We start from the raw sequence: 144,179 nt of genomic DNA, 5'->3' as shown, positions 1-144,179 counted from the left end.
AACAGCATTACTTCATTATGTTGTTATTTCTGTTCTTGTTAACACTCTCTGGCAATGGTTGCACCTCATTAGTACCAATTTATTATCCAAATACAGCAATAAGCAACAGAAAGGTGACCAGTCAACTTTTGCAAGGGCCTACCACTGGGCAGCAACACATGTTGATGCATTTTAAAAACTTTAGAACCGTTTGAGCTCCAAACGAATTTTGTTTTCATTAAAATCTGCAGGTTATGCAGCAAATGATGGATTATGTGGCATATCTACAATTATTCGAAACACGCTGCAGGTGCACACTCTCATAATTCCGGTGGCCTTGGGTAAGACAGACTGCATGCATGTGCAATGTTTGTGGTAATATCAAGGGAATCAACTGTAAAAACCAGCCCACTGGACCATAAACGTGGCCCACTAGCAGCCAAAAAACAGCCAAACATTGCCCTGTTGGACCAGCCCTTCTGGCGTCACCCTATTGCCCTACAGGCCGTCCGACCCTGCCAAAGTACCACAGCAGAAAGCACTCAAATAAAGTGAGTTCTTAACTATTAAACCGCAGGTCATAAAAGCTTTCAGTTTCACTTGTTTAGTCAGAAAGTGTTTTTCCCCAAAAGAAGTACAAGAGCAAACATATTATGTGTTTCATAATTCCAAAATGCTTTCTTTGGGGCCTCTTGTTGGACTAAAGTAATTGAAAGGCTAGAAGGCTGTAGCCCTAAGGCACAGCAAACATATTTCTCAGGGCATCTATTGGCAATTCACTTCCATTGAGTGGCAAACCTGCAATAGACAGGTGAGAAACAGGGTTGCTTTCCTGTTTGTTCCTATACTTGAGGTGTGTTGCAGAAAAATATTCTTCACTTGTTCACCGTAATTGTGGGGTTAGCCATTCACTCTGGGGATCAAAGAAGAACTCCTTTCATAGCCCAGCACTTCCTTTGCCAGGGGGTATGAATCTTCCTACCTAGAATCAGTGGCAGAGGTCACCCTGCTGTACCCTTAGCCCAGGAAAGGAGGAAACACCCCACATGCACCACACAATGTGCCTACTCGGGCTGATCATTGTCATTCTATATCAAATGACAATGGTTGGCCAACAGTTTGTGCTAGGTGGGGCGTCTGCCCCAAACCTGAACAAATTAGCAGGTTTTTATCACATCGAGGTAACAGCTATGATGGACTCCAATGGTACTGTTGTACAAATTTGTACCCCATCCCAGCATAATCCCATAACTGAAAGTGTGTTGTTATCTGTTTTCTTTACTTTAATATTTATGCATGTGCTTGGGCTCAACACCGTCCCACCACCACTACTTCCCTGAGACAGTATTTGTAGCAGAATTGAGGAGGTTCCATGGACACTTTCCATATTCAGATGTATATAACTGATCGTTTGAAACCACTTCCATGTGACTTAATGCTATGGCATCACAGATATTTTAATTCCCCCACCACACCCAGGGTTCCCACATCTCTCGGGAAACAGTCACTTTTACCTTACTTTAGAGAGACTAGTTGTCCTACACAGCTCATGATTTTCATAAGTAATTGTTACACATGGTGAAGGGAGTTTGGAGGGCATTGCTCATATATAATAATGACCAGATGATGCACTACTGAATGTCAAACATAGAAATATCATGATATAAGAATATTGTGGACAAAATATTGAGGAATAATACATCAAAAGGTAAATGCTTATAGAGGAAGAATATGCTTGCTAGGTTTACTGTTCCAAACTTCACATCTACGCATCTTAAAGATATATATCGTCAAGGTACATATATTTGAAGTTAGGTATGGAAGATCTATACTTACTTACCTTTTTATATTTTAGTTTCAATATTTTGTCCTCAATATTTCCAATAATTATATTCTGTCTTCAAAATTTAGGGGGCACACTTGAACACATGCCAAGCATGATATTGACCATGGCAATTTGGTCAATGGATATCATAGACATTTCAGGTCATATAGGGGCTGATGCATGAAAGTAAACTGTAGCTATTTTCAATTTGCGAATCCAACTTATTTCTCAAATTGTGAATCTAAACTAAATGTATATTGTTGCCAAGCCAGGATCACAAATCAAAATAATTCACAATTGCAACAAAAAAATTATAGTTTGCAAACTGACTAATGTAACAAATTATGCCCATCATATCAGCAGTCACTGATGACTTGACAAAGCTAAGTCCAGTCCCCTGCTGCCTGAAAAAATATTGCTGATTAACACACTACTGTAGTGAAGCAGAGACCATATGAGATCAAGCATGGTAAACGTGCCCAGCCAAGCGAGTGCACCTACAATTTATTCATAAAAGAAGCATCTACTGAAAATGACCTGCTCTTAGGAAAGCAATCTATCTAAGAATGTGTCAAAACTGTAGTAACCACATTCTTCACAATATAAGAAACATTTTTATCATGTAAAATGCCATATGTTCCTGTAAGATGTAAAATGTACCAGGTCTTCTGTGTGAGACATCTACAACTGGCCAAGTGTGGAAAATAACTTTATGCAAACACAGGCGATGATTGAGCGCACCCCTATGCCAGAAGAATTCAGAAGAAGCACTGTGATCAACAACACTGCAGATGACACAACTGTAGATCCTGTAAAAGGTAAGCTCCCAACTCAGAACCAACGCACAGGCTTGAGAAATGTCCCAGATGTAATACTGCATGGGGATATTAAAGAAGTCAAACAGTGTAACTTTTCAGGTTGAGACACTTTGGCTGTTCTGATGAAGAATTTGAAGTTTTCCTATCCAATGGCTTTGACAGGTTAGGACTTTACTCCCAGTATGTGTTATTCAATTCTAGTATTTGCTGTAATTGACCTATCTTGGTGAATTCGTTCCATAATTGCTTGCCCCAGTATTTCAGTTTAGCTCCAAGTAAAATTGGAGGTATCTATACTAATAAGTGATGCAAGCCGAAAGATGGCAACAAGTTCAAAGTGACACTACTTAATATGTATGTGCAAGAGAATAACATAATTCTCCTTCACTGACCTGAGACAGTTCGAACTTGATATAACAGAGTTAAAGTCTTCAGGCAAGATTCATTTTAACACTTCTGCCAAATTCTATAATGGACATATTAATGTCATTTTCATTTTCCATGCTTTGCTGAGCTTGGGAAATGTATGGTGCCTCAGAATTATTTGACCATATCGATAAAGGCGTTTTTTTAGAGTGCAAGCACAATAAGAGAGTTCTAAATGCAAAGTTATTGAATTTTCTGCCAGAGTTATCTTGAGTTTTCCTATCTCATTGAATAAAATATCTTGCTGTTGTCTAGTTACTTGAGAATGTGTACTAAGAGCCCACTTCAATAATCCACACTCATCCCAAATTAGGGTTTTTACACACAGAGACAATCCTTCTTTCTAGGTTGACGTTTTGTTAAGTTCATATTTAATGGAGCTAATGGATTGCCTCAACCTGGAGGTGTATCCTGAATTGTTACAGTGAGTTCCAACTCCTTCTCATGCAAAAGTTATTTTGTTTTTTAACTCTTGCAGCCTTGCAAATAAACATTTGTTATAAACATGTCCAAAGTATTGACACCATCCAAGTTTAGCTTCAGACTATAACTTTCATTTTGAGGTCCCTGGTAAATTAGATGGGGTAGATAACAAGAGAAAAGAAAGCAGCTTATATGGCCAGGTGAAACCCCAGGGGATAATGAGAATTTGTTGGGGAAACGGAACCCAGAATCACTGATTCCCAAAGTAACTTCACATTTCCAATAGGACACTCTTGGTCCCACTTGTAATCTCCAATAATTCCAACCCCAGAGTCACCGATGCCCCCAATTATTAGTGGCCCAGAGATTTTTAGCAGATTACTGGAGCATTCATAATGATTTCCTATGTGTTATTTCATTTCTTGTCTTTTTCTTACAATCACCATTGTCCATTCTTAAAAATAAGTCAAATTTCAATGTGAAGTATTTATCCTGTGAGAAGTCTACTATAAAAAATAATTACCATTTAGAGGTATTTTCTGACAAATAAATAGAACCCAAAGCTGCTGAGGAAAGACTTGTGAAAACATTTAGAAACAATTAAAACCAAGTCATTGCTAGTGGCTGTTCGAAAAGTTTCAGCACACTGTCCATCATCTCCTTGTGTTTGCTTTGTTCGCCCTAAGTTGGCAGGGTATGCCCGGGCGTGGGTCCCTTGGTCACTTTGCCACTGGATTCAAGCTAGCCTGCCTGAAAAGGGCTATTAGCCCGAAACCGGTTCCAGGATGCTTGTTTCCGGTCCAGCGAAGACGTGGCTTGGCAGTTCGGGCTGGACTGTTCTAATGAGGCACAGGGTCAAGACTGATTTGCATATAGCTGTGTCTGAACTGGGGTGGCAAAGTGAGCTAAAGATTGATGATGGATACAACCCAGATCTGTGACTGGGGGTGAGTGTTCGAAAAGTTTCAGCACACTGTCCATCATCTCCTTGTGTTTGCTTTGTTCGCCCTAAGTTGGCAGGGTATGCCCGGGCGTGGGTCCCTTGGTCACTTTGCCACTGGATTAAAGCTAGCCTGGCTGAAGAGGGCTGTTAGCCCGAAACCGGTCCCAGGATGCTTGTTTTCGGTCCAGGGAAGACATGGCTTGACAGTTCGGGCTGTACTGTTCCCATTAGGCACAGGGTCAAGACTGATTTGCATATAGATGTGTCTGAACTGGGGTGGCAAAGTGAGTTAAAGAATGATGTGTTTGAAATGTTTCAGCACTCCGTCCATCATCTCCTTGTGTTTGCATTGCTGGTGTGTAAACAGTGAACAGCTGAGAAAAACTGTAATTCTTCATAGTATGTTCATATAATCCCTAAATATTAGATATCTTAGGTCTGTTCTAAAAATGAAGAGAAAAGTTCTCCTTGTAACACTAAACTCTTTTCCAAAACCACATGTAATGGTTTGCAGGTACATTAAAATCTTCCACAATTAAAATATGTTCTCCATTTGTGTTGTTTGGATCCTGCTGCAAGTAAGAAAAAGCTTCCTGAGAATTTAAACATAGAATGCACAAAGGGTTAAAGATAAAGTAGGATAAAGAATAGGAAGATGTACAAACAAACGTGTGTCATTTCCATCTTCATCTAAATATGCTGCAGCCATTGTCCATTAAGAACCCAAACTAAAGTGAAGGCAGGCTTCATCATTAGGTGAGCAGTCTTGTTATGTTACATATATTTGTATAGCGTGCTACTTACCCATGAGAGTATCCAGGTGCTTTGCAAGAGGTTTAGGCTTCTGTCTTCTTGGTGAGGTTATTCAAAAAGTCAGGTCTTCAGCTTCTTGCAGAATATGAGAAGCGATGAGGAGGCTCTGATATAGTGTGGCAAGTCGTTCCATATTTTGGGGGATATGTAGGAGAAGGCAAGTCCTCTGGCTATGGCTTTGTGAATGCAGGGTACGTGTGTTAGTGAGAGTCTGGCTGAGCTGAGGTGCCTGTGAAGAAGGTGGAAATGTATGCGGTTGCTGAGGTAGGCATGGTCGGTGTTGTAGAGTGCTTTATGTGTACGTGTGAGCAGTTTAACTGGGTGCATTTGTGTATGGGGAACCAGTAGAGTCCTCTGAGATGTTTAATGTTGTGGGTGTGTTGAGGTAGGTTGATGCTGAGCTTACCTTTATAAGAAAAGTCTTCCACTGCCGTAAAGGTCCATCTCCCTGCTTGGTTACACCAAAGAATAACTGAACTAATAAAAGATTACATCATTAAATGTCAGCCTGTTCTTAGGTATAAGTTCCAGTTTCAGCTGAAAATGTTTTGACCCATGAGGTAACCATAATGGTAACAGGCTAATGTCTGAGACACAAAAGAAAAAATACCTCACAAGTTATCTTTTGGTGTGGTGGAAACAACACAATCCATAACCGTGCAACACAATATAATCCGGAAAAATCCCTAAAAAAGTGATGGTGAAAGAATTTACAATTAAAAACAATGTAAAATATTTGGAAGTCGGAAGGAATGGAGTCAAGAGAGAATATACCATAATCTACCAGAAATGCTGACCAAACCCTGAGGCAGAAAATATTTTTTCATCAACACAAATCAAAGTCAATATCTCCTATTGAAACTCACTTAAATGATATCATCATTATCAAAGAATTTTATTTCGATGACTGTGGATCATAAAAGTATAAACAAACAAGACAACCAACATCACACACAGATATAAAAATACAAGTATAAATAATAACAAATATAGCTATAAAAATATACAAAAAGCCTCCATCAAAATGTGAATTAAAAATCAGTATGAATAAAACCATACATTTGGTGAGCATGACACCACTAACTATAGTGCAAAAGAAAGACAGCAGCACAAATTGAGGTGTACAGCAATATTGCACATCCAACCACAATGAATCATAGGCATCGGATAATTAATTTAATAAATTAAAAACGGACTGTACAAGTTTCAATTGCTTTATCCAAATGCCATTAAAATTTTGGCCAGGCAAAAATCCAAGCTTTTACAAAGGGGAACAATCCATTTTGCATGCAGTTGGTTGTAAAGGGGGCAGAAAAACAAAACATGAATAAGGGATTCGGAACCCCCTTCACAGCATACACAAAGATTATCATTTGAACCAATATCCTTTTGCAGGTAAATGATTTTACAGGTAGAGTTCTATACCTAAATTGAAGGTAGAGTTTCCTAGCTAATGACAGCACAATTTCATCACTGGTAATTTCACAGTGAGCCATTGGTTTGTAATCAGTAAAGGCCACAGATAGGGAGCCGTTACACTGCATAACATTATCAATTGTAACATTCTCCCCAAAAAATGCTTTAATGCTGACTTTGCTAATCTAACACATGCTCTCTGGCAAAACCCAGTATTTGCCCAAATTCAACCTTCGAATTAATGCCTTTATAGTACAAAGCCACAGAAATTTCCGTGCACACTGTGGGACCTAAAGGTTTTTAATACCCTCCAGATAAAACTCAAGGGTAGGTATTGTCCATTGCTGATACCAGTTCTTATTTTGGGCCAAATCTAAATATAATGGAGTCAGTGGTGTACTTGCTGGTAGATTCAATAGAGTTCTTATGAACCTGTGCTCCACTGTGGAAAGGCACTGGGTTTGTGAACAACCCCATAGCTCTATTCCATATATAACGTCCCCTAGGTCCTTCACATTGTAGATATTTGTAACGCCGGAGCCACCCTTTCTAGATGAGGGTTTTTCTGTGTATTTTCCCTATGTATGTAGTGTGTTGAACCAGGGACAGCTGTGGTTTTTCCGCCTGTGGTGCCCAACATAAATTATTTGTGAGTTTAAAACCCAAGTACTCAATATTTGACACCGCATCTAAGGGAATGTCACCAACTAGCATCCTCCTCTTACAGTACGTCAACCTCTGTCTAGTAAAAATCATATATTGAGTCTTGGAGCTATTGTGCTCCAGGGCTCGCTCAACACAAAACATTTGAAAAGAGTTCAGGTGCTGTTGCAAACAGTCCGGCGACTTAGATATTAGCAAGCTGTCATCCACAGAAAGGAGTGCAGGGAACCTCCATCCTCCTATCTTAGGTGCATCACAGCTGTCCCTATCTAATAAGTCAATTACACCATTAGTATATAACGTAAAGAGAGTAGGCTTTCTTATAGAATCACAAAAGCCAAAAAAAAAAGGATTGGATAAATCATATTTTCTCAAGAAGGAACAAACAATGATGCAGCAAGGTTTTTCCATGGTTGCATGACAGAATATAGAGGACAAACAATATCATGGGGCCAAAGTATTGTGGCAAAATATACAAGGACCAAAATATTGAGAAGGTATGTGCATGTAGGTAAGTATAGATTTAATATTCTTAACTCCATATATTCACATTCTGAAGATCTGAATTTAAAATTAATGCACATATATGTGGAGTTAAGTATAGTAAACCTATGCATACCTATACACAATTCGCAATATTTTGGTCCTTAATATTTGTTAACAATATTGTGACCCTAAGTGTGGAAAACTGGGTTACAGGTTGAGTGGAGTGAAACCCTTCTCAAGCAGCAACTACATTCCTGTTAGAGTGAAGACACACGCAGACTCAAATTAATATGTGCTTCACCCACTGGTAGCTTGGATTAAAGCAGTCAGGCTTAACTCAGAGAGACAATGTATAAAGTATATGCATCACTTCAAACAGTAATAAAGTGTAAAAACACAAAAAGGAAAATCCCACACCAATTTAGAAAAATATAGTAAAATGTAATGACTTATTTGAGACTAAAACAAAAAGTTCTAAACAGTAAAACTGGAGCGATGTAATTTTTAATATTTAACAGAGAATAGAGGTACCAAGCCCAGATGTCAGTCCCATGCTTTCCATGCAACTGGAGTCAAGCTAGCGTGGCTGATGATAGGTGATAACCCAGAACAGGTCCTAGGATGCTTGTTTCCGGTCCAGGGAGGACCTGGCCTGACAGTTCGGCTGGACTGTTCCCATTGGGAGCAGGGTCAAGACTGATTTGCATATGGCTGGGTTCAAACTGTAATGGCATGTGGAGCAAAAAAACAATGGATTTAGGCCCAGATCTCTGCACTGGGGTGAATGTTTGACATTGTTCAGCATTCTTTCCATCAATTCTTCTTTTTGCACTTATCACCCCGAGTGGAGCATGTACGTCCAGACGTGGGTCCCGTGCTCTCCATGCCACTGGGGTCAAGCTAATCTGGCTGATGAGGGGTGATACCCCGAAACCGGATATTAGGTTGCTTGTTACCAGTCCAGGGAGGACCTGGCCTGGCAGTTCAGGCTGGACTGTTCCCATTGGGAGCAGGGTCAAAACTGATTTTCATATGGCTGGGTTTAAACTGGAATTGCATGGGTAGCATAAAACAATAGATTTAGGTTCAGATCTCTGTACTGGTGTGAATGTATGGCATTGCTCAGCATTCTGTCCATCAATTGTTCCTTTTGCATTTGTCACTCCGAGTGGGACAGGTATGTCTAGACGTCGGTCCCGTGCTCTCCATGCCACTGAAGTCAAGCTAGCCTGGCTGATGAGGGGTGATACCCCTAGACCAGTTCTAGAATGCTTATTTTCGGTCCAGGGAGGACCTGGCCTGGCAGTTTCTGGCTGGTCAATACTCATTTGGAGCAGGGTCAAGACTGATTTGCATATGGCTGGGTTTAAACTGAAATGGCATGGGGAGCAAAAAAGCAATGGATTTAGGCCCAGCTCTCTATACTGTACTGAGGTGAACATCAATTGTTCTTTTTCCTATTACGAGTTAGCTAGAGTGTGTCACCATCAGGGATACTGCTCTGGAAGAACCTGTCTGGCTCGGTGATCTGGATGTGGAAACACAATCCCCAATTTTACCAGCCACATAATCTGGCCAGTAGTATTCTGTAATGATCTGCAAGGGGGTGTTAACAAAAGCATAGCCCACCATGACCGATCCCTCCCATGGCACAGGTGCAGCATGGATTGCTTCACCTGACAGATCTGTCAGCCTACAGCCCCGCAGCCTGACATACTAATTCACATCCTCCTGGACCCTTAACCCCCCACCCTGTACAGGCACCCCTTCTCCCGTGTATAATATGTTCAATGTAGGTGGTAATTCTCAGAATTGGGAGTTTTGTGTGGATTTATGCCAGGTAAAAGTGGGTCTGGATAATTATTGTCATTTCTTTTGGCGTTTTAACTTAGGGGAGTGTTACTGCATGGTGCCTGCACAGTTTGCACCCCGCAAGTACTATACAACTTATAATTGTGACAATGGAGTGATTGCTCCAGGAGCACCTTAGGAACTGTTCTAAAACACTTCATAATCCAATGTGAAAAGTCCCCACATATCCCCGGTCCATCACAAATCTTACACAGTGGAATCTGCAACTATCTGCATATTTCCTAAGACCTATGATGTATTCAAAAATATAAATATACATGTACATTTCTGATTAAATCCTAGTAACTGATGCAACACTACCTGTGTTTCATATACAACTGTTCATTTCTACTGGAGTTATGATATCATGTAATAATCACCACCTTACTCGAGTATTGGTAATCTTTACAGACCTCTGTCTAATTCTTTGGCACGGTTGTTTATCGTAAAAAAGATTGGGTTGTTATTTTTAAACATTTCAGGCCAAAGTAAAGGTAACATTATCTTATCTGGAAAAAATGCCGATATTCAGCTCAGATAGTTCACAAAAGGTGGTATTTTGGGTGGTAGACTTCAAGAGCCGCAAAGAAATGTATATTTCCATTGAGTTTTAAATGGCATAAGTAAATAATTTTTTCTGCAACTAAACCTTTCTTCATACTTTTGGATGCATGTAAAACAAGATCGTGTGGCGTGGGCGTTGTTTAGAGCTACAATTCAGGCTTTGATTTTGGCAAGGTTATTTTCATTGACCCTTTAACTCTGATTCCATTTGACATAATGCCTTAGAGGGTGGTTGGAAAAGAAAATCCTACATGCATAAATGTTTTCAAGTGGTTAGATCTACTTTAAGCTTGTTTATCATTCTTTAGCATATATATCTTTTGCGATTATATTTACTTTTCTTTTTGCCAATGAGGATATGAACAGCTTAAACCACTTATGACAAGTACTTAGGTCCAAATTGACCCAGCTTACTCTGAAACCCTTAACAATTAGAAATCCGTAATAGAAGTCTGATTCTGCGTTTATTAATATAGATGCTCTGAATAACCTGCCATTCAGTTACAATATTTTCAGCGCCTTAATGCTTTTATATGTTTATTTTGGAACAATTTAGCGTCAAAAGGTAATTTTTTCACATGTTTATAGAGGACAACAAATTAAGTACCAGATTTTACTGTTTGGTTATCTGTAGTAAAAAGTTAGAAATAAATGCAGAGGGCCTCATGTACAAATAATTGATTCAGTAAAAGTGGTCGCAAATTGTGCACCTACTTTTACCAATTCGTTTTTTTTTCTCCAAACTGTTGCTGGAGCAGAGTTTTCAGTTTGAAAATTCTGGGGCTTTTGAAGCTCTGGCATGTCTATTCGTTGTACTAAAGTAATAATAATTAATAATTAATTATTTGTCTTGTGCAAGTGCGTTTATATTAATCAATCCGTTTGTTTTAACAAGAAAGAGTTACACGTGAATGTGCTTAAATGTGCTGACTGATAATAACGCGTGTGTTAAATGCGTTTTCATGTTTAAACGTTGCTATGTGCTGTTTATTTTTGAGCACAAAACGCTTTTTGAATTAATGCTTTTCTATGTTGCAAGTGCTAGATAAATGCATACACATAAGGGTATTAGTGGGGTTAACACTGTTTAATCATTATGCTGTAGTAACGTTGTTTTTATTTCTTTTAATTGAGATGGTCTATTGTGGCCTATGGAGGCCTAGTCCATGATGGCTGATTTTGTGAGCCTGGCCTCGAGTGAATATGTGAAAACTGAGACGAGGGAGACCCCTGCTGGAAATGGTTTTGAAGCTAACTGACCATGGTCCTTGTCGAGAAACTTTCCATGAGGACAGCAGCAGTTTTTGGGAGTTCTCCAAGAGAAGTGAAAGTGTCCTTGGCAGTCTTGAAAGACAAAGGAGCCTTAGAGGGAAACTCTGAACTGTGGCTCGATAGCCGAGGAGAAGCCGGATTAATGTGATACATGTTTTATTTTCTTGGTTCCTGTTCCGTAGTTCTCGCTATGTGTATTTTTCCTGAGCGGAGATTCATAAATGTAGCAATGTTACATCCTTTCCTTCTCGCTCTGCTCAGCAAGTCCGGCGGATATTATGATTTTGTCTATGTTCCAATGTGTCTTTCCTTTGTTCAATTTATTATAAAAACTGTTAGCTTAGAGAGGGTTCTCCCCACCCCATTTGCCACTTACCATTTTGCCTTTGCTGCGTGATGAACTTGCGTTGCTGAGGATTGATGCTGACGGGACTTCGTCTTGAGAGACATTTACCGAGAGACTTGTCCTGACCCGTTCTGACATTTAGCTAGAATAGGTAACTATGAGAAATGATTTACTCTGATTGATTTTCTTTGACTAATTTTAGATAAAGCAATATAATTTTAAACATGGTATTCTATATTCATTTTTGTCAATTATTGGGTTTGCGTTATTGATTATTGTTGTATATATTGTATAGACTATACTTAGGGACAGTCACAAAACCAGGTCTTATCGGCCTCGATATAGATGCAGGGTGTTTAGGAGTGTTTTCTTTCCACAGGTTTATTGCTGGTAGAGTATTTGAGCGTATGTTAGTGAAATGGGCCCTAGCGTATGATGTATGCATGTGCGTGTAACTGTGAGATTACTCTATCCGTGGTAGTGGGAATATTATATACACCCTGATCTCTATCAATTTCCTGGTAGCAGAGGATGATGGTTTTGATGATTGTCTTGATTAGATAAGATTGTTTTTTATTGATTATTGATTATTGGTTCATGTTGGTATATGTACTAATACTATATGTTGGAGTCGTAATGTTGAGTTATATGTAGTGCTTCTGGAACTTGGAAGCTGTAGCAGTTCCGTAGTAGGGCAGAGGGCAGTATATGCTGCTCTCGGGAAAGACGGAATTGTAAGGAATAACGTGTGACAATTGAAGTTGCGCGTCACATTGTCTGGGTTCGGAATCAGTGACATCGTCGTATGTTACTAGTAGATATTTCTGGTATATAAGGAGTGTGAATGATAGTGAAGGTTATCTGTGAAACTCTGGTCTTAAGTCCCAGGGATCCGTAAGGATTTCCGTTAAAGCTTATTGCGGGAGGAGTAATAGGTATTCTCTGAGCTTATTTGAAGAACTGGGCAAAGAAAGCTTGCTTAGTTAATGTGTGTTATAATTCTGTAGTGGAGCAGATTGTCTGTTCTCGGGAAGCAGAATTCTGTGCGTATGTACTATATTTCTTTTGTATGAATGTGCGTGAATGTTTGTACATTTAGTTGATTGTAAGACTCTTTGGACAAGTCCTAGAGGAAACAGTTAATGAATGTATGTTAGTAGGGCAGAGTAAAAGAAGTGCTACTGTGTCAATGAAAGGTTTCTTATGAAATAGACTCTCTTTTACTATTCTGTGGTTAGCGAAGCAGACAATGGAGATGTTTTTATGTTGTAACTAATAGATTTTGTAGAAATTTTGACACGAAGTCTACTGAAAAGATTTTGTAAAGGAGGGGTAGACGAGTGACAGAAGACAGAGACAAACTGCAGCGACTGTTGACGTCAGAAAGACCGCGCTCTGATTGGATGGTAGATCAGAATAGTGCTCGCGCTAGGATTGGTGTGTTAGTGTGAGCCGCGCAAGGATTGGAAGAGCTATTTAGTGACGTAGACGTTCCAGGATTGGTGCGTTAGTGTGAGTCGCGCTGCAATTGGTTGAAAATTCGTATTGTATATTTATAATACGGAAAGAGTAGAGAGTTCTTTGTAAACGATAAAATGTATTATCAAGAAGAGAAGAAGAAAAAAACATTTTTTGGTAGAGTTAAAAAGTGGTTTAGCAAGGATAAAGATGTTAAAACAAGAGAGGGCGAGTTGTTACCTCCACCGAAAACACCTGCATCCTTCATGGCTGCGAGACATGGGTTTCATACTTGTATATGGTTGGAGAATTGGGTTAGGTATACTAAAGAAGATGGTGTTCTAGCATTTCCAGAACATGGTTCATTTAATCTGGCCGTGTTGAGAAATTTACGGGAAAAGATGTTATGTCTTGACCCGAAGCCGAGACCTACACAGTTCGAGGCTTTAGTGGAATGGGAAGAAGAAGTACATGAGAGGGAGAAACAAAGATCAGGAGGGTACTATAGGTACATGTTTGGGAGGAGACATGATCGTGAAACTCATCATGATCGAATGAAAAGGTGGCGAGATGTTAGTATGTCAGAGGGATTATATCCGATGAGAACAGTTGAAGGAGGAGCAGAAAGGGTTCCTGAGTCAGAAATAAGAAAATATGGAGTTAATGAGTATGAGGATGAGGTCTTGAATGACATGATTTACAAAAGACCACCTCCATATAGACCAGAACCGGACAAAAGTACACCAGTTGTTTCTCCGATAAGAGATACAGTTTGTGTTAGTGAGACAGAAAATGAGACACCTGAGGTAAGGAGTGATCATTACCTTGATAAGAATGCCAGACAATTAGCCAAAACTACAACAGAGTTGACTGAGAAGATTAGGGAGTTAACGAAGAATCTAGAAGCTGTTACGGTGCCTGTAACAATAGGTCCAGTTATGCCTGTGTTTGACAAACAGAGAGCAGGTGAGAATGGACTGGTGATTCCATATGTTGGGAATAATCTGACAAATTCAGTTGGTCCTTCAGGAGATTCAGGCAAAAGAGCAGAAAGAAATGACCTGAGACAATCAAGACATGACACATGTAGTGAAATATTGGATGCTAGTGAAGCTAGTTGTTCAGGGATGCCAATTTTAGAACCGCAAAAGAGAGTGGTTCCAGTGAGAAAAACTGCTGAAATAACAGTTGATGATTTGAACAATTGGATGAAGGTTCTACAGAAAAAGGATAAAGATTCACAAGTAATTGATGTAGCTAAGTTACGTGTAGAACTAGAAGAGCTTGTCACAGGGACTGTTCCAACAGAGATTCTGAAGAGTCATCATGATGGTGAACTAATGTTTATGTGCAAGAGTGTTACCTGGAGAGCAAGGAATACACATGACAGGCTAAGAGCAATAGCAAATGAACAAGGAGTTGACATTGATAAAGTGAAAGCTTTACAGAGAACTTACAGGATGGATTTTACAGAGAAGGACATTGAAAATTTGAATGCTACTGGTAGAACAGGACAGATTAAGGAAATGGTAGCATTATTGCGAAGATGGGGTGATGTTGAAAAGTGGAAGGATAGGTGGTATAAGAAAAGAGATGAGACTGAAGATAGAACAACTTATTCAGCATTTCCAGTGAGAGAAAAGGAGAAACCAGTGGATAATTATCCTATGAGAGAAATACCTGGAGGAGGATATGTACATGTTCCATGGACTAGACAGGATATTTTATCATTTACGAATGATTTCCCTCGATTGAGAGAAAAGCCCGTCGAGTGGTATAGGCAGGTAGATAGGTTTGTGAAATTGTCAAAAGTGCTGTGGGTTGACCTGAATAGTCTGTTTGATATAATTGTTCCAGCAGACTTGTGGACTGAGTGTAAAATGGATGTATGACGTTACAACGCACACTTTTACAACGCATGCACTTACAACGCATTTTTTACAACGCATAATCCATTACAACGCATGACATTACAACGCATGACACTACAACGCATTTTTAAAAAATACCTTTACAACGCACTACCATTACAACGCATACTACCTTTACAACGCATACCATTACAACGCATAATATTAAATTACATTTAAGGTAAGTATTAGATAGTATAGGGGTACAAATTACTATTCTAACTCCAGGGGGTGCAACAGTAGGGTAAGTTTTGGATAGTATAGGGGTAAAAATTACTATTCTAACTCCAGGGGGTGCAACAGTAGGGTAAGTGTTGGATAGTATAGGGGTAAAAATTACTATTCTAACTCCAGGGGGTGCAACAGTAGGGTAAGTGTTGGATAGTATAGGGGTAAAAATTACTATTCTAACTCCAGGGGGTGCAACAGTAGGGTAAGTGTTGGATAGTATAGGGGTAAAAATTACTATTCTAACTCCAGGGGGTGCAACAGTAGGGTAAGTGTTGGATAGTATAGGGGTAAAAATTACTATTCTAACTCCAGGGGGTGCAACAGTAGGGTAAGTGTTGGATAGTATAGGGGTAAAAATTACTATTCTAACTCCAGGGGGTGCATCAGTAGGGTAAGTGTTGGATAGTATAGGGGTAAAAATTACTATTCTAACTCCAGGGGGTGCATCAGTAGGGTAAGTGTTGGATAGTATAGGGGTAAAAATTACTATTCTAACTCCAGGGGGTGCATCAGTAGGGTAAGTGTTGGATAGTATAGGGGTAAAAATTACTATTCTAACTCCAGGGGGTGCATCAGTAGGGTAAGTGTTGGATAGTATAGTGTAATATTATGCGTTGTAATGGTATGCGTTGTAATGGTAGTATGCGTTGTAATGGAATGCGTTGTAAAGGTAGTTTTTAAAAATGCGTTGTAGTGTCATGCGTTGTAATGTCATGCGTTGTAATGGATTATGCGTTGTAAAAAATGCGTTGTAATGGTAGTGCGTTGTAAAAGTTGCGTTGTAAAGGTTGTTCCCCGTGTAAAATAGTTGTGAGTTGGCCTACTGAGGAATATCCAAGAGACTCAAGAACAGGGGCACCAGATCCAGAGGTAATGAGAAAGTATGATCAGGTGATGGTATACCTGAAGAGTAAAGTACCTGCAAAAGAGACAGACTGGGTAAAGATAGATCGGACACAACAGGAGGCGAAAGAATCAGTTCATGCTTTTTACGAGAGGCTGATACTGGCATTTAAACAATTCAGTGGAGATGAACACCTGGGTGACAAAGATTTGAGTCACTTTGTATACAGATTTGTATATGGCCTTAGACCTGAAATTGGTGAGAGAATTCGTGAGCACACAGTGGATTGGCAGAGTAAAAAAGTAGATGAGATCCTGAGACATGCAAAATACTTCAGTGATGAAATTGAAGCAAAACAAAGAAAGCTGAAAGAGAAAGCAATGTGGGCACAAGTGAAAGTTGCAGAGAGACAAGAAGCACAGTTAGTGGAACAGGCGAATAATCCAGGAAATAATGCAGGAAATAGACCAAGATATGCAGGGAAAGGAAAAGGAAGTCTTGAGGAAGCGAAGAAAAAGTTCCCTTGTCACAACTGTGGCCAATTGGGGCATTGGAGATCAGAGTGTCCTAATCCACCATTAGTGAGTAATGAGAGTAAACCTTTAAATCAACAGGTGCAGAACCAGAACGAAGGAAATAATCAACAACAGCAACAACAGAAAGTTGTGAGACAGCAGAGTCAAGAGCCAAAACCGCCCTTGCCGCAGAATAGAGGGTTACAAAAGTATAATCAGGATTCAGGATTCTACAATGATGAGCAGGTAAACAAACCAAGACGTTCTAACAAAGTACAACAGTACTTGTTAAAGAGTGAAGGGAGTGAGTCTGAGGGTGATTATTGACGGTGCCGAGGAGAGGAAGAAGAGTGCATACTTGGTGCAACTCTAGAAATAGACCAGGCAGGACCATTTGTGGATGGGAAAATAAATGAGGAGAGTGTTACTTTTTTGGTAGACACAGGTGCGACAAGATCAACTGTCAGGTCAACAGATGTTAGAAATCTTCCTCTCTCGGATGAAGCAATCCAAGTAGTTGGTGTAGCCATTACACAGATCAAAACACGTCTTACTGAACCTGTAAGAGTACAGATAGGGAAATTTTCAGACATGCATAGATTCATTGTCTGTGACACGAGTCCAGTGAACCTATTGGGTAGGGACTTGTTGTGTAAGATGAACTGCACAATTTTTTGTACACCGGATGGAATAGCTTTTGAGACACCAGATGAAGATGCTTTGTACCGAGTGACTCTAGAAAATAGAGAGAGTGAGTTAATTGGTGCATTTGCTGTGTTTAATCCGGAGGATTTGCCTCAAGAGCTGAGAGACACAGTGAAAAGGACAGTTTGGGATTTTACTGGAGAGGATGTGGGATTGATGAATAATGTAGATCCAGTGAAAATTGCAGTAAAAGAGGGAATCACATATCCTAACATTCCTCAATACAAAATGACACCAGAAATAATTGAAGGGATAACTCCTATAATTGAGAAAATGATTCAGCAAGGAGTCCTGAGAGAACTACTGAGTAGTCCGTGTAATTCACCGATAATGGGACTAAAAAAGCCCAATGGGAAATTCAGGATCGTACAGGATTTGAGAAAAGTTAATCAAATTGTGGTGGCATGTTGTCCTATTGTGCCAAATCCATCAGTGATCCTGTATCAAATTCCACATGATGCTGAGTGGTATACAGTGATTGATTTGTGTCATGCGTTCTTTTCAATTCCATTGCATCATGATAGCCAGCCGATTTTTGCATTTAGGTTTGGCCAGCGTATCTTAGCATGGTGTCGAATCCCACAGGGGTATACGGAGAGTCCTTCGATATTCAATCAGTTATTGAAGAAATCGTTGGAAAGTTTGATCATGCCCGAAAGTTCAGTGCTAGTGCAGTACATTGATGACCTACTGGTGGCATCAAAGACACGTGAAGCTTGTGAAGTAGATACCATAGCTTTACTGAATCATCTGGCAGATGGAGGGTTAAAGGTATCTCCAGCCAAATTGCAATTTTGCAAGAAAGAGGTGCATTATCTTGGACACAATATTGAAAAGGGTCTGAGAAAAGTGACTACTGACAGGATCAGAATAATCAGAGAAATGAAAGCTCCAAAGACCCAGAGAGAAGTGAGAATGTTCCTGGGTATGGTGGGTTATTGTCGTCAGTGGATAATTAATTTTTCTCTGATAGCAAAGCCACTGATTAAACTGACAAAAAGTGAAATGACGGATCCATTGGATCTGGATGCAGAACAAATGGCAGCATTTGAAGAGCTCAAAAGTAAAATGTGTGAGGCTCCAGCTTTGGGTATGCCTGACTATGAGAAAGAATTTGAGCTGTCCTGCAGTGAAAGAAATGGATGTGCACTTTCAGTGTTAATTCAGAAACATGGATTACTGAGAAGGCCTATTGCGTACTTCTCATCGACACTTGACCCTGTAGCTGTGGGTTTACCAGGTTGTCTGAAATCTGTGGCTGCAACATGCAGGAGTCTGGAACAGAGTGAAGGAATCATAATGGGATATCCTGTAAGGGTATTCGTACCTCACAATGTGGCAATTCTTTTGACAAGAAGCAGAACTCAGTACATGTCACATAGTCGATTGACTAAGTATGAAAAAGTGATTCTGGGAGCATCAAATGTGACTCTTGAGAGATGTGTGAATGTGAATCCAGCGACGCTTTTGCCAGACATTGAAAATGTGGGTGTGAAAATGGAAGATGATCATGATTGTTTGGATGTGCTTGAGTACTGTACAAAACCGAGACCAGACATAAGGGATTTACCCTTGAATGAGAGTGATCATGTGTTGTTTGTGGATGGATCATGTTTGAGAAATGATGATGGTGTGCTATGTGCAGCAAATGCGGTATGCAAAGTTTCAGAGGTCATGGAAGCATCACCATTGAAAGGAGTGAAATCTGCGCAAGTTGCTGAATTGATAGCATTGACAAAGGCTTGCGAAATTGGGAAAGATTTGAGGACGACTGTGTTGACTGATAGTCAGTATGGATTTGGAGTGGTGCATGATTTTGGCCAACTTTGGCTACAAAGAGGTTTCTTGACATCGAGTGGAACTCCAATAAAGAATGCTGAAATGATTGGTAAATTGCTTGAGGCGATACAGCTGCCTAAGGAGTTAGCAGTTGTAAAATGTGCTGCCCATGGACCAGGGGAGGATTTTATAACGGTCGGAAACTGTTATGCCAACGATGTTGCGCAATACTGTGCCAAAACGAATCAGTCCATTAACAGGGACAGAGAAAGGGAAATGTCTTTTCTATCTGTGATGTTTACTAATGTCCTAGAGACCTGGGATGAAGTGAAACAGTTGCAAGATGAGGCAGGAGAGGAAGAGAAAAGAGATTGGATTAAGGCAGGATGTGCTCCAAGAGAAACAGACCATGTTTGGGTCTACAGAGATGGCAGACCAGTGATGCCTAATTCCATCTTGTCGTCAATGGCAAGGATGTATCATGGCCAGGGACATTTGGGGAGGGACGCGATGGTTAGGTCGTTCAAGCAGACCTGGTACAATGCAAAGTTCAGGACAATTGCAGAAAGCATCTGTCAGAGGTGTTTAGTTTGTCAGCAATTTAACACTGGGAAAAAGACAGTGGTGAGTCTGGGAACAATAGGCAGAGAAGGAGGTCCTTTTACAAGAATGCAGATTGATTTCATTGAAATGCCCCAAGTAAACAGACTGAGGTATGTTCTAGTGGTAGTCTGTTTGTTTTCAAGGTGGGTGGAAGCTTACCCGACTAGAAGAAATGATGGATTAACAGTGGCAAAGTTATTGTTAAGGGAGTTGATTCCTAGGTACGGGTTTCCAGTAACAGTTGAGTCTGATAGAGGTAGACATTTTCAAAATGAGCTCATGGGTTTGATTTGTGAAGCATTGAAAATACAGCAGAAGCTACATTGTGCATACCGACCAGAGGCTTCTGGTGTGGTTGAGCAGATTAATGGCACAATCAAGAATAGAATTGGAAAAATGTGCTTAGCCACTGGCATGAAATGGCCAGATGTTTTGCCTCTAGTTCTGATGACAATGAGATCTACTCCAGATAGGACTACTGGTTTGAGTCCGCACGAGATAATCATGGGACGTGCTATGCGCCATGCATTCGTGCCTGTCAATAAATTGGTGACAATAACTGATGACATGATTTTGGATTACTGTAAAGGCCTGGCTGACGCAGTTCATTCTGTGTTTCACCAGGTTGGAGAAGAAGCTACCACACTTGAGAAGAAGCAAGCCCATGATCTGAGTCCAGGAGACTGGGTGAGGATAAAAGTTCACAGGAGAAGAAATTGCTTGATTCCAAGGTGGGAAAGGCCAAGACAAGTTATTCTGACTACAACGACTGCAGTAAAGTGTGCTGGAGTGAAGCACTGGGTACATGCAAGTCATACTCTGAGAGTTCCAAACCCAAAAGAAGGGACTGGTAAAGAGTATTTTGAAGAGTCAGATTCCAGCGATGATGAAGATACAGAATCAGTGGGGAAAGAAGTAGGAAGAGCTTCGAATGAACCACTGCGAGTATCAGAGAGGAGATCAAATTCTGTAAGAGAGCCTGAAGTTTCAAACAGCAGTGAAGGAAAAAGAAAAGAAAAGAGAAATCACACAGAGATTACTCCTGAATCAGAAGAGGAGGAGATTGAAGAACCACTTGAGATTATACTTGAAGAAGTAGGGTCAGAAAAAGATAGAGAGGGACAGATTGCGGAAGACCCCGAGGAGGTGTAGGGAACATTCTTGATGAGTCAGGTGAAGGGACAAGTAGACAGCAAGAAGATTGCGTGTCGGAGACCCGAGGAGGGACAGGAGTAGGGAAGTCTCAAACAGTGGTGAAAAAATCTGTGGAGAAGAAGAGAGCTGCTGGAAAACGGAAACAAGAGGCACTTGAAACAGATGATGAAGATGAACAAACAGAGGGTCGAGTTCTGAGAAAGAGAACTTGGATTGGAGAAAGAAGTAATAAAGAAATAAAGCCGAAAAAGGTGTTAAGAGGAGACCGTTGGCCTAACAACAGAGTTAAGAGGCTGAGATACAAAGTGATAAGAGCAAATACATCGAAAGCTGAACAAGTGAATGAAGTTTCGAGTCAAAGTTCAAAAGCTGAAGGAGAAGAATCAAAGGAGTCAAACGAACCAGTGGAAATAAAAAGAGTAAGAAGACCCAACCAAAAGTACAGATCACCGGAATGGTCTTATGTGGCACTGTCTGAAGGAGGAAAAGAAGAAACAGTGACTCGAGATAATCCGGAAGTGGTCTTGAGAGAAGTGGTTGAGGAAGATACTGGTGAAATTCTGAAAGTACTCTTGACTGACAATGGAGAAGAGTCGAGTACTGAGGATTTTGATGTTGGAGATCTGATACAATTTGATGTTGAAGAAATTGAAGTGAAGAATGACAAGTATCCAAACTGAGTGAAAGAAGGATTCACTTGGATCAAGTGAACGAAGAGATCATTTGGATAAACTGAAAGCTGAAGAATTGCTGAAGAATTGAAGAAGTTCAAACAGTAGTGGAGTAGTAGAGGCTAAACTAAAATGGCTAACATAGAGGATAATAGAAATAGATGTGCCTTCTTTAAGAGGTGGTGTAGGATGTGCTGCTGTTGTACTGGATTATTAATACTTCTATGGGGTGTTTTAGTTTTATTAGTTACTTTTAAAGTAGAGTTTGGAATGCATATAGAAAATGTGACAAATGTAGAGAAGAATTCACAAAAAGTAGTTCCAATTAGAATTAGTAATGCTTACACACACAAAGATAGGTCAATTAATAACTTTTCTAGTAATGTTTTTTCGAAACTATTATATGAATATGTGAAGACAATGGAAGTAAGGGATTGCTACGTCTGTATGCAATTACCTGCATCCGTCTCAGAGGGTGTTACTTATCATCATTTACCAGCTACATATGGTATTTCCTGTAGTATTTTAAGTAGTGTTTTTTATTTGTTAGGGAAAGTAGATTATAAGATGTCTAACAGAGATAGTATTTTTGGGCACTTGCCAATGAACAAAGAGCTGAATCCAGCTAAAGAAGCTAACACTTTTGGTGAGATTTTTATTGAAGAAAAAGGATTAACATTAGATTACATTTTTAAGAATAATTTAACTTGCAGTTTGAAAGGAGAGGAGAAAGCTTTCCTGGATATGGTAGAAGAAAGGAGATTGAACATGCATGAGAAAGCAGGAAAATATAAAGTGAGTGAGACAATTTGGGACATTGAGATGGGAAAAGAGTTGAAGAATGGGGCTAGTCCAACTTTAGCTCTAGATGCACCACAGAAGGGTAAACTTTGTATTACAAGAAGGAAATCCCAATATGATACGTATTTTGTCGGGACTAGTGAGTGCCATGATACATACTTCATTGCAACAGGTTGGGGTTTCAGAGGTGGAGAAGATACGATTTTTCCAGGAGTATATTATGTTTGTGGGAATAAGGCTTATTACAAGTTGCCTGACCATTGGTATGGCACATGTTATGTGGGCCTAGTTTTTCCAAAGATTTTTCATATAGATAAAATAACAGATGTAGAAGATGTTAACTTACTAATGCGTTTTAAGAGAGAAACTTGGTCTGAAATAGTGGGTGATATTTTTGGGGTTTTGATTCCAGCAGTGGGAATTTCTTTGAATGCTTATGGAATTCGGAAGCTGTCTACAGTGGTTGATCGCTTATCGACAAATACCGCTGGAGGGTTTCTTTTGGTAAATACGGAATTAAGTGCCGTACGTGCCATGTCTATGCAAAATCGACTTGCCCTTGATATTCCTTTGGCCAAGGAGGGTGGAGTCTGTGGAATGCTGAAAGTTCAACATTGTTGCACTTACATTCCAGACGAAAGCAGAGACCTAAAGGTCTATATCAAAAATATTACTGATTTGCATGAAGAATTAGTACCACTTGAAGCTGAGAGTTTGTGGACTAAAATAGCTAATAAAATGATAGCTGTTAAGGATTTTATTGCAAAGATAGGTAGTACTATTATAGGTAGAATATTGTTTCCCTTGTCTTGTATAATTGTGGCTTTATTAATAATAAGATTGGTGTGTGTGTGTTGTAAAAACAGGGGAGGGAGGAAGAAATTGAATAAGGTAAAGAAAAATAAGAGGTTGAAGAGAGAACCTCAAGAAATTGAACTAGAAGAATTGAGGGAGAGTGTTTACTTAGAGACAAAAAGGGATGATGAAAGAGTGACTGGTGTTTAATGTTGTGTAAAGGGGAAAAGACATTTCTGATTTCTCCTAAAATGGGACTAAATTTTCACTAATTTTTTTTTTGGGTTTATTTGGTGATAAAATCACCAAAGGGGGGATTGCTGGAGCAGAGTTTTCAGTTTGAAAATTCTGGGGCTTTTGAAGCTCTGGCATGTCTATTCGTTGTACTAAAGTAATAATAATTAATAATTAATTATTTGTCTTGTGCAAGTGCGTTTATATTAATCAATCCGTTTGTTTTAACAAGAAAGAGTTACACGTGAATGTGCTTAAATGTGCTGACTGATAATAACGCGTGTGTTAAATGCGTTTTCATGTTTAAACGTTGCTATGTGCTGTTTATTTTTGAGCACAAAACGCTTTTTGAATTAATGCTTTTCTATGTTGCAAGTGCTAGATAAATGCATACACATAAGGGTATTAGTGGGGTTAACACTGTTTAATCATTATGCTGTAGTAACGTTGTTTTTATTTCTTTTAATTGAGATGGTCTATTGTGGCCTATGGAGGCCTAGTCCATGATGGCTGATTTTGTGAGCCTGGCCTCGAGTGAATATGTGAAAACTGAGACGAGGGAGACCCCTGCTGGAAATGGTTTTGAAGCTAACTGACCATGGTCCTTGTTGAGAAACTTTCCATGAGGACAGCAGCAGTTTTTGGGAGTTCTCCAAGAGAAGTGAAAGTGTCCTTGGCAGTCTTGAAAGACAAAGGAGCCTTAGAGGGAAACTCTGAACTGTGGCTCGATAGCCGAGGAGAAGCCGGATTAATGTGATACATGTTTTATTTTCTTGGTTCCTGTTCCGTAGTTCTCGCTATGTGTATTTTTCCTGAGCGGAGATTCATAAATGTAGCAATGTTACATCCTTTCCTTCTCGCTCTGCTCAGCAAGTCCGGCGGATATTATGATTTTGTCTATGTTCCAATGTGTCTTTCCTTTGTTCAATTTATTATAAAAACTGTTAGCTTAGAGAGGGTTCTCCCCACCCCATTTGCCACTTACCATTTTGCCTTTGCTGCGTGATGAACTTGCGTTGCTGAGGATTGATGCTGACGGGACTTCGTCTTGAGAGACATTTACCGAGAGACTTGTCCTGACCCGTTCTGACATTTAGCTAGAATAGGTAACTATGAGAAATGATTTACTCTGATTGATTTTCTTTGACTAATTTTAGATAAAGCAATATAATTTTAAACATGGTATTGGATATTCATTTTTGTCAATTATTGGGTTTGCGTTATTGATTATTGTTGTATATATTGTATAGACTATACTTAGGGACAGTCACAAAACCAGGTCTTATCGGCCTCGATATAGATGCAGGGTGTTTAGGAGTGTTTTCTTTCCACAGGTTTATTGCTGGTAGAGTATTTGAGCGTATGTTAGTGAAATGGGCCCTAGCGTATGATGTATGCATGTGCGTGTAACTGTGAGATTACTCTATCAGTGGTAGTGGGAATATTATATACACCCTGATCTCTATCACTGTTATAAAAACTGATAGGTCGATTCACAGAATACAGAATCGTAGTGGATTGCAATTCGATCTACCTCATCAATATTCATGAGGAAGGTCACAAATTGAGGACCACTATGATTGGCCAAAATCAAAGGGACGGTGGCCGCTGGGTCCGGCAGACCACTATGTCTGTGCTTTCTTTTAAATTAATACATCTTTTTTTTAAATACCTTAATGCAGCCTATTTTCCGTAAACAAATACATGCATTTAAAAATAATTTAACTTTAAACAAACCTTTTTTAGGAGTAGGCAGTGGTGCCAGGGACCACAGCCTACTCCTAAAAATGTTTTTGTCAACATTCACAAATGGTAGAGAGTCTTTTGGAGCCCCTTTTCAGTTTGCAAATGGGTTTTCACCTCCTTTAAATTGATAGTAAAATATTAATGTTTTGTGACTGGATTATCACTCAAAACCGAGTTTTGGAAGCACAACCTAAACAAGCCCTTGGAAATATTGATTGCTTATTGTTTCCTAAACCTATTTAAGGATTCAGAAAACCTTTTTCTTATAGTTAATTGCGTTTAGTACATTTCCGAAAGTGGTTTAGCGTTCACAAACCCTCATATTTACTGAATCTGAGGGTTTGCAGCAGGTTTTTCGTCACACCATTTTATTGGGTTTTCCACATTCCAGGATCAATACACCTTGTTTGTATCCATAGTTACAGGCATAATATTATAGAGTATCACAGATACAGAATTATGGTTACAGGCAGAAGATATGGGAACTGACAATGCAAGTGATTTGAGTGACGCCTTAAGGAGCAAGAACTTCCCATAGAATGGAGGTTGTCCTCCTACCCCTGTACCTGGTAAGGGAAAAGGGGGAGAGATAGCTAGCTACAAATTTGGAGACCAACCAGGGATAGGTAACAGGTGGAGGTGAGTGGGTGGGTTTTTATCGTGTGTGACTATACAGTTGGGGTTGCGGTCCTGCGTGGGGATTGTCCGGAGGGGGCCCCATAGGAGGCTGTCGGCGTTAAGTGCTCATGCATGCCGTCTAGGGAACTTTGGGAGGGAGGGCCTGCTTTAGACCCCGGGGGAGGGTATGCTGTGGGGAGCCTAGGGTGAGACCTGCAGCTGTGGGGATGTCAGGGCATTCTCAGCCATTTGGCGGAAACTCTGAAGGAGCATAGCCCATTCAGTGGAGATACACTGTCAGTGCATTCCCGTACCTACTGGTGTCAGATCGCATCCTCCACAGCTGCACCCTGCTTACAGACTGTTCCAATCCAGCCTGCCAATGGAGACCCCACAAGCGCAAGCCAATGCATTGTGATTGTTCGCTTAGCTAACCACCAGCCAGGGTGGCAAACCACGTCTGGACTTTGCAATGTTTCTGACATCGCAATTTGCCCAGTGAGCAGGCCTCCCAGGTGGTAATGTCAGAGAGCCCTGTGACCTCCCGTAATGTGTTGTGGATAGCATCCCAAGGTGGTGCAGTCCCAGATCATATGCATAAACTTTGCACTAGGGGCCAGACAACGAGGGCAGGAAAACTGTGACTCTGGGTAGTAGCTTTGAAGTTGTGCCGGTGCCAGGAATGCATGATCTAGGATAAAATTAGAGTTTTGGGACACTTTCTTCGGGAACTGTATGGCATAATCCTACTTCTTGTCGTTTAGTGGCTCCCAAACTCCTCCTCCCTTTATTGCCTCAGTTGGGTGAGTGGCACGACTGTGAGCTCCTGGATTGGCTTAAATATCCAAGTAATTAAGTGACAACCAGGGCCCATGTACAAGACTGTGTGGAGTCCTGGGTGTGTCACAGGTTTACCCTCAGATAGATCCCAAAGCCAGTGGCAGTCTGAGATAATTTGCTAGTAGAGAAGGAACTGCCCTCGGTGGAGTCATCTCTCCTCCACTAATCGGTCAAATGGAACCAATTGCTATCAGCGAAAAGGGACTCTACCTCAAGAATCAAATGGTCTGACCAGGCCTGTAGCGCCTGAGCATTATAATGACTTCCGCACGGGGCAAGCCCGCCAGTGGTAGCAAGTGGGTGTATAGGGGGGTTTCTCTGCACAGGTGATGGATTCAAAGCATACATGACCTTGCCACCACTACCTGGACTGAATTAGTCAAGATGGGTTGGGTTCCCGGCAGGACCAGACGTCGGATTGCTGGTATAGATAAGGGCTCAGTGTCAGAGCTGGCCTCACCCAAATAATACCCCACTGTCCATTGTGACAGCCACTGAAGCTGTGCTGTACAGACAAATGCTTTAAATGATGGGGCCACCAGCCCCCCCATCGACCCGCAGCTGCATCTTGGCTAGGGTAACTCATCGAAAACCATTACCCCAGGTAATGGAGCAGAGTAAAGCATCCAGTTCCTGAAAAAAGGGGCGGGGGAATGACAGGAAGATTTGTGAAGTGATAGAGAAGGCAATGTAAAAGGACCATCTTCGCCAGTGCGATTTTCCCGATTGGGTGCAAAGAGAAGGTCCTCCAGAAACCAATTAGTGGTCGTATGCCTGCCAGTACTTATGAGGGTTGCCCTCGTAGAGATCATGGGGAGTGTGGTAAAGTTGAACCCCTAGGAAACGAGGTGCCCACGCACTCCAGGCGAGACTGATGTCTCCAATATGCACCTCTCGTGGGGGAAGGTTGTGTTCAAGAGAATAAATAAAGGATTTTGTCCAGTTGACCCTAAACTCGGCCGTGCAGTGAAGTCTGTGAGCGTGGCCCAGATGGGCTTGACGGTCATCATAATGTCCCGCACATAGAGTAGCAGGTCATCCACATACATAGACACACTGTGGGTAACACCAGCCAGAGGAATACCCCAGTCTCTGCCCTCCTCCCTCCGAGAGATGAATTACCAGGGGATCCATCGCTAAAGCGAAGAGTAGGGGGTAGAGTGGACACCCCTGGCGTGTGCCCCATGAAACCAGAAAGGGAGCTATTGTGGCCTAGCCAAACCTGGGACATAGGGTTTGAATATAGCAACCTTGTGTAGGCCAGGAGTGTGGGGTCCACTCCCAGGCGCTGAATCACAGCAAATAGATAGGACAAGGGATTGAATGCCTTCTCCAGGTCCAAGACTAAACAAGCGGCACGGGGAAAGAGACATGGAGCAATCAGCAGATGTTTTGAGAGGTGCTCCTGCCCGGGACAAACCCGTACTGCTCCGGATGTGCAAGTGTTGGAAGGACTTGGGCATATTGGTCTGGTCAGTTGATGTCATTTCCACATCTAGGGAGGTCCTCTCAGGTGGAGCAACCCAGGGCAGGGTAAGGGTGGTCTGAAATAGGTCTATTGATTCTGAGCAATCCTGCTCTGGAGCCCTGTATACACCGGCATAGTAGTCGGAAAAGGTCTGCTTGGGAGCACACCGAAATGCCAGAAGGAGTGACTATTTCTGTAATGGGCTGTATGTCAGAGTCTTAGCGGATAAGCCAGGCCAGCAGTGCTCCCGGTCTATCACCCTCTAGATGCACTCTGGTGGCGTGTGCCCTAAAATTGTACCACCGAAGGTCTGCCAATACTTCTATGTAAGTGGTCTTTGCCTCCGCAATCTGAGTTGGTGACGCCATATTGCCATCTGCAGACTTGATAAGAGCCACCAGTTTATGCTCCACTGCCTTGGTCTAGCGTTGTGCAGACCCCGCTATCTGTCGAATGCATGCCCCCCGGTAACAAATTTAAAGGCATCCCATTCCAGAATTCTGGAGGATGCCGTATTAGCATTCTCGGAGAATTAGCACCAACTGTTGTTTTTTTGCTCATGGCGAAACACTGGATCCTTGAGGCAGTCACATGGCAGCAGCCAGGTGGGAACCGAGGGCGGGGGACAACGGTGGGTGAGCATAGGAAGCGCTCAAGTCACACTCGGAGATTTTGTGGGATGGAGTGAAATTAATATAGTTTGACTGCTGGATGCCGGCATCTCCAGACATCTATGAGCGACCAATGGTTCATCCACGTTGGGTAGCGTTCTGCCTGCCGACTAGCCAGTGAGCGGGGAAGGGGAGTGTGGCATCTGTCTAGGGAAATGTCAAGCGCACAATTGTAATCCCCTTCCAGTGTCCTTGGCAAAGTTGTAAACTGGTCTAGACTACCCGACAGAGAGTTCCAGAATTTTCCCTGTTCAGTGTTAGGTGCATAGATACTGCCTAGGAGTACTGGCTGGCTGTCTAAGAACCCCTCTAAAAGTGCATACCGTCCCTCTGTATCGACCTCCCTGTGGGTGTCCTTGAAGGGGACTCCAGGAAGAATCCATATCAGTGCCTCTCGCGCATATGCGGGGTACGTGGTGGTGCAGAGGGTACCCCGCTAATGCTTGCACAGATGGTCTAGTTCTCCAGCAGTAAGGTGTTTTTCTTGTAATAGGGCTATCTGTGTCTGCTGGTGCTTACTATAAGAGTAGACAGTTTGGCATTTGCAGGCTGTATGCATACATTGTACGTTCAGAGTGAGGAAACAGGTGTCAGCTGTGAAAGTCAAGCGGGGAAGGTGAAAAGAGAGACACCTCGCAGACCTTGCTTACACCCTGGGGATAGCCATTTTCTAGGTTTGGTGGCACCCTCTCACGATATGGATAGGATTAGAATGTAGGGGAGGGCCAGACGATAGAGCAAGAAATAGGATGGGACATGTTCCCAATACTGGGGACCTACCGTAATGCGTCCAAACTAAACATGGTGCAAATGCACTAGTGTATTGTGGGGGTGAGCCATGTATATACCCAAAGCAGGAGGCGTGAGCTGCCCATAGGAAACCAGGAAATCGGATGGGACTGGGAGCCTGAGGAAGCTGCACTGCCAGTGTCTTGTTAGTGTCCGTATTATGATACAGTCAAAAATACAAAGAGAAAACAGTCATTACAGCAATGGTCATTTCAATGAGCGTGTATGTCATTTGGGGGTCACAAAGGGTGAAGTCACTGACTCTGCCCGAGAGGTGCTCGTGTCGCTGGAGTCTTCCTCGGAGGCCCCTCTTCTCATTCAAGGTTGCAGAGGTGGGAACCAGGTCCGCTGCCACCTGCAGGGCTCTCCTGCATTATGAAATAATTTGTTCTAAATTAAGGGAGCCTGATATGGAGCCATGGGGTAGGAATTTTGAGAGCAGCTGGGTTTTCCTCCCATGACGATGTCTACCCTGGGGCCCTAGTGCTCATAAAATTCATCCGATCTCTGGGAGTTGATGGTCCTGTGGGTGGTGATCAATCCAGTCTAACATCTCAGCCGTGTCTGTGAAGATGGAAGTAACCCTGTCATGTATTATCTTGAGGCTTGCTGGAAGCAGCAATGAGTACTGAATCCCCCTCTGGCGAACGTGGCGCTTTACCTCTAGAAAGGATTACCGTTGCCGCTGTACTGCTCGAATAGGGAATTAGCATGAGGTGTTTGTCTTCCACTTGAATGGGTCCATTTTGCCTGGCAGCACGCACCACCACACTTCTATAACTGAAGTAGAAACGTTTTGCCAGCAGTGGCCAAGGGGGGACCCTGGAGGAAGGAGAGACACCGGGACCCGGTGCACCCTCTCTACAGAGAATAAGGTAATTAATTCTGAGGCTGGGGTGAAGTATCTTCACCAGGTCTCCACATAGCTGATGGGGTTCGACTGCTCGACTCCCTCCGGTAAATCAAAGACACGGACATTGCTTCTCCGCGACCATCCCTCCAGGTCATTGGCACATTCCTCCAACTGTTTGAAGTTGACGCAGGGTCTCTTGTTGTTACTTTGCCTGGGATTCTCTCCCCTTTCATAACCCTGTCTGCCAACTTGTTGTGATCATCTTGTAGAAGGTTAAGGTCTGTGACTGGGGCCCCAAATCTATCCTCAATGGTGACCCTGGAATTCTCTATGGCAGCTAGCACAATTTCCAATTTGTCTGACAAAGAGAGGGGGGCCGGGCCACCATGTCTACTTGCTGGTTATTGGCGGTGGGGCAGAGAGTTCATGTTGGGGCTGATGTCTGCGGCCCAGCATTCAAGCGGCGCCTCCCTATGGCTTTAGGGGGAAGGTGGCTCCCCTGTACTCCTCAGTGTTAACTAATAGGGTTCCCCACACTGCAGCAGGCTATGTCCTATCTTCCATGCTCGGTGCTCTCAGAGACCAGGTCGATCGGGGGGCCCACCGACAATGGGGTGGACATCCACCCCTTGTGTGTCACAGAGAAGAAGTCACGAAGGGTCACCTCTTGCAGGTTCCCTGATTCTCCATGTGCAGGCAGGGTCAAGGGTGACGGAGTCGGCAAGCAGTGGCTGGTACCCCAGAGGGGGGCTCTCTGATCAGGTGCACCCCAGCCATGTCATCGACCTCAGGGCTCATATACCTTTAATGTCCATTCTATGCGTGGAGTCTCTTAATGCCCATCTAATCTAGTGGGGGGTGGGGCCTCATGGAAATACAAGTGTCGGGGCCGCAAGGCCCAGATTGCTCTGTGGGGAGTCCCCTCTTAATTGCCTCGATGACGGCAATGACTTAGAGCCCTGGGGGGATGCAGGTGACTAGCCTCCCACCTGTAGGAAGGGTTTTGGGGAAAGTAGCCAGTAAGTGGCGGCTGATCCCCCAGAGGGGGAGTCTCTCAGCTGGTTCGTACAAGTGGTGGTGCTGATCTCAGGGTGTGAATGCCTTCCCTGGCCCTAACCTATGGAAGGCAAGAGCATGCCTCTGTGGTCCCACGGGAAGTCGGGCCTCAAGTGAACCAGCAGGTGTCATGGAACTGCAAGTCCCATATTGTTCTGTGGGTCCCCCAACTCCGAGCCTCGGTGATGGTGGTGAATTGAAGCTCGGGGAAAGCATGTGAGCGAGTTCCACTACCTTGCAGTGGCACTACTATTGAGGTGTGTGGCACAAATTTAGGGCTCACCTCAGTATTCACTGCGTGGGTCCATCCTGCGTTGCGGGCCATGCCACTATCACCCCCAGGCTTCCTTTTGCTCCACCGCTTGGGGGGTGCTCCCTCCTAAGGCTGTTGTGCAGGGTCATAGATCTGGCAGCAGGTGGGGAGGCCCAGTTCACCACCACGCCAGTGCACAGCCAGGGCTGCATCATTCTTGGGCCTCACGGGTGAATGAGGTGCTGTGGGAGGGCCAAGGGTAATCACCCCAACCCTTCGTCTGTGCTGCAGACTGTGTTTTCAAAACCGCATCCCAATCCCAGTGTCCAGATTACCAGCGTTCTCGGCGCTAGGGTGCACTGCTGCCCCTCGCCTGTTCCAGATGCCCATACATTGGTCCATTTTCACCCGACCGGGTACCGCCGCCAAGGCCAGTGCCTCTCACCGGCTACCAGTGGGAGCACGCTCCATCTCAGGGGCCGTGCCCAACAGGCCAGGATGCCGTGCAGTGTAGCCCCTCCGCTGGGAAGCTCACTGGGCGCAGCCACGTTGGTTGCATGCCAGATCCGCTCTCCCTTCCACCTTGCTGTTCCGGGTTCTCATCGATGGTGGGGCTTGGTCCAGTGGATGATCTTCTGGCCTGCAGCATCTCTTGACGGCCCCACCGGTGCAGATGCTGGTCGATTGTTGGGCTGGCAAATGGAGTTTCGGGCAAGTACGTCCGCCACCTTGGCTGGCTCAGCCACACCCCTGAAGGGTTTGGGACTGTTAAAACAGTTTGCACATGAGGCCCTTAATTCTGTAAGTTTTAATGCAGTATTTAAGAAGCACCGTATGCTCTGCTAAAAATCCCATTTCTTCTCCAGAAGGGTTTGTTGACGCTGTTCTCTCCAAGGTGCAGCTGTATTCGGACACTCCATTCCATTCCATTCATTAGTCTTTATTATCGATGTATTACATCATGAAAGACAGTTACAATACATAAAAGAATACATAATTATAAAAATACATAATTTAAAAAGAAGAACATAAACAGAATACATAAAAATATTTCAGTACCCTAATGCCTCTTGTTTCTAATAAACCAAACCCAAGCCAAGAATTTGGCAACAGCAATAGCAACATATTCACTAGGCTCAAATCTCAACATTTCAAGTGCTTCTGACCCTCGTCTAGTGCCCAGAATTTGACATAATGGTTTTAGCCATTTAGCTCGGGGTGCAGCATAAGCAGGACAAACAAAAAAGATATGTCCGACAGAATCTATACAATCAAAACAACTTTTGCAAGAGTCGCTGGACGTGCCCTTCCATTTTTTGGTGAAAGAGTTGGTCGGAAGTGTGCCTACCCTAAATTGATGGTATAGTTTCCTGTCACAAGGTCTGGTGATGGTATCCCAGTAGGCTTCGAGGAGTGGAATTCTTTTTTGGGCTAGGAACCTTCCTGACAAGGACTCTGCAGTGGCTGAGTTAAAATGTTTCTGCTGAATCATTGACCAATAAAGGCTCTTAAAATCTTTCTTAGAGGGAAAGGGGTTATTGGCTGGATCAGACCATAGATTGCCCAACCCCATAGATTCCAAGAGTTGTTTAGTCTGTTTAAACCAGGGAATATTGCCGGCTCCCAAGATGGATCGCACATCGAGAAAGGCCTTGGCATAGAGATCCAACTCAGGGACTGTCCATAAACGCCTCCAAAAGGCCAATGGCTTGAACCTTGCAATATCTTCAAACGAGTGACAGCCAAGGTCCAACAGAAGGGGTTTGACAGGAGTAGAACAAGGAAGCCCCGTGAGCATTCTGAGAAATTTATATTGCGCCTTAACCAGAAGAGAAAGATCTGCGAAACCCCACAGTTCAGCGCCATAAAGGATCGCTGAGTTGATCCTTACATTAAAGATTTTGATGGGGGGACCTATCATTCTCGACTGGGAATGCTTATGTTCTTTAACTAGGCAACCAGAAAGCTGAGCAAATTTTAGGGATAAAACATCAATTTGCGCCCTCCAATCCAACCTATTTTCAAAGACTACCCCTAAATAGGTCATAACATTAGTACGTTCCAGCAAGGCTTTGTCCATAAAGACATGGCCCTTTATACCTCTCCCTTTGTTAAAAACCATGTATTTGGTTTTGGACACATTGACAGACAGGTCAAAATCAAAACAAAAATTCGTGAAGACATTGAGTGCCACCTGTAGTCCAGACAGGGTCTGGGAAAGAAGAAGGGTGTCATCGGCAAACATAAGGAGTGGTATTTTAGTACCGCCCAACGTTGGGGCGTCCGTCGACGTGTTGGAATAATACTTAACAACACTATTAATAAACAATAAAAACAAGGTGGGAGCAAGGACGCACCCCTGCCTGACACCCCGATTGACCCTGAACCGATCAGTAACCTGGCCCTGTTTCCCCCAGCGAACTTGAGCAAAGTTGTTGTCATGGAGCCTGATGATGATATTCAGGAGATCGGGAGGAAGCCCTAGCTCAGCCAATACGCTCCAGAGTTTTGTCCTATTGACTAGGTCAAATGCTGACCGAAGATCTACAAAGGCAGCATATAAAGTACCGCCACACAAATAGACCGTTTTCCAGACAATTAGTTGGAATTTGAATGCCTGGTCGATGGTACTGGTACACGGTCTGGAGCCAGCTTGGAGGGGAGAGATGATATCCTCCTGCTCAATCCAAGCTTGGATTCGTGCCAAGATCATTCTAGCGATAATTTTCTGGACCGAGTCAATAAGACTAATTGGGCGGTAGTTCCCCGGGCATGAGCGATCACCTTTTTTGAAAATGGGGAGGATCTCCGCCCCCCCCCCAAGAATCAGGAATATCAGCCCCTCTGGCTACAGCGTTGGCAAGGTGTGCGATGTAAGGCACCCAATTCCCTAGGTCAGATTTAAAGAGATCCGTAGGTACACAATCCATGCCAGGCGCCTTACCACTTGGGATCTTACTTAAGGCCTTTTCAACCTCGGCACAATCAAAAGTCAAGGTCAAGGAAAGGGGAGGATCCCTGGTTATAACTGGAGCAAGCCCCTCAACCTGTGGCGAAACCGAAAACTGGGTTTCAAAATGAGTCACCCAGGCGTCCGGAGGGACATGATTGGTAGGGACCTGACTGTTCTGGGAGTTACCCCACTTGACGATGTGCCAAAAAAGGGTTAGGTTCCGGTGCTTACTGGCAGCCAAAAGGTTGTTCCAGTGATCATTATCCCACTCTTGTTTGGCCTTGGCTTTAGCCTTATTGTAGATTTTCCTAGCCAGTCTAGTATTATCAGGATCTTTGTTAGCAATAGCAGATTTTAAATTGCTAAATGATTCTCGGCACGCTTTGTTGTACCAAGTTGATGGCTTTAGAGTGGCAGATTTCTTAGCCTTACAAGGTTTAGAGAAAAGAGATTTAAGGCCAGTGAAAAGATGGTCGTGAATACGTGTAGATTTATCAACAACATCCTCAGTGCTCTGGAGAGACTGTAAATCAACCAGAGCACCAGATACCTTGGAGCTAATCACGGACAATAATTCGACATCAATTACAACCTTATCCCAGCGTACGCGCCGTCGATCATTAGTTAAAACGGCTTCCGCGGTCGCTATTTCAGTGGGTTTGGATCTATGGGCTGGGCAAAGTAAAAGACTTAAAACCAACGGGTTGTGGTCACTCTCTGGGCGGTCTAATACCGCCATATCACTTAGTGTGGTCCAGAACTCGACTTTAACAAGGGCATAATCAATTCTGCTGTTACAACGCCGGCCATCTGAGAAAGTCATCTTTCCACCCTTATCTGAGGTGGTCCTCCCATTAACGGCCCTAAATCCCCGCTCCATACATAATCCCATCCACTGGGTGGCAGACTCAGTCCACCTCTTGATGGGAGGGAGATCAAGAGGGGGGATATTTAAAATCGCATCCACTTCCCCAGTTAGTGAGTCAAGAGTAGAGAGCAGGGGTTCGAAACAGCAATTTAGATCGCCCACAATATAGACATTGGTAGAAATGTTAATGGTATCCAAAAACCCATCTAGTAATAAAAAGGTGTTAGTACCACGTCCACCAGGGAGGCCTCTGTTGTAGACATTTATAATTAGAACTGCGGGATCGTTGTTGCGTTGCAAGGAGATAATTAATATGTCAGGGCTGTCAATAGCTAATTCCTTGAGTGAATACCCAAGGGATTGCTTAACCCATATACAGAGCCCGCCGGACGGGCGGCCCCTGGTGCCACGAATGGCCCCCTTAAAAAAGTTTACAAACCCAGGAAGATAGATCGGATCCACCGCCCATGTTTCCTGGAAAACCAGGATGTCGTGGGTAGTTACCCAGCCTACCCATTCTTCAGAGGTTACCCTACTACTAAGGCCCGCAACATTCCACGAGACCAGGGTCAGAGGCATGGAACTGGATGGCATGGCACTTGGTGCTGCAGGAACGGGACCATTGATGACTGGGGTTGATACAATATTAATTGGGCCCCTGGTCTCACTTTCGGGTGGACGAGGATCAATGAGGCGGGAAGATGAACTAATTAGTTGGGGTGACGGGGTACTGGGAAAGAAAGTAACCAAACCAACTTGGCCACCCCGTAAGCCCCCACTCCCTGTGTGCACTAAGTTAACTGGACCGGGACAGCCTACCCGCAAATTACTCGAGTTTTCCTGATAAGATAACTGTCAATCAACCCCATCTAGTGAATTCAGGGGTGCATAAAAATTTGACAGTGGGAGATGGAAATCCGGCCTTATCAGACGGTGGGAAGTCCTATTAGCCCTTTCCCAAGCAAATGACAGGTCACGTGTTGCGGCAGAGGGTTTATGTGGATAAAAGTATGACAAATCCACTGTGGATATGCCGGTCCCTCTCAAAGTATTGGGAAAGGAACAAATATGCCTAACAGCCCTGGGGTCGCGGAAATTAATAATCACACAATCACCCTCCACCTGTTTAACACCGTTGCCCAACCAACATACCCTACGAACAGTCATTATTTCAGCCCCTAGACCAGCTGGTAAAGGCCGGTTGGTATTTAACCAATGTGAGACTTTGTTCTTCAGCTCACTATGACACTCGGACTTTGTCTGAGGGAGCCGAGGAACACCCACCATTATGATAGTATAAGGCTGGGACTCGGGTGGAAGATTAATGGATGGGAAGTTTTGGAGGGAATCAACTTCCTCTAGGTTGGGCTTGCTGGTAGAGATGATGTTAGAATTGATGACAGTGTTGGTATGGCGATCTGTTTCTCTCAGGACCTCAATATTGGCCTGGGGACGTGGAACATCCACCACCTGGACATTAGGAGCCGGGATATTAAGTAGTGCTCCATCCACAGGTGTGATGGCCGTGGAAACAAGCCTAGATTTGTCGACAATGTCTACGTTAGAAGAGGTTGCATGAACAGTAGAAGACACTGCAATCTTTTCCAGTAGAAACATATTGGCTGATACCATACCCTCTAACTTCCCAAGCGAAGTAGCGAGACGAGTAACTCGCTCTAATAGTGGGAGGAGTAGTGATTTAAATAACTTCTCTACAGGCTTGAGAAAGTCAGAGGTAAAAAGGTCTGCATTAGATTGAACAGAGGGAGGGTGCAGGGACTTTAAACTATCAGATGCCAAATGGGAACTAGCAGGCATAGTAGGGTTGGGAGCTTCGCAGGTAATTGCAGATTTATGAGGGTAAGACACTTTAGAGGTTTTAGCACGTTTCCCCTTGGGAGGGGCTCCCGTACGTTTCCTTTTACTCGGAATGTACCTGGGCTTATGGGCCTGGGTCGTAGCTCCAGTAGATGGCTGGTCGAGGGTGGACTGTTGAATACAAGTGCCATCGATAGTTTGATTGCCACTAATGTCTGGGGTACTGATTGTCTCATGGAGGTCCTCCAACGGGCAGAGATTAGAAGTGACTGGTGGTGCATTTGAGGTATAACCTGACATATTAGAAGGAGGTTGGGGCTGGCTGTTGTCGGGCGAAACCGCTGTCATGATATTGCCAAGGGATGATCTTTTAGCGGATAGTTCCAGGGACAATCTTTTTTCTGTTAATATAATCTCGTGTTCAAGAACACGAGCAGCTCTAGTAATAAAGTTGTCTAGAGTCCCTGTTACTTGACCCCCTAGACTGCCCCGGGCCACCTTCCTGCCAGACCTTAAAGAGGTCATGGTTTGGGGAGAGAGCAAACAAACAAACAAACAAACTCAAAAAGTGGCGAACAAATAAACCTCCAATGATTGCAAGGAAATAAAATTAACTAGATATGTCCAGAACTCACTGCAATGATTAAGAGCGAAATATGGGCCACCAATGCTGTAAAACAGTTCACCAGTCAGCAAATGCGTATGTACTCACTGTGCCAGCAGAATATATAGCTCATTTATGGCGGCACGTTTTAGGGAGGTGGCCCGCCCCGACCACGGCCAACCACGAACGGCCACAAACGGCCCGCTCTTAGCCCGGTCTTCGCCCGCGCTGCGATCCGCGCTGCGGATTTGCGAGGACAAGATTAAATAATGGTAAGAGGGGCGGGGCGTTAGGAAGAGGAGCAGGTGAGCCAGGTTAGTGGAGCGCAATGCTCCCCGGTCCTCGCAGTCCCGATGTGTTCTGTCGATTCTGGAGCCTCACAACAGCATAGCGTCCTTGCACTGGGAGCAGAAAGAAAACCCAGCCTTCGTTGCGCAAGCCAAGTTTTTAAAGGTTGAAAGAGCCTTTGAGCGGCTCCCGCGCAGCGGGGGCCGCGAGGCGTGGCGTGGGCGACGTGGTCAGCGGGAAGAGGAGCAGGTGAGCCAGGTTAGTGGAGCGCAATGCTCCCCGGTCCTCGCAGTCCCGATGTGTTCTGTCGATTCTGGAGCCTCACAACAGCATAGCGTCCTTGCACTGCCCAGTACAAAGAGGAAGTCGGGGCCTTCTCTCCACTTCCGCCGCCACTGTTTCCTTACTCAGCTAAGCGGACACTCATTTGACGTAGAATGTTGAGGTTTAGAATGCTTTTCATTAATAGGATTTTGATTTAGCTAATAATTTTGGTAACGATCTTCTGTATGGTTTGGGGCTATTAATATAATCATGAAACCTATACTTAACATAAATATGAAATTGTTTCCAAATTAAATGAGTCTCTGCAAAATGTATGATTTTATACAACTGCGGATTATGAAATAGAAACAAGTCTATTATTCCCTTTGATGCATAAGAGCAGGATGTATATGCTGAAACAGGTTGACCGAATGGAAAGAGTGGAATTTGCCCTCATGTTTTTATCATTATGAACCTGGAGTCTAAATAAAACTGTACACTGCACTCTAACAAAAAAATATTTTGTGTTTGGGTATACTTCAAATCTGATTTAAGCAAGATAGAATCCTAGCTATAGAGTATGTTAAAGTATTGAGGTTGAACACCAGCACTAGAGGAGGCCCTTGATAAGGCACAAAGGAGGTAGAGTAAGTGATCCCTCAGACAGTAGTCTCTCTCTACATGTAACTAACACATCTCTTTTACTTTTTCTCTCGCACTCTCTCTATTTTGGGATTGAACAAAACTGGGATCTAAGAAAACTGGCTGTGTATGAAAGGACATTATTTTTATAATAGTCCACTCAATTTTTTTCTTGCCTCGTTTGGCTGATTTTAGCACCATGTGCGCTATACCACTGCTAAACGGTAGTACTGCTCCTGTACTCCTCTGATTTTCCCACCCAGAACATGTACTGTGCATGGAATTTACATAATAGGCATATTTCACTTCCCTGTAAATCGGTGTTACATGTCACAAAATATGCATAATTGGTGTGGGAGTTAATTGCAATATGCATGCTATAGTGTGCATTTACACCACCCAAACATATGACAAGATATCTAGCCCATGACAGGGTTAAATATGGGATGCAATTTAAAAGCACTGCACGCCACATTGAAAGGGAAAATGTGTTTGCCATGCAGTAAAAACAGCTTTTGTATATTATTAAGTCACCCGTAAAGTGTGCCTTGTAACTCAGACGGCTGGGTTTTTAATATATAAAATAGTAGCACACTGCATATTGGAAATAGGGTAAGCTGGAACGTCATCATTACCTTCTTAAAACACTCCTGGACTCGAGAAGGACAGCTGAAAAAAGAGGACCTTGTAGGCAGTGGTGGCTGGCGCATGTAAGTGTGGTGAGGCGGTGCGCTGGTGAGGCGGAAGGGGGTGAAGTCGACAGACGACAGAATAGGTAAAATTAAATAAATAAATAAATAAAACCTATTGCATCATCTGTCGACTTCCCCCCGCCACGCTTCACCGCCCACCGCTCATACCTGCACTGGCCGCGACTGCCTGTAGGAAGAAAAGAGGACACAAGGACTCCTGACTCCGTCTAACACACAGAGAAGGAAACTGCTCTCAGTAGGTCAGGTAGCTCGTCTCCTCTTTGCCTGTTCCAGGGGCACAAAATGCATAAGAACTACAAGACAAATTATTTTCTTTGGATTGACATTATTTGATTTAGCCTTGGCTACCGTAGTTTGAGCAGAGACTCACTAAGAAGTTTGTTTTAGCCTAACAAGATTTTCTTAAGTTGGCAGGAGTCCCCACTATCAAATTAATAACACAAATTCTAACAGGCTGCTTCATGGTGTTACTGAGGCACTGACTATTGTTTTTTTTTCACTTTGTCCTGTAATTATCCACAAAAGATCAAGACAGTGTTACCCCCCAAAGAGAGAGAGGGTAGCTTAAACTCAGACAGTTAATCATGTGACGCGCAACTGAATTTATCCCTCTCGACAAAAAACCCAACACCAGGAAAAAGTTCACAACTTGAGCGACAAAAGTAGTGATCCGGATGAAAATCCAACTGCATATATATTATCTTCTGGCGGTCGCCTGTAGATAGTTATAGTTAGGACCGTGTTTCCATAGGAAATCTGAAAATTCTATTTTGAATAACTTTGGCGCCGATTGACGAATCCTCGCGAAATTTCCAAAACTAATGGGGCGCTCTGCTCAGCTCCTACCCTGAAAGTCTCGGGGTGATTCGTCAAGCGGGGGCTGAGAAAAAAGGGGGGTCCCAAAACGCATTTTCCCCATGCATTTTCCCATAGGACCTTTAGTCGAAGGAACAGCCGAACGGCTGAACAGAATTACTTGAAATTTGGCAAAGAGGTAGTCCTCAGGTCTGGCATGTGCCTTTTGCATATATGGTGTCAATCTGTTCAGTAGTTCCTGAGAAAATTGCATTTAAAGGCACATAAATATCTCTCAGCGCGCACCGTGCGCGCACCATAACGTGCGCAAGCGTATTTCTGATTGGTGGTTACATGTCAGTCAACATTCGAATCGATCGAAATCAGGAAGTGTCGGCCGCCATTTTGTGTGTTTTGTTTGTGACAGTGAAAAAGAAAGGTGGAGAACGCGAAAAGGGGGCAGGGTAGAGAGTTCCTTACCCCCTAGCCTTTGTCAGGGGGTCCCTGAAGGACCCTGAAGGGTGAAAAATACATTTTTTTTTTCAAAAAATCGCTGGGTGCGTGCACGGTGAAAAACTTTAAAAAAAAAAAAACATTTTAAACGAGCCATTCCATATTACAGGATACAGTCAATCTATAACTATATACATAGGTAGCTTATTGTAAAATATATATATAACAAATATAATAAAACATACATAACTTAGCATTTAAAAAACCTTACAAATTCACTTAAAAAACCATAGGTTTCACACACGTTATAGTTAGGAATTAGCATTTAAAAAACCTTGCAAATTCACTTAAAAAACCATAGGTTTCACACATGTTATAGTTAGCTGGACATTTCACTCGTAAAAAACCATTGAAATTCCCCCGTTATAGTTAGTTCAGATAACTATAACTCGCGCGACCGCCACTCTATCACAAGGATGATGTAATCAGTGATGTCATTAGTGATGCCACTGACCATGTCATGAGTGATGTAATATGTGACGTCATCAGCATGGATTGCGGGCGCGCGAGTTATAGTTATCTGAGCTAACTATAACGGGGGAATTTCAATGGTTTTTTACGAGTGAAATGTCCAGCTAACTATAACATGTGTGAAACCCATGGTTTTTTAAGTGAATATATATATATATATATAAAATAATGTTTAAGTGACATTATAGTTAGGCCTTGTAATTATAAGAAAACTATCATTTCAAAACAAAAGATTCACTGAAATTCACGACTTATAGTTTACTTATCTACCTAAAACGTGGGTCCCCGTCATCCACTACTTATGAAAATGTTTATATAGGTATACACAGTATAGTGGGACTAAGTGCCTGATTTAGAGTTTGGCCAATGAGATACTCTGTGACAAACATGCCAAATAAAATGTATCCTGTTCCCTTCATCTGTACTGCAGTGCATTGTGTTTTCCACTGTCTACTAACAGCAGGCAAGATATCCGTCTTACATGAAATGTGATATGTGGTATTAATATTATAATTTATCTGCCTCTTCTAAGTTTGGACTCACTCCGAGTCAGGGTAGAATTGAAAATGCAGTCAGAGAACAGCAGGGCCATTTGAATTAAAGTAAGTTAATAGATTATCCCTTACAGCTGCCCCCAAAACATCCATGCTGCAGACTGCAGAGAGTAGCAGAACAAGCGCTAGCATGCCTCCATTAATATTGCACTTCAAGAATACTACAATTGAATGTGCTGCATATATGCCTTACTAATTAATAAGATATAATATGTGTGTGCGTGTGTGTGTGTCTGTTTAGTTTTACTATTAAATCCTTTAAATGACAAAAATAACTTTTAATCTAGTGGTATTCTGGCTTAATTCCTTGCAGTCAGTGCTATTGTTCTGTGATGTGTGTGTGGGAAGAATTTAGCCCTGTGACTAATCACATCAACATTCCAATGGCCTTAGGGTAGCAGCAGTGTTCTGCTACTTTGCGAATATTAACAATTGTTTGCACTGAACATTACAATTTGTGTTTTTCATTTTTTTTCTTTCTTGATATAGCAACTCCTGGAGCAGGAGCTCCACCATACCGGGAGGAGATGGCTGCCCAGCTGGCGTGCCACAGGATGGAGGCCATCCAGCCAGAATATTGCCGGCTGGTAGCTTTGGAGGAGGAGGAGCAGGAGACTAGTGCCTCCATTCCCTCTGGCCAGCTGTCCTTGCCTCAATCCCAGTAACACCACCGGCACCACTGCCAGCAACCGGGATCCACCACTGCTGCCACCTTTCTCCTAATTTACAACAGTACGCCTCCTCCACCACGCAACGTGAGCTGGCACTGATTCACGTTGGTCAGCAAAACCTGGCTATAGAGGTGGCATGCCTTCATGCCCACCTAGATACCCTGTGAAGTCCTGTTTTTAACATACTTTTTTGATGGGAGGTACTTACTTTTTTGTGGGTGAAGAGGATGGGAATTGGGAAGGGCAGTTGGGGAAAGGACTTTGCACTTACTTTTGGACATTGATGCTTGGGACATTGGAGTGACAATTATTTGTTTGGGGAGAGGGGTGGGCCTTTGTAAAAAAAAGAAATGGGTAGTTTGTTTGATGCAAATCACTCACAATCTGTCTTTTGTGTTTGCACTGTTTTAGCGCAGTCTTTTTCATTTTACAAAAAGCTGCTCCCTTAACAGTCACATACTGTATATCAACTTTTCCTCCCAGATTTTCCCTATCTGATTCTGAAGTTCCTTGCTATTTATTTATTTGCTAGTTTACTTTACTCATTCACAAACAATACCCCGCAAGCAGAGTGCGAAAGCACAGTGTAGGTCTGTCTTACTGCTTGAGAAGGTTAACTTTTGCCACTTTTGCAGCACCCAGCCACTTATCAATGTGTATACCAGGTAGTTATACCCTTGTCCTTCCACCCTCTGTAACTATATTGACCACTCGAGGGTATGTCTATGTCTCTTGCCTACATTATACATTAAAGAATCTTCATCTTCTTCAGTATGAGTTACTGACTAAACTAGTTCACTTCATTTCTTAGTCCTGAATAGATGAAGCAATAGCTTACACCTCTCTTAGTCTTCCCAAACCTTATTACAGGGTTTACCAAGGTTCCTTTTTAATGGTGGTGGCAGTAGTAGCGGGCCTGCACGGTAACAGGGAAGACATTACAAGTGAGGACTCACTCCCACCTAGGTGAACTTCAACTGTAGGATTATTCAGAAGGATTATCCATCACAGGCAACTAGATTGAAAGAAAACACAGTATTAATGGGTTATTTATTATCATACGTATCAAAGACTGAGACTAGACCACCACTATCAAAGACCTGATATTACAAAAACTAGCAATAGTAACTTCTGAGCATTAGAGAATTAGTATTTAATTAATTAAAATAATTAAAACTAAACATATGAAATACTCAAGTCAGGAGTGGACTCAGGAGAAGGTTAAATATTTAAGGAGCACATGGCCTGAATGATGATGTTGATGATTGAGGAATGATGTATCTATCCCTTAAATCCATGGGTGGGTAAGTGGGGCTGGTGTGGGCTATTGCTCAGGTAAGATCCCACAGTGAGTTGGTGTTGCTTTCACCACACCCTGCCAAGCGTGTGATTAATTTAAGGTGCAAATTAAGTCACACATCAATTAATCACACACTAGGGAAGAGGGTTAGGTGTTTGATGAATGGATGGGAAAGGGGAGTTGGGCAAATGTCTGAAAAAGACAAACATTACACAACATCAATATTCATCAGGTAGATGAGCAACACATCATTAAATCTTTTAGGAAAGGAAATGAAGGGCACAGTTTAAATGCATTGCCAACTTTCCTTCAACCCCAGAGAGACCTAAGTTAATATTATATATCTAAACGTTCTGTCACCCGCACAGTTCTAAAAATCATGATTGTTAAAGAAAATTGATATTGTATGTAAATGTAAAATTGGGCAATGCATCTGGAATGTCCATCTTGGGTGCCTGGCTGAATCGGTCCATTAAGGTAAGCAGGAATGTTATGGAGCTTTCACCGAGTTGTTTTGTGCAGAAGAAGAGATGGTCTGTGGACTGTAAAACAGTAATGATAATTGTAGAGTCAATGAGTAAGACAGTAGGTAAGCTTCATGATGGACCCAGAGCAATAGCAGAGGCTGCTGTAATCATGATGACTAATGCGCAAGCAAATGAGAAGTGCGAGAAATTGTATAACCAATCCCAGACAAGTAGCTGCATGCACCTGGCAGATAAATCTCACAACTGTGTTAACATTTAGCCAAATGCATCCATCATGTGAAATGAGATGTCTGTCTCCAGTCACAGCCCCCCCAACCACAGCCACGTCATTAGAGAAGTTTTGACAATTGAGCCAGCACAATATTCAACATTTCCTAAACAATGCACCTCTCTCCACGAAGTCCATAGTGTTGAATAGGACTCTTTAAATTATGTGGGTTTCCTTTTGAACTTGAAGTAGATAACTTCCTTCATCTGTCTTTTGAGGTAGTCCTGCCCTGAGTCTGTTTGACTCCGAGTCCCAACTTCATCCAACTCCTGAGTCCTAGTCCTCCTCATCCAAATGAGATTGAGAGAGATAGACCTGCAGTGCACTGCTGTAGATAAACAACAAGAACAAAAGAATGTGAGCATTTTTTATGTAGAATGTATTTGTTAACTAAACTGACTGGTCTAGTCTGAGCATCCTGGAAAAAACAGCAGAGTGGACCAAGCAAGTAAATCTAGCCAGGTTTGAAAGAAAAGGCCAACAATCACCTTCAGACAGAATCACCCATCAGCCCCAAATATTGCTAATCATTGAAATAATGTTTACAAATATTAGTTGACCAATATCCTCACTGCCAGTTACCAAAATCAATCATAACCACTCACAGTCACTCAATAATATCCCTTATTGGTGCAATAGTTACCAGTTCAAATCCAAGCATAGTGGTTTACAATTGTCTATTGTTGTATCTCTAACTTTTCCAATGGAGGCAACACAATGGCAGTCTTGTATATGAATGTTCTTTAGTGGGGCAGCATGGCTAGGGAATGACAAAAAAGGATAGGGATGCGATGCAGGTGGGCATTGTCATCATGTCCTTTAAGTGAATGGGGAAATTAAGTATATAATGTTCCTCTAGCTATGTGCATTTATTTGGGCAAAGCAGTTCAACTATAATGTGGAAGTTCTATGTGGCCTACTCAGTCAGGGAAGAAGAGTTCATCCTCAAACTCAGGGTTCACCCAAAAATTGGTCAGCTAACACCCTTGAGTCTGACCAATTTCTCTAATCCTGTGCTGTGTCAGGGACAGTGTAATCTTGGTGTATGAAGTGCTGGTTCATTTTAAGCATGGTCAATCTTTCCAAATTTTGAGGCAAAAGACTGGTCCTTCTGACTGCATCAACTGCACCAGCTGCACTGAACCTGCGCTTAGCAGACACACTGGCTACTGGACAAGACAGATACTTTACTGCCAGCCTACTGAGCTCTGGCTATTGGTGCCTCTTCCCATACCCACAGACCAATTCGGTTTTGATCCACGTACATCTCTTTTGGGCCATCTTGATTAAACCCTGCCACTTGAAACCAAACCATTGCAGCGGTTGGGTCCAATACTTACGTTGCTGGTGTTGTTGTTGCTGGTTTTGCTGCTGTTGGCAGCTGTGAGACAACAGCATTGCCCTCTCTGGAGGTTGAAGGCTGCAAACCAGAACTGCTACCTGGGACTCTAAATTCCAGCCATTCTTCTTCCCAGTCTCTTGCTTCCTCAACTATCCATGTCTAGCAGACTGAAACATCCCCTTCTAGAAAAGGAATGAAAGTGGGCAGTAGTTTTTTGTACTGTGGCTCACGTATTGTTTATTATTTTATTTTTAATTTTTTTTTATTGAGATCAGGACAGGAGATCGGAACAACAAGAAATAATAAAGATTAAAGTGTCAGACAATCAAACAAATCAGATAAATCAAACAGACAGATCAAAAAGGTCATGGAGATACATATCGGCATTCCTGCAAGCATTGTCCAAGTCGACCAAATTACAAACAAATTTAGGTACATCAATCTTAACATAAAGTTGAGGAGCCCCAGATTCTGTCTATTTTTTGGAGAGATTTGTGACCTCTAATCTTAGCTAGAGATGTTTCCATGGTATGAATTTCTTTGACAAGAAGCCACCACTCCATCCCTGTGGCTCACGTATTGTGACACAGATGTACTCTTTGAAGGTCACAATGTCTTTCCAGCCTTGGATTAACAGCCAAGAGAAGGATTAAGCTCTCAACCAACTCATACTCTTCTTCCTTCACATCTGCAAACTTTTGCAACGCCTTTTTTAACGGGTCCTGTAGCAGATACAGCAACAGGATACCTTGGCCCATCGTACTGTTCTCCTTGCTGAATTCCTGTGTGAAAACATCAAAAGGAAGGAGCATTTGTGTCAGGCATTTGACTAGCCCCATTTGTTCACCTCCATGGTCATGCTTTTCCCAGTTGCACCCCCACCTCTTTGAAGGACATAGTCAGTGATTGGTCTGTATTTCTCAAACCGACGTTGCAACATGTAGTAGGTTGAGTTTCAGCGTGTGGGTACCTCCTGTATGAGGGCTTTATCCGGTAATCTATAAATACGCTGGATGATCCTCAACTGCTTACGGGCTTTAAAAGAATGACTGCAATAATTGCAGATTCTGCTGCAGGTGACCAGTATGTTGCTGACTATGTTTTCTTTTTTGAGAAAGTCCTACACAATCAGGTTGTTGCAATGTGCCAAACACAGGACTCTGAAATATCCACTATCTGCCATGGCCTTGACTATATTGCTAAGATATGAGAGATGGCCACACATAAAATCGGGACAGGGCACAGTTACCAGAACAAGGTTCCATGTCCACTAAGGAAGTAGTCAATCCACAAGCATAACTTACAATCCCTTCTCAATCTCCATTGAGTTGTAAATTTCTATTTCGAAACCAGTACCATGGCAATATTTCAAAAACACATGGCTTTAATAGTGTACTGTCAATTCTAAAACCGACATTACAATGTATGCATTTATAATCTCAAAATGATAATTACATTAGTCATGCCATTCATTGAGTTAAAAAAACTTTTAAAAGATGAGATAGTGTCAACGTTGTAGTTTTCACAGTACAGCGCAACACACTTTTATAAAATATGAAACAATAAATTAAAAACATTAATAAGAGATAAAATTAAAACAAGCCAGAGAGAGAACAAAACAGACACCCATAACTGTCTACACAAACAAACTGATCTGTTCAATCTGTGGTGAATCATAATACTCCATGTGGTGTCTGAATCACCATATATCATGTCCACAGTTTCCACAGATTAAGTGTTTCAAATTATGTCTTTGCATTCTGGTGGATCCCAAACAATGACATGCTACCTTCTCCAGGACCAACAAATTGGTTCTCTCATACAACAAGGCACAATAACTCAAGACAAATTTTGGAAAGATCCTTTCAGGGACCTATATGAAACATTTGAATCCCTAATGGGTCTTATTCTCATAGAAGTACACTTTCACTTAGGGGGGTCACCCTCTTGTCAGTACAATAATCTTTTGCGAGATCAGATTGCCGCTTTGTCCAATATTCTAGGTATCCCAATAGATCTTTTTCATCTGGCAGTTCACTCCCATCGGGGATCACCATCCAAGTGGATGGTGCACTCCTTGCAAGCCTAATGTAATTAAAGTTTTGAGATTATGAATGCATACATTGTAATGTCATTTTAAAATTGACAACACACCATTAAAGCCCTGTGTATTTGAAATATTGCTGTGGTACTGGTTTTGAAATAGAAGTTTACAGCTTAATGCTGATTGAGGAGTGAGTGTAAGTTGTGTTGGATAAATTAAGGCTAAAAATGTGTTGATATGTTGAAGTTGATGAGATTCAAGCCTTATGATTGGCTGATATTTTTTGGGGGGATCAAGCACTCTGATCGGCAAGCTGTAAAACGAACAGAAATGTTACGGCAGCCATTATAGAACTTGGGAAGGGGCTTCAGTGGCCTTGGTCCTATGCCCCACAGCCCCTAAAAGAAGCCAAGGCTGTTGATGCCCCAGGTGGGACCAGGCTACCCATAAAAGTACAAAGAAATAGTATGGCCAGCTCCCCCATGCACCCCAGGATTGGTGCTGGCTTGGAAGCCCAGGGCCGTAGGAGCTGCATGGGCAGTCTCCAACAGTCTCCTAACACTGTTGCAAGCTGTGGGTTTCCTGGGTGTGACTGAAGCACCCAAAAATAAAATTAAATAATGCCTGAAAAAAGAAATAATAAGTGAACGGCAGGTGCCACTCATTTATTTCTCACGTCTCCTGTCAAGAAGCTCCCCAAAATGCCCTTCAAGGGCAAATTAGCATTTTTGTTCCGGCATTTAAGTGGACCTCTCTTGCCCAGGGTACTACCAACATGTTAAAAATGTGTTGTGGGGGGCTGCAGGGAGTGGAGCAGCCACCCAGAAATCATTTATCAAAAGTAAACCCCCTATGTTTCCAGGGGCATATACAACCTGACCCTAGAAAACGTTTAGGGTGTTTAAGTGTTCCCAGGGCTGGAATATCTTTTCTTCAGCTGAGGATTTCAGGGATTTCCTGTAGTTGGTTATATGGCTGCATTATATGGGTGGAGGAATATAAAAGAAATACTCTGATATGTTTACTATTGTTTTGAGTATACCTGTTTTATTTAAAGGTTTATTGGCAAACATTGTAATGCTTGTTGTTAATAATTAATGCCTTCGAACAAGGTTTTGGATTCTATTGGTTTTAATGTTTAATCATAAGCTCTTTGCTGTTTTATTAAGGTGGTGATATATTGACAAAGGCAATAGGCTTGCCTTACATATCAATGTGGTCACTTTACCCTTTTATATTGTAAAGAGCACTCTTATTGACAGACCTTCTATGGGTGGGTATTGGATGCCCCTGGTGGTTTTGGGCACAGAGCCTGTCCGTCGCAGACCAGTAATTTTATAGTTAGGTATGATAGTAAGATCATACTTTGTGTTAAAAAAAATCCTCTAGAGTTTTACTGAAATACAAACGGTGATATTATAGTTAGGTCTAGCAGTAATATCTTCAATCAAGAACTTTATTTTGATCGACTGAACCTTAAATGTACACTATAGAAACATAAAACATACAGCTCTAAATTCTTTACAGAACTAGCCAAATCAGAGCAGTTTACAACTCTGGTACATTCATTTGGGAGAAGACAATATACAGAACTTCAGTGCTTAGCTGCCACATAAACAAAAACCTAAGGAAAAGTCCTAAGAAGGAACTCAAAGAGGGTCTGCTATGCTATTGAGAAATGGTGCTATGGCTCAATAGAATTAGATTATAACTTAAGACACTTTTCTGGTTTCATAATGGCTAAAGTGCACAGAGCATTAAAACACATTAAAACACACCCCAAGGGCTTTCTTTTTTTATCAGCAATCCTGGATCTAATATACCAAACTGGCTGCAGATAGTTAGAGATCAGGAAGCTCATGAAACTCCTATTGTCTATCTTGCAAATTCTCAAGGTATTGTTCCGATCTTTAAACCCAAGAAGGGGGCAGAGGGGGCAACCCATTGAGCATGCTGCTTTGCTTAGGTGCAACAGAAAAATAGTAAATGCTCCTCATTCTCAACGGCGTGACAGCCTATGGGCATAAATGAGTGAGGTTATCACTTTTGTTCCATGAACAGGTAAAAGATGCTAAGGGCAGAATCCCTAGCCTGAATCTCATAAGCAAAGCTCTTGTAGATGGAGGATTTTTCATATGTCCCGTGCAGGCTGATTGTTTTTTTCCTAATGTTAGCATGAGCACGTTGCAGATTATCTTCTGCTTTGCACATGTTACTATACAAACATATTTTGAATTGTGCCACACTGTATTTTCACACAGAGCCTACTGTTGTTTAGACATTCTGTTCTTTCTTGCGATTTAGTCGGCACACCGTAGACAAGGTCAAACAGCAATGCCCCTTATTATTTTGTTCTGGTCAGGCCTTAGCACCTAGACAAAACACACAAATGCAGCTGTTGTTTGGGAACACGTACTTTTGTCATATAGCTATGCACAGAATAGGTAACAAAATCCTTGAAGAGGGATCATTCCAGGGAAGAGATTGTGATAGCGCCTGAGTTGTAGAACCTTCAAGTGTGCATTCTAAGGTATGGGGTCTGCTACTAACACCCAGAGATCTTCTGATATATAATCATTTAGCTCCTGTAGAAGGGGCGCTAGGTTAGGCTACACTGTCTTATATAATGAAAGCTCTGTTTATGATTTATGGACTACTTACTATGCTGACTGTATTTGTGTTAGGCATTTTCTTACTTATTGTGGCTTGAATAGTGCATACTAGAGCACGATAGTTAAAAATAAACATTTTAAACATTTCTTGTGTCTCTGTCAGATCTTATTGTGGACTAGTAGAAGTGTGAGTGTGAAAAGGTATGTACTGTAACTGCGATTACTGAGAGGGTCAGAAGTGTTGCGTTCTGGGGTGTCTAGTAATCACTTATTCCTGTGTGAGTGTGTAGGAGGGCAAGTGAGACACTCTAGCTAGTCGGTCCTGAGCACATGGGTACTAAGGTGGTAGGATGACTGCTTACTAAGGTTCTAGGGTCCCACGCATAATTCTGTGACTCCGCTGAATCCCTGCAACGGATTAACTTAATCTAAAAATTCTTCACATTGCAGAACACACTTAAAAGTAGCAATTGGAACGACTTCGTCAAGAAACAGCAGCTATTGTGGCACTTAAAACAGTATTCCAATTGCAAGATCTTACATTTTCTCAAACATGTACAGGTATTGTGGTGGGATGTGACCAGTATTTACACAGGCCTAACATAGTCAACCAAGTTTTTACATAAGATAGCCAAAGGATTGTGTGTGACAAATGGTTAGCCAGTATCTTCCTAAGACATTATTTATAGGGTGCCAATTCCATTCTTGTCTGCAGTCTAATACAATAAAAGATTAGTTTTAAGTTAGCTATGTCCGAGATTGGTTTTAGGTTGAACTCAAACCTTAATGGAATTAGTGGTGCACTAGTGGGAAGTCTCAACAATGATTTAATAAAAGAGTTCTCAGTTATCTCAAGCAGGTCAAGCTTGAAAAAGCCCTACAATTCCACCTCATACAGAGCTGCATCACATGCTTGTGCCTTTTAAATCTCTAAGGCTGGTGAGATAGGGTATGAAGAAGCCCGACTGTCAAACCTAAGAATGGCCCCAGCTCTATGCCTTAAAACCAATGGGCTTTTCTGAATCTGAGCGATACATATGTGGGAATCAATGAGTCTCACCCCTAGGTAGACTCTTTCCAATGTGGAGCCTTCCAGAACTACTTCCCCCCTGGCTTTTTGTAGGGATTGAACACCATGTATTCAGCATTGCTACCATTTATTTCCAAACCACGGTTTCTGCAGAAAAAAATAAACTTTCCCAAAAGGGTAAATATGCCCTTTAAAGTTTTTAAGAGAAGAAGTGTGTCATCTGTAAATAATCACCCCTGAACTTTTACACCAGCCTTTTTGGGGGTGATGTTCTCACAGTCCATCAGATAGGTAATGCAGCCATTGATTAATAACAAAGAAAGTACAGGTGCCAAGAAGCAACCATGGTAGACACTTCTTCCTCCGTGGTTTTCCCGCCTGGACCCTACCTACCTCTGGAAAATTTATCGGTGTATAATCGCTGAAACAAGGACAATATGCCAGCATGAACCCCTATTTTGCCCAGAACTTCTAGAGTTTTGCCCTTGGGACAAGATCGTAGACAGCTCTCAGATCCACAAATGTGACATACAGGGATCCCTCATCTTCGCCCATGTCTACGGATTTCTATATTATAGTTAGGAACCGTATGTGAGAAATCAGGACCTATTTGCCGTGTTCCCCCACTTTTTGTCACTATTTTGACCTACTATGTGTTGCTTTTCTGAATCTGACTGTGCCCTAGGCTCTGCTGACAAAACCCAGGGTCTGTGCTCTGATTAAAAGCACATGGTTAGGTGTAATTATAATTGGCAATGACAGACCAATGTCAGTCCCTTGTCAATACTAATGCAAGGGGGATGCAAACTACCTATAAGTCGCTAGTATATGATAGGACAGGGAGGTTTAGAGGCCCAGTTGATTTATTGCACTAGAGTGTGCACTGATGTGTTTTCTGCTGTCATTTAAAAACCAGCCTTGCCTTGCAGACTGCTTTTAAATTTAAAAAATATGCAAATTCGACTTTGAAATTGAAGGTCTCTCTAAAGTAGTAATCTACCTCATTTTTACATTTAAGTCACCCCTAAGACTTCCCCTAGGTGCCTCAGGGGTAGGGAGCCCTGGTGAGGGAAAAACTGCCAATTTTGTTTTTCCCCATTGCAGTAAATAGTTCCATAAGCTAAGATTGATATATTTTAAGTATAAATATTGATAGGAGCCAGGTACAAATCCACTAAATTAATGGTTAAGATAAATCCAACAACTTGTCACTGTTAGATTTACAATAACTATGACACAAAATAAGATATTAAACTTTCTTTTCCATGAGTTAAAATGCAGCCTTTCAGCTACTCTCTTCTGATGGGCCAGCTTCTGCTCAGGGTGGCCAGGCTGCTCTAATGAGTTGTGAAAAGTACTCCTAGAGAGACAATGGGTTTTCTGTGGGCGGAGAAGTACAAGCTGTATAGCAGATGACAGGAAAGGGGAGAGGGGTAGCCAAATTGGTCTTCAAAGGGAGAATGACACTTTAGGAAAGCATAAGCTTACCCCCACATCCTGCCATCCCAGCCACATGGGAGCCCATGTAATTAGATTAGGGAATGGCTTGGAAGGGGAATTTTTAGGAAAATTAGATACATCAACAAGTTGGGTTTGCCTGATCCAGTTCCTCTGTAGAGACTTTCTCCATTTGGGATTTTAAAAGAATAGGGCTTTCTGGGACAAGAATATGACACACTTTGGAGGAAGTGGTCATACACCTAGGTGGCAACCTGCATCCAATTGGTCAGGGATGCCCCCCTGCTTGACACCCAGGAACACTGGATAAATATGGAAGAGCAGGATAGCTTCTCAGATCGGCTGCCTGAAACTACCAGGAGAAGAAGGACTGCCCTGCTGGAATCTGGATCTGAACCCAAATGACTGCAGACTGAAGTTCTGAACCTGCTGCACAACCTGATACTACAGCATTAAGGATTTTGCCTTGCTTCAAGAAGGATTAAGGAGAGTCCCCATCCTTGAGTGCACACAGTGGACTTTTTAGGATTTGGCCAGGTGTATTGTGGGAATTGTAGTCTAGACATAGCATGGACCATCTAGGAGATTCCAGATCCTTGGATTTGTATTCTGGACACTTTGAACCCTCAAGAGGAACTTCATGAAGAAGCTGCAGAAGTTTGGATCAACTTTTGGAAAAGCTCCATATAGTGACTGACTCAACGTCGAGAGTCAAGTCAGCCACTTTCAACCATTATCGGGCCTGGATTTGATGTTTGTCCAATTGAAAGCTTCAAACCTCCAGGATTTGACTGGGGCATTCTAGAAAAGCAATCTGACAACACTGCATCGAAATAGGCCTGCTGGAGGGCTCACTCACTCAACGTCAAGAGAAAATCCTCCAGATACGTTTTTAAGTCCGAAGGTAAAATTTTGACTAAGGCCTCCCGCTTAGTGTATACTACCAGGAATCCATTGTGGTCGGCCTCAATCATTGACTTTGTCACGTCAAGTGTGAGCAGATGTTCCAAAGTGACGCTAATGTTTTTAAGCACTAGAAAGTGTTTATTCTTTAAAAATTCAGATGGCCAGTTCCCTATATTTTTGTTGTTTTGGTGTCTATTTTTTCATAAAAATATAATCTTTTTTATATAAATTGGAGTTGGGTTTTTATTGTGTGTTGTGTCTTACTTATTTAATATATTGGTGTTTTTAAATGCTTTTCAAATGTTTTACACACCTGTCTCCTAAGTTACGCCTGCCTGCTCATTGCCAGCTATCAAGGTTTGAGTAAGAGAATAATTTATTGAGAACTTGTCTGAACCTTTTTATTGTTTATGTGGCCTTATTAAAAGTGGTAAGTCACTACCTATCACTATTAATAAAAATCTTTCCAACATCGTAGGATCTGGTAAACCCTACTTGTCTTAGTTTTGAACCTAGCCTGGAGATGCGAAAGCCCATTATCTGTCTATACCCTTACCGAAGTTGAGTACTACATTTAGTGGTTAACCTGTCTTTTTATAGCATTCGAAGACTATTTTATGCCAATTTTAGTATTCAATAGTGTTCTTTTTGGGAAGGCTAGTGCATGAAGACTACTGATATGTGAGTGTTACTTCTTGAACACTAACAGAATACTAAGCAAATACTTATTTGTAATCGCATAGTCTTCATTTACAATGCAGAACATTTAGTGAATACAAACAATTTGAACACTACTGGACTTTACCCAGACTACTATTAACATTCTATTCAAGCTGCATGCTGAATGGTAGATGGCCTTATTTATTATACTATTATTATGCCTTATTTATTATACTATTGTGGTAGCATTCAATAGTGTTCTTTTTGGGAAGGCTAGTGTATGAAGACTACTGGAATGTGAGTGATACTTCTTGAACACTAACAGAATACTTCTCAAATACTTATCAAATACTCTTCATTGACAATGCAGAAAAATCAGTGAATATGAATACTACAGGACAGGAATGAATATTACCAGACTACTGATCACATTTTTCTATTCAAGTGTTGCTGAATTGAATGATTTTGTATGCGAGATTTGTATGAATATGAGCTATTATGTGCTTACTACTAACATATTAAAAAGACGTATGTGCAAAGCATTTTTGGCCAAACTTTGAAAGCTTAACTGAATGGTATGGCTAGCTTAATAATATTCTATCACAATACTAACAAAGAAACATGCATGTGTGTGTTTATATTTTCATTATTATTAGGATCAATTTAAATTATTAGAGCCTAAAATGTAGTGATATTCTGAAAAAGATGTACCATCTAACTAGTAATAAAGTTTACAAACTGTTTGTGTTTTTTTTTCTCTAATCATTTTAGGTACTCTTTAAAAAACACTAATATTTGTGGCTGTTATAGTAAAGGAATACACAGTTCCACAATAATATTGTGACAGTTATAGTGTTTCGAATCCCGAACTCTGTTCAACAACCCTTGATTAGTTCACTTACCCTCCCTGTTTCTAAAAAAAGAAAATGCAACATCTGGATCTCAAGTGTAAAAATATCTTGTCACATAAAGCGCGCTCTGATGTCTTTCGGCCAAGTTGGCGCTATATACTCCACTTAAATGTTTTACTTTCAACACAAATTAACCTGCTTCTATAATAGTTGGCTCACACAAAAAAAATAAAGACTTCTAAAGATGGTGTTCACATCTGCAGAGAGGTTGTAAGTATAAGTTGGGGACAGGTTGTCATTGCAAATGTTTGATGGCCGCCAAGTTAATTCTTGCACTGTGCACCTGGTGCAGTCCCTTTTCTGTGTCTTTTATCTACTTGCATTGTATCAGAGAGGAAGTGGAAGCACAGTGCCAGTGTGACCGAGATCACGGACTATTGTGCCGAGCAGGTTGTGGATCCGGGTGCCCTGCTCACTAGAGAGGGGACGGAGAAAGCATTCTTCCATTCAGTTCTGTATTTTTTTGGGGGGGGGGTGGAAAGGAGGGAGAGGCAGTAAGTTAGAGCAGCGCTTTGTGTGAAAGGCAGGAGCAAGTGACTTAAATTCAGCCATTTACTGTTTTATTTCCCACATCAAACATGATTACTTTAGAAGCCATCCTAGAATCATTGAATGACCCTTTGCTATTTATTATATTTGAGCAATCTAACTTTTACAAAGTGATGAAAGCCCGCATTTAGTTACTCAAGTGTTAATTTTAGTCTTAGCTGTAGAATCTTTTCTTTGGTTTATGTCATACAGTAAAACCTCTTTAAATGCATTTCTCTGCCGGACATGTGCCTCCTATAGGCCCGGGGTGCAGATTAACAGCAGCCACGGCTCAGCTTAACCAATATTGTTGTTTCAAACAGACAAACACTCATGCAGAACGTCTCTTGATACCTACCACTGTTTAAACAATGCTTATGTGTGACATTTTCATAACTTCTGTGTAATTATGAGTGACATTTAACAACTATGAGTGACACTTTCTCGCAAGCAAACTCGAGCAATGAAGACGAGGGAAATATATAACTATCAGAAATTACACCCATTTGAGCAGCAAGAAACACTGAGAAGATCTAAAAAATGCTGCAAAGCACAAGAAATGGAAGGGCATTAGGATGTTAGAAAGGCCCCAGCGTGGAGCCTGACCCAGCCTCACTGCTGAACTCAACTTTGTGCAGACTGCAGACAGTGACTGCAATGCAGAGCTTAGCTCAGTCACTGTAACACCTGACTCATGGTACTTGGCAGGGCTGGTTTACTCAGACCATGCAATTCTGAAATTAAATTGCAAAACATTGGTAGTTGGTGTAATCAAAGTTACCAGGAGTCTCCCTAGAGATATTTCTGCTCGTTGAGGATTAGGAATCACCATCCTCCATCACTCTGCAATGAATGTGGCTGCAAGAGACTGAGACGCTGCAGGAAGCCACCAATGAATTTTATTCAAATCATCTACCAGATGTTATTGGTGCAAGTGTCAGAATAGCTGTGACTGCAAGTAGGAGAGCAGGGGTGAACGCTATAGTGCCAGAGCAGAGGTCAGCGCTGCTGTGAGAGAGATTACTGATGCCAGTCCAAGTCTGAGTGCATATGAGAGTTAAAGTGCCAGTACAGGTGCTGGTATAAGTGACAGTAATGGTGTGGGTGAGGTGAGCGTGAGCTTACTGGTGGATGTTCCAGTTACATGAGTGAGGTGCAAATGAGAATACTTTGCAACTTCCATTGTAGGTATGAGGAAGGTTACTGGTGCATGTGGCAGTGAGGTGTGAATGAGGTTGCTGGCGTAAGTATACTAGTAGTTTTAGGAGTGCAGGTGTGAGTGAGTTAAATGCATTTTCTTATCTTCCTATGCACTCACTAACTTATTTATAGGCATCCATTGCCATCTACTTGCTCACTCATTCGTCCATCCATGCACTCTTGTTATCTTATTCACCCATTAAACTGCTCATGCATAGTTGTCACTCCATGCACTCTTCTATACATCCACTAATCTATCCAAGTAGCACTTATTTATATTCACTCACTTATCCATGCACTCAGCTGCACCCTTGTATTTATTTATGCACCCACACACCAATACCTCATCTACTCTTGCATTCAACTATCCTTTCAACCATCCATGAATGGTGTGCTCATCTATACATACATCTATGCAGATGCACAAACATTGACACTCACATGGACAAACTCGCCAATCAATGAAAACTGTGTTGCTTAAAAAAGCAGGCCTGTGGTCATTGCTTGTGCTTGTATTATTTTAATTGTCATTTTGTACAGCAGCTTTATCCTTCTCGAGGCTTGTTTTGACATGCTTATTGTTCAGTCAAGGATGTGTTGCTCCATCTAGTACGTCCTGTTTTGGAAGGGGGCGAGCATGCACCACTCTTCTCTGTAATTATGTACCAAACTGTTTACTGGCTTCGAGGGCACGGAAAGGAGTTCAGTCAGTGTGACACTTGAAGAAAGCTATGAGGACTCCTGCTTATGATATGAAGCTGGGGAACAGGAGCGGCTTCTTTGTTGTCAGTCCAGCAAAGCAGCTCAAACATTTAAATGAGCTGCAATGGAATTGTCCGTGAGCGCACATTACCTCATCACAATAGCACTGCAAAAACACTGTCTGCTCAAGACATAATGCGTCAACACTGCGCAGCAGGATTATCAACCTGAGGCCAGACAAATAAAGGCGCCGGCCCCCTGGCCAAACAGCCTGCCGGTCCAGAATGTTAAAAGACCTTAAAGGTACACTCACAGGCGGTTGGCTTGATATGTGTAATAATTAAGCATTGAGGGCTGGGTCTGCCGCAATGCTTACATTGTTTATTCACGGAGATCTACAGAGTTCATTCACGGAGATGCTGTTGGAAGCCAGGGGAGAAGAAACAAAGCGGGAGACTTTACTTACTTTTACGGCTGAGAACTCCATTGACAGACTCGTGACCTGACGTTAGTTATTGCCGGTGGCGGGTAAAACATTGTTGCCTGCCATGAGTTGAGCCAGCAACCCCCAAGCTAAGAGCTTTGGCAGTCAGACAAGCTGCTAAATAGCAGCTCTCCTGTCACAGCTGGGACTCTAAAAATGTGTGACAATGCATTTCAGTGCGGTGATGCGAATCACCGCACTGAAATGCGTCAGTCTCACGCTTGATGCACGATACTTGGCAGGGTTGTGAGTGTAAGAAACGCCCACCCCCTTGCATTTGCCTGTCACTGTTTCAAACCTCAATCCCTATCTACCAGCAAGGTCGCAGGAGTAGGCGCACATCACTGCATTTGTGGCATCGGTGTGCACATTATGTATGAAACATTCCATGAACATCTCATTCTCACCCCTTTTCTACCATACAATTCATAAATAATCATTTGTGCTACCACTATTTTCAAATTGTGCTCATCCACCGGCTTTTACAGCCTGAGCCAACTCGTAGCTCAGGTCTTGCTATAAATTTGTATGCTCGCCTACCTTTACATTGTATAGGGAAGTAAGGACATTGGTTGTCATTGCCAGTGCTTGATGACTTGATACGGTTTTCTAGTCCTTCCTCTATTTCCTGAATCACACAGTAGCCTCCTCTGCATAGCACGGAAGCGGAAGTTGAGGTGCAGGCTGCAGGAGCCGACTGGGAGCAGAGAAAGTCCTTCTTCGTCCAGATTCGGGGAGACTGGAGAGGGAAAGAAGAGAGATTTCCTTTGTTTCGTTAGTATTTTGGTTTTGGGGCAGGGAGAAGAGGCAGCGTGTGCGATGGGTTTATGTTTTTCCTCCTCTTCTCGTACTTTCGTGTTTTCACGCCATCCTTTGTTTTAAAGGTGGGAACGCGCCACTCTTTATATTCGGCGCTAATGTACTGCTTTGTTTGGGAGAGGTGGTGCTTGTATCCCAGTGGGGGGGGCGTTCGCAACTCGCCTCGGATGTGACCTCCTGTCCGATGGAATGGGAAATGATCCGGAGAACTCAAGAAGCGTGCGGGGGTCGGCCGGATCGGACTCCAACTCCACGCCTTACAGTTGAGCTGTTGTGTGCATGAGATTTATTCCCCCCAAAACAGAGCGTCCGTATTCCGTCTCTATGTGCTCTTAGTACTATGTTTATAGTTGATTTCCGTGATGTAACAGCAAGGACAAATGCATGCATGCAGTTACCATACCTTGCAAAACACCGATTCAGCGTGTCCTTACAAGTTCAAAACTGTCCGATTTTCACACGTCAGACACATTTTAAGCTATTTGATTTACTAAAAGCAGACACTTTTAATTAGGTGTCCAGCCAGGTTTTCTGTCCAAGACCAACACTGCACATGGTATGGTAAAGCGTTTCAGGTGGGTAATGCACTGGTTGCAGAGCTGTGTGTCATCTGCTGAGCACAGGTGTGCATCTTCATAAAATGCTTTCAGATGCAGTGCGAGCAGCCACGTGACCACAGAAGCCAAAATGCTAGGAGCTTCAGGAGAGGCTCCGCAGGGGCAGATTAGAGGGTAGATTGTACCACCATCAGCATGGGACTCCCCACACAGCCAGTAATGGCCAGCAAGGTGGGCAAGTGGTGCACAGGCGGGTAATGGACTGCCACATGTCGCCAATCTGTTGTGTATGTGGAAGCCTGTCGTGTGTTAGGCCCTGCGCAGGATTGAAGACTCAAGGACACCAGGTTACAGTGATTCTCTATGACCACAAGGTCTGGGCCCCGGGCCTTTTATTACCTTCCACAAACACGTCATGACCGCTACCATGTGGATCATACATGATGGGGTCTAGCAGAGTCACTCCCCCTTACATTACTTCACACTTGGGATGATCCACATCCCCAAATATAATACTCCCCTGACTGTGGGCGACAGTATTCTGCCTGTACTCAATGTGCACATTAGCAGAAACATAGTCCCCATAACGGCTAAGGTGGTAAATGTAGCCCCTTACAGTCCTAGGGACTGATTGCTCAATTTATCCTCGATTTGTTTTTCAGTAATCAAGCCCTTCCTGCTCCATCCAGTGCATTTAGAACAGACACTGTGAGCAATTTCCACCTTGGAATTACTTTTCTAAACATTTTAAGATAGCGGCCCGATTGCTCAATTTATCCTCGATTTGTTTTTCAGTAATCAAGCCCTTCCTGCTCCATCCAGTGCATTTAAAACAGACACTGTGAGCAATTTCCACCTTGGAATTACTTTTCTAAACATTTCAAGATAGCGGCCCACATAAAAATGTATAGTAGACATCTTTGCACAGTTTTTTAAATAGTTTTTACAAAAAGTATTCTAAGACGGTCACCGCTGCATGTGTTTGAAGTCACAGGTGGCAATCTTTAAATGTTTTTGGCAAAACTTTATTAAAAAAACATTCCAAGGAGAAAGCCTGTGCACAAGAGCCTTGATGCGCTTGCTGCAGAGAGATGCATGCACTCCTCTGGGTGTGGATGTATTTGTGTTGATGTTTTTAGTGCAGAAACCTATTGTACCCCGCAGCTCACAAGTTCCAGCCCTGATTAGAGAGTGCAGTGGTCCAGTGCACACTACATATATCTATCTACATGCAACATGTAAACGTATGCATTTTCGTAGGCTTTAACTCTTTTACAAAACACACACACGCATAAAACGACACATGCTTGCATAACCAACAAGTGTACCAAACAAAAACCTAAGCTTTTCATATCTCCTGTCTAACATGAAAGTTAATTGCATGATGTATCTCCCGTCATGGGCTGCTGTGTCTGGAGATAAGTTGTGGCTTGCGTGCTTCTAGGCCATTTCCAATTGCACTAAAAAAGCAATATATGGAAAGAATTGTTATCGCCACCAAGAAGGAAACCAATTACCCCAACTTCGATATATCACAGCACTATACTCTCGGATGTTGCTCATGTTAGGTTCTCACTAGTATTCAACGTCCACTATTGTTCATAACCACGTCCTCTATACGTATAACGTAAACGTGCAAAAAAGCACATTTCCAGGAATACAAAATAATAAATGCAAGGGCCCAAAGTTTCTATGCCAAAAACTAAGGCTTTCCTACTACTGTTTTCACCCCCAAGCTTTTCCTCCCAATATCCTACACTTCCTGCCTCTGAATCTCACTTTTTGCAGGTTCTTTTACATTGCAAATTTCTCTTTGTCACTGTTTTTAGGTCGAGCATTTGAGACCTCTTGTATATACTTTAGTATATACTTATATGTGTATGTACTTTGTGGGCTCTGGAGATCAGCCCTAGGACTTGTCTGCTTCTGCTTAGGGACTTTTTTTTCTGTTCAACTGCCTCTATCTAACTGTCTTAATAGAAAACGACCAGCAGAGGTTAGTAAAATACCAGAATCACTTTAGCATTCTCTAGATTCCAAACCATAGAAATTGTCTTCCATGAGCACGCGGAGACAATAATATTTTTCAAATCTTGTATTTTCAGTGATATGACCACCAAAGGCCCTGATTTTATATTAAAACAGAGCTTTGGACAATACAATTTCCAGATGATAGACAATATTTCTCTCCATGTGTTCCCATTCCTGGCGTGTCACGCAGGTTGGTGCTTACTTTCCCTCCATGTTAAAGAATAGTAGATGTTTCAGCACTCAGGCTAATGTTCTGCATAGCTAAATACATATAAGGTCCCAAAGGCGAGACCGATTGCATTGTAAATGCTTGTTGTATCTTTCTTTTCCTTCCTGTCTTCTTCTGCTTTTCTCTCATTTGCACTGAAGCAAAGGCTAATGATGAAAAATGTGTCACAGTCTCCAAAAATAACTGCCAGTGGCCACCACCAGCAACTACCGGTACAAATTAAGCACTGCGGAATAGGAAGTCTGGGGCAAAAAAGTGAAATACATAACTGAGAAAAACAAATCTACCAAAACAGACATTATCCAATGTATTTAGAGTTTCTAAGTATAGTGATCATTAGACCAAAGAGCAGGTTTTCCTAAGAGATCACGTTGTTGCCAAAATGAACTGAGGTTTCTAATCTCCCCAGGGGAGCCTTCCTTCTTAGATGGGAAGTTTAACACAATACATTTTTTGTTTATTGGTATTTTATTTTTTTCAGCGTAATTTTTGCCACTGTTGTTCAACATTAAAAGCCCAAATTTAACACACTTCATGTGCCCAACCACCCCCCGCCCACCCCCCGCGCGCGAACCCCACCCCCCGCGCGCGAACCCCACCCCCCGCGCGCGAACCCCACCCCCCGCGCGCGAACCCCACCCCCCGCGCGCGAACCCCACCCCCCGCGCGCGAACCCCACCCCCCGCGAACCCCACCCCCCGCGAACCCCACCCCCCGCGAACCCCACCCCCCGCGAACCCCACCCCCCGCGAACCCCACCCCCCGCGAACCCCACCCCCGTGTGTGAACCCCACCCCCCCACGCGTGAACCCCACCCCCAGGTGCGAACCCCACCACGTGTGAACCCCACCCCCCGCGCACGTGAACCCCACCCCCCGCGCACGTGAACCCCACCCCCCGCGCACGTGAACCCCACCCCCCACGCACGTGAACCCCACCCCCCCACGCACGTGAACCCCCGCGTGAACCCCGCACGAACCCTGGGCGAACCCCCCCGCCTGAACCCCGCCTGAACCCCACCACCCCGCCTGAACCCCACCCCCCGCGAACCCCACCCCCCGCGAACCCCACCCCCCGCGAACCCCACCCCCGCGAACCCCACCCCCCCCGCGAACCCCACCCCCCCCGCGAACCCCACCCCCCCCGCGAACCCCACCCCCCCCGCGAACCCCACCCCCCCCGCGAACCCCACCCCCCGCGAACCCCCCCCCCCGCGAACCCCCCCCCCCTGCGAACCCCACCCCCCCCGCGAACCCCACCCCCCGTGCGAACCCCACCCCCCCCCGTGCGAACCCCACCCCCCCCACGTGCAAACCACACACCCCGTGCGAACCCCACCCCCAGCGCGAACCCCCCCGTGAGAACCCCACCCCCCCGCGCAAACCCCACCCGCCCCCCGTGCGAACCCCGGGCAAACCCCTCCCCCCCTCTACCCCCCCCTGTACAAACCCCCCAACCCCCCCTGCACGAACCCCACCCCCCCGTGTGAACCACACCCCCCCTGCGCGAACCACACCCCCCCTGCGCGAACCACACCCCCCCTGCGCGAACCACACCCCCCCTGCGCGAACCACACCCCCCATGCGAAGCCCACCCCCCCGCGTGAAGCCCACCCCCCCGCGAACCCCACCCCCGCGAACCCCACCCCCCCCGTGTGAACCCCACCCCCGCGAACCCCACCCCCCCACAAACCCCCCTCCCCGCGCTAGAACCCCGCTAAACCCGCACCCCCCCGAACCCCACCTTCACAATCATTGCTGTTAGTATTCAGATATTGCTCACAAAGAATACCACTAGTCTTCAAACAGTGGTCACAATCAATGAGACTAGCCTTCATTTTGCTCTTGAAATAGCACAAGAGCTGCAAATAAACCCTAACAGAATACTACTAAGCTTCAAATACTATTCTTCTAGAATACTACTAGTCTTCTTTTAGCGATCAATTGAAGTGTTCATCATGTATTTGAAGGGTAGTTGAGTAGAACTAGTATTCCCTCATTTGCATATTTCGGCTTGTGGGCATACTACATAGTCTTCATGCATACTAAATAAATACTATATTTTAATAGTAAATGATTAGTAAATGAATACCTCTGTAACCACTGGAATCACACTAAGTGAAGATCTTCCATTTTGGTGAGGGTATCCACTCCCAAAGTTTTGTGAGGTGTTGCTTGCTGTAGATCTCCTGATTGTAATAATTAAGACTTATAGGCCTGTAGTTGGCAGGGACTTGTGTAGCACCTTTCTTAAAAATTGGTATAATTTCAACCCTTTTGCAAGAATTGGGAATTAGGGCTCTTGCAGCTATGGAATAGGACATGTTGTTTCTATATGGTTCCCACATCAAAGGTTCGGAACAATACAGATCAGAGGGGATCTTGCCAAGGCCAGACGCTTTCCGCACTTTTTGAGCCTGTATGGCATTATGGGTGTCTTTCAACTTGAATATCTCTGGATCTCCTTTTTCACATGTTGGGACAAGTGGGGACATAAGGATATCCTTGACGTCCCCATGTGTAAAATCTACATAAAGAGCTGTGAAATTCAACCAAATGCCAAAGCCCTCTGCTGTCTTTTCCTTTTGTTGCTTCCAGAAGGTCCTCCCATAGCTTTCCTTCTCACTGGGACTTGCTGGATTTGATAACGTTAGTATATTTTTGTCTGCGAATGATGAGGTCAGGCCTCACCTTGCTCTTTATGGTTTTAACAAGATCCGTTTAAGCCTCTCTCCAGTGGTGGTTGGACCATTTATGCATTTCAGGGGGGATATTACTGTTTTTAATGTATTTCAGAAAAAGTTCTTTCAATCTTAAGAATGACACTGCATGGACAACCAATGGCCTGAAAAAATGTATAGTCCTGGTCCTCAAGTGCATTTTGGGCTACTCTAAGAGCTCTATAAATCTCTTCTAAGACATTTAAAGTATTGGCTATGCCCCCATCTCACATTACGTCTGTTGTTAGACAAAACTTATAATAAGGTGTGTGTCTTTAGGCATACCATATCCCTAATGTGGGACCCCTTTAGTTTGAGAATGAGTGGATGGTGGTTGCTTTCCTGTTGCACAATGACCCCCATATCGGCCATTTCATGCCAAAGTCTAACATCGATCGATATATAATCAATGTTGCTTTTGAAATTACCCCTCTCAAGTGTTGATTTGGCTCCGAGGTCCGAGATGAAGCAGCCAGTGCATGCTCTTAGGCCACGGGACACAATGATTTCTAGTATCTGTAAAGCAGATGTACTCCTTATAATAGTTCTCCTCGGATTAGATAGAGTTGGATTTCCCCAACACTCGCCCTCAACTCCATATTGATGGATAGGGCTCAAAACAGGTGTTAAAGTCTCCCGGGATCCTCATGGGGTGCCTAGCCCGATGTTATTTAGGTGTGTATTAAGGGTTTTTAAAGTTTGGGAAGTCATGTTGTGAGGGGAAACCTATTGTAGATGTTTACCAGGATAGGGGGTCCCTAGCTTCAGAATCAGCCTAAGGACAGGTACATCCAGTTAATCAGTATCAATTTTCTTGACTATACAGCTGACTACTGTTTTGATCCATATAGTTAGCCCTCCAGATGTCCTACTAGCTTTAGATGCTAAAACCTCACTGCTGTACACTGTATAGCCCTGCTTGTAAACAGTGTTGACTTCTCAGGTTTATTGAGAAAAGCAAATATGAAATGTAACAATAAATCTTCTCCAGTCCTCATCAGCTAATTTAGTTCTGATCCCGACTGGGTTACAATTCACTAGCAAGGTGAGCATGACAAGGTCAAATTCTGCACAAGATTGTTTAACGGATTATTATAGCATTAATTCTCCCAGTGCTCAGAAGGATAAAGAAAAAACGTCCACCCACTTTTCAAAATTTGTAGACTAAAAGACCAAATATCATTAACACAAGAAGCCTTTATCCTGACCATATATCCAATAAGATTCAAGAGTCCATAAGTGTATAGTCTTTGAGACTTCTCCCTTCAATTCCAAGTGTCCATTTTCTTAGTTCAGCAAGAATCCAACCAGTTATGCATCATTGTACTTCAGAATTTATAATCAGAGACCAATGCACACTGGAACCTATCCAAATGTAATTGATGTAGCCAACACGTGTTTCGTCTCTGTGTTAATATCCCACCTACTTCCTCGGGGCTACAACAAGAACAAAGGGAACCCATAACTATCTACACCACTAAGGTTTCCCATTGTTGGTCTTATGGCAGCAGTAAAAACTGAGAAGAGAAAACTACCGTGATCTTAGATATTTACCACCCATCCATTGTAACAACGCATAGTCAGTACTACGCATTTTCTTACAATGCATGTGCTTTTACCACACATGCCTTTACAACAAATTTCATTGTAAAGGTATGTGTGGTAAAAGCATATACCTTGTAAAAAAATATAGGCGATCCAAATTGTTGTGAGGAAACATAGGCTCTTCCGTTTCCTCACAACAACGCGCACTACCCCTCAGACGACCAAAGGGAACCAGGGAGGAGACAGAGGAACCACGAGGAGAGAGAGGTAATGGGGATTGGGCATGGGGTGAAGGTTACTTTTTTAGGGTAGAAGGGGGTCGAGTGGGGTGTGTGTTTTGCAGGGTACTGTTTTATGGTTTAGGGTAGGGTCGGGGGTAGTGCAGGGTAGTGTTTTAGGATAAAGAGAGGACTGGGGTCAGGGAGAGGGTCATGCAGGGTAGTGTTTTAGGGTAGGGAGAGGACTGCGGGTCACGGGGTGTCGTGCAGGGTAGTGTTTTAGGGTAGGGAGAGGACTGAGGTCAGGGGGAGGGTCATGCAGGGTAGTGTTTTAGGGTAGGGAGAGGAATGGGGGTCATGGGTGTTGTGCAGGGTAGTGTTTTAGGGTTTATGGTAGGGTTGGGGTCATGCAGGGTATTGTTTTAGGGTAGGGAGAGGACTGGGGTCAAGGGGAGGGTTGTGCAGGGCATAGTGCTTTAGGGCTTAGGGTAGGGCCGGCGGGTCATGCAGGGTAGTGTTTTATGGTAGGGAGAGGACTGGGGAGGGTCGTGCAGGGTAGTGTATTAGGGTTTAGAGTAGGGTAGGGGTGTCAGGCAGGGTAGTGTTTTAGTGTAAGGAGAGGACTGGGGGTCGGGGGAGAGTCATGCAGGGTAGCGCTTTAGGGTTTAGGGTCAGGTCGGGGGCCATTTAGGGTAGTGTTTTAGGGTAGGTAGAGAATTGGGGGTTAGGGGGAGGGTTGTGCAGGGGTAGTGTTTTAGGGTAGCGAAAAGATTGGGGGTTGGGGGTCATGCAGGGGTAGTGATTTAGGGTTTATGGTAGGGAAAGCTTTGGGGCTCTGGGGGTCATGCAGGGTACTAAATTAGGGTATAGGGTCGGGCAGGGTAGTGTAACTTATCTTAGATACTTTTACCAAGAGTATACCTTTACCGTGCATGCCTTTGTGTTGTAATAGCATGAGTGGTAAAGGCATATTCGTGACAAAAGTATGTGTTGTAATGGTAGGTCGTGGTGAAAGACTACGCGTAGTAATACCCTCGTTGTAATTACACGCATGGTATTAGTATGCATTGTAACTTGTCATATTCAAAGAAATGAGGAAAGGGACAAAAAAACTAAAACCACAAAATAACACAATAAAGAGTAAAGTGATAGTGCAGTAGTTAGCAGTAGTAGCTTCAATCCAAAGCCTATCCATTTGTATCATCTCTGTGATCATGCCAAAGTGTGTGGGAAATCAGAGGGTCGGCGAGGTAAAGTCAGGAGTTGTAAGATCAAAATTCACCACCAAGTTATAATCTAAGAGTAAATAAACTCACCAAAATAAAAACAAGGTAGTGTCAGTATTCTCGTCAACAATAGGGAGTTATATATGTTCTTCTAATACCTATTCATCAAAACATACCATTGTTCAAATAATAGAAGACAGATTAAATGAATGCTAAGTTATTACTAGTCTCAATAAATCATACCTCTATTTTCAATTTAGCCCTCACCGATAGACAATTTATATTGTAATCTGTAAAAATCAGCGCCATAGTACCAACCTGTAAAATCTGCAGGTTGTAAGTAGATTAATCTGCATAGGGTCCAATCGTGCATGAGATTCCAACAGTGCAAGACAGCAAGAATTAATGCATCAAATTATCGCAAAATAAAATGCACATATAAGCAAGGATAACCCAAAATCTTAATTGTGAGTCAGTTCCGTAACCACCTATATCTAAAGAAAAGTAATGCAAGCAAATCTAAACATGAGCTCATTGTTCAAGTAAGCTCAAAACCAAAGTACAGCACGGTCACCTTTGATACTGAACAACAACATTAAGCAAATAAGTCTATTTAAAAACTCACTAAGGCTCTCCAAGTCTTGGTGTCCCTGGCTAGCAGGAACCATTCCCTGCATTGTTGTCGAGAATACTGACAGTACCTTGATTTGATTTAGGTGGGTTTATTTACACATATATTATACCTTGGTGGTGAATTTTGATCTTACACCACCTGACTTTACCTCACAGTCCCTTTGGATTGGAGCTACTACTGCTTACTACTGCACTATCACTTTACTCTTTAATTATTTTTTGTTATTTTGCGGTTTTTGTTTGCTCGTCCCTTTCCTCTTTACCTTACCTTCAATATTGAAGATCACTGTGGCTTTCTCTTTTCGGTTTTTACTTCTGACATAAGATTAACTATCGGAAACCTTAATGGGGTAGATAGTTATGGGTTCCCTTTGTTCTTGTTGTAGCCCTCAAGAAGTCAGTGGGAAATTAACACAGAGACGAAACACATGTTGGCTACATCAGTTACATTTGGATAGACTCCAGTGTGCTTCGGGCTCTGATTATAAATTCTGAAGTACAATGATGTATAACTGTTTGGATTCTTTCTGAAGTAAGAAAATGGACACTTGGAATTAAAAGAAGAAGTCTCGAAGACTATACACTTACGGACTCCTGAATCTTATTGAATATATGATCAGGATAAAGGCTTTTTGTGTTAATGACATTTGGGACTTTTAGTCTACAAATTTTGAAACGTGGGGTGGCTGTTTTTTTCTTCATCCTTCTGAGCACTGTGAGAATTAATGGTATGTTAATCTGTTAAGTGATATTGTGCAGAATTTGATCTTGCCACGCTCATCCTATTAATAATCTATTTGGGTTATGCTGCAGATCGTATATAACTTGAAAACATACATTTAATCAAAATGAGTTCTAGACAGAATAGTGATTAAATTGCAGAGGATCTGTTCAATAGCTTACCTGCAGTGTGCCGCTTAGCAAAGCTGTAGCCCAAGGAAGTTCTAGACATAATGAGGGCTAAAAGGCTACATTTATAAAACTTGAGAGTCTTAAACAATTTGAGATATCAAAATGGTGGGATGGGGCAACTTTAAAGCAGTATTTAAAGCTAAATAGAATTCCATGGGGACTCTGTGCCCAAATATTCCCCACATACGATGACCTTGAAGAAGAATTGTTGTTACTCTGGGAAAAGGAACTTAGTGGCAACTCTATGAGACTAATTAATATACGAATTGAAAATGTGGACAGGAAAGTAGTTCAGGCAGCACAGGATGTGGAGATACTTGAAAAAGAAATCTCCAGACAGAAGACAGACAATATAGGAAAACAAAGAGAGGGAAGAGGGGTAGAGGAAAAAACAAGAGAAAGAGTGAGAATGCACACCCGATCATGGAACAAAAACAAACAGTAGAGGAATATTCTATCAGAGATGTACATGTAATTAATCTGTCTAGTAAGGAATTAACTGAGGATATGGTCTCTGTATTACAGAAAGGTATGTATTTCTTCCCTACGATGATGTGTGGCAGCACTGATATCAGAAGTGATGTTTATAAATGTATTAGACAGCTGAAATAAAAAAAGTTTTTTGCAACCAACCCTAAGCCTACTAAAACTACTGCATTGAAAGCGGTAAAAGGTGACCTATCGATTCAGGATTTTCATAATGTAACAAATCTACTTTCACTCACTGAAAATGAACAACACCCAGTAACGGTGCAAAGTGTACTGAATGATTTGGAATGATGCACAAATCTCAGTGAAGACAGTGGTTTGAAGGTTAAGTCAAAATGGACCGCACAATTGACCTGTGGGTATAACATTGATTTATTCCACACGATAATAAACACTGAGATAGATAAGTGGGAAAAGAAAATAATTCAGACTGGTCATGTGACCTATGCTAATAATCTAACATTTAAAGAACATTAAGCAATGAAGGAATTACTCATGGATGATAGTATTATCATCAGGGAAGCAGAAAAGGTGGAAATATGGTTGTTATGGATAAGAACATGTACGATGATGAGATCCTGTCGCAACTTAACAATACTGTATGGTATAAAAAACTGCATCGTAATCCTACATTTGATATAGCAAGGAACATTAAAACAAGCCTTAAACAATTGTTGGACAAAGGTCTATTGAATGAGGATGAATAATTGTACCTATTGGTGGACAAACCCAGATTCCCATGCATGTAGGCACTCCCCAAGATCCATAAGTATTTCGACTCACCTCCGGGAATACCGATTATTTTAGGGATTGGTGGCCCAACTAAGGGACTCTTCGAATTTGTAGACACTTTTTTGCAGACTTTTGTCGTTAACCTTCCATCACACATTAGGGACACTAAACACATATTGAACATCCTGAATGATTTAACATGGGATTCAAATATGACTTTTGTGACCATGGTGGTGGTTTCATTATATACAAATATTTCTCACCAACATGGCCTATCTGCACTTAGATATTTGTTGTAAAAAAAGACCAGTTGAACATATGGAACACTTAATATGTTGATTGACATGTCACAAATGATGCTGCTACTGCTAACTACTGCAATATCACTTTAGTCTTTAATAACTGTTTTTTGGTTGTTATTGTGCGGTTATGTTTTTTGTCCCTTTCCTCTTTTCCTCACCTTCAATATCTAAGGTTACAGTGGCTTTCTCTTTTCGGTTTTTACTTCTGATATAAGACTAACTATGGGAAACCTCAATGGGTTTGATAGTTATTGGTTTTCCCTTTGTTTTTGTTGCAGCCCAGAGGAAGTCAGTGGAAGATTAACCCCAGGATGAAACATGTGTCGGCTACATCAGTTACATTTGGATAGACTCAAGTGTTTATCAGGCTCTGATTACAAATTCTGAAGTACAATGATGTATAACTGGTTGGATTCTTACTGAACTAAGAAATTGGAAACTTGGAATTAAAGCTACTAGTCTCAAGGACTATAAACTTACAGACACTTGAACCTTATTGGATATATGCTTAGGATAAAGGATTTTTCTGAACAATTCACTAGTGTTAGGTTGGTTGCCAAATGCCGTGAATTTGAATTTAGGCTCATGTGGGTATCCAACATACTCAAGACAATTTCGTGGGCTTATTTATTTTCCCCCAAGGTCGTGTATGTTATAGAAATTCCCTTCCATGTCAGTGCAGATAATCAACCCACCTCCCTAATTGAGCCAATATATGTCAAGAATAAAGTTGGTTGGGACTTTCTCAGACATTGGGGAAAAAAGGAATATTATACAGTCAATCTACTACAGTCATATGGCTATTCATTGGGTGAACCACAGCCCTTAGACCTTCTCCACACCCAACTGGGAAGTGCCCAAAACCCTCCTTACTATCACTGGGGTGCCTCAGCATAAAGCGAATTTCAGACTTGTAATGTGGGGAGGCGTGCTCATCTAACAAAATCAAACCCTCTGCCTTTTTACGAGTGGAAGCTTCTGCATGATTGAATCCTATTGGCCACCATTAATGCACAATAGCTGAATAGAAAAATCAAATGGCAATGTATGACATTTCTATTCCAATGCAAAACCTTATTTTTCAATTACTGCCTTCCTTCGGTAGAACCAGTCAGTACTTAGGGACACTTTGACATATACACAGTTTGTCCCGCTTGTGTCAAATACTAGAGGCACTGGTATGAGAATCTGCTTTGGGGGCATAGAGAAATTAAACTAAGGACTCATAAAAGATATGCCTGATGGCTTCAGTAGACCTGGAGGCAAAGAGAAGGCTATAACTTCATTAACAGCGATGCAATGAGCCTTAAATGTACTCTGTATTGAGGCAGATGTGCACCAGGGTTGTTAATGTACTGGTAACCCAGACCATTATAGTTCCTGCACCCTCTCATGACCCCTTTAGCTAGGATGCGAGAATACTCTTGAGGATCAACTTCAGGTTTGTTGGAGCCTCGGGCCATAGCGGGCTGATAAACCTTTGATCTCCAATGATCATTGAGAAGGAATTACATGAGCAACCACCAGATAGTTTAGCTAGGGTACCAGCATGCCTAGGATTGTTTGCTTCAAGTTGCTTATCTTTTCCGCCAAAGCCTTGATGAATCTAACTGTTTCTACAAGGGTTGAGGGATCAGAGCAGCACACTGGAACATCAGTAGGGGTGCTCAACAAGTGATTTTGAGGTTGGCTAGATGGAGACTGATCTAGCTGCAAAGCTTCATACGTGTTTTAGCACTCTATATTCCATATTACTTGTACAGACCTAGTGCTATCAGAGGTAGGGTAGCAATTCAATTCAGGAATAGTTACTTGCTCCTTAGATTGGTGGGATGAGTGGCTTCCTTAGGTACCTTTGGCCTCTACTTAAATATTTCAGCCATCTTCCTCTTTTGGTTGAGCTCTCCTTAAATATTTAAGCCATCTTCCCCTTTTGGTTGAGCTCTCATTACTAGGGCACTAGTCTTCAGTATACTCTCCACTTCTTCAATTAAGGTATTAATGTCTCTGGCCACATAATTAGCAGCCACATGTTTGGGCTGCTGGGGGTGTTTAGACTACTCTTTGCCTTTATTTTCCTCATGAAACACAAGGTTATCAATGGTAGATGATAACACAATTGTGTAATGGTGTCATGTCACATTCACTCTCCTGATGCCCTGATAAACTTCAAAGACATTACTTTATGTTAAAAACAGCTTGGAGGTTTACTAAAAGAAAAACAGTTAAAGTTATATTATATTAAAAATGTCAGTTAAAATATGATTTTTTTTAAAAAGAAAATTCACCAGTTATAGTTTACTGAGTTAACTATAACCTGCAACCCCAACATGAACTGCTTATGACATCAAATATTACATGACTCGTGACATGTAATTACATCATTGATGACACCACTGATGGTGTATCCAATGGCATCATTTGAATCATAGGTCATAGGAGTCATAGGTTTTGTACTGCAAGGTTAGCCTTCCAGTAAAAAAAGCTATTCTTAAACTAACTTTAAAACTTTTCCAACTTTGTATGTGCACTGTACAGTGCAGCACACATACAAACTGGGAAATGTTAGGAGAAAATAAATCTTTTCACCTACTTTGCGCCTGCTCAAGGAAGGGTAATTATTTGGTTAGTAGATATGACTTTGTCAGAAACCATGAAGGTAGTATGGGAACACCCAAGTACCGCCCATGGGACACCCCAGAGACAAAAAGCACCTTGTACTACTTTGTGATAATTTGTGGTCAATTTGCAGCCCAAAGCACTTTTTACACTGGAAAGTAAACCCCAAATACACACTTCGCACCGGTTTACATGACTTTTGGTGAATTTTCACTGGCGTACAATGTTAATAAATCTGGCTCTAAATTTTACGAATTCCAAACACGTCTGAAAGCTGTTTTCAAGAAATCTCTCTTCGAATTTGGTAAGTCACAAAAGGCTCTGTGGCACTTTCTTCTTTCGCTGTCTTCATTTTACCCATTTCCGGCACGTGTAAGTTACACTGGGGAACTTTGCCCAGTAGTTCTCTTTTCTGACTATCAAAGTAGTAGCAAAATGGAATCACTTTGTTTATTTCAGGATTGGCAGCAATTTAATGAAGGATAAGCTTAAACAATTCAGCTTAAATCCACAGCAGGGTGAAGTTCCAAAACTTTATTTCCGTTGTTCCTGCTCTAAACTTTGTAGTGCATTACAAAGACTGCATTTAGTAGAGTCTCTGCAAAAAAACGTGTTGTAGCTCATTTCAAGTCTATAGCGCAATCGCTCTTAAGTTTGGTAAAGATTTACTGTTGAAAAAATAGAGTAGTTAATCGGGATCAGACGTTCCACCATCTTTTTTTCTTAAATAAAAGCGGCATAGATCTCTCTAAGGGTTTTTCAGTGGTCACTTTTAATGAATGTCTCAAATTAGATCAAGGGACTATTTAGAGGAGCTTTGATTTCAGGGAAGTGTGCCCCCTGACTTTTATCTATCTCTCCTTCGTGCAATCGTCTCAGGACAGAGATATACATCTAGTTAGATGTCTAACTAATATTAAAGCAACAATTCAAACTAGATTTGTAAGTGCTGATTCCACTACCACCCGATGAGCAGAGCCACTGGCGTAAACCGTAAAAGAGTCAATGTGATCTTCTGTACATCCATCCTTACACAGATCACTGTTTCATTTAGTAATAATTGTGGAAAAATGAATTAAGTTGATATCATTGAATTTCAAAATTACTAACAAACACTCACTCATTTCAACCAAACTAGAACCAGATCGTGAAAAGTGCTGCACAACCCCTGCATGGACATGTGCACATCCAAACGGGGGTGTCATATGTGCAACCCGATTTAAAGGTTCTATTTGCTGCACACTCATTGACTTTTCTTGATACTGTAGTAGAGTGAGCAGCAAACAGACCGAGTGACAGATGGGCCCTCCTCTATAGTAGCTCTGTGCAGGTGGCCTTGTCAACCATTATGGAGGTTCTGAAAGCCATAACTGGAGTGGCTGTGTCTCAGTATGGACTAACCGCCCCGCTAACCTCGGGGCACCATCAGTGGCATAGTGAAACTTGAGGGGCTCCCCTGCAAGGTACATCAAGGGCCCCGTGGGGGCTGTGGAGGCCTGTGTTACGTCACTGGTCCCCTTCCATTTGGGATGGGTAATACGCATCATGATGAGGGCATGATTCAGGGAAAACAGTTTTTCCACATGGGTACTCTCAGAATCCATTTGGAGTTGAGTCGTGAATACCCACCCTGGCAATGAAGGGCATGCTAATGTATCTACATCTTTGTAGCTGCACCTTAAGTCCATTGCCCCAAGACCTCTTTATCACGAGAACAATTTGATAATAGCTGCATGTGGCTAGGGAAAGTATAACTTAATTTGAATGAGCGCTGCTTGCAAAGAGGGCTTGACAGTTGGGTTTCATGTCACTTGCTTAGCATAAAGCATGTGTCATGTTCATGGACTTTAAAACTAAATATAGAATTCCCTCTGATTACCTTTTGTGGTGTTGATGTCTATTGAATCATCTTGGACAGTCTTTAGTAATCGCCATCGCTTATCGAAGCTATCTTGCCATTGATATTAATGAAATAAACCAGAAATCTTCCTACATTTCCACAGTCTGCTTATGGTGCACTGCTCTGCAACCGAATGCATGGCTTATTAGTTTACACCAATCTCAACTGGAGCATTGGTGAGCTCCCAGGCAAGGAATGCCCTAACAAGGATCTTGCATATCAGTAGCATTTTGACTGAATAACTATTCTATTAAAAAAAACAAAATATTTAGAAAAATTGTTTTCTGTAACTGTATTAAAACATGTTTAACCTAATCGAATATCCTAGAGCTGATGTCAATGATCAGATCACGATACTTCTGAAAGTCCTAAAGGCTTTTTCAGTAATACATGGTATGTGTAAGAAAAACAACTGAATATCGACCTTTAATTGTCAATGATTATTTGCCAGACTTCACTCACAGGATGCCTCTGACCGATGACTGATTTGCCCACATTTCATTCACACTTTTGTTTCTATTTTACGTTGAGAGCATAGCATGTGAGTGCGGCTGCTTGGCCTGCATAACCTATTTTGATTTTTTTTGGTTTCACAATTAAAATAGCCATATGTATAGTTTACCTATGCCAACCCCTTGAAAGCAATAATATCTTAGCTAGTACATTACTTGAAATGGAACAAAGCATTTTATCGGTAAATCTGCTTCACATCTGCTTCACATACTCAACCAATTATTATGAGAGAATGATGAAGTACTAGAATAAATATAAATGTCTTGGTATTTGCATCCATGCAGCTGCTAAGTACAAACACAAGGTGAACTGGAAGGTGATTAAGATTCAACCTGTGTAAAACTCACAACATGTACGCCTGGTCTTAAAGTGAATGAGGAACGGCAAATCTCATACATCCAAATAGGGTCCTGTATATTAAATAATGTATTTGTGATGGATCTGCCAGGGAAGAAATCCTTTTAGAACAAGAACCCTCACTCACCTGAATGTGACATGCTTCATCATGTGGTTCCCTCTTCATACCAGAACTGAAAGGTCCATGGTGTGGGCTACAAATCCCCTACAGGGAGGAGCTGAGGTGTTTTCAAAGATGAGCAGTGAAGTGGGGTCAGTGAGTGACAGAGTGCAAAAAAGTAATGGGAATCTAGAAGTATAATTATTATTCCCTGCTATGGCACTCTCCTGTGTTCCCATCGGTATTCCAGGATGGGATTTGTAAGCAATGGGAAACTGGAGGGATAACCCATTTGGGGATCCCTTTAGCCAGGACCGTTTGTGCTCTTTTTCAGAATTACAGCAAGGTTTCTGATTACCTGGCCAATTGTTTTTCACATATTTACAGTTAAGGGACGGTTTGTATAAAGAGGATGACTTTTCAGGGGAGCAAATTCCCCTTCTGGATTTAATTTAATATAAGGGTGGTAGGATTGGGCAGCTGCATGGAGAGCTGAATGACAGGGCAGTGGATGATATGGACTTGCAGGAAGAGAAGTGGGGGGCACGATTGGGGATACCAGATGTAGACGTTTGGGCATCAATTGAGGTGGCAAAGAAAGTATTATTAACAGCAGCATTGAAAACTCAGCATTTTAAAACTATCTTTAATTTATATTATACACCAGCCAAATTGTTTAGCTCGAGGAAAAGGAAGGATGATAAATGTACCCAATGTGGGGGTATCTCTGCCGATCTGGTGCATATGTTTTATAGCAGCCCAAATTTGCAGGTTCTAAAGGAGGGCATTGAAGATTGGTAAGATAAGATTTTAGGAGTGAGATTTCGTATCAGTCCTACACTAATGATTTTTGGGATAGGTTCATCATTTTCTGGGACTGTTGGGGAGGTCTAGTTTATGTATGTATCGATTGTAGTGGCGTCCTTGCTGATTGCGACTATATGAAAAGATAGTGAACCACCCACAGTACAACAGTGGTTTGCCTGACTGTTTAATATGTGTAACTTTGAGGTGCTCTATTGGATTGTGAGAGGAGGCGGCGAGTAGACGTGGAAGGAAGATGTGGTCTTCCTTGAAGGTGTGGACAGATGGCGCACTCAAAGTAGCCTAGCCCATTCCTATGCCACTTGTTATTGTAGGTAAATAGGTTGGAATTAATTTTTTCTTTCTCTTTCTCTTTTTGGCTCCCATTAAATGTATTGATAGAATGATTTTGTAATTGTCATTTATGCTGTATTCCTTTTTTTTTCCTCCCCCACCTCCTCCTCAATACTGGGGAGTTCCATATCGGTCAGGAAATCCCCATCACCGGGGAGCCCTGGGGCAAGCTTACTCTGATAGGGCCCTGTGTAGTACTGCAGAAATTGCTCATTAATGGCACACTGAGTATACACTGCGTCACCTCCGTGGTCCCACAACTCCAATATCGACGTCCCTCTCCTTGCTGAATTGGCCAGCCACACCAGTAGCGCTCCAGATTTGTCTCGGTCGGCATGTGCCCGAGCAGTGTAGGCCTTATAGTCAAAGCATCGCACTCGTTCTATTTGTACCACTAGGGCCACGCGAGCCGCAAGAATATCGTCCTGCTTATCAGGTTGTTCCGGTCTCTCTTTCTCTACATCTGTAAGGTTATGCTCTGCACTTTGGACATCCTGCAACAGCACCCTCCGCACTCCCACCACCTCCCCAATGCAGCGCCCTCTGACCACCGCCTTAAAGGCGTCCCATTCTATGAGTGGACTCGCCGCTGACCCAGTGTTGACCCTCCAATAATCCTCTGTCACTGCACCTATTGTGTCCCAGAACACTGGGTCTTCCAATGCCTCCGGCCTTACTCTTCAAGTAGGAATAGCGGGGCGACCCCACAGCCAATTCAGCGACACCAACAGCGGATTGTGATCCAATATCGTTCTAGTTAAGTATTCACTGTGGACAATTCCCCATGTACATCTGGCGAGCAGCGGATCGAATCTAGGTGAACATGTAAGTCATTCAACAAAAAGAAATAAGAGTAGTCCTTATCCCCTGGATGAGAAGCTCTCCAAGTGTCTGTCAATCCCCACTGCTGCTGCCATGCCCTTCTTGCCGCTGCCAGCCTGGTCGCTGGGGCATCTGCAAGAGGAGGATGCGAACGGTCCAGGTCAACGTCCGCAGTACAGTTGAAGTCTCCCCCAAGTAATACCGACTCTGTCAGCATGGTCGCCAGCTGCCCTGAGAGATGTGCAAGAAATGCGGCTTGATCTATGTTGGGGGCATAGATTCTGCCCAACACAATGTCCCTACCGTCAAGGCACCCTGCAACCACCACGTACCTTCCGTCCAGGTCAACCAGCTGTCCAGTGCTCTGAAATGGGACCACTGCACAAACCAAATCAATGTGCCCCTTGCAAAGGCCGAATAAGCTGTGCAGAACACCTGCCCCCGCCATCTACATTGTAGAGCCAACCCCTCTTGTTTTGTGAGATGCGTCTCCTGTAATAGTGTGATCTGCACCCCTCTTCTTACAAGGTAAGCGGGTATCTTATGGCGAAGTGTCATAGTGTGCATCCCCCTGACGTTCCAGGTCATATATTTAATACCTACGGTGGATCCCATAGTACTTTCTTCAGCGTCTCCACATCCTGATACCTCCCAGCGGCATGCCTGACACCTATAGGAACCCCGTCAACCCCTTGAACTCCCCAACTCCCACTCCCCAGGACAGATACAATCGAACTAGCTCCCATCCAAATTAGTGCAACAATCAACTGATCATTAAACACGGTGAGGCGTGTGCTGACCCCATAGGACCCAGAGCCCTCCCGGCTCCCCGCCCGTATCAAACAGGGGAGCCCCCATCTACAGCTCGTGTCTGGTGCCACTTTACCTCCTCCCCCAGAGTTCGGCACATTCAGGGGCCAGTATCTGGCGCCAGCTTAGTCACTGTGTTCCTTTGTTGGCAATAAATAAATTAAAATATACCCCCCAAAAATGGTATATGAGCAAGCAGAAAACATAGCACACTTCAAGTAAAGCCAAAAGGTGACAGTAGCAAAAAATTGTAGGAATAATATATAACTCAGATATACTTACGAAAGATAGTATTAATACATGGTTAAGATGAGCTACTGAAAAGGGTACTGAAAGAGGCTGTCTCCTTTGTATCAGACTTTTTGTATACAAAATCATGAAACTTTTTAAATGTTCAAGGTGCAAGATTTGCTACTAAGTGTGAACTGAAATGTGATAGTGGACTCCTGACTTGAACAAAATCTTTATTTTCCCTAAAAAATTTTTTTTAAAAAAGTTAATGAGTCGATGTACACTACTAAAAATGTTGCATTTTGATTGACACCTAGCTGGTCACTATCTACCCATGAGATTGATAGCTAGTACTTGAGGCAAGCCTCATTGCAGTTTCAACCCACACTTCTTTATGCCTTCTTTCCCTAACAGCTGCCTGTGAATATTGCAGAGTTTTAATGAAGAATTGGAATGTTCACCTAGCTTAGCGAATGTGCCAGAAGCGGGAGACATGTTGCTTGAGAAGACATATTTAGAATCTTTACATTTCCTGTGCAGAAGACTGAATATATACACAAAACTGTGTCTTACTCCTGCTGCTACAAGTTCCCAGAATAAACAAGTCCCTAATAACTTCCATTTCTGTAGAAAATTGGATTATTGGTTGAGGGGGATGGAATACCCACTCAAGCAACAACTGTAATCAATGTCATGGTGAACTACAAAAGTCACTAATTTAACCTATGCTTAATCCTTTAGTAGCTTGGCACAAAAGCAGCCAGACTTAACTTAATGACAAAATCCCAACTTAATTTAGAAAAATAGGATCAATTTTAATAAATAAAATAATACTAAAACATAAATTAAATCCAGAAGAACTGGAGTAATGATTTGTAAATGTTTTAGTGAAATCTAATGACTAAAACATCAAAGCGGCAACCACGGGTATCTGGTGGCAGGGCAAAGTCAAAAGTTAAGGCCGACCATAATGGAGCATTGGTCGGATTCCTTGGTGGATTGGGATTGGTTTCAGTTTACCTACAGATTTAGAAGAAATTTTGAAGAAAGGTCCAGGAGAAGTTAGAGTTTAGTGGGGTAAGGTAGCAGGTTGGTCTGAGGAGAAGTTGTTGTCATCGGGGTGTGGTAGACGAAGTTGCATTGAAGCCGCCGCCACCGATGGTTGGAGAAAGCTTTGAGGAGTAGAAGCCAGATTTCTGGGCTGAGGAGGTTGTCATCATTGATGCGGATTTAAACAATAGAGAGAGACCCCTTGTTCTGACCAAGGGAATAGGGTACACTTCACAAATTAAATAAATTGCCACCCAGCAAAAGTATGCAATGCTATCTCCACCAATAGAAGATTAGAGTCTATCTATTATCTTTCAGCACCCCCACTAATATTGGTCCTAATGCACTGCACCGTATTGCTAACACAAACTAAAATTAACAATTATACACCTCTATATTTACAAAACATGTTTTATTAAAAATAAATTAATTACATTAAAAGTGATTCCTCATTCGTAGTAGTTTAAAAACATTCACATAACAACTTCTCTTACAATTCCTATACCTATATTTCATAAATACAGTTTATACCAAATTCCCCACGGCATACGAGACAACAATCAAATTACACAATTATACATAAAGAGAAAGGGGGAAAAGAGAAAGAGTTCTTTAGACAATACACTTTGTCATTTCAATGACATATCCTAGGCAACTAATTTTAGGACTCAGCCTGGTTGCGTTTGTACTCTTGCTAATACAGAACTGAATCCACTCAAGGATTATGTCCACCAAATTTGCGTCAACGCGTCTCGATGGTTTTTTATAATTTCTCCATCTTTGTCAAGACAGTGTTATTTTTTCTCCCTCTTGATTCTTTATAGTGTCCTGCATAGAACAAACATAAATTGACATTTGTTTTTTTCTAATCAATATCTCACTTGTTACAACATTACTTATACATGTTGTTCCTAACTAATGGGTGTTACCCTTTTGACAGCATTTTCAAACCTAGTTGCTTTTCTTCTATCACAACTCATTGGGGTTAACAAATCATACTCTCAATCTATTTAATGAACCTGTATAAGCGATTTTATTATAGATAAAAACATGTCTACCCTCAGCCTATCATACATATACCCGATGTCTTATTCATATTTAAATTCATAAACATACATTTCATTACATGAAATTTAGTAACCACAATACATGCAAGAGTATTCTTCCCAGAACGTATCACTGCACTGTTATATAAATTCCTTTACCGTCTCATAGTGGGGCACTCAAACCTACCACTCCTCACTATCAGTGAACAATTTTAAACCAGATCTTGATCCATACGATTTTTATGTCTATATTGTCACTCAGGAGGCAAAAGTTCAGTGGGCTCATTTTATCCCTTCCACTCTAAAAGTAAAACCATACAAACTGGGTTCCTACCTCGTTTTGTTTTTTATTGTTTTTTATATCTTTTGCAGTCTCATGGGATTAGATGTACCACATTAAGATCTTTGGATGTGATTTGTATATTTAGGTCTATGTTTACGGGGTAATTCTGATGCTCCTACAACAGAAATGTTTAAAAACGCTTGTTACATGAATTCCTTTCTATTTCTTAAACTTTATGTTTGCGCACTCAACTTCTATTATATTAGCATACCTGGTTATTATATGGCCCTTGAATGTGGGACTCCTGTTTGTCTCATCCTTATCACAATTTCTTTTTGAATTTTTGAATCCTACCCCAAGGGTCAAAAGGCAAACAGTCCTCTTGTTCCGCGTTGCTAAAAATACAAAGCGGGAAATACATTGGGATAACCAAGCATGTGGTCTATTTTGTTCTACAACTCACTCTCTTTTTTTTATAAAAAATGTTTCTCTTATCTCTAAAAAAGCCCTTTTAATCTATCTGGGTTCACAAGGGCAGAGAGATGAAAAACCAAATGTTTAAGGCAAGCAACTCTGTTTAATGGACCACCCCTTTCCCAATATACCTGTTTGTGGAGCGGTGGGACCTTGCGTGAAATTAAAACCGCTGACTCTATTTATGAAAGTATCCCTTCGCATACGCCAACAATAAAATAAACTAAACCAACTAAACAGACCTCATGTCTCCCGCATTTCTACGCTAACACTCGTGGATGCATTTCTTACCTACTATTCGGCAGCGGTTCGCCTCGGGGTGTGTCCTTCCATTCGTATAAATTGACAACTTCCCCTCCTGTAACTTCCATTTAAGTAGAGGAACCTCTTTTTTTATTGGCTGTCTCGAACTTCCCTACACACGTGACCTGCTTGTACTGACTCTGTCATTCTCAACCTGGAGGTACAAAAGGGGGTGGCGATGGACGGAGCATCAGAACCTATCAAACACTCACACCCAGTCAACAGATCTGGGTTTGATCCATCACCGTTCTTTAGCCCACTCTGCCACCCCAGTTCAGACATGGCCATATGCAAATCAGTCTGACCCTGTGCCTCATGGGAACAGTCAGGCCACAACTGCCAAGCCATGCCTTTCCTGGACCGGAAACAAGCTTCCTAGGACCGGTTTCTGGCATTTCAGCCGTCTTCAGCCAGGCTTGCTTGAATCCAGTGGCAAAGTGAGCAAGGGACTCAACGTCTGAGCATACCCTGCCAACTTATGGCAAACAAAGCGGTACATAAGGGGGTGGCGATGGACGGAGCATCAGAACCTATCAAACACTCACACCCAGTCAACAGATCTGGGTTTGATCCATCACCGTTCTTTAGCCCACTCTGCCACCCCAGTTCAGACATGGCCATATGCAAATCAGTCTGACCCTGTGCCTCATGGGAACAGTCCAACCCGAACTGCCAAGCCATGCCTTTCCTGGACCGGAAACAAGCTTCCTAGGACCGGTTTCTGGCATTTCAGCCGTCTTCAGCCAGGCTTGCTTGAATCCAGTGGCAAAGTGAGCAAGTGACTCAACGTCTGAGCATACCCTGTCAACTTATGGCAAACAAAGCGGTACAAAAGGGGGTGGCGATGGACGGAGCATCAGAACCTATCAAACACTCACACCCAGTCAACAGATCTGGGTTTGATACATCACCATTCTTTAGCCCACTCTGCCACCCCAGTTCAGACATGGCCATATGCAAATCAGTCTGACCCTGTGCCTCATGGGAACAGTCCAGCCCGAACTGCCAAGCCATGCCTTTCCTGGACCGGAAACAAGCTTTCTAGGACCGGTTTCTGGCATTTCAGCCATCTTCAGCCAGGCTTGCTTGAATCCAGTGGCAAAGTGAGCAAGGGACTCAACGTCTGAGCATACCCTGCCAACTTATGGCAAACAAAGCAGTACAAAAGGGGGTGGCGATGGACGGAGCATCAGAACCTATCAAACACTCACACCCAGTCAACAGATCTGGGTTTGATCCATCACCGTTCTTTAGCCCACTCTGCCACCCCAGTTCAGACATGGCCATATGCAAATCAGTCTGACCCTGTGCCTCATGGGAACAGTCCAGCCCGAACTGCCAAGCCATGCCTTTCCTGGACCGGAAACAAGCTTCCTAGGACCGGTTTCTGGCATTTCAGCCGTCTTCAGCCAGGCTTGCTTGAATCCAGTGGCAAAGTGAGCAAGGGACTCAACGTCTGAGCATACCCTGCCAACTTATGGCAAACAAAGCGGTACAAAAGGGGGTGGCGATGGACAGAGCATCAGAACCTATCAAACACTCACACCCAGTCAACAGATCTGGGTTTGATCCATCACCGTTCTTTAGCCCACTCTGCCACCCCAGTTCAGACATGGCCATATGCAAATCAGTCGGACCCTGTGCCTCATGGGAACAGTCCAGCCCGAACTGCCAAGCCATGCTTTCCTGGACCGGAAACAAGCTTCCTAGGACCGGTTTCTGGCATTTCAGCCGTCTTCAGCCAGGCTTGCTTGAATCCAGTGGCAAAGTGAGCAAGGGACTCAACGTCTGAGCATACCCTGTCAACTTATGGCAAACAAAGCGGTACAAAAGGGGGTGGCGATGGACGGAGCATCAGAACCTATCAAACACTCACACCCAGTCAACAGATCTGGGTTTGATACATCACCGTTCTTTAGCCCACTCTGCCACCCCAGTTCAGACATGACCATATGCAAATCAGTCTGACCCTGTGCCTCATGGGAACAGTCCAGCCCGAACTGCCAAGCCATGCCTTTCCTGGACCGGAAACAAGCTTCCTAGGACCGGTTTCTGGCATTTCAGCCATCTTCAGCCAGGCTTGCTTGAATCCAGTGGCAAAGTGAGCAAGGGACTCAACGTCTGAGAATACCCTGCCAACTTATGGCAAACAAAGCAGTACAAAAGGGGGTGGCGATGGACGGAGCATCAGAACCTATCAAACACTCACACCCAGTCAACAGATCTGGGTTTGATCCATCACCGTTCTTTAGCCCACTCTGCCACCCCAGTTCAGACATGGCCATATGCAAATCAGTCTGACCCTGTGCCTCATGGGAACAGTCCAGCCCGAACTGCCAAGCCATGCCTTTCCTGGACCGGAAACAAGCTTCCTAGGACCGGTTTCTGGCATTTCAGCCGTCTTCAGCCAGGCTTGCTTGAATCCAATGGCAAAGTGAGCAAGGGACTCAACGTCTGAGCATACCCTGCCAACTTATGGCAAACAAAGCGGTACAAAAGGGGGTGGCGATGGACAGAGCATCAGAACCTATCAAACACTCACACCCAGTCAACAGATCTGGGTTTGATCCATCACCGTTCTTTAGCCCACTCTGCCACCCCAGTTCAGACATGGCCATATGCAAATCAGTCGGACCCTGTGCCTCATGGGAACAGTCCAGCCCGAACTGCCAAGCCATGCTTTCCTGGACCGGAAACAAGCTTCCTAGGACCGGTTTCTGGCATTTCAGCCGTCTTCAGGCAGGCTTGCTTGAATCCAGTGGCAAAGTGAGCAAGGGACTCAACGTCTGAGCATACCCTGTCAACTTATGGCAAACAAAGCGGTACAAAAGGGGGTGGCGATGGACGGAGCATCAGAACCTATCAAACACTCACACCCAGTGAACAGATCTGGGTTTGATACATCACCATTCTTTAGCCCACTCTGCCACCCCAGTTCAGACATGGCCATATGCAAATCAGTCTGACCCTGTGCCTCATGGGAACAGTCCAGCCCGAACTGCCAAGCCATGCCTTTCCTGGACCGGAAACAAGCTTCCTAGGACCGGTTTCTGGCATTTCAGCCATCTTCAGCCAGGCTTGGTTGAATCCAGTGGCAAAGTGAGCAAGGGACTCAACGTCTGAGCATACCCTGCCAACTTATGGCAAACAAAGCAGTACAAAAGGGGGTGGCGATGGACGGAGCATCAGAACCTATCAAACACTCACACCCAGTCAACAGATCTGGGTTTGATCCATCACCGTTCTTTAGCCCACTCTGCCACCCCAGTTCAGACATGGCCATATGCAAATCAGTCTGACCCTGTGCCTCATGGGAACAGTCCAGCCCGAACTGCCAAGCCATGCCTTTCCTGGACCGGAAACAAGCTTCCTAGGACCGGTTTCTGGCATTTCAGCCGTCTTCAGCCAGGCTTGCTTGAATCCAGTGGCAAAGTGAGCAAGGGACTCAAAGTCTGAGCATACCCTGCCAACTTATGGCAAACAAAGCGGTACAAAAGGGGGTGGCGATGGACGGAGCATCAGAACCTATCAAACACTCACACCCAGTCAACAGATCTGGGTTTGATACATCACCGTTCTTAAGCCCACTCTGCCACCCCAGTTCAGACATCATGCAAATCAGTCTGACCCTGCAAATGGCCTTGTCTGAACTGGGGTGGCAGAGTGGGCTAAAGAACGGTGATGGATCAAACCCAGATCTGTTGACTGGGTGTGAGTGTTTGATTGGTTCTGATGCTCCGTCCATCACCACCCCCTTTTGTACTGCTTTGTGCGCCATAAGTTGGCAGGGTCTGCTCAGACGTGAGTCCCTTGCTCACTTTGCCACTGGATTCAAGCAAGCCTGGATGAAGACGGCTGAAATGCCAGAAACCTGTCCTAGGAAGCTTCTTTCCGGTCCAGGGAAGGCATGGCTTGGCATTTCGGGCTGGACTGTTCCCATGAGGCACAGGGTCAGACTGATTTGCATATGGCCATGTCTGAACTGGGGTGGCAGAGTGGGCTAAAGAACGGTGATGGATCAAACCCAGATCTGTTGACTGGGTGTGAGTGTTTGATTGGTTCTGATGCTCCGTCCATCACCACCCCCTTTTGCACCGCTTTGTGCTCCATAAGTTGGCAGGGTATGCTCAGACGTGAGTCCCTTGCTGACTTTGCCACTGGATTCAAGCAAGCCTGGCTGAAGACGGCTGAAATGCCAGAAACCGGTCCTAGGAAGCTTCTTTCCGGTCCAGGGAAGGCATGGCTTGGCAGTTCGGGCTGGACTGTTCCCATGAGGCACAGGGTCAGACTGATTTGCATATGGCCATGTCTGAACTGGGGTGGCAGAGTGGGCTAAAGAACGGTGATGGATCAAACCCAGATCTGTTGACTGGGTGTGAGTGTTTGATTGGTTCTGATGCTCCGTCCATCACCCCCCCCTTTTGTACCGCTTTATTCTCAACCTGGAAGCAAAACATTTGATTTGCTCTTTTTGCCCGAGACTAAAAACCATACGGTTTTTTATTGTCTTACTCGTTCTGTAGTTGATATTTACGTTTGTGTGTAACAAGTTCTCATGTCCTGGATGTACCTAGTCGTACATTAGTGGGCTATTGTGGATAAACAATAATTGTTTCCCTGTACCATTATGCTACGTATATGGCTAACCATGGCACCTAACTAGATCGGTACTATCTTTTTGTTTACAGTTACTTATATAATCATTGATGGGGAGCCTGTCGCGGTCGAGCCCGGTGAAGATTTTTACCTTCAGACTTAAACAACTTTTTCAAAGTTGAAATCTTCCAGTGGGATGAAGTTGGAAGCTGTAACTGAAGAGGGCTCAATGAGGCTGGATACTGTCGGTCAAAGGTCCCGCTGAACAGGATTGCTGCTGTGGAGAAAAACGTAGAAGGAGCTTCCGCAAAGTCAGGCCGGCCAGTGATGCACTTTGGATGGATCGAGTGGCAGGTTGGTCCTGTTCTTCGATTGGATCTTCTGGCACTTTTTGGAGAAAGTTTTTCCCAACCTTTAGAGCTAGACAGGTGCAGCACTTCTAACATCACTTCCAAGATTACAGGACATGGGGGGGCACCATTAGAGGTGTTATGACACAGTCCAGCAGAGACATGATTTTGGGTTCTAAGTCTCTGGAGCTTGCTTCGTCCCTGTAGCTCACACAGGTGGCCAGTCAACTAGCCTTTGGAGTCCCCTGGTAGTCCTGGACTCAAACAGCAGGATAGGCCTCTAATAGTAGTGCAATCTTCTGGGGAGCAAGGTAGGCTTCAAGCTGCAGGTAAATCCTCTGGTAGCAGCAAATCAGTCCTCTGGAGAACAAGGCAGGCCTCCAGCCATAAGGCAGTCTTTCGGGGGTCCAGGCTGTCCTTCTAAAGACTTTGACAGACCCAGTGCATATAAAACTTCAAAACACATGTCCTACTTTTTAAATACAATACATCCTGCCCTATTGACTTTTTAGGGGCTTCCGTAGAGGTGACTAATATGCTTTAAAAAGGAAGGGTTCGGCCTGGAAAAGGGTTATATTGTGAGGTCAAGTTGGTAGTTTAAAACTGCACTACAGGCTGCAATGGCAGGCCTACAATATTGTGGTACTTTAATGGGTGGCATAATGAGTAATGCTGGTTCATTAATACCAATAATAGAATTTAATTCACATGCCCTGGGTACTCGCAGTACCATTTTACTAGAGAGGTATCAGTAAATTAAGTGTACCAGACTGGTGTAGGCTAATTTTACCATGTTTTAGGGAGGGAGCACAAGCATTTTAGGATTGGTTAGAAGTGGTAAAGGGTGCATAGTCCAGATGCCAAAACAGTTCAGAATATAGGAAGGGTGATGGCAAAACATTTCAGGATGACCATAAAGAGAGAGCCAAGTCCAACACTTTACCTCACTCCTGCCTTGAAAGAGTCCCAAACAACCCCTCCTGAAGCACTATTCCTATGTAGCTCCAAGAATTTAATTATCCTCTTTTTCATATGTTCTATATAGTTGGGGTTTAAGGAGCAATTTCCTTTTGAATGTCCATTGGCCAGGACATCATCCTGCCCCTACCCCTTTGAGTTCTAAGAAAAGTGGGTTGCAGGAGAAAATGATTCTAGATAACGGTTTAATAGCAGCCTTACCGACCAGCCCTTAAGGCACTAGGAAGTAATCTAGTTGGACATACTTTTGGTGAGGATGTGAAAAGTAGGTGTAGCCTGGATCTGGAGCATTCAACCTAGTCCATATATCAACCAGACCATGGGTTTTTTAAAATTGTGATAGTGCCCTGTAAACCCCAGGTTTCCTACCCATATATTTAGCCACCTGTTTACTAATACCACCAATATCCAAATAAACACTGAAATCCCCACACACTACTAACTGTGTAGCCCATGCCGCCAGCTGTTCCCAAACCACAGCTTCCTCCAGATTAGAACCATAAGTAGAACAAATAGTAAGCTTGCCACCTGGAGTCTGACACTCCATGATAACCCAACAACCATGTTTATCCGCTAATTTGCACCCCAAAGAATCGAACCCTCTTTTAGAAAATATTGCTACCCCTCTAGTGTGGACCGTTTGTGAAGTACCTGCCATCAGGATATAACCCCTAATTTGAAGAAGATCCCTCTTATTCTAAGATATATGAGTGTCCTGATCACAAATTGTATCCAGATGCCACATATGAAGCATTTCAGCCACTTTAAACCTTTTGTCCCGATCATTTAGCCCACAACCATTAACTGAGCATATAGACAATTTGTTAGCATACATCATGTGACATCTATGTAATGGCTAGGCATCTGATCACTACCACATAGTTTAAATTTCAACAAGCTCCATTGCTTAGCAATTCATAATTCTTCCTGATCATGCTCCTTTTTTGATTCCCCCCTTCCTGAGCCACCCTAATCCCTCTAAATTCCCCTTCCACCCCCTAGCTCCCCCCTTGCCCACACACCCCACCCACGTGAAGCATACAGACCACCCATTGGTCTGTATTAGATGAGTGATCTCTCACCGTCAAAACCTGGAGCACCAAACTGTCCTAACTAACCTTAAAGAAAAAGAAACCTGAGATCCTAATCAAGCCAAGATAAAGATAAAACCAGAAAAAAGCCCCCTTAGCCATGATTAAGTCCTATAGAGAAATACACCCAGAATAAAGAAGAGACCCATCAAGTTAAATCCTGCCCAGTCTTTATATTCTTTTCCTCCCCGACTATTATCTAGTGCCTACAATGGCTAATTGTCTACAGACCCTGAAGTGAAGACAGTTGTCTTGTTATACCATATAAGCTTGCTGGATTATTCAGGATACCTATGCACCCTTATCTAAGCCACCATCTCCATTCAACTGTGACATGGCAGAAAACTGGACGTACAAAAAGTTCACAGTCACAAAATACTTCCACAGTCAGCTTTGAGTCCATCTGTGCTTTTTCAAAGATCACTTGCCTTAACAAAAAGTTGTCAAAATGTCCCAAAATTGTCTTGGATTTTACTGCCTCATTACCCATCTGCCTCAAAACCATTGGGGCTCTGTGCGCTTTTGAATCTCCTGCGACCAGCTCTATCCCTGAAGCTCCGGAAAAGCCTCATTAAATAAATCTATCAGAAATGCTCTCACGTCTGACCCTTCCACTCCCTCCGCGACCCCGAGAACTTTCATGTTGCTTCTTCTTTGACAATTTTCATGCTCCTACAACTTCCACTGTATATGTATTAGCTGTGCATCATGAGCCTTGGTGAGCCCCTTAGAGGCGGCGATATCAGTTTCTCGGGCTGTAACTCTCTGCTCCAGATTAGCCGTCCAATCTGCAATTGTGGCACAGGTTTTAGCAACTTTCCGCACTGACCCTTGCAGCTTGCGCACCGCTCCTCGGGCTTTCCAATTATCAATCGTGCCAGAACTGTATGATAGGTGAGCTCTAGTGTTGGAGGATTCATGCTCAAAGATTCCCTGGATTTATCATCTGGTAAATGTGCTGCTGCACTAGAATAGTCCCACTTCAGGTCTACTCTTGCCCAAATCTGCTTATTACTCCTCCTGTTAGGCTTCCAAGCCATCAGCAATTCATTAGCTTCACAGGATCCACCTGTGATGCTTCAAATTGTGCTATCCAAAGGTTCCAAGTCCTCCTCCAACCATTCCTTGCTGTTGGATAAAGAGAAGAAACATTCTGCTAAATCAATCAATCAATCAATCAAGCAACTTGTAAAGCGCACTACATGCCCGGGCGGGTTTCAAGGCGCTGGGTGGGGAGGCTGTTAGTGGTCAAAGAGCCAGGTCTTGAGTTGTCTCCTGAAGGTCAGCAGGTCTTCGGTTTGGCGGAGGGGGAGGGTGTTCCAGGTCTTGGCGGCGCGGTGGGAGAAGGATCTGCCTCCGGAAGTAGTTTTCCGGATGCGTGGGACCGTGGCCAGGGCGTGGTCAGCGGAGCGGAGTTCTCTGTTGGGTACGTAGAAGGAGAGTCGGCTGTTGAGATAGGCTGGGCCGGTTTTGTGGAGTGCTTTGTGTGCGTGGATCAGGAGCTTGAAGGAGATTCTTTTGTCGACGGGGAGACAGTGCAGGTTCTTCAGGTGGGGGGTGATGTGGTCGCGGCGCGGGACGTCGAGGATCAGGCGTGCAGAGGCATTCTGGATTCTCTGTAGTCTGCTGACGAGCTTGGATGAGGATCCGGCGTAGAGGGCGTTACCGTAGTCGAGCCTGCTGCTGACCAGGGCCTGGGTGACTGTTTTCCTCGTGTTTGTCGGGATCCGTCTGAAGATCTTGCGGAGCATGCGGAGGGTGTTGAAACAGGTGGAGGAGACTGCGTTGACTTGTTTGGTCATGGAGAGTTTCGAGTCGAGGATGACTCCCAGGTTGCGTGCGTGGTCAGTGGGGGCCGGGGGGGACCCCAGTGATGTGGGCCACCAAGAGTCGTCCCAAGCGGAGGGGTTGGATCAGAGGATGAGGATTTCCATTTTGTCTGTGTTCAGTTTGAGGCGGCTGTCTTCCGTCCAGTCAGCGACGGCCTTCATTCCCTGGTGGTGGTTGGATTTGGTGGTGAGGGGGTCCTTGGTGAGGGAGAGGATCAGCTGAGTGTCGTTGGCGTAGGAGATTATGTTGAGGTCGTGTTGTCGGGCGATGCGTTCTAGTGGTGCCATGTAGACGATGAACAGCGTTGGGATGAGGTAGGATCCCTGTGGGATGCCGCAGATGATCTTGGAGGCCTCGGAGCGGAACGGGTGGAGGCGGACTCTCTGAGTTCTGCCGGAGAGGAAGGAGGTGGTCCAGTCCAGGCCCTTGTTTCGGATCCCTGCGTCGTGGAGGCGCGTGCGTAGTGTGCAGTGGCAGACAGTGTCGAAGGCGGCGGAGAGGTTTAGGAGGATGAGGGCCGCCGTTGTCAAGCAGGATCCTAATGTCATCTGTGGCGGCGATGAGGGCGGTCTCGGTGCTGTGGTGGCTGCGGAATCCTGATTGTGATGGGTCTAGGATGTTGTTGTCTTCGAGGTGTCGCGTGAGCTGGGTGTTTACTATCTTCTCGATGACTTTAGCTGGGAACGGGAGCAAGGAGATGGGCCGGAAGTTCTTGAGGTCGCTCGGGTCTGCCTTGGGTTTCTTCAGTAGGGCGTTGATCTCTGCGTGCTTCCAGTTCTCAGGAAAGGTGGCGGTCTTGAAGGAGAGGTTGATGATTTTGTGCAGGTGGGGTGCGATGGACTTGCTGGCTTTGTTGAAGATGTGGTGTGGTAGGGGGTCGGATGGGGAACCGGAGTGGATTGATCCCATGGTCTTGATTGTGTCCTTGATGCTCACGTTGGCCCAGGTTGTCAGGGTGTCGTGGGCGGTGGGGTGCGGTGCGGTGGGTTTGGTGCGGTGTGGTCATTAGGGGTCGTCTGGGGTCTGAAGCTGTCATGGATGTCGGTGATTTTCCGGTGAAAGAAGGTGGCGAGTGAGTCGCACAGGGCTTGTGATGGTGGGATGTCGTTGGCGTTGGAGCTGGGGTTGGAAAGTTCCTTCATGATGGTGAAGAGGTCCTTGCTGTTGTGTGCATTGTTGTCAAGGCGGTCTGTGAAGGCGGTCTTTTTGGCGGTCCTGATGAGGTGGTGGTGGTTGCGGATGGCGTCTTTGTAGGCAATGTGGCTTTCTGGCGTCTTGTTGCTGTGCCGTGTGTTTTCCAGTTTCCGGCATGTGCGTTTGGAGTCGAGGAGTTCCGGGGTGAACCAGCTGACTCTTCTGCTGGTGTCTCTGTTGGTGGGGTTTTTTTAGCGGTGTGATGGTGTTGGCGCAATCGTTCATCCAGCGTTCGAGGGAGAGTGCACCATCATCCGAGTTGGTGGGATTCATCGGAGGGTTGAGTGCGAGGCTTGTCTGTAGTTGTTCTTCAGTGATTTTTCCCCAGCGGCGGTGGGGGGTCTGTAGGGTGCGGTGGTGTGTGAGTGATTTTCAGAAGGAGAAATGGATGCAGTGGTGGTCAGTCCAGGTGAGTTCGGAGGTGTGGCTGAAGGTGACGTGGGGGCTTGATGCGAAGATTGCGTCAAGTGTGTAGCTGGCGGTGTGGGTCGGCGTTGTGATGAGCTGTTTGAGTCCGACTTTGGGGAGATTGTTGTTCAGGGTGGAGGAGTTGCTGTCGTTGTTGTTCTCCAGGTGATAGTTCAGGTCTCCGAGGAGCATGTAGTCGGTGGAGGTCTGCGCGTGCGTGCTGATGAGGTCGGCGATGGAGTCGCAGAAATGAGGCCAGGGTCCTGGTGGTCTGTAGACGGGGGTGCCTCTTAGGGTGGTCTTGGGGTCTGTGTGGATCTGGAAGTGCATGTGCTCGGCGGTGCTGAGGGTGTCGTTGGTGTTTGTAGAGATCTTGATGGTGTTTTTGTGGACGATGGCGATACCTCCTCCGGCTCTGTTTGCGCGGTCTCTGCGGGTGATCTTGTACCCGTCTGGGATGACTATGGCAATGTCTGGCGCGGAGGCTTCGTTCATCCAGGTTTCGGTCAGGAAGGCGACGTCCGGTGATGTGGTGTTGAGTAGGTCCCAGAGTTCGACGGCGTGTTTGTGTGCGGAGCGGGTGTTGATCAGTATGCATCTGAGCTGGTTGGCTTCCGTTGTGGTGGGTGTCTTGGTGCTTTTGTGGCAGGAGAAGTTGCAGTTCCGGCAGGAGAAGGGGCTGTGGGTGCACCTCGGGGTGACCTTGCAGCAGGTGTGGGTCCTTCCTGGGTTGAGAGCAATGAGGGTCTTGGCGTCGTAGCGGAGGTGGTCGGCCTGGCAGGTGCGAGGGCCAGGGGTTCTGGCGCTGGGCGCGGTCCAGGCGCGGACGGGCGCAGGTGGGCATGCCTTAGGTGCACCTTCGGCCGCGCAGCGGCCGCCATTTATGGAGAGGTGGGGAGAGGGGAGCAGATGGGAGGCGGGAGGCGAGGGACGGGTGTGGCAAATGGGCACGGAGGGGGCGGGGCTGCAGGGGAGGAAGCTGCGGGGACGGAGGATGGGAGACCGGCACGGGGCACCGAGGAGCGAAAGGAGAACAAAAGCAAGGGGCACAGAGCAGGTGGCGATCTGATTACACTATACAGAAATACGGGGGCACAAGCAGAGTGGTGATCAGGTTACACAATACAGAATACAGGGGCAGAAGCAGAGCGGCGAGCGGGATACAGAAAGCAAAGTACAAGGGACACAAAGCGAAGCGGTGAGCGGGATACAGAAAGCAAACTACAGGGGGCACAAGCGGAGCGGCGAGCGGGGGGCAGGGGGCACAGAGCAAAGCGGCGATCATTGTATAAAGTACAGGGGGCGCACAGCAGAGCGGCCAGCGGGGGCAGGGGGCACGGACAGATTCAGGAACAGAGCAAAGGCAGCAAAAGGAAACAGAGCAAAACGAACAGTGAACAACGAACCTAAGGGCCACCACTGGCCACCAGGGATGAGGCGCAGGTGGAAGCCTGCGGGTGGAGGAGGGCCTCGATTTCACCAGCGGTGGCAGCAACAGCGGTCAGTGAGTAGCGGCAGCGGGGGTGCAGGCGGAGCTGCAGCGGAGGGGGGAGCGACCTACCAGGAGGTCAAGTGTCCAGACCTCCAGTCTTAGAACCCACCATGTCACTTGCGCATTGCCTTGGTGTTTTCACAAAAGCTATTCAGTGGTCTGGGAGGATTACAGTGACTATCTTCCAAAATGAATTCAGGAACAGACCTATTGTTGGGCAGCAATTGCTTCCTGTTTCACCTTTCCTTCGCCAATGTTTCTCCCCGACCTTCAGACAGTGCCAAATTCCTACCTATAACATGCTGTCCCTCTAGAGAGCATATTGCACCAGTACTCTCAGAAAGCAATGGTACAATAGAGATATTAGATTGATTTACCTCAACATCAACAGCTGCCTGATCCATAAGCTGAGTTGCTGCCATCCCAATTGACAATAAACCTGCATGTTGCTGCTGCACTCTGGTCCATCACACCGCTCTCCTTCACTTCTGGGATCACTCGAGTATCCCCTGACCACCTTAAAAGATCAACAATGTAGGGGCTGGACACCCTAGGGGCAGGTGGGGGATGTAGAGAGGGGAGCAGGTCAGTCTTCCTCTTGTTTTCACTCGCATCCATTTTTCCTGTCACACAGCGAAAGCTATGTCTGGACGTAAATCCTGTGGCACTCTCACTCCGGCCATTACCAGATGAGGGGTCCTGCCGCTGCCTTCAATTATGGCCAGCAGCCACGTTGTTCGTTCTCTGCCCCATCCATGTAACACCGAATCAGAAATGCCTGGTGAGCCCGGAAATCCGAGTTGTCAAACGCACCAAACCTCAAAAAAGCTTCTTCACCTCGGCGGTATAACTTTTCCCTGCACTGTGTCGCAACCAAACCAAATTATGTCCAACACCGGCCGCAGCACCCGACCGCTTCAAAAGTCACAATCTTGCTTCTACCTCCAGTTGCCTGATTTACGATGGGAATTAGAATTGCTATACTTACGAACAATATTTCTTATATATCATTGAGGACGTTATTCAGACAAAATATCAAAATTACAATATCGTCATACCAAAATATTGTCTCCAAAATATCATCATATGGAATATCGTCTGCACGAATAACGTTGTCAAGTATATTATTTTTAAGATAAATTATATTGATGTTTAAAATATCTTATTCAGTTATATCTTTAAAAAAAATGTAGGGCCTGATTACGAGCCAGACTCACGGTGGCGCATTAGTGGTGGTACACCGTCTGCCATATCACGACTTACAAAGCAGTGCCCTCCTGCTTTTTTTAAAGAGATAGCGAAGGAGGTTAGCCCTGCACTCACAGAAATTTTTAACAATATGTTCAGTTCCGGGACCTTAAGTCCATGTGGAAGGATGCATCAATAGTCAATACTGCCTTTGTTAAAAAAAACAACAATTAAATGACTCTGACTCCAATAACTAGTGCCCGATATCCAGATTCCCACTCCTGGCAAAAATAGTAGAGAAAATTATGGATAGGCAGTTATCACAGTTTATAGAAAAAATTGACTTGCTCGATCCCTCCTAGTTTGGTTTTCGCGTACAACACAGTACAGAAACAGCAAAAATCAAGGCCACCGAAGAGATCAGGAAGGTGATGGATAAGGGGTTCGCTGCCGCCCTCATCCTCCTTGATCTTTCGGCGGCCTTCGATACTGTGGATCATAACTTACTAATAGCGTGGCTGGAAACGCTGGGGTCAAGGGCCTGGCACTAGCCCTGCTGAGCTCCTTTCTAAAGGATAGGAGACAAACGGTGGCACTAGGCCAGTCAAAATCAACACCTTATGTCCTCCATTGCGGTGTCCCGCAGGGCTCGTCGCTTAGTCCGGCACTTTATAACATGTATGTTTCAGAACTTGCGCAGTTGATCCAAGACTTCGGTTTTGAACTCACATCATATGCTGATGACACCCAGTTGGTGGTGGCAGCGTATAAAGGTCAAGCATCCCCATCAATGCATTTTCAAAGCTATATGGTGGAAATAAATGGATGGATGGGTAACCATTCTCTCAGGCTCAATTCCGGGAAAACCAAAGTGGTAATCTTTGGGAATCTGCAACCCAGATAGGATGACCTTTGTTGACCGGCGGAGATGAGGGAACTACCAAAACCAGTCCAGAAGGCAAAAAACCTGGGGTGCTGATCAATAATAGACTCACCTTTTCTCAGCAGACTAATGCCATTGTATCTACCACCCATTTTTCGATCAAGAAATTGAAGAAGATCTTACCATATATTCCTGACGACTCCAAAAGGACGGTAGTGACTACTCTTGTGCAGTCTAAGTTAGATTAGTGCAATGGACTCTACCTAATATGCAGAAGCAATATTTAAAAAAAGCTCCAGATGATTAAAACGCATCTGCAAGACTTCTACTAAATGTCCCTAAGTATGAGTCAGTAACCAAGGAAATTCGAAGACTTCACTGGCTCTCGGTGGCACTGTGCAGTGCATTAAGTTCAAGGCACTATGCTTAGCTTATAAGGCCTTGAACAACACCGGGCTAACATTTCTTAAGAAGCTCTTCTCCTGGTATCACCCAGCCAGACATCTGTGCTCTTCAGATGCCAGACTCATGGAGGTTTCCTAGGATCCAAACCTGATGCTGGGGAAGCTGTTGTATCTCGTACTGCACGGCAAAATTATGGAATAAGTTACCATTTGCTATTAGAAATGCCGGTTCACTTATCACCCTCAGAAAGGACATAAAAACATGGCTTTTTCAAAACGAATTGCTTCAGCTAGGGCTACCTCTGTCTTAGCGCTAAGACACCTCCGGGTATTCGTGCGCTCAATACGTTTTATTAACATAACATAACATAACAAAGTTGTGCCAGTGGTGAACCGCTGCGCCACAACACGATTTTCTGGGCAGGGACTGGCGCAAATTACGAGTTCGTTCATCGCCAGCCTTTCATGAAAAGGCTGGCGGTGGAGGAACAAAGGGGGACCTGCAGGGTTCCAATGGCCGCCCTGCCATGGGGATACATTCGGGGGGACACAACATCTACCCCCACAAAGTTCCAGCATGGCATGGACGTCTCCTTCCATGGCATTCTGGAACTTTATGGCAGTTCCAATTGCAATGCCTGTTTTCAAGGTACTGCCATGGGTACTGCCATGGGAAAGGCCATAGGACCGAATGAGCTGATTACGAGTTGTGAATTTCCAACTCCTAATACGGTCGGCAGTACGTGGGCAGCCTTGCACGAGTTTGGCACAGCGGAGGCAGCTTTGCGCCGGCTCCGCTGAGCCAAACTCATAATCAGTCCAATAGTATAATAATATAGTTGTCAAGTTTTTAAGTTTTTAGTAGTTATGAAATTTTATGTAATTATTTTAGTACCATAGCAGGTTGTGGGTTTATAGGGGTACAGGGTGGGAAATATTTAATTATAATATATTAATAATTTGTTTGTATTCAATATTATTTATTTAATTGTTAAATAATTATGTTAATTTTGCATTTTGTTTTTCTTTTTTAAGTTTTAGGTGCGGGTTCTGGCATTTAAAGGGGTACAGGGTTGGAAGTAGTTTAATTTTAATTAATTCAAATTAGTTGTAAATTAATATTATTTATTTAATTGAAAATTAAGTATGTTAATTGTATCACATTTAACACATTTCAGAGGAACAGATCTTTGAGAGATGGATTAAGCCCTAATTATGTGACTGAAAAGGGTGGACCAATGAATACTAGCCGACCAGATTTTCGGTGCTGCAAGAAGTGTAAAGCCTGTAGCAATAGTATTGACTGTACAACACTTCTTATAGCAAGCAGAGAGAGGGAATTTGCAAATTAAAAAGCCCTTACCTGCAACACAACGTACTACATATATGCACTAATTTACCCTTGCAATAAGCCCTATTGTTCTCGATAAAGTGAGGGGTGGAAACAAAGAACTTGCATTATGCCAACTAGAGTCACAATATATCATTGCCTAGAAACTATGATCCCCTTGGGATTAAATTCCAAGTGAGGAGCTACCAGTACACGTACAATAACAAACTTAATGTAATGTAGATGTGCAATTTGATTTGAAATATGGATATGCTGCCTATTTTTATTGTCTTCTTTTTAACAGTTGTATACATCATTTTTGTAATTATGATTTTATTATTTTTCACATTTCTAGGTGAGGTGTACTTGTTTAATGCAGGCCATGTACTCGTTCAACATATCTGGAATCCTTCACCCACTTGGGCAGAATTGTTTCTTGCGCACATCTGATATTGGACCATTGGTTGGCTTATAACATTGCAGCCATTGAGCTGGTTATTATTAACTGACATTTGGTTCACAGATCAAGGTAGCTAAACCTTATTATCAACTGTATCATATTGGTGCAGATGTGCTATAGGAGCGGTGAACACCGTTCAGAGTCAAACACTAATGTGCAAATATAATTCATGTACATAACGTGATATAAGGTTTTAAAATACTTTATAATATTTTTCTAAGTATAAAAGCATTTGATGAATTGTTATTCTGCTATTGACATTGACTCATGGTTTTAACCGCCCTGCGATGGGTGCATATAGATATACAAAAACCTTCCAGTCATGAAATCCCTGACAGTGCTAAGATGGCCGCCATGGGTTGCATGAATTGTTCTCTATTGGTGTAATTGTCCTTTCACTCTGTTAAGTGCACTTGTGAAATAAATACGTGCTGTTACTGCTTAGCCTTCTAGCGTGACCAAGGCGTAAGCTGAAACGCGTTACTGGTGCAGTCAGTAAAGATCTCTACACTGCAACCTCCAAGGTGTCCTTGTTTTTTTTCTGGAACATCAGGAATTGAGTGTTGTATATTGCAGGGTTGCCGGTACCCTGAGTGAGGACCGCCCTATACAACAGCCTCTATCTATACCAGGTTCTTTGTGAAGAATATATATATATAAATATTCACTTAAAAAACCATAGGTTTCAGGGACGTTATAGTTACTTGGACATTTGCCTCATATAAAACCAGAGAAATTTGCCCGTCATAGTTAGTTGAGCTAACTATAACTTGCGTGCCCGCAATGCACTGGTGATGACATCACATATTACATCACTCATGGCATGGTCAGTGACATCACTCATGACATCACTGATGACATCTCAAATGACATCACTGATGACATCATCCAGTGAATGTGTGTTTCTGTAAAGTTTAAATATTTTTTCATATACATCTATGCCAAGGTCTATTGAAGAAGGAGTGGATGTAGAAGTGCCTGAATGGATTATTTAGTAGATGCATGACTGACTGTATAAGTCACTGTTTGAACGTATGTTACTGAATGCATGGGTTAGTGACTAAACTGTGTGAATGTCTATATTAGTCTCTCAGTTGGTGTGTAAGCAGGTGCATGGGTTGGTGAGTAGCTACATCAGTGTCTATATGGGTTATTGATCGATTGTATGAGTATCTGTATGGGTGTCTGAGTGTCTATGTGGGTGGGTGGGGGGTATCTGACTCTGTGCATAAATGTCTGAATAGCTGATTTACTGGTTGTATAGATTCAAAAGTGCATCTTGGAAGGGCTGTATGGGTAGCTGACTGTGTACAGGTGTGTTGATTAGGGAATTAATGTCTCACTTGTATATATGTGAGTAACTATATATGTTTTTAGACAGTATATGTGAGTGTTGGGGTGTATAATTGATTATACGTGAGAGACAGTGATTGCAAGAGTGTCTACATACAAGAATGTGTACTTGTATTAGTGATTGTATAAGAGAGTAAGTATGTGTTAGTATCTATATAAATAAGGGAGGTGGTGAGTGTATAAATAAGTCAGGTGGTGTGTATATATCTGCATAGGTGAGTACATCGGTGTGTGATTCATTTTTGGCATGACTGAGTAGATGTATGAGTAACTCTATGGATCAGTAGCACTGTGTGAATGTATGTATATGTGTATGAGTGGATATTATGCTGATGTAATGATGAGTGACAGCATGTATGAGTGAATGTATGAGTGTATGTCTAGCTCACAATATATAGATAGGAATCAGTGGATGGGTATCTAGTACGTGGTATTGGTGTGTCTATGGTTTCGAAAATGGTAGTCTGTAGTTTAGAGCACGTGTATCAAAGGTTATATTAGAGTGTGAGGAGGTGTTTCAGACTATCACGTGGATGATGTAATCAGTGATGTCATCAGTGATGTCATTTGAGATGTCATCAGTGATGTCATGAGTGATGTCACTGACCATGTCATGAGTGATTTAATATGTGACATCATCACCAGTGCATTGCGGGCGCGCGGGTTATAGTAAGCTCAACTAACTATAACGGGCAAATTTCTCTGGTTTTATATGAGTCAAATGTCCAAGTAATTATAACGTCCCTGAAACCTATGGTTTTTTCAGTGAATTTCTAAGGTTTTTTAAATGCTAATTTCTAACTATAACGTGCCTGACACTGTAGTGATCGACTCGAGGGTGAGTAGAGTTGAATTCGAGTTTATTAGATAAAGCTGCACAGCAGACGAGAGCAATGGTCAACCACCTCCCACACCAACTGCTCTCCTCGCTTGTCTCAACCCCACAGTTCTATTCTTGGTAGCTAGGCAATCATAACATTCCACAGCATATAATACAAGCAATGGTAAACAGCTGTGAACAGGTAATGTATACAAGTGTGGAGTATAACATATCCTCCTTTCTCAATAATGATAAAATATAACCTTGTACCTTTTAACAAACATTCAAAAATAGAAAAGAATAATGTAAATGAATGGAAAGGAAAACAGAAGAACAGAATAATGAAAATAAAAAACAAATAGCATTTTTCCTCCTTCCTTATTAACAATAAAAATATAAACCTATCCATAGAAAGAAGGACAGATAATTTCAAATCCATCACACAAAAAAAACAATTGAGTGAACTTCCTAAGAAAGTGATTAAAGGTAAAACATTACACATCAAAACGGTATCTCATAGGAATAACTTTAGGCCTTGAATCACTTCCTAAGAAAGTGATTAAAGGTAAAACATTACACATAAAAACGGTATCTCATAGGAATAACTTTAGGCCTTGAACTTTTCCTGAGAGCCAATGCAGAAGGAACAGCACTCCCACCATTACCCAACGTAGTAGGAGCAATACTCCCACCACTACTGTACAAATGTGCACCAGTGGTGGAAACATCATGAGCATTCCTAACCTTTACAATTTTGCTGACATTCCACCATTTACCTCCTTCGACTTGCACAGAGTTCCTATCCAACCTAGTGACAGAAATGGGAGAACCAAACTTGCTTTCACCCTTTCTTACGTGCACTGGCGACCTAACTCGAACCAGGTCTCCTACCATTAGAGGTACAATCTTCACACCTCTTTTATTATCAAACCAAGATTTTTGCTTGGACTGAGAATTGGAAACATTCTCTTTGACTAACAGCATAAGACTGTCAATATCCGGCACAGATTTAATCCACTTGTTCAACAAGCCGGCTTAAAACTTGTATTAGGCTTCCTTCCTCTTAGTAAGTCGAAAGGAGAAACTTTAGTTGTGGAATGTGGAGTGGTCCTGTAGAACCACAACATACTATTAAGGGAGTTAACGATATCACAGTTACATGACTTGGCCCAATTGATGCAATCACCCACCACCCTGTTCATTCTCTCAACCAGACCATTTGACTGGGAATGATAAAGCGAGCTTTTGGCATGTTGAATATTACATGAACTAAGAAAAGAATCAAATTCACTGCTAGTAAACTGTGAACCATTATCAGTGATCATAGTGCCAGGAAAACCCTCCCTCAAAAACAGATCTTTCAAAAACACAATAATGTTATTGGTAGAGGCTTCTTTATCAAGTTTTAATTCAGGTCATTTTGATGCATAATCAACAAGGACCAGAGTAAAACGACATCCCCCAGGCAGAATCTCTAAAGCTCCCATGACGTCTAAGCCAACTTTGGACCATGGCTCAGATGGACATTCAATAGGCAGAAGAGGAGGAGTGAAAGTTTTTAAACCCTTGTCAGCAGATTTACAAATGTGACAGTGGCTGACAACATTATCAATATCACTATCCATAGCGGGCCACCAAAAGAATTCACGAACACGTCTTTTTGTGAGTGTGGAACCCAAATGTCCCTCATGAGCTTTAAGAATGATGTCATTCCTAAGACTTTGAGGAGTGATGAGCTTTTCCCCCCTTAACGAAACACCATCTTCTAGAGAAATTTCTGTTTCAACTTTCCAAAAAGGTTGCAGAGAATAAGGAAGAGCACGTTCCCTTGGCCAACCTGACCTAACAAAACCACACACACGTTGAAGAATATCATCATCAGAAAGAGCTTTAATCCAACCTTCAGCAGACTGAATCCCCTGCTCAACTAAATCATGTGAAGCTACTAAACAATCATCGGAATCTTCTTCACCAACTTGGTTAAATGAATTCTCATATTTGTCATCCTTTACAGGAAAACGAGGAAGAGAATCTGCTCTGAGATTTCTTCCTCCAGCGATATGTACCACATCAAAATGGTACTGCATAAGACGTGAGACCATACGAAGAATCCTAGGGGAACAACATTTGTTACTTCCACCCCCAAGAATAGAAATAAGAGGTTTGTGGTCAGTTTTCAATAAAAACCGCCTTCCCCAAATGTAGGGTCAAAATTTTTCGATTGCCCACAAACAAGCCAAAAGTTCTTTCTCTATGACTGAATACTGGAGTTCACCACCTCTCAACACCCTTGATGCAAAAGCGATTGTGTTCTCCCCTTTTGAACTATCTTGAGTGAGGACAGCGCCTAATCCTACTTGACTGGCGTCAACCGTGACACAAGAGGATAAAACAGGATCAAAGGGCTTTAAAGCGTTGCTCTTAACAAGAGAGTGCTTTACAAACTGCAAAGCCGTTTCACATTGAGACGACCACTCGAATGAAGAACCTTTGTAAAGTAAGGAACTGATGGGCCTAACAATGGTCACATAATTTGGTATAAACTTTGAATAAAATTCCAATAAACCAAGAAGCGACTTTACACCACTTTTGTCGCACGGCTTTGGAGCTTTACTAATAGCTTCAAGTAATCCTTGTCTTGGTTTGATCCCATCACCTGAAATACGGTGACCTAAATATTCAATTTCCTCAGTAAGGAACATGCCTTTTTCTGGTTTAACAACAACACCATGATCTTGGAAAGTCAAGAGTACCTTCTCAAGTATAGAATTATGAGTTGCACTGTCTTTAGAATGTATCAGAACGTCGTCTTGAAAAACGAGTACACCTGAAAACCCTCCCAACATATTTTGCATGACACGCTGAAAAACTGAAGCCGCAGAGGCGAGACCAAAGGGCATGCGTTTGTACTGAAAAGTACCTAAAGGAGATACAAACGCAGTGAGTGGACGAGATTCAGGTTCCAGTTCGATTTGGTGGTAAGCACCTGCTAGATCCAGTTTTGAGAAAATTCTAGACCCTCTAACACTTGCAAAAAGATCAGAAATCTTAGGTAATGGGTGGGAGTCGACCCAGAATTCCTTATTAAGAGATCTTAAGTCAATGCAAACGCGCAATTTCCCCCATTTTTTGCGTGCGATGACCAAAGGTTAAAGCCAGAGAGAGGATTCAGTGGGCTCAATGATTCCTAGATCGCAGAATGACTTAAGTTCTCTTTCTAGATCTTCTCGCACACTGAAAGGTACACCTCTCAATTTATGCTTGACAGGGAGTGCTCCATCTTTCACTAGAATTGTGTGTCTGAACCCTTTAATAGTACCTAACCCCTCACTAAAAACCGAAGGAAAACGTTTACTCCATTGACACAATTGTAGATCATCAGACACCAGGAGCACCTGTTCGGCAGTACCAGGTTTAAGAATCATCTTGAAAAGACCTTGATGGTACCACCCCAAAATATTAAGTCCTTTTACTGCCACATACACCTTCCCAGTAATTATCCTGTTTCTGAATACAAGATCATCCTCAAAGAACCACAGGAGGTCTATTTTCCGTCCCTCATAAGAAACTGGTGAACGGTCTGTAGGTTGAAGGGGTCTTTCTCCCCAAGTTTTGGAAAACAGATCTTGAGTAATCATGGTCATTTTTGCACCTGAATCGACTAAAAGATTGAGTGGTTTTCCCACCACAATAATCTCGGCAATAGGATCAACACACTCACTTGATTCATCAATCGTGGCCACAGATTCATTTGTAACAGATACAACTTCAGGATCAGAGTCTTGATCTGACTCCATAACACAGGCAACAGATCTTCTGTTAAATTTACGCTTCATGCATACTTTTGCAAAGTGTCCAATCTTCTTGCAATAATTGCAAGTTACATTAGCTCCACGACACTTAGCACCTTTAATGTGGGGTGGATTTCCACATCGATAGCACATTTGCCTTGAATTTTGACATTCCACAGTACTTTTACCAGGGTTTGAATATTTATGTGCACTGCTCTTCGGCATAGATAACTTGTTATCACTAGCTTTGACTTTAATATTAGAAGCGACCACATTTACAGTATCAGTGGGTTTTTCCTCTACCTCCTTTAAGGATACTTGTGACGTTTCAATGCTCTTTGCGATTTTCACAGTCTCATCTAGAGAAGGATTGGCTAACGAAAGCGGTTTTTGACGGATTTGCTTGTCTCTACAGTGGCAGACGAATTGATCACGGATTAGTTGGTCAGTGAATGCTTCGAATTGGCAAAAGAAGCAAGTCTACGTAATGCAGAAATGTAAGAGTCAACATCTTCGTTTTCAGATTGGTATCTTTTAAGAAATTTATGACGTAATACCATTAAACTGGGTTGTTTGTCAAACCTGGTCTTCAGCTTTAGTATAGTGTCCTGATAAACATCCACTACATCATCAGGCAAATGAACAATTTCTGGCTAGTGTTTGAAAATGGAGCGCCCCTCAAAACCAAGTGAATGTAGCAGTAGCCATTTTTTCCGTTCACTGTTGAATCTTGATGCACCTATTGCTCCCATATACGTTTGAAAAGCATCAAACCAAATCTCCCACCTTACAGGTGGTTCTCCAGGAGATTCAAGGAAAGAAGGAGGAGGAGCAACAGATTGCATAGTGAAAACTATGTAAGGTTAAATATTGCGTCACCCACGGGAACAAGAGAAAAGTGAACTTACGAAAAGAACAAAAAAAAAAACTGTAAAATTAAATATTTAGAAATGACCTTGTCACTACTAGAAGAAGCACATGGAGCCAATTTGTAAATGCTTGCTTGGAACAGCACGACCAAAATATAAACGTATATGAATTGCCGTGGTAAAATAAACCCTTACTGAAAAATGAAGTAAAATAGAGTCAGAGCACAATGGTGTGTGAATCACCGTGAATAGAATCAGACTTCATGAAAACAAAACGTAGACTGTATGAGACGTGTGGATCATCGTTGTTCTGTAAGTATTTTTGAACTAGCCAGCGTTTACAAGGAAGCTGTGTGAATCACCGTAGAATAAATCACACACAACGTAGTAGATTTAGGACAGCTGGCAACCTTTGACTGAGAGATCTGAAACGCACTCGCAGATAAGCGCAGCGTTACCGGGTTGCTAGGATGCAGTGCCCTGACGTAGGAGGTGTTTTCTTTTCCGTGCACAAGGACGGTTGCCAAGCAACTGATGAGGGATTTGCTGTACATGCGCGTGTTGGAGAAAATGCCTCAATTTTGACAAAAACGCCAATAGAGAAAGAAACAGGAGACGTCTCAAAAATACTCCGATGGGACTCTGGAGGCATGCGAAAATCGAAGGGGCATTTTTCAAGAGAATCTGAAACACCCTTTCGCTGAATAGTTAAACGCCCTTTCCGCCCTCTCGGCACCGTCTTCTCGAGTGCACAACGCGTAGAGCAGCCGATTTCCGATGAGTTTTTCAAACATCGAGAAACTGGGACAGTCTTACCGCATGGCAGGGAGAAGACAAGAGTCCATGGCCTTCAATGCTTGAAAGTAGTTGCACGCAGGGTAGAGCATGTTGCTGTGCAGCCTGAAACGATTGTCGCCAAGAATAGTAGTGATCGACTCGAGGGTGAGTAGAGTTGAATTTGAGTTTATTAGATAAAGCTGCACAGCAGACGAGAGCAATGGTCAACCACCTCCGACACCAACCGCTCTCCTCGCTTGTCTCAACCCCACAGTTCTATTCTTGGTAGCTAGGCAATCATAACATTCCACAGCATATAATACAAGCAATGGTAAACAGCTGTGAACAGGTAATGTATACAAGTGTGGAGTATAACAGAAACCTATTTTATTTTCAGTGAATTTCTAAGGTTTTTTAAATGCTAATTTCTAACTATAATGCCCCTGAAACCTATGGCTTTTTTCAGTCAATTTCAAAAAAAATTTAAATGCTAATTTCTAATTATAATGTTCATAAAACCTATGTTTTTCTCAGTCATTTTGAAAAAAAGTGATATTTTGTAACTTTCATATCCTAAAAATTGTTTTTGTATTTTTTTATTTAATAATTAATGGCTTCTTGTTTTTTAAATATTAAACAACTACATACAGTATCAAAGGGAGCCCAGCCCAGAGCCACATCTGAAGACCAACACATGTCATAGACCTACTGATCAAGCAGCTTCGACACCCAAGAACGCCACAACAGCCACCATCACCCCCAGGACCCCCCCTCTACCACCGAGGCAGCGCAGAACAAGACAGCGGACTTTCCGAAAACGACTTGGACCCTCAGCCACACAATAGATGAATATTGGGACAGGTGTGAACAAACTATATGTGAAGGAAGCAATTCACCCATGAATAACAATGCACACAATGTAAAATGTAGCGGTGATGTGCTGGACACGTCTCAGTATGCAGAACACACACCTCTCCATGTGCACAAATACTACTGGTGTTTGTAGTGTTGTGGACAGTAGACCGAAAGATGTTACGTCAAACACTAGGGATGATCTCACTCATGTAACTGTATCGTCCCCCCCTGTAAGCATAAGCGTAACCGGAGTGGGCTGGTCCAACGTACGCCACTTCAGCGTAGCAGTGTGAAAAATATGCCGGGGCTCTGGGCATGGTTCACTTGTGAACTGTGAACACCAACGACTGTGTCAGAGCTGCAGGCCTCACACTGCCACGAGGCTGCCGCCATGACCGTGGGTCTCCTCAACACAGGCCCCCTGCGAACCCAGTGGCACAGCACCGCAGACTTATCTCTGTACAGACTACTGCCTTCGATCTACACTGCAGACAGCAGGCATCACAATTCAGATGGAGTAGCGATTGCATATGATGCATTCCAGTACTCAAGACACATTCCTCCCAGTGCGGCCCTCTCGGACCATGCATCATGCTAGGGTGCGCACATGCTGAGCGCCAAAGGTACCACTAACTCAGTGCACCACAAGTCATCGACAGGTGGCCTTACTGAGGCAGAATTCAATAGACAAAAGACATTGCTCAGAGTGCGGCCCCCCGGACCATGCATCATCGCAGGATACGTACACGCTGAGCTCCAAAGGTACTACTAACTCAGTGCACCATAAGTCATCGCCATGTGGCCTTATTGAGGCTGAATCCAATAGACAAAAGACATTGCTTCCAGTGCGGCCCCCCGGACCACGCATCGTCGCAGGGTACGTACATGCTGAGCGCCAAAGGTACTACTAACTCAGTGCTCCATAAGTCATCGCAAGGAAGAGTGAACAGTTTTAAGTCAGCAGTGAAGCATACTATCACTTGAAAATCACCCAAAAATACTTATAATATAAAAAGAACACAAGAATCGAAGTACATTAATGATTACAAGCCAGTAATTTTGAAGATGTGGAATGCAAATATGGACATTCAATATGTTGCAGATAACTCAATTACTGTTCCTCGCATACTATCCAAATAGAAGTCCATACCTGGAAAACATATGTCTATATGAAATACTGCAACATTATAGTTTTAGAAAAAATGTTACAGAAAAATAAATGAAGGGAAATATGCTGTAATTGGAATTGATGGATGTTTCCTAAAGAATGCCGAAGGAAATTTGATTAATCAAAGGAAATTAAGTTGTGATACTCCAGATAAGAGAGAGTTTTTGTATTTAGCTCTTCTGCAACTCTTCAAACCTTGGAGGACAGAAATGGAATTACTTGGAGATTTTGACTGCTATGAAGATTCTTTCAAAGCATGTAAAGACATTGCTACCAGTGAGGCCCGCCCGGACCACGCATCATCGCAGGGTGCGCACATGCTGCTTGCATCAGGGGCCACTAACTCACTGCACCACACGTCATCGCCACATGGACTTATTGAGAAAGAATTCAACGCAAATCGCAACACATGGTGCCACTAACCCTGTTCAACACAAGCTGAACGATCCCACATGTGGAACTGTGTCCTGAGTCCTGAATGGCAGTGACCCCAAGTCCGTGGCAGCGACCACAGCAGCATACTCCCTTTGATCAGTTAGGCATATTTCCATATGCAAGGCTGGTGACACGTGGTGCCACTAGCCCTGTTCAACACAAGTCGAACAATCCCACATGTGGAACTGTGTCCTGAGTCCTGAATGGCAGTGACCCCAAGTCTGTGGCAGCGATCACAGTACCGGATTCCCTTTGATCAGTTAGGCATATTTCCATATGCAAGGCCGGCGACACGTGGTGCCACTAACCCTGTACAACACAAGGCGTGACACGTGGTGCCAATAACCCTGTTCAACAAACGACGATCCCACATGTGGAACTGTGTCCTGAGTCCTGAATGGCAGTGACCCCAAGTACGTGGCAGCGACCACTGCACCAGACTCCCTTTGATCAGTTAGGCATATTTCCATATGCAAGGCCGGCGACACTTGGTGCCACTAACCCTGTTCAACACAATCCGATCCCACATGTGGAACTGTGTCCTGAGTCCTGAATGGCAGTGACCCCAAGTCCGTGGCAGTGACAATAGCAGCATACTCCATTTGATCAGTTAGGCACATTTCCATATGCAAGGCTGGCGACACGTGGTGCCACTAAGCCTGTTCAACACAAGCCAATCCCACATGTGGAACTGTGTTCTAAGTCCTGAATGGCAGTGACCCCAACTTCGCGGCAGCGACAGCAACACCAGACTCCCTTCGATTAGTGACACGTATTTGCATATGGAAGGTCGGTGACACGTGATGCCACTGAACCTAAACTGCTCAGGCCGGTGGGGCCACCAACCTAAACATGTGGCTGTGGCCCTTGCTCACCGCTACCTCTGGCCTACACTGCGGTCAGCTGGACTCACAAATCAGATACAGTCGCGATTGCAGATGACGCAGTAGGCAACAGACATAGCTCCCACTGCGGCCCATCCGCACCAAGCAGCATCACGGGCTCATACACTTCGATAGTGTATTATATACATATTTTATCTTTTCATGATACGCCTACACTGCGGTCAGTAGGGCTCACAATTAAAATTAAATCTTGATTAATTAATTACAGATTCCACTAGGCAAGTAACTATCACAGGCCTAAAACCTACATAATATCCTTTTAGTATCCTTGCTTCAAGAACTTTTTTATATCAGTTATAGCTTTAGGACAATCAACAAATTAATCTTCAAGTGCAAACAAACACTCAATAACACTCTACACTGCGGGCAACAGAGCTTGCAATTAGAATTTTTGACACGTGGTGCCACTAACCCTGTTCAACACAGGCCGCCACAAGTGGTGCCACTAACCTTGTTCAGCACAAGCCGATCCAACATGTGGAACTGTGTCCTGAGTCCTGAATGGCAGTGACTCCAACTTCGTGACAGTGACCACAGCACCAGACTCCCTTTGATCAGCCAGGCATATTTCCATATGCAAGGCCGACGACACGTGGTGCCACTAACCCTGTACAACACAAGGCGCGACACGTGGTGCCACTAACCCTGTTCAATACAAGCCGAACCCACATCTGGAACTGTGTCCTGAGTCCTGAATGACAGTAACCCCAACTTCGTGGCAGCGACCACAGCACCAGACTCCCTTCAGCTTATTTGTTGTTGTTTTGTTTAAATACATTATTTTATATGTAAATCTATAAATGACTAAGATTCTTGTTTGTCCAACAACACAGGAATAATTCTGGGCCAAGGAGGTTGTTGGGGGTATGTTGGTAATGTGGGAAGAGGGTGTGTTACCTGCTGATGTGGGGAGAGGCAGCGTGAAAAGGGTATCTCTCACAGAAAAAACTCCAGTATGTTTTCAGAAATGCCTCGGACAGATGCCAGCTGACGGACTGAATCACAAAATGGCTTTTCAATGCTTATGTAGTGTGACTTATGAACAGTTCGCACCCAGGCTCGCAGAGGGACAACTGCGGCCCATCCGGTCGACTCACAGGCGCAGTACTATGAGCCATCCGCTCCCCAAGAAACAGCAGCGTGGTAGATCGCAGAGGTACAGGCACATCAGCGTTCTAGCTCGCAAAGGTAGAGAGCTGTGAGCTGATGGACTGGCTTCTAACGCTATAGCTGCAAAGTGGTGATGTTGGGAAGAGGGAGCGTGAAAGGGTTATCTCGCACAGACAGAGTTCCGGCATATTAAATTGCCCCCGGGACCTTTCTTTTATATTTTCAAGTCAAGTCAAGAAAGTCTTTATTGCGAATATTTCATCATAAAAGACATGCTAAAACATTGATACAAGTTAAAAACATACAAACATATGTTACACCAATATACATAAAATCCTATAAATAAGTTTCCACTTTTAAAAACACCAATATTAAGAAAAGTATTAAATGTACAAAAATTGCAAAGACTTGATATATTTAAAACTAATGTCCTAACAGACTATACAATGTTATGTACAAAATATTTAGGGACTAAAGCTCCGACTGCGTAAGAGCCATGCCCAACTTAAATACTTGGCCACACCAATAATCACAAAACTTGAAGTATCAGATTTCAATATTCTGCTAGCAATAGATGCTGTTCTAACTCCAAGTTTGCGACAGACAGGGCGTAACCACAACCTTCTTGGGTGAATATACTCCGGGCAGACGTAGAGGAAATGATCTACAGTTTCTGTCATATCCTCACAATGGGGACATTTATCATTACCCGGGGTAGACCAACTTTTAGTGAAGGAACGTAGTGGTAGGGTGCCTAATCTAAATTGATGGTAGAGCTTCCTGTCCTGCAGTTTTGTGATTATATCCCAATAATCCTCAAGATAGGGGTCTTCTTTATTGGTCAAGTATAGTATGGTCAGAGGACCTCCGGTCACAGAGGCAAAACGCTTGTCTTTGACCCACTGCCAGAATCTGTCCCTAAAGATCTTTTTCTGGGGAAAAACAGCCATCTCAGGATTAGATCACAACTCACCCATTCCCATATCGGTCAGGATAGCTTTAATTTCGAACAACCAACTGATTCTGTGGGAACCCCTAAGGTTTTTAACTTCAATCAAAGCGTTAGCGTAAGAGGACAGCTCAGGTGTTGTCCACAGACGTCACCAAAATGCCAGTGGCCTAAACCGCACCATGTCCTCAATAGGGTGACATCCCAAATCAAATAGAAGGGGCATGTGTGGGGAAGATTGTGGTAACCCTATTGCAGACCTGAGAAATTTGTTTTGAGCCAATCTCAGCGGGTTCAAATTCCCAAACCCCCACAGTTCAGCACCATACATGACCGCTGGTAGGATTTTGGACCTATAGATTTTAATCAGGGGAGCCATAGGTTTGGCTAACGAAAGCCTATGTTCCCTAAGTAATGCTCCACCCAGTTGAATATGTTTAAGGGTATAGTGGTCAATCTGGGTCTTCCAGCTAAGATTGTCAGAGAAGATAACCCCCAAGTAGGTGAAAGTAGAAGTCTGTTCCAATGTTGCTCCTCCCATTTCGACCCTGGCCCTAACCGGTCTGGTTAGACCATAAATTTGGTCTTCCCCACATTGACCTCAAGCTCATGTTCGCGGCAGAACAACTCGAAGCGGGTCAGTGTTAGCTGGAGCCCCTGACGCGTTTTTGAAATTAGGAGGGTATCGTCCATGTGGGCGCATCAGTCGGAAAATCTGAGAAATAGTCAATTACCCCATTAATAAACAGGCAAAAGAGGGTAGGGGCCAAGACACAGCCTTGTCTTACCCCCTTGGACACCTCAAATCTAGACGAAACCTCCCCTGGTTTCCCCCAGCGGACCTGGGCATAAGCAGAATCATGTAATCTAATCAACAGCCTCAGTAAACCAGATGGCATGGACAAGGCCTGGAGAACTTCCCAGAGTTTGAATCTTGAGACAGAGTCAAATGCAGACTTAAGGTCCACAAAGGCGGCATAAAGCATGCCACCCTCAAGAAATACTTCCTTTCAGTATAAAAGCCTGGTCAATGGTTCCAACATGTGATCGAAAGCCCGCCTGTAGTGGGGTTAAAATATTAATCTCAGAAATCCAATTCTGGATGCGACCCAGTAAAAGGCGAGCAATAATGTTTTGGGCAGCATCTATGAGGCTGATTGGGCAGTAATTGGCCGGGGCAAAGCGATCACCTTTCTTGTAGAACGGCAATATCTCCGCCCCAAACCAAGTATCCGGAATCAGCGCACCGCCAGCCAGGGCGTTAGCAAGAATGGTTAGATAGGGAGTCCAGAGGTCCAGGTTCTGCTTAAAAAGATCAGCAGGAATGCAATCAGGACCCGGGGCTTTACCACTTGGAAGAGACTTCAGGATTGCCTTGACCTCACTTGGGGCAAACCGTAGCTCTTCCATATCAGCATCAAAACACAAAACTCTGTCTGGACTCTCACCAGACTGGAACTGACTTTCAAAAAAGGAAACCCACTGGGCAGGTTCGACATGATTTACCGGAATCATATCCTGTGGGTTCTTGCCCCATATAAGAAGGGACCAAAATTGGCACATACTCCTACACTCACAAGCCTCGTATAACTCCCTCCATTGATTTTCGTCCCAGTTCTTCTTGGCTTTTATTTGGGCAAGTTTATACGCGGCTCTACAGCTCCTAATGCTTTCTGGTATCCTGGATTTAATAGCTAGTGAGAGGGCTTTACGAGAATCTTTACAGCTAATATCAAACCAAGAGCTATCTCCCAAGGATTTATATTTGCTGTTAACAGGGATGCTCTTGACAAAAAAAGATTTAAGACCTGCAAATAAGTCTCTGTGAATATCCGGTATACTACACTTAACCCCGTCATTGGTCACACAACTAGTCAATTTATCCATAGCTATAGTAACCTAGGGCTTTATGTAGGTAAATTACATTTACCGATTCTTAAATACCGAATTTTACCGATTCGGTATTTATGAATCGGTAAATGCAATGTAGGTAAAAAAATACCGATTCGGTAAGTGTCGGTATTTTAGAATCGGTATTTACCGATTCGGTAATGGTAACCTGTATCTCATTGATTCCTATGGGCCAGGAGGCCCATAGGGATCAATGGGAAGCCAGTTACCATTACCGAATCGGTAAATACCGAATCGGTAATGGGGGGAGCTCAATCAAGGGTGGCAGGGTGTCACATTGACACCCTGTTGCACCCCTGATTCCTGCATGTGTGCACATGTGGCACACATACATGCCCTGAGGGCATGTGTGTCTGCCACATTGCACACATCTAAGGGCTAAAAAATGCATTTACTGAGTCATTCGTCATTTACCACCAACTTTCAGTTGGTGGTAAATAACGAATCCCCACACCCACCACACACTCCCCCTACATCTCATTTCTGTATTCGGTATTTACCGAATCGGTAAAATTACCGATTCGGTAATTTTACCGATTCGGTAATTTTACCGATTCGGTAAATTACCGAATACAGAAATGATCCCCCTACATATCAAAAGCCTAAATACCAGTCGGTAACGGTATAATTACCGAAAATCGGCCGTTACCGACCGGTATTGGGCTACCTACATACGGCCCCAAATTCCTAATGGCTTCCTGTACAAAAGCATTAGAATCAATCTTGGGCCAACGAACCCTTCTCTGATCATTAGATAAGATGGCATGCGCTTGCACAACACAACCATCATCAATTGGCGGGCCGTTAAAACTGCTATCTGATAGGAGCAGCGTCAGGGGATTGTGGTCACTTTCTATCCTGTCGGTCACCACCATATCGATAACAGCCGGCCACAACTCACAGTTAACCAAAATATAGTCTATTCTACTACCATTTATATTTTCACTCGATGCAAGAAAGCGTGCTTTCTGGACCATGACCTTTCTCCCTACCAAACGTGGCATAATTCAGTTCAGCATTTTGACCTGTAGCCTTGTCTAAAGTTTCCTATGGAAAATCCATTGAGATAACACGTTTTCACAACCCCACATAGCTACCTGACGCAGGTGTACTCGCTGTTGGTGTGCAGATCAGTGTTCTAGTTGTCAACCTGTCACAGCCACTCCCTGAGGGCAGGTTTGCACACACACCACACCCATCCGGCACATGCGTCACAGGCCATGTGACCACGCAAATATAATGCATCCACAACGTCACATCCTTTATTGCCGGTGGTGACTGGATGGCAGACGCACACGGGTCTCAATAATAAAGAGTCCATTAAAAGTTGCGCAGAGGGTTAGTCGCACCCTGAGCTGTATGGCCGTCAGGGGCCTACTACCACATGGTGCGGACTTGACTTGCACAGGGTTAGTGCCACCCGAAACTGATGTGGCCGTCAGAGGTCTACCACCACGTGGCGCAGACTTGAGTTATACAGGGTTAGTCGCACCATAAGTTGTATGGCCATCAGCGGCCTACCACCACGTGGCGCTCACTTGCATTGCACAGGGTTAGCGGCACCCAAAGCTGATGTGGTCTCCGCCATTGATGACTCAGGACTCAGCGACATGTGTGGGATCTGCCGGGCCGTGGAGAAGCTGATATGGTCTCAGCCATTCCTGACTCAGGACTCAGCGACATATGTGAGATCTGCCGGGCCGCGAAGTTTTGAGGGTCACGTGGAGTACACACTCCGGTGGCAGCAGGTAATTATTTGGTCATGGATGCGCAGGGGTGGCAGTATCTCTCTCTCGCTCTCTCTCACTTCCCTCTCTTCACTCTCTCTCTCACTCTCTTCCTTCCTTTCCTTCTCTTTCTCTATCTCCCTTCTCCCTTTCTCACTCCCTTTCTTTCTTTCCTTCCCTCTCTTTTTCTCTCTGGCTTTTTTTCCTTCTCTGTGTCTCGCTCCTTTGATATGCACATTGCACACGTCTTTATTTTGTGCTTTTCTTTCTAGGATGTGTCGTCGACATTCATGGTCCCGACAGGAGTCTTCCGCCTTGTTGTTTTGTGTTCATTTTGTTAAATTTTCTTTATCCTTTTATATATACGTTTACGAAAAAGAAAAAAAGAAAAAAAAATCAATAAAGTTTTGCTATGTGACTCTTTCTCGTTCTTATTACTGTTATTTGGTGGTATCCACAATGGTGTTAAATTTTTGGGCAGTGCAGTTATCGCGGGAATGCTGGTGATGTCTGCAGTTTGCACCAGCTTCTGAATAGTGTGTTAGATTTATCTCAACTGTAGTTGCAATAAAGTGCTGATAATGAGATGCAGAGTAGGCGTTCCTTTGTGATTTATTCTAAATACTAAAATCCTGTATTGAATTGCGCTGTGGTAGTGGGTGCATTTAGAGTGTACACACAAAATCAATGAAGAAATCTCATTGTATTTATGTTGATTGGGAATAGTGGGTCAGGTGCTGGATCTTGACGGGATCCACTGCCCAGTTCATTTATTTTTCTGTACACGAAAAAACCACATCACAACTTTCACAACGAAAGGCAAAAACTGCGATGTGAAACAAATTCCGGCGATAAGCCGCGTTAGCATCAGAAACTTTACACCTGCTTTCTGCTGGTGTTAAGCAGGACCACTACCTGCAGCATGAAAGAGAACACAGCCTAGAGCCACACCTGAACACCCACAGGTGCCATAGAGTCAATGAGCAGGATACAAGGATACCCATGAAGGCCATACCACTCATCACAACCACCCCAGGACCGCCAACGCCCCCGAACCCCATCTGAGCAAGTATGTCCATGTGGTCATTGTGTTAGCATGATAGGCACGGGCCCTGCAACATCAGTGTGCTGTCTTCAGGGGCCATTACCATGTCACCTCAGCGTTGGCAGTGAGCCTGGAGATGTAGCTACGCACGCATCCTCCTGCATGCACAAGCAGGAAAGGGAACGGGGTGTCTCACACATGTCCGTGTTCAAGAAGTGCGGTAAGCATGTCTCTGTGTTCTGGTATGGCAACCACAAGGGCCGCAGCAGTCGATGTTGTAAAGTGGCATGCACCACCTCCAAACGGCAGTGTCACTGTGTGATTGGAATGGCGCAGGACATGCGCGAATAGCCATTAGAAAGGTGTGCCGTAGGAGTGCACAGGATACAACAGCGCAGCGCACAAAGGTGTGGGGGCTCGTGGGAGGGAGGAGCAGCTGGTTGGCAATGTAACACACAGTTAACCTGCCCATGTGCCACGTGCTGGGCATCTCATCTATGATGACCATGGTTGCATACATCCCACAACACCCGCGGCCGGCCTTTGTACACATCCTGTATGAATGCAGCTGGAGAAGTTACTGTAAGGATGAAAGGTTCTTTGTCTGAGCTATCTTGCGCTAACACATCTGCTTCTCCAAGAAAGAACTTGCAAGTGGCCAGCCTCCCCTGACAGATACGATAATATTTGCATCAGTCTCCCACACTACACACTGCCCGATTTGAGAACAACGAGTGGACATCCCACACTCAAAAGTCCTTCGTCGTAGTTAGCGTGCATGAAATGGCCTTCACACGTACTCCCACCACAACCCTGCCCTGCACCCATTGAACACAGACCCGGCTCATTGCACCAAGCTGTGTCATTTAATCCACAAAACTAGCAGATTGCAAGCCAGTGCAGCTACAATCAGAGCCACTGATGCAAAGCAGGGCAGCCCGAACACATGGTCGACTCCATTCACGTCCACCTATACCTTGCACATCTGCTGCATGTCCTGGGTGCACTGCCTTCGGCAGTGCTGCGGATCACTTACCAGCACCATATACAAGTTACTGTGTTCCAAACAAAACTTCCTCCTACTACGTATAGAATGTTGCTGACACTACTTGGACAGGTGTGGCACAGCGCCCAGAGCACATGACTTCACAGCATACGACACACAGTTTGGGCTCACCGTTTCATCCCCAAGTCCAGCAGCAGCTCAATTTAGCAGCATGACACTCTAGGCAATACCTCACTTAATTTCCGTACCCCGCACTTTCAGACCGGTAGGGGTCATTAGTTCAGCGGCTTTATCCCCGAGTCCGGCAGCAGCTCAGCTTACGCCCCCAGCGCCATCAGACCTGTACGAGTGAGTAGTTTGCACTTTACAAATACCGAATTGATTTGATACACGCGAACTTACCTTCGCACTCCCTGTATAACACCCCCTAAGTACCATACACAAGTTACAATGTTCGAATCAAACGTTCCTCCGAGTAGGTATAACTACATGCTGAAACTACTTGCACAGATGTGGCACAGCGGCCAGAGCACATGACTTCACAGCATATGGTACACACAGTTTGGACTTGCGCTTTCAACCCCGAGTCCGGCAGCAGCTCAGCTTAGCAGCATGAGACTCTAGACAATACCTCACATATTTTCCGTACCTCAGCACTTTCAGACCAGTAGGGGTCAGTAGTTCGTCCTAGTAGGTATAAACACATGCTGACACTGCTTCCACAGGTGTGTTGCAACGGAGAGGGCACATGACTTCAAAGTTTGGGCTCACGCTTTAATCCCAGAGTCCCGCAGCAGCTCACCTTAGCAGCATCAGACTCTAGGCAATACCTCACTTAATTTCTGTAGCCCAGCACTTTCAGACCGGTAGGGATGAGTAGTTCACTTTGCACCCCTGTATACCACACCCTAAACACCCCACAGAGGTTACAGTGCTCCTACCCTCCTCTTTCCTACTTTTTTCACCCTTTTTTCCCCTTATTCGCTTCAACAGAACCACAAAGGGGCTGCCAACACTTCCTAGTTGCAACCCCTCGCAGCCAATAAGCAGCAAGCTCATGCTCGTAACGCCTCAGCCAATCAGATGTCAGAATTCCCAAATATCGATATCTGTAAATTTCGATATATTTCTCCAAAACTACTAAATTAATTTACACCAAATAAACAAAAGCGTGCTTTCTAGACCAAGACCCTTCTCCCTGCCAAATTTGGGGTAATTCCGTTCACCCGTTCAACCTGTAGCCTTGTCTAAAGTTTCTTATGGAAATTAATGAAAATACGTTTTGGGACCCCGAATTTTTCTCGGTCCCCCCCTTGACGAATCACCCCCAAACTTTCAACATAGGAGCTGATTTGAACAAAGAATTAGTTTAGAAAATGTCATGAAGATTCATCAAACAACGCCAAAGTTATTATAAGCAAAACAAAAAATTCTCTTCCTATGGAAACTTGGTCCTAACTGTGACTACTTACTGGCGACCGCCAGTAGGTAATTAATTAATATATATATCCCGGTACCGCAGGACTTGATTCAATGTGGTGAGGCGTCTGGGGGCCGGGGAGAAGAGTTTATGCAACAAAGGCGCTAGGATATTTTAAAACTGCACCTATTCACTCCTCTTTTGTTACCAGCACTCACTACGTGATCAAAGAAGTCGAACTCTAAAGCTTACCTAGTCTGCCAAGATGGTGCACCCTGGGAACTGTAGTCCGGAGATGGAGGCTGCAGAGATGCTTTGAGTAATTTGACTCAGCTGGGCTCCAGCCAATGGGAACATGATGTAACCTTCAAAGAGCGTTTTGGTGCAGGGAACTGGTAATTAGGGCATATGATTAAGGCACAACCTGCCGAAACGTGTCATGCCACAACCTTGTTGCATTAAACAAATCTTCCTGGTACCCCACTGTGTCCCTCCGGATTTCTTCTGTGTGGAGTAACCCTTCCTTTGGATATATATATATATATATATACATATATATATATATATATATATATATATATATATATATATATATATATATATATATATATATATATATATATATATATATATATATATATATATATATATATATATATATATAAAAACACCAGAACTTCTCTCCCAGGTAGGAAAAAAGCGACAACTCTGCTCCGGGGATTGGAAGGCAAAATCAGCTGTTTATTATTTTAGCACAGGAAAGCAGGAGCCATGAAACGCTGGGGCAGACGCGTTTCGCATAATAGCTTCTTCAGTGCCGGTTTCGATGGCTGCTTCTTCTTACCGGGGGGCCAAACGAGCAGGTCTAAATACCGTTGGTCACTCCCCATCAGGTGATCTCTCGCCCCTCCTCTCACCACGATGTTAGTGTGTCCTGTGCTACACCCAACCAGGCAGATGCATGCTGGGGCTAGGAGTCCTCAGAGGTAGCCCATACAGTGACGGGGCATATCCTGACCATAAGTAGGGTCCCAACGAGTTGGCAAAGGGTCCCAGCTCCGCCACAGGTACCCAGAATGGTGAAGCCTTCCTGTGTCCCCTTTTCCAGGCAACCCGTGTTGCCTCCTCTCTCCCAAGGTTGGGGGGCGTTGCGAATGCAGTTTAATGCAATACCAAAGTTCACAGGCTTTAGCGTAAAGCACCAGACCGAGAGGGCAGTTGTCACAGTCAGCGCCTGTTGCTGACGTTAAATACAAACACCAGAACTTCTCTCCCAGGTAGGAAAAAAGCGACAACTCTGCTCCGGGGATTGGAAGGCAAAATCAGCTGTTTATTATTTTAGCACAGGAAAGCAGGAGCCATGAAACGCTGGGGCAGACGCGTTTCGCATAATAGCTTCTTCAGTGCCGGTTTCGATGGCTGCTTCTTCTTACCGGGGGGCCAAACGAGCAGGTCTAAATACCGTTGGTCACTCCCCATCAGGTGATCTCTCGCCCCTCCTCTCACCACGATGTTAGTGTGTCCTGTGCTACACCCAACCAGGCAGATGCATGCTGGGGCTAGGAGTCCTCAGAGGTAGCCCATACAGTGACGGGGCATATCCTGACCATAAGTAGGGTCCCAACGAGTTGGCAAAGGGTCCCAGCTCCGCCACAGGTACCCAGAATGGTGAAGCCTTCCTGTGTCCCCTTTTCCAGGCAACCCGTGTTGCCTCCTCTCTCCCAAGGTTGGGGGGCGTTGCGAATGCAGTTTAATGCAATACCAAAGTTCACAGGCTTTAGCGCAAAGCACCAGACCGAGAGGGCAGTTGTCACAGTCAGCGCCTGTTGCTGACGTTAAATACAAACACCAGAACTTCTCTCCCAGGTAGGAAAAAAGCGACAACTCTGCTCCGGGGATTGGAAGGCAAAATCAGCTGTTTATTATTTTAGCACAGGAAAGCAGGAGCCATGAAACGCTGGGGCAGACGCGTTTCGCATAATAGCTTCTTCAGTGCCGGTTTCGATGGCTGCTTCTTCTTACCGGGGGGCCAAACGAGCAGGTCTAAATACCGTTGGTCACTCCCCATCAGGTGATCTCTCGCCCCTCCTCTCACCACGATGTTAGTGTGTCCTGTGCTACACCCAACCAGGCAGATGCATGCTGGGGCTAGGAGTCCTCAGAGGTAGCCCATACAGTGACGGGGCATATCCTGACCATAAGTAGGGTCCCAACGAGTTGGCAAAGGGTCCCAGCTCCGCCACAGGTACCCAGAATGGTGAAGCCTTCCTGTGTCCCCTTTTCCAGGCAACCCGTGTTGCCTCCTCTCTCCCAAGGTTGGGGGGCGTTGCGAATGCAGTTTAATGCAATACCAAAGTTCACAGGCTTTAGCGCAAAGCACCAGACCGAGAGGGCAGTTGTCACAGTCAGCGCCTGTTGCTGACGTTAAATACAAACACCAGAACTTCTCTCCCAGGTAGGAAAAAAGCGACAACTCTGCTCCGGGGATTGGAAGGCAAAATCAGCTGTTTATTATTTTAGCACAGGAAAGCAGGAGCCATGAAACGCTGGGGCAGACGCGTTTCGCATAATAGCTTCTTCAGTGCCGGTTTCGATGGCTGCTTCTTCTTACCGGGGGGCCAAACGAGCAGGTCTAAATACCGTTGGTCACTCCCCATCAGGTGATCTCTCGCCCCTCCTCTCACCACGATGTTAGTGTGTCCTGTGCTACACCCAACCAGGCAGATGCATGCTGGGGCTAGGAGTCCTCAGAGGTAGCCCATACAGTGACGGGGCATATCCTGACCATAAGTAGGGTCCCAACGAGTTGGCAAAGGGTCCCAGCTCCGCCACAGGTACCCAGAATGGTGAAGCCTTCCTGTGTCCCCTTTTCCAGGCAACCCGTGTTGCCTCCTCTCTCCCAAGGTTGGGGGGCGTTGCGAATGCAGTTTAATGCAATACCAAAGTTCACAGGCTTTAGCGCAAAGCACCAGACCGAGAGGGCAGTTGTCACAGTCAGCGCCTGTTGCTGACGTTAAATACAAACACCAGAACTTCTCTCCCAGGTAGGAAAAAAGCGACAACTCTGCTCCGGGGATTGGAAGGCAAAATCAGCTGTTTATTATTTTAGCACAGGAAAGCAGGAGCCATGAAACGCTGGGGCAGACGCGTTTCGCATAATAGCTTCTTCAGTGCCGGTTTCGATGGCTGCTTCTTCTTACCGGGGGGCCAAACGAGCAGGTCTAAATACCGTTGGTCACTCCCCATCAGGTGATCTCTCGCCCCTCCTCTCACCACGATGTTAGTGTGTCCTGTGCTACACCCAACCAGGCAGATGCATGCTGGGGCTAGGAGTCCTCAGAGGTAGCCCATACAGTGACGGGGCATATCCTGACCATAAGTAGGGTCCCAACGAGTTGGCAAAGGGTCCCAGCTCCGCCACAGGTACCCAGAATGGTGAAGCCTTCCTGTGTCCCCTTTTCCAGGCAACCCGTGTTGCCTCCTCTCTCCCAAGGTTGGGGGGCGTTGTGAATGCAGTTTAATGCAATACCAAAGTTCACAGGCTTTAGCGCAAAGCACCAGACCGAGAGGGCAGTTGTCACAGTCAGCGCCTGTTGCTGACGTTAAATACAAACACCAGATATATATATATATATATATATATATATTCACTGAAAAAACCATAGGTTTCAGGGGAGTTATATTTGCTGGACATTTCCCTCGTACAAAACCCTCGTACAAAACCCTAGAAATTCCCCCGTTATAGTTAGTTCAGCTAACTATAACTCGCGCCCCCGCAATGCACTGCTGATGACGTCACATATTACATCACTCATGACATGGTCAGTGACATCACTGATGACATCACTGATGACATCTGAAATGACATCACTGATGACATCATCCAGTGAGTGTGTGTTTCTGTAAATTTTAAATATGTTTAATATATATATAGGGAAAACCTATGGAAGAATGAGTGGGTGTATAACTGTGTGAATGGATGATTTAGTAGGTGCATGACTGACTCTATAAGTGAGTCATTAAACGTATCTTACTGCAGACTAGTGACTAAACTGTGTGAATGTCTGTATCTGTCTGTCGGTTGGTGTATAAGCGGCTGCATGGTTTTGTGAATAGCTATATGAGTGTCTCTATGAGTTATTGATTGGTTGTCTGAGTATCTGTTTGGGTGCCTGAGTGTTTGTGTGGGTGGGGTGTGTGTGACTCTCTGCATACATGTGTGAGTGGGTGATTCTATGGGTGCATGGTTTTAAGAGTGCATCTGTGATGGACTTTATGGTTGGGTGAGTGTATGTATGGGTGTGTTAGTGATTGAATGTATATCTCAGTGGTACATGTGTGAGTAACTACATATGTGAAAGGCAGTATATATGTGTGTCAGAGTATATAAGTGGGTATATGTGAGAGTGTGTGATTGTGAGAGTGACTGTATGGATGAGTGTGTGCTTGTATCAGTGATTGTATAAGAGCGTAAGAATGTGGTACTATTTTTATGAGTAAGTGAACTTGTGTGTGTATAACTGCATAGGTGAGTAAATGGGAGTGTGATTAATTATTTGCATGACTGACTAGGTGTGAGAGTACCTCTATGGATGATTGGTGGTGTGTGAGTGTCTATGTAGGTGGATAAATGCATATGATAGTCCTGTACTGAGTGACTGTAAGTATGAGTGACTGTACAGGTGAGTGAGTGGATGTGTGTGTAGATCTAAGAGTCAATGAGTGGGTATGTAGTTATTGGTATTGGAGTATCTATGGTTTTGAGAATGGACGTCTGAAATTTTGATTGAGTATATCAAAGGGTGTGAGAAGATGCACTAATTTATCACATGGATGACGTCATCAGTGATGTCATCAGCGATGTCATTTCAGATGTCATCAGTGATGTCACTGACCATGTCATGAGTGATGCAATATGTGACATCATCAGCAGTGCATTGCGGGAGCGCGAGTTATAGTTAGCTGAACTAACTGTAACGGGGGAATTTCTAGCGTTTTGTACAAGGGTTTTGTACGAGGGAAATGTCCAGCTAACTATAACGCCCCTGAAACCTATGGGTTTTTCTGTGAATTTCTAAGGTTTTTAAATGCCAATTCCTAACTATAACGCCCCTGAAACCTATGGTTTTTCAGTGAATTTCAAAGGTTTTTTAAATGCTAATTCCTAACTATATCAGGCCTGAAACCTATGTTTTTTTCAGTGAATTACAAAGGTTTTGTAAATGACAATTTTGAATGTATTAATTGTAATACTGATTTTTTGGATACTGATTTACTACATTTTTAAAACTGTTTATTTTTATATATATTTTTTTTAATTCCATTATAATTACATTATACATTACAATACAAAATATACTTTCTCAGAATGAATTACTTTAGTTTAAATACTTGGCAAATAGGCATCAGACTTTTAAGTACAGTAGTTACAGTTGTTGCAATGGGCAACACAATTTCAAACACAAAGCAACATTGAGCTCAATGTGAATTTCTAGTTAAATGCAATTAGTTGGATTACTTTTCTAACCACATGACTGGATCCTAGATTCAGGCATGGACAGCTCCTGTAAACAGTTGTGTAAAAGCACTTTGGTTACAGTAGTGATTTTTAAGGAATATTATTTTATTTTAAAAGTTGACACTTAGAAACTTTTTCCCATGGAATCACCAATGTAATCCTATGGCAGAAACTTCACTTAGCAGGTAAGTAGTGTTATCGTTACGTTTTCCTACTCAGTGGTGGATCCTGGATCCAGCACTGGCCAACCTCCTGTAAACAGTTGAAAAAATGTGTTTAAGTCATACAGACGATTTTTTAGGAATATTTTTAGTTTGTGAAAATAGACACTTAGAAACTTTTCTGGTGAAAACCACACAATGGATTCCTATGGAAGGAAATACAAGTTACTGGTAAGTACGCTTAGAATTACTTTTCAGGGTCAGTGCTGGGCTAAAAGATGCAGCCCTGGGTTCTCTCCTGATAACAGGTGAGTAAATCGGAATTCGTAATTCAGCTGATTTTAGAGGAATATTTGTACATTTCAAAAATGGACACAGAAAATTTTCTGGTGAAAACCACACAATGGATTCCTATGGAAGGAAATACAAGTTACTGGTAAGTATGCTTAGAATTACTTTTCAGGGTCAGTGCTAGGCTAAAAGATGCAGCACTGGTTTCTCTCCTGATAACAGGTGAGTAAATCGGAATTCGTAGTTCGGCTGATTTTAGAGGAATATTTGTACGTTTCAAAAATGGACACTTTGAAAATTTTCTGGTGAAAACCACACAATGGATTCCTAGGGAAGGAAATACAAGTTACTGGTAAGTACGCTTAGATTTGCTTTTCAGAGTCAGTGCGGGGCTAAAAGATGCAGCCCTGGGTTCTCTCCTGATAACAGGTGAGTAAATCGGAATTCGTAATTCAGCTGATTTTAGAGGAATATTTGTACGTTTCAAAAATGGACACAGAAAATTTTCTGGTGAAAACCACACAATGGAATCCTATGGAAGGAAATACAAGTTACTGGTAAGTACGCTTAGAATTACTTTTCAGGGTCAGTGCCGGTTTAAAGGATGCAGCCCTGGGTTCTCTCCTGATAACAGGTGAGTAAATCGGAATTCGTAGTTCGGCTGATTTTAGAGGCATATTTGTACGTTTCAAAAATGGACACTTAGAAAATTTTCTGGTGAAAACCACACAATGGATTCCTATGGAAGGAAATACAAGTTACTGGTAAGTACGCTTAGAATTGCTTTTCAGGGTCAGTGCTGGGCTAAAAAATATAGCCCTAGGTTCTCTCCTGATAACAGGTGAGTAAATCGGAATTCGTAATTCAGGTGATTTTAGAGGAATATTTGTACATTTCAAAAATGGACACAGAAAATTTTCTGGTGAAAACCACACAATGGATTCCTATGGAAGGAAATTCAAGTTACTGGTAAGTACGCTTAGAATTACTTTTCAGGGTCTGTGCTGGGCTAAAAGATGCAGCACTGGTTTCTCTCCTGATAACAGGTGAGTAAATCGGAATTCGTAGTTCGTCTGATTTTAAAGGCATATTTGTACGTTTCAAAAATGGACACTTAGAACATTTTCTGCTGAAAACCACACAATGGATTCCTATGGAAGGAGACTCAAGTTACTGGTAAGTACGCTTAGAATTACTTTTCAGGGTCAGTGCTAGGCTAAAAGATGCAGCACTGGTTTCTCTCCTGATAACAGGTGAGTAAATCGTAATTCGTAATTCAGCTGATTTTAGAGGAATATTTGTACGTTTCAAAAATGGACACTTTGAAAATTTTCTGGTGAAAACCACACAATGGATTCCTATGGAAGGAAATACAAGTTACTGGTAAGTAAGCTTAGAATTACTTTTCAGGGTCAGTGCTGGTTTAAAAGATGCAGCCCTGGGTTCCCTCCTGAGAACAGGTGAGTAAATCGGAATTCGTAGTTCGGCTGATTTTAGAGGAATATTTGTACGTTTCAAAAATGAACACTTAGAACATTTTCTGGTGAAAACCACACAATGGGTTCCTATGGAAGGAAATACAAGTTACTGGTAAGTACGCTTAGAATTACTTTTCAGGGTCAGTGCTGGGCTAAAAAATACAGCCCTGGGTTCTCTCCTGATGATAGGTGAGTAAATTGGAATTCGTAGTTCGGCTGATTTTAGAGGAATATTTGTACAATGGTGAAGGAAGGGGGAGGGGCCTGAGGTGACCTATGCAAACATGCCCTGTGGCACGTTTTAAGTTGGGGAATTAATTCCTCTTCAATCCTGTGGTCCCCTGGGAGTCAACTAGCCCACCAGGTACCTCCAGTACGCGCCAGGGAGCTGCATTGCAGAGAGGTATTCAGAGGCCACACCCCTTTTTACAACACTCTGCAACACAGCTCCGTGGCGCTTACTGGAGGTACCTGGTGGGCTAGTTGGTCCCCAGGGACCCTCAGGATTGAAGAGGAATTAATTCCCCAACTTATAACGCGCCACAGTGCGTGTTTGCACAGATCTCACCTCAGGCCCCACCCCCTACCTTCACCACTGTGCAAACGCGCCCCGTGGGGTGTTTTAAGTTGGGGGATTAAGTCCCCTTGAATCCTGAGGTCCCCTGGCGGCCAACTAGCCCACCAGGTACCTCCACTAAGCACCACAGAGCTGCGTTGCAGAGAGGTGTTCAGAGGCCACGCCCCTTTTTACAACACTCTGCAACGCAGCTCTGTGGTGCTTAGTGGAGGTACCTGATGGGCTAGTTGTCCCCTAGGGGACCTCTGGATTGAAGAGGAATGAATTGCCCAACTTAAAACGCGCCACAAGGCGTGTTTGCACAGTATCACCTCAGGCCCCGCCCCCTACCTTCACCACTGTGCAAACGCGCACCGTGGTGCGTTTTAAGTTGGGAGATTAAGTCCCCTTGAATCCTGAGGTCCCCTGGCGGCCAACTAGCCCACCAGGTACCTCCAGCAAGCGCCAGGGAGCTGCGTTGCAGAGAGGTGTAAAAAGGGGTGTGGCCTCATTACACCTCTCTGCAACGCAGCCCCTGGTGCATACTGGAGGTTCCTGTTGGGCTAGTTGGCCCCCAGGGACCCCCAGTATTGAAGGGGAATTCGTTCCCCCTCTGCAAACGCGCCAGGGGGCGCGTTTGCAGAGTGGTGTAAGGAGGGGGCGTGGCCTCCGGCCCAATCCTTTTTTTTCCCTCTGTTTTTTAGAAGGGGGGCTGTGTAGCCCCCCTTCTTTTTCTCTTTTTTTTGGCCCTGGGGACCCCATCCCCCAGGGCTTGCCCCCAACTTTGATTTAAAAAAAAAAAAACGGAAAGGGGACCGCGTGGCCCCCCTCCCCAGGCCATAATTTGCCCCGGGCACCCCATCCCTTTTTTAAAAAATTATAATTTTTTTATGGAGGGGGCTGTGTAGCCCCCCTCCTGTGGCCACCTGTGGCCCCAGGGACCCCATCCCCCGGGGCCTGGCCTCTGTTGGGGGCCTTGAGGGGTCCCCAATCCCCCACAGCCCCGCCGGGTCCCCGCGTCCTGCGGGAGCCGGCATTGCTTTTCCACATGGGGAGCAGCTAACATACTGCTCCCCGTGTGGAAAAGCAATCGTCTTTGGTATTTGGAAGAGAGTGCAGGTTTCCTGCTCTCTCTTCCAAATACCAAAGCAGTTTGCTATGGCAGGATGGGAGCCGCGAGGCTCCCACCCTGCCATAGCAAACAGCAGTGTCCCGGGGGTGGGCACCCCGGGACACTGCAGGAGCCGGCCCTGGGGGGTGGTGGTCCCCAGGGCCATCATTGGCTCCAGGTGGGAAGCCGTGCGGCCCCCCTCCCATTAAGTTAAAGCCCCGGGCGGTGGTGGTCCCCGGGGCTTGGGGGTCCATAATGGACCCCCTACTTTAAATAATTAGTGCCCCGGGGAGGTGGCGGTCCCCGGGGCGTGTGGGGGGGCTTGAGCACCCCCACACAGGTATTTTATTTATTTATGAAGCCCTGGGGGGTGGCGGTCCCCGGGGCTGCGGGGGGCCCATGAGCCCCCTGCATACATTAAATTAAAGCCCCGGGGGTGGCGGTCCCCAGGGCTGAGGGGCCCCTCTGGGCCCCCCATTATAATAAAGAAATTGCCCCCGGGACTTGGTCTCCCGGGGGCTAAATCTAAACGAAGCGCGGAAGCCCGCGCTTCATTTTTTTTTTCATTAACGGGATGCGCGGACCCTAAGCGCATCCCGCGGTTTTTCTACCCTGCCCCCTTGTCGCGTTTTGTGCCTTTTTTTGTGCTTTCTTGTGCCTCGGTTCTACCGAGGCACAAGATGGCTGCCAACACTTCCTGATTCAGAGTTTTGGCAGCCAAAGGGTTGGCAGCCAATTAGCATTCAGCTCGTGCTCTGGAGGGTTCGGGGAGGGTGCGGGGAGGGTCCGCGGATCCTCCCCGGCCATACATATTTATGTACTTTTAACTCTAATTTTCTCAGGAACTACTGAACGGATTTACACCATTTAAGCAAAAGGCACGAGTCTGAACTGAGGACTACCGCTTTGCCAAATTTGGTGTAATTCTGTTCAGCAGTTCGGGCTGTAGCTGCGACAACAGATCCTATGGGAAATTGCATGGGGAAAACGCGTTTTGGGGCCCCCCTTTTTTCTCAGCCCCCGCTTGACGAATCACCACGAAACTTTCAGGGTAGGAGCGGAGCGGAGCTGGCCAAAAGTTTGGAATATTTCGCAAAGATTCGTCAACCGGCGCCACAGTTATTCCCAATAGAATGTTGCGGATTTCCTATGGAAAATAGGTCCTACCTATAACTATCTACTGGCGACCGCCAGTAGATAATATATATACATAAACATATATGTTTCTTTAGTTTTTTAGCAAACATTTATTCGTTATATTTGTTGACATATATATTAAATCTATTTTAGTTGTATAAAATTAATGTTAGCATTTAATAAATTTAATATTTAAATGTATATATATTTAAAAAACGGTATTTGAGACAACGATATTAATGACAATATTTTTGTCCTTACCAGTATAAGTATAGGATGATGATATTTTTGACATGGATATTTTGGTCATGTTATTTTGGTATAGCAATATTTTCATAGGCGATATTTTGTTAGTGAACTACTGAGGACATGGACATCCTTTCTGCACATGAAGACCTGAAGAGAAAATTGTTTTGATACAATGTTTCATGGCACAGTTGTTTCTAATACATGTGCCCAGAATCATTAGCCCAGATCTAAATGAAAACTGCCTGCAGATTAATTCCTTCTCAGTTGTCTCCTGGAGGGTAACTCAACGTTGAACTCCCGTGTTGCTCTGCATTGGAATAAACTGTTCAACCCAGCTTGGAGATAAGCTGATCTTTTTCTGGAATCTATGGGATTGCTGCGAAGGTTTTGTTGGCAAATCTGAGAATGTATATGTGTTTTTCAGAGGCCCTGGGCCCAAAGTCAGACAGGTTTTCAAGGGGCAGTAGGAACTCTTACCAAGTAGGAACTCTTACTAATAGGTGTGATTATTGTGTCTAGCCTCCAGGTAAGAGCGACATGGAATTTAAAGAGCCTATGGGTTGGACACCTGTGGGACTCCAGCAAGCGGCAATGTGGGGGGGTTAGGTGAAGAAGCCTATAAGCTGGACTGCTGTTGAGACCATGGCTGCTTAAGATACTTTTCCTACTCAGTAACTGGTTCACAAACCTTTTTAGTGTTCTATTTAAATACAAACATGCATGACACCTTTGCAGGTCTGCATTGCTCATCTTTTGTTCTCTTACCTCCACATTCAACTGCCTTTTTTTTTAGCCAATAGTTTGTGGGCCCTTCATTCCTAGCAAACTTCAAACTGCAAATTGATACCCCTCTGGCACACTCTGTTGATAAAGCCTGAGAGAAGAGACCCAAAATAAGTCCCTCCACCTGATAAATTTAAGGGGGAACTTCCCTTGGCATTTTAGTACAAGCCCTTGCTGGTACCAGCCTATTCTCGTTTTTGGGGTTCCTATTGGTCTCCCCATGGTAAAGTAAGTATAGTGGCTCGGGTAAGACAGAAAGCTGATCGCGAACGTTTAATTATATGGAAATCTATGATTTTTATACATTTGTGGGAACTCTCCTGGTTAGTTAATTTAATAACTGAAAATTAGTAAATCTATGAAAGCTGCAGGCATAGCCTTATGATTCACATATGCTAGCCTAGATTCTAAAATATATTTGTACAGCTAAACGTTACTTCCATGCGTGGCCTGCCTCGTTTGGGAGTACAAAAACAATTCTCTAATTGAGGATATTTGTGAGTTTTTGAACTCCCACAAACGAACATCTCTGACGCTATTCAAAAGCTAGTGTCGACCTCAATCACCCCTGGAAATGGTCAGAGATTTACTCTTGTCAATGGTTGGAGTGCGAAGGTAACACCAACAAAATTGCTGGTGGTGTAGAGTAAAGATTTTCTACACAAGGAAAAATATTTTCTTTCTGTTGAAAAAAATGTAGCAAGTGTATTTGGATTTTTTGATGCCTATTGTCTTATGTGAAAGTATGCCCAGTCATATTTTACAAGAGAAAATGGAATTAACAAATGTTTGAAACTTGCAACATGGCTGTTTATAGGATTAACTGGAAAACTAATGTGAATCCAAAATGTCAAAAATAAGCATGCACTCAAGGTCGCAAACCTGTGATGTAGACCTCGGATTTCTTTTTTGTGAATCAGGCGTAATATGTTTTCCCTTATCCTTAAATGGTGATAATTAATTTAATCCTCTCATCTTTTGGCATCTCTTCCAAATATCTATTTTATAACCCCCTTGGAGTTTTAGTTTCAAAGACATCTCATTTCGTTGTAGTTTTTTTTTAAAAAGAGCATGATATTGTTATTGAGGGTTTAGGGAAATATGAGAGGCCACTCCACTAGGAGAAAACAATAGACCCAGGTACTGTTTTTTTTATCAACAAATGGTAATAATTCAAAATCTAGAATATCGTTGTGGCATGACATGGACCTGTAGTAATAATCACAGTTTAATAAATAGCACATTTATAAACTAAATATTTAGTTCAAAATGCAATTTTGCTACAAAGAACACATGCAAATAAATATTTTATTTTTCTTACATTCATTCTCTACTTTTCAAGCAGAAGAGAACATTTCAAACGTATGCGCTTTGCTTGTTTCTCTGAAATGTCCAGGGACTGCTGCCTTGCATTGAGATCACTTTGATGCAGTAGATTTTATTGTCATGAAAACTAAATCGTAAATATTATTCATTGTTTACTCGTGGGGGCCTATTTATTCCTAGTGACATGACATTTCTTGCTGACTAATCTGAAAAACATGACATGCGTAGGTTCAGTAACTTAGACTATCTTACAATGAAAAATAAAACTGTCAGGGCTGTATCATTGGACGGTCTTCTTTTTTATACAAATGCAGTATGTCATGTACAAGAAAGTGCTGCACATAAATAACTGCCATGTGAGCGATTTAAAGGAACAGAAATCAACATAGTCTTATAAAAAGGTATTGTTATTTGGAATAAATCTTGCTTTTTGCTAACTGCTTCACAATGTGCAATATTTGGAAACAGCTGGTAGTGTAAATAAACAGAAGGGGAGTGTTTGTCTAATGCCATAGAACCGGATTCACAAAAATCAATGGAAATAATTTACACACATTGTTCACATTCGTAATAGACTACTGACATTTTATGAATACATGATGATTTTTCTGCGACTGTTACAGAATTCTAGGGGTGTTCAATTGCATACACATTTCTGCAAGAAATTCTCTGGAGACTGTATAGTACTAACTTTTAGATCCCCTGGCCTGGTTAAGACAATTTTAGAAAGGACGAACAACTGGTCCGTAAGTTCAAGGGGGGTAACTATTTTACCACTGGTTTTTTTCTACCAGCCACCTAGACCTCCGCAGTTTGTTGAAGAAGAGGAGAGATTTAGATGAGATAATCAGCGTCCCATGCATCCTTCTTGGTTTCACCCAAACCGCTATGAGGCATAAGCAGTCTTGGGGATATAGACTGAATGGCCCCAACCCTGAGAAGTTCAGGGAAAAAGGATATCTTAAACAGTGAACCAGAGATAGTCCCTAATATAGCTGATAGTACAGCGGTCTCTTCTCACTTACCTGACCAAAAGGATAGCTTACACCCTCCATCATGCTTGCATTCTGAAAGTGAAGGATGGGCAAGCTGGGACACAAACACTGCACCAGTAGCACAGGGCACTATTAGTACTGGTGGGGAAGTGACAGCAGTATATGATCGTAATGCTTGTCCACTTAGATTTATTTGATGGAATATTGCGGGCATTAGACTAAGATTATCAGACGAGGTTTGGTTACAATACGTTAAGACATTTGATATAATTTGTACCCAGGAAACATGGAGCAGGGATGATGTTGTTATCGATGGTTACCGTTCATTTAACGTCCAGGCTACATCATCACCTGCAGGGAGGGCAAAGGGAGGATTAGCGACTTTTATTTCTGTTAAATATGGATCGATAAAGATAGAGAATATAATTGATTCCCCCGGTACCAGATTATATTGATCTCTAACCTGATTGATGTAACAATATTACTGATTAACTGGTACTTTAATATTTTTGATGAAAACAACTGTGGGGTCATTAATACTCTTAAAGAGGAAATCGATAAGGTTTAGGGTAAATGTTACCCTTTGTGCATAATTTGGGTGGGTGATTTTAATTGCACTTTATGCCAGCATAGTTGGCACAAAGTATGTGGAGTTCTAGACACTGAAAACCAACCGTTGTCTCATTTTAAGCATACTCTGCAGGGTGAAGCATTAAATACCATCATTGTTGTAAATGATCTATGTTTGATTGATACTTTGGTTTGTACCTCACCCATACAGTCGCCAACAAATCTGGGAGAAGGAAGGGCAAGTATAATCGACTTTATGTTGATATCCAGAAAATGTACATATCTTATAGACAGTATTGTGGTTGAACCTAATCCTGCCAGCGACCACAATCCTCTCATTGATTCCTTGCACGTAACGGCACTAGTGGCCATGGCTGACGAATGCCCACTAAAATATACCCTTAACCAGGGGGTGAGATTAAAATGGAGTACAATAAATGCTTCACAATTTGAGGAGGATACTGTTAAAGCTAATTTAAGTTAAGTTATGACTTGTTTATCCGACGATTCTACCCCGGACGTGGTAATACAGTGCTTTAAAGCGACCTGCAAAGATGTGGCCAATAATTTGACAAGATCAGTGAGAAGAAGGAAACCACAGGAAACAAGATGGTTTAATGCTGAGTGCTCTAGAGCACAAAAGGATCTTAAGAAGGCCTTGCACGTGGTCCCTCGTGATAAGGAACTAATTAGGAACACGAGACAAACCTACAAATGTGTATAGGAAGGATGAATTGAGAAGACTAGCCTGGGAAGATCTTGAAAGAGCTAGCGTTCTCAAGGACTCTAAGGGCTTTTTGGAAGTTATAAATCGTCCCCTTTTTTCAAATGACGCAAGGAATATGGATTCGATAACAGGGAAATATATCCAACCCGAATGGTGTTTCACCCCAAGATCAAAGAGATAAAATAGTAATTAACTTACAAACTACAAACCAACTTAGCTCATCCATTTCTCTTTGTGAGGTTGAAGATGCATTGGCAAAGGATATTTCCTCAAAAGACCCAGGCCCAGATGGGGTGCCCCTAGATTTGCTTAAAGGCTATCCCCAATTATGGGCTCCGTTGATGGTTAATATTTTTAAGCCAGTAATAGTGGGTCGCATTCCTAGCTCATGGAAAGAGGCAGTGGTGGTACCGATATATATAAAAGGCAGCAGGAATGATCCTGTATGTTACAGGCCTATTTCCTAAATTGATGCCACATGCAAAGTCCTGGGGAGGGTAATTCTTGCTCACCTGGAGTCGTGGGCCGTAGCCTCCGGCCTTATATCTAACACACAATACGGCTTCAGGAGGGGAATGGGAACAAATGAACAATGTCTCAATCTGTCCCTAATCATGGGTAAGCACATGAAGGCCAAGGGGGGATCAATCCACCTGGCTTTCATGGACTTATTCAGTGCTTTTGATACAGTTAGCCAGGGGAAGTTGTGGACACTCATGGAAAAAATGGGCTTCGAGGAAGCCCTTGTTACCTTGTTGCGCAGGTTGCATGCGTCCACCTCTGTCTCTATCCGCTACGGCCCTGGAGGAGAGAAGACCAGGCCCATTGCTTCTACAGAGGGAGTTCATCAGGGCTGTATCCTGGCCCCTTTTTTATTTCTTTTATACACAAATGGCATGGAGGCATTTTTGCTAGAGCAGCAATTAGATTTCCCTTGTATAGGAGGTAAATTGGTGCCCTTATTGTCATATGCTGATGACACGGTTTTGATGTCTTTAACAGCTAATAGCCTCCAAAAAGCTATGAATGCTTTTACTGATTTTATGACGGCACTGGACCTAAAAGTACATTTTATTCATCTTTTATTATGGTATGCGATCCTAAGCAGACTGAAACAAGAACATTTGTGGTAAAGGAAAAGATCATTAACAAGGTTCCCAACTCTACATATTTGGGGAATGTTTTTAATAACAAATTGAACTGGTACCATTTGATCATAGCCAGGGTCTAACATACCAGTAGAATTGTAGAGGGACTGTTCAGTTTAGCTTGCAATCTGGGACATAAGCCGGTGGCAGAAATGTTAACTTTATATAAATCGAAATGCCTGTCAGTAGCAACTTACGGAGCAGGAGTATGGGGTCATCATAAAAGCAGCCAGATACAAATTTTGGAAAATGCATTTTAAAAAAGACTATTGATGATTCCCATTAGTTCTCCTACAAAATATTTCCACTCGGAAGTGGGGCTGGATTATGTAAAAGATAGAGTAAATATCGCCCCACTGATCCTATGGGGAAAAGTTTCGACCTCAGAGGACCTATTATTTTCTAGGGCTATCCTTAGAGACTGCATGAATCTTGTAAAGGCTCCGTCTATTCCCTGGCTTCGATATGTCAAATCTTGTAAAGGCTCCGTCTATTCCCTGGCTTCGTTATGTCAAAGATACTTTTATTAAGATTGACTTAGGACATTACTATGAAAATCCTAATAGCATACAATCTAATATGAAACAAATTATAATAAATGCATATTATAATGAATTAAGAATGTCCAATCGGGACAATGACACACCAACTCATGGGTCTTTATGCCATCAGCAATTTTATTTGTCTTTTACTATTCATGCACAATCACGTTTCCTTATGACGAGGTTTCGCCTTTGCACATTGCACTTTCTTGTGGCTTTCCCTAAACAGGCAAGTTGGTGTGAGAGACGGACTCCCTGTCCTTGTAATAATTCAACCCAACAAATCATAATGCACTTTATGCTGTTTTGTGCACTTTATAAAGACCTGAGGGCACGCTTTATCAAGCCTCTTTTGAAGGAAATTTGGCCTTGCTCTTATCAAGAAGGTTTTAATCATCTACGATCTATTTCTACTGCTTCTATTTGCAGCGCTGTGCTTAACTTCATTAGAACTGCTCTATTAATTAGGAAACTGTATGATTTGTAAAAGGAAAATTAAGTCTTGAGTGATTTTAGGTTTTATATATGCTACATAAATTTGTGATATGTTATTAAACTTGTGCGGGGGAGTAAGAGCAATGGAGGTGAAAATGTTCTCTTAATGTAGGTAAATTGTTCTTAAACATTTTAAACTGTGAATCAAAATATGTATCTTATGGCAACTCTTGTATAAATTCTATTATGATTACTTAACTGCTTTATGAATGTATAGTATACTTTTATGATTCCTATGAATCGAATAAAGTTATTTGAACTGAACTGAACTGAGCATACACATTTCTGCATATAATGTAAAAGTGCATTTGACCGTAATAAATTGTTTTTCATTGATGGAGAAATATTTATAGTCTCTGCCTCAACACATCCATTAGCAGTGTAGGATTTGTGGACTTGTGTTATGATCTGGTGGTCTGTTCCTACAGGTTTTGTTCCCTGATATTACCACAAACAATGCAGCCAACAAGCACAACTGCATGCAGTCTCCTATACTTAGCAAAATTTTGCACAACATCTCTTTACAAGTAAAAAAATACCCTATTTGAAATTGTGGGACATTTTGTTTTGCTATCTGATTCACAAATGGGGGCCCCTTTTTTGCGTCTCGCTTAGGCAGTGCATGCCATGTCTCTTCAAGACATGCTGTAGCTACTCTATGGGCTTGCATCATGCTCATCCATTTTAATGTGGTCATTCCTTGTGCCTTTCTAAATTCCTTTCTTTTCAATGGTGAAATGTTGCTATTTGTCCGGCCTTTGTGTGTGTGTTTTTTTTTATTATTATTTATTTTTTATTAAACGGCTCGACCAAGACACCTCAATTGGTTACAGGTAGATGACTTCCACATTTCTCATTGACATTGTATACAATCCAAAACATACACAGTGATTATTTTGAATAGATCAAGGGGATTCAAGCGCTTCAGTCTCTATTTGCTCATCTGGCAGGTGACAAATATCGCCCCTGTAACGATTCCATGCTTCCCACACCTTCTTCCCCTTCTCCAGGCATCCCCGGGCAATGTAGACTGATTTTTCCCTAAACATACACCAGTCTAGATCCTCCCTCCACTTCCCCTCTTGAGGCGGTTGACAGGCGCCCCACAGTTGGGCGATATTACGCTTCGCTACCATGAATGCCAGCGTTGCCCATTGTGTGGTGTAGGTGGTGAGGTCTGTGGGTTCCCAGACATTTAATATGCATCTACGAGCCTCTAGTTGCAAGTCGACCCCGAGGACCGCTCGCATCGTGTGATGGACTTCTCTCCAGTATGATTGTACATACTGGCAGTGCCACAATATATGAATGAATGTGCCCAGTTCCCCACATCCCCTCCTGCACTCTCCACCTTCTGACTTACCCATTCGAACCAGGCCAGAGCCCGTAACATAGGTTCTATGCAATATTTTAAGCTGCACTAATCTCAGCCTGGCCTGGACTGCTACCACCCATGCGGAAGAGACCGCCTCCTGCCATTCTTCCTCGTCTAATTCTAGACCATCTTCGTTCCAGCGTCTCTTAAGGGTTTGCAATGGATCCCCCATATTGTTAACTAGTTTCCTATATACCAATGAAATCGTTTTCTCTGGGAGGTGTCCGTCTAGCACCCTGTCTTCTAGGGGAGAGGCGTCTGGTGGAGTCGTATCCTTAGGGATCTGGGAGAGCAGGAAATGACGAACCTGAAGGTAACATAAATACTCGGTATCCTGCAAGCTGAATTGCTTTTTTAGAGAGTCAAAGGTTTGGATTGTTCCCTTCCCCCAAACATCTTCGATTCGCGAGATCCTGATGAGATCTCACTTGTCAAAGCCCTTAGACTTCCAGAGGTTCCCCAGCTTCTCCGAATTCCACAGTGGAGTGGCTAGAGTAAGTTTATTTTCCCACTTCAGGTGTCTAGTGGCGGCGTGCCATACCTGGACGGCGTGCGCCGTTGGGCCGGTCAGCGAGAACCTACGGGGCCTGGCATATAATGCTCTAGTATATTCTCCCCCTGGGAGCTGCCACCTATCCATGGCCTACCCCGGATCATCGGGGCGGCCGTAGATCCCGTGATTAATAGCTGCAAGTTGGGACGCCCAGTAATATTTCTTTAGGTCGGGTAATCCTATTCCCCCATCATACCAATTGAGAGTTAGCTTCGCGAACGCTATTCGAGGCCTACCCTCCCAGAGGAGCTGTCTCTGGAGACTTTCAATTTCACTAAAATAGGACGCCGGGACCGGGTCCATTGTATTTTGGAGTACATACAGGAACCGGGGCAGAGCCATCATTTTGAAAAGTACCGCTCTACCTAACATGGAGAGCGGAAGGCATTTCCAGTGGGCTATGTCATTTCTCAGTCTCCGCATGGGTGGGTCTAGGTTGTTGGTAAAGCGAAGTTTTGAATCTAGCGTTATGTAAATACCCAGGTATCTAAAACCTTCCAAAGCAACATGGATCGGGCATGTGCTTGGTACGACAGGTGCGTCACCTCGCAATACGTATACCACTGATTTGGACCAGTTTATTGTGAAACCAGAGTACCTGCCGAAGATAGTCAATATGTCCAGCAGGCAGGCCAATGATGCTCTTGGGTTAGTAAGATATAGCAGAATATCATCTACATATAGGGAGATTTTGTCTTCCCATTCCACCGACCACCGCATTCCATGTATGGAGTGGTCCTGCCTTATCCACGCCGCCAATGGCTCCAATGCCAATGCGAAGACAAGTGGAGACAGGGGACAGCCCTGTCGAGTGCCTCTGCTCAGTGGGAAATCCAGGGACTTGCGGTTATTCACCACCACCCGGGCCATCGGGTCCGCATACAAGAGGCGAATCCAGCTCGTGAACTACGGCCCGAAGCCCAGTTTACCCAGGACTGCAAACAAGTAGGACCACTCCACCATGTCGAACGCCATGGTTGCATCTAACGATACTAGGATTGCTGGTTCCGTTATTGTAGGGGTTCTGACCAGCACTCCGTATAAAAGACGTAGGTTGAGGGCCGTATTCCGATGTGGCATAAAGCCCGATTGATCCGGGTGGATCAGGGTGGTGATGACTTTTATCAAGCGCGTCGCTAGCAATTTCGCAAGGACCTTTGGCTCCCCATTCAGAAGCGATATGGGCATGTAGGACGCGCAGCTGGTCCTGGGTTTGCCGTCCTTATGTATTGTCACAATGTTGGCAACTCGTTGGTCATATGGGAGCCTCCCCTCTATCCTGCTCTCCTCAAACATAGAACGGAGATAGGAAGCGAGCCCATTGGACCTCAGTTTATACAACTCAATGGGTAGCCCGTTGGGTCCTGAAGCTTTCCCTGACCGCACACCTCTGATAGCTTGTGCCACCTCATCGTCTGTCAATGGGGATTCCAAGAAGTCCCTATATTCGCCCGCAAGCGTGGGTAGTTTAATATCTCTGATCATTTCTCTATTTTCTTCTTCAGTAAACCTGCTATTCCTGCCATATATCACGCGATAGTGGTCAGCGAACGCGTCTGCAATTTCCTGCGGGTCTGTGATGACACTGGAGTCTTCCTCCTGTATCTCCGGCACCAGTCTTGATGCCCACTCCCTTCTGTCCAGCCAAGCAATCAATATCCCCGCCTTATCTCCGTGCTCATTGATTCTACTCTGGACCTCTCTAATCTGTGCCCTAGCTCTATCTCTGGAAATGCTGTTAAACTCGTCTTGCTTTAACTTTAAGAGGTGAACGCCCTCAGGGGTGACCGCTCTGGTCATTTCCTCTTCTAATTTTAGTACGTCCTCCTCTGCTCGTTCCAGTTCAGCTTGTCTTTCCCTCTTTTTCCCTGCTATCAAGGAGATAGCCTCTCCTCGGATCACAGTTTTATAGGCCTCCCACAGGGTATGGGCTGATTCAACCGTGCCTCAATTCTCTTGGAAGTATCTATCCGTGGCTTTGGCGATGTTCTTTCTAGTAGTCTGGTCTTTCAAATACCATGGATTTATTGGGGCTACCCTGCAGACAGTTACCAGGTCTAGTTCCATCCTGAGCCATACAGGGTAGTGGTCTGAAATGCCACGCCCCAAATGACTCACCTCACGTAGAGTATGGGCTTGTGCAGCCGGGAGCAGGATATAATCTATTCGGGACAAGCTGTGGTGCGCGCCCGACACATGCGTGTAGTGTGCTCTGCCTGGGTTATGAGCCCGCCAGCCATCCACCAGTCCCATTGTGTCTGTATAGTCAGGGAGCCAACGCTGAGTGGGTCTAAGTGCATGAGGTGGATGTCGGTCTAGTTCCCCAGCCATTACTGCATTAAAGTCTCCACCCAGTACTAAGTGTCCCATTGGAAACGTCAAGAAGATCGAGCTCAGGTCTTTGAATGTGTCCGTCTGCAGGCCTGGGGGGACGTAAATTGAGACGAACGTGGCTATCTTCCCTTCCCATTGGCCTGAGATCCCAACATATCGACCACGCTTGTCAGCCCATGTGGCTTGTAGTGTGAAAGGGAATGAGTTTTTAAGCAGTATGCCCACCCCGCGTGACCCAGAGGTGAATCCCGCATGCGCCACCAGTTTATATCCACCCCTGTGCAGGGCCATACACTTGTTCCCAATTAGATGCGTTTCTTGTAACAGAATCACGTCTGGGGCGTGCCTTCTGATGAACTGGCTAACCATACCTCTCTTTATCTTGTCTCCCAGTCCATTTACATTCCAACTTAACACGCTAACCCCCAATCCCCATCTATCGCTCATCCCTGTGTCTGTCCTGAAATCCATCTTGCCCTACATTTCTCTTCAGTGGTGTCGAAACAATTAAAACAAAAAACAATTCAAAATCAAATTGAAAAAACATTATACACCCTACCCAACTCCCCCCTCCCTGCACCCCTGCTCGCGATATCCGCACATAACAAAACTAGCAGAGTGCCTGTCACCCTACACACCAATACTAACAACTAACTAAAGGTAGTAAAAAGGAGGGAGGCCGGCGCTCCGACCCCCCACCCCCCAAGTCACTGTCCACATTATTAAATTATTCCCTGAGGATCGAACAGAGTTTGCATCCAGTTTCGGGGCTCCCAACCCCTGTACCTGACTGGTGTTCATCAATCTTCTCTGGCAGCTCTCACTCCTGTTCCTGTCACTCTAAGTCTCCTCCATTCTTCCGAGTCCCAGCGCCACCGGGGTTGCGGCTATCTAGCCAGTCAGACGCCACCTCTGGATTGTCAAAAAACCATGCTGTACCCTCAACTTCGACTCGCAGTTTCACCGGGAACATCATGGCATATTTCAGTCCTTTGTCCCTAAGTTTCTTCTTTACGGCGAGAATGCTTTTGCGCTGCCTCTGCACCAGCTGCGTGAAGTCGGGAAAGAAAGAGAGAGTGGCGTTTTCGTAGCGCAGAGGGGGTGCCGCCCGGGCGGCTTGCAGAATGGTGTCTCTGTCTCTAAAGTTGAGGACCCATTCTATCATCGGACGCGGGGGCATTCCCGGCCTGTGTCACCCACCTGGTATCCTATGCGCCCGTTCAACAGTGAAGAATTTACTAAGGCCTTTGGGCTTGAGGAGTGTCAATACCAGCTTCTCTACGAATAGTTCGGGAGCCTGGCCTTCTGATTTTTCGGGCACACCTAGGATGCGGATGTTGTTGCGCCGGGATCTCCCTTCATAGTCTTCCAGCTTCCGTTCGGCTGATGTGCAGAAAGATTTCAGGTCTCGTACTTCACGTTGGAGCTGTGTTACGTCCTCCGTCAAGTTAGCTGTCTTTACATCCAGTGATTGGACTTTTTCATTTACTTTAGTGAGGTCAGAGCGGGTTAGATTTACCTCAATAGAGACCGTGTCCAATTTATGGTCCAGTGACTCCATTTTGTTTCCCAAAGACGACCTGACCCCATCTATAGCCGCCATAACATCCTGTAAGGTCAACTCCGAAACTGGACGCATGGATTCTCCCCCCTCCACCGTGGCATGCCGAGAGTCTGCCGGTGAGCCCCTCGGTAAAGTATAGCGGTCTAACTTATTGGCCTGGATGTGCCGCATGCCCTTATTCGCCCTAGGCTGGGCTTTGTCTGTGTCCGGCTTCAACGCCATGTGTAGGCCAAGTCCCAACGCTCACTGGTTGCTGCTACCGAGGGGCGTCCGCTGCTATGATCTGCTGTCTGCAGGAATACATGGCCTCCCCCGGACGGGAAACGGTCCAGGGCAGCGCCCAAACTAACTGACCCTGGTCGGCGCCCTCGGACTCTCACAACCCAGTGGAGCGGAAGCCACTGGCTGCTACAGTTATCCCCGCTCGGCGCCTATCACCCCCGCCTCTGCAGCGCCTGCTCCGGCCCCCGTCCCAAGCGGTCACTCCTCCTCAGCAGCGCATCTCCTCTTCATCACCACCAAAAGGTGGGCCGAACAGCCATCACTCTCACTGAATGTCGCCGCAGTTAGAAGCAGTTCTTCACTTGCACCTCACCCATGTGGGAGGGGGGCAACTACCCACCCCCAGTCTTTACTCAGTCTCGCGGAGTCCCTGTCGCTTCAGTGTGTTGCGGCGATTCCCCACACCGCAGTCCCACCTGGGTGCCTTATAGCGTCAGTCCCATAGAGGAGGTATCATGCATCAGATGAAGGTGGGGGAGGGTCTTTGGTGGAGGGAGACTTGACCGCTACGTTTTTAAACCCCTTAAGGCTTTGAGACAGGGTTGGCTGCACCCCCGGCGATTCCCAGCATGGGTGGCCGCTTTCCTTGCGTCTCACTGCCACTCACGCTCCACTCCGGTCCCCAGCTCCACTCGCTGCAGCAGGCCAGATCTCGCGGTTGCCGTATCTCCGGTTCCCAGCCACGTCGGGACACCGGATTTTCACCGGACGGCACCGCTATTGTCACGTTCTTGAGTGCCGGTCCTCCAGGGCAGGATTCCGATCAGGATGTCGTTCTCGGGGGTAGTGGTGATGGAGCCGATGTACTACGCCGCCATCTTGGTCCGGTGCTAGGCTCCTCCCCCGCCTTTGTGTGTTTTTAACTTTCATGACTACTTCCCCTGTTAAATGCCCCCCTACTGATTTCTTTATTTTTGGTTTGTTTGGCGCACTTTTTAAAAAACATTGTGATTTTATTCCTGTATGCATTCACCAGAAGGTAGTTCAACCATTGCCAGTACGGATTTGCATTTGTATTTTTTTGTTTGATGCCGGCTTTTCTTCCTGTATGCGTTCACCGAAGGGAGTTCAACCATTGCCATTATGGATCGGCATTTGTAATCTTATTTCCATTTTCTTATTTTGTTTCGCTTCACCATTATGTAATTTTATTTTTTCTGATTGCATATTATTTGTAGAAATGGGGAGAGCCAATTGCCAAGACTAAAATCTGGTTCCCCAGTCCTAAAGTCAGCAGCTCTGTATGTTACGCCACACTCTCTCAGACCGCTAACTTGTTTCGCTTTCACAGTGTTTGTACACTACAGAGGCACGTGCAGACTTGACAGCCAATAGCCACATCCCAATTCTGTTCAGTGCGCATGGATTGACTGTTCTAATAAGATCTCATAACACAGTCGTTCTTTCATACAATTTTGGTTTAATCTGGAAGAACACAGCTTTATTCTTCTTTTACCTATTAAAACTACCAAAAGCAGTTTCCTATCTAAGATGGCCACTGCACTGGTGGCTCTCTCTTTCGTTTGCATCCTAAGCGTTTAATGCACCATCTTCCAGTTCAGAGCTCCAGCTTGTCTCTTGGCAATGGCGCTGAAGCTGCAGAGATGGCAGAGGAGAAGCTGCAGGAGGTGAGGCGGAAGAAGTTTGGGCTGGC

General features: G+C 43.9%; 1 long non-coding RNA gene across 2 annotated transcripts; it reads left to right on the top strand.

Moving 5' to 3' along the window:
• Nucleotides 1-59,476: 59,476 nt before the first annotated feature.
• On the top strand, nucleotides 59,477-99,588 carry LOC146821429 (uncharacterized). 2 transcript variants are annotated; one of them, XR_014963171.1, is made up of 4 exons: nucleotides 59,492-59,681; nucleotides 71,598-71,867; nucleotides 87,674-87,935; nucleotides 99,085-99,588. It is a non-coding gene; the product is annotated as an uncharacterized LOC146821429 (long non-coding RNA). The 2 variants fall into 2 exon arrangements; XR_014963170.1 differs by lacking the exons at nucleotides 87,674-87,935; nucleotides 99,085-99,588 and having other exon boundaries at nucleotides 59,477-59,681; nucleotides 71,598-74,200.
• Nucleotides 99,589-144,179: the final 44,591 nt, after the last annotated feature.

Source organism: Triturus cristatus, chromosome 6 (genome assembly GCF_964204655.1).
Source record: "Triturus cristatus chromosome 6, aTriCri1.1, whole genome shotgun sequence".
Lineage (NCBI taxonomy): Eukaryota > Metazoa > Chordata > Amphibia > Caudata > Salamandridae > Triturus > Triturus cristatus.
This window is presented reverse-complemented; position numbering and strand designations above follow the sequence as displayed.